Below are 144,179 nucleotides of genomic sequence, written 5' to 3'. Positions count from 1 at the left end.
TCACAAAATGGGTGGAAGCCAAAGCAACACAAAAAGCAGACGCAAGAACCACTGATCAATTTTTGTATGAGAATGTCTTTGTACAATACGGATTACCAATAGAAATTATCAATGATCGAGGAACACATTTTCTTAATGAAGTCATTGAATATCTGCTAGAGGAATTTATGGTCATACATAGAAAATCTGCTCCATATCATCCACAGGCAAATGGATAAGCTAAGGCCAAAAATAAAACACTGTGCATTGTTTTGACTAAAATTGTATCAGAGTCACGGACGGACTGGGATCAGCAACTACACTCAACACTATGGGCATACAGGGTAGCTTACAAAAAACATCAATCGAAACAACACTGTACAACATGGTGTTTGGTCTAAACGCTATATTACCCATAGAGTTTTTAGTTTCCAACACTATGAGTAGCGATACGCTTAGAATGGACAGGGTAAGAGCTCTCTTTAAGAATAGGTGATCTTGAAAAGCTAGATGAACTTCGACTGAGAGTTGTAGCTTCGATCTATGTTAAAAAGAGAAGACAAAAAGAGTTTTTTGACAAGCATGTGCATACGAAAGAGTTTAAAATAGGTGATTATGTACTTGTTTATACTTTGAAGCAACATGCCAAAAAACTTAAAAAGCAAGGGATGGGACCCTTTGTGATTAGTGACTTATCACAAAGTGGAGCTGTCAAACTTGCTACATTGGCAGGAGAAGAAATGCCAAAAAAAAGAATCATTTACCACTAAGACAAGATATGCTTCAACAAATCCATCAAGAAAAACAATGGATGAAGGAGAAACAGAGGGTACGAAAAGAAGCACAAGAAGAAGAAAAAGAACGCATTGCGAAAAGAAGGCTTCTACGACAACAACAACAACGTGGATCACCACTGCGAATAAATGCTATTCGATTAATGAATTTTGGTGAAGACACAGTGGAACCAATAATTGCAGTCAAAGTGGGTAGCAATCAAGTTGAATCGACGGCATTGCTTGATTCTGGAGCTCAAGCAAATCTGATCTCTTACAAATTATATAAACAGCTCAAGCCCAAAGATCAACTACATCCTACTCCACAAGTGCTGGAAAGTAGTACCTCACATTCGCTAGGAACATTGGGCTGGACAATATTGCATGTACAAATACATCAAAATGTTTACTCCCACAAATTTTATGGTTGAGGATGCGAGCACACTACACCCCATGTTGTTGGGACAACCTTGGCAAAAAGAGTATAATGTGCAGATAGATTGGAATTCGGATCTAGTCAAACTTCAGCATGCACAAGAACAACAGGTGGTAGCCTTTGCTCAGAAAACCCGAAAGAACCAGATGATAGCACCACCATCACTGGATAAAGAACTAAACGGATGGGTGCCAATAAAGCACAACACGATACCCATGGAGAACAACCCAGGAACTGCCAACCATGTTCACTACAAAAATAAGACAACACAGACAACGGTGAATAGATCAAGATTAGAAACACGCGAAAAACAAGTATGAGTACGGAAGGATAGAGGCGATATGGCATACAAACCACAATACATCAGCAGAAGTCAACAAAAGAACATAGTTAAACCAACAACCACGGGAATAAAAAAGATATGGATCCCAAAGATAATGCTCAGTAACCACTTAAATGCGACTCCCATTTGGATCCCAAAACCAAAGCAACAGGAACTCCCTTCAGTACAAGCAACACCAGCAGCCAGACACTCACTACATCTGAAACTGACAAACCGATCTATGTGGGTGCCAATCAACATAACAATAATGACGACCACGGACGCAGCAATAAACCTACAAAATCCTCCAAAACAAAGCTACAAATGGCAAGCAAAAGAGAAAAAGACTACAGCCAATTCAGCCACGACAATTCTCTCCATGGAGACAACCACGGCCATATCGATAGTAGCGGCAACCCAAGCAACTTTTGCAAAGAAGACGATCAAACAGAGAGTTGTAGAGTTACAACTTTTACTTGCAAAGAAAATCCGCCAACCAAAACAACAACAACAAACAGGAAACCTCGACGTCGAATGCCAATAAGCATCTTGCTTATTCCCTCCTCTCGCACAACATTGATTTTTCCATGCATTGACTGAGTATGCATCAAATAGGGCCACCTTACAAGGCCGTGCATTAGCACAATTTTTAACCCATGCACTGCATATACCCCGAGGCGATACCTTGTCGTCCAGGAGGACTCCGACTAGGAGGGGGGGAGGCATTCTCAATGCGGACCCAATGAAGGTAAAAAGAGCAAAAAAGGGCATGTTTTTCGACTATTTTGAAGGGTTTTCGTTTGATTGCAAAATTTTATGGACTAACCTAAGTACATATGCCCTTATATAGCATACAAGTACATGGGGCCAAACGCCAAATTAGGCCCCTAGGTGTGTGTGTATATATGTAAAAATAGCCATTTTTTGGGTAAAATATTGGTAAAACGGAGAAATCTAGCCATAAAAATTGCATGTGAGTGTACATAGTGTTTTGCGGTGATGTTTTTGAGTTATTGTGATTTTTGAGGATTTTTTGGGTTTATTTTGCTATTTTCTTTTGAATTTTACTAATTATCGGTAGAAAAACTTCAAAAATACAAAAAGCAGGTGAAATACGGTTGTAATGAAAAACAAAAAATATGTGGATAATCAGTGTCTATAGGAAAACCTATGGTACATTGGGGGTGCAATTATGTGAATGGAGCGAAAGGCGTGTTTTAGCCAGATTTTGATCGAAACGTCAAATTTCTCGAAAACTGAGCAAATGGAGTCCAAATCAAGAACTTTTTGAGCCTAAACCGCATCTCGCAAGAAATTGGGAGCACATGTCAAATTTCATAAAAAGTGGTCCAGGGACCCCCATTATAAGATTTTTTCACTTCATTTAGAGCTCATTTCTACTATTTCCTTCTTGAGAGAGAGCTCTTGCCACCTAGAGCGAACTTCCAGCTGCTTCTACGACGCGCACAACCACCCAACAGGCTCCAAATATGAGAGGTAGGCTCACCACCTTGAGCTTTTCGCGTATGTTTGATGTTTTGTCGCGAAAACTAGTGTAAGGTTCACATGGGGAACGGGCAGTAGAGACCTACAGGTAGAGGTAGCCACCAAATGGCTAACCCAATAGCAATAAGGATTCATAGGGGGTTTACATAGCATAGGAGACCACTCTTGAATGCACAAAGGCGGCAAAAAACCATTGGGAAAGCCCCTAACTTCTAAAGCCCTTCAAGAGGCCACCAAGTGGTAAATCGGTGGAAAGTCGCCCAAATGCTACCAAAACTCATGGGTAGAAGCATCTCGACATGCTCTACAAGGCTATATAGCCCACATGGCCATAAGGCGACCCGAAGCGGGACTAAGCTTCAGAAACGGCATCAAACACACAAAGCGTCACAACTGGCTCTCACGGCCAAACCAGATGTCCATTTTCCACCAAACTTCATGAGCGGCTTTCCTAGAATATCAACAACCAAGTCCTATGGTGGTAGACCACCACAAGTCATCGATGACATGTAAATGCAACCACGGGCACTTCCAGAGCGACAAATTGGCAAACGGTGCTCCGATGAAGCCAAAGCCAACAAAAACCATATGGCAAGGAACCATGAAGCTATGGAGACTAACATCAAGAAATTTCATCGCCGAAAAGCACTCCAAGAGTCAGAAAACGACTCAGAGGCTCTGAAAGCCAAACAGAGAGTTTCTATCTATCTTTTTGACTTTTTTATTGAAATAGGGCTTAAAGGGGACTTAGGGGGACTCAGGGCATATACTAGTAGCATTTCTCATAAAAAATTCATCAGGAGACATCCTACGCGTAGGATGTCTCAAGGCCATGTTTGGGCACCAAACTCAATATCTCACCTCATACAGAGCTTCTACATGCTAGCCATCAAGTTTCATCACATTTGGACAAGAGTTGACCTCATATGCATCAAAAAACGGAAAGTTAGAGCATAGAGGCAATAATGGGTCATAGACCTACCAAAACTAGTCCAAATCACATGAAACTTGCATAATATACTCATTAGCACATTGCCAAGCTAATTGTGGGGTCAGATATGAAAATTAATGAAATAGACATCCACGCATCACGTTTGGCCCCCAAAACCTCAAAGATGCACTTTTATGAGCCTAAAAACACCACACATGCTCCTAACAACACCAATGCTTATCCAAATCAAAATCTAAGAGCAGGGCCATGTTCTACATGCTAACCGCTACCCACAAAACCAAAATCAAGTCATTCTGAGAAAGTAGACATCCTACGCGTAGGTTGTCTCCAGGGTCATATTGACCTTCTGTGCAGGAATTGACTTCATGGGAGTCTTTTACATGGTATAAGAAGCCTATATATCAAATTTCAACCCAATTGAATATCATTTGCCATCCATATAGGACATCCTATCCAATTTGTGAGCCAAAAGCCTAAATCTGCTCAAAATTACACTTTTTGATGTCTAAACCAAATTCCAAGTACATAGCCATGTTGCCCAAGTCAAGGGCCACAAGCCTATCAAGTTTCATCAAAATCAGAGAAGGTAGACATCCTACGCGTAGGATGTCTACATGCTTATTTTTCAGCCAAAAATCTATTGTGGGCACATGCATGGTTTCCCTAGTCCCTTTTGAGTTCTTATTTCAATTTTCAAGTCATTTGGGTAGTCAGAACTCAGTTTATGAGCTAATCTGTAAAAAACGCTAACTTTGGACTACTGAGTGCAACAGGATCCATGGTAGCCACAAAGTCACCTGCAAAGAAGAAGAGGATGACTATCAAGGACTACTTAGAAGAAGTGGAGCCTTTTGTTATCCTAGAGGGAACCCTGAAGCCCACAAGCACTTGGATTCAAGATGACCTACTAAAAACCAATGATCTGAGAATCTACCAAGGACTGTTTAAAGATCCGGAGGGAAATGCAGTAGAGCTACCCATGATCCCTCAAGAGCTCAATGAATTTATCAGGAGCAAGATGGGGGACTACTTGGAGAAACTGGATCTCCACAATTACTTTGAAGCCTTGCCAGCATGGATTGATGTTAAAAGAGTGTGGGAATTCAAAGAGGACGGCATAGCCAGAGTTACAGATCTGCAAGGCAAGCCTAATACAATGATTGTCATCACACAGAAGGTCGTGGCAGTAGCACTTGACCTCTCTAACAAAGGAGACAGTGTGACTAAGAGGCGAGATGACATTAAGGTCTACTCAAAAAAGAAAAATAACTATACATTTAAAGATATTGCAAACCCAAAGGTGGCCATCATGAGCCAACTATACAATCAATACTTCCACATCTGTACCAAGCGGCCACAAAAATACAGGATGCCACTTGGAGCTATTGCCATCACTTTCACCTGGGCGATGCAGAAGAGCAAACCAAAGGAGATAAACCATGCCGCTTACATTCACGACAACCTTGTGAAGATGGGGACCAAAAATCCACTTATATTGTTCTTGATGAGTTGATAACCAAAGTCATCTATGGAGCATTGCATACCAAGGGAAATTGGCCTCTACCTCCCTCCCAAAATGATTGGCTCAAGCTAAAGGAAGACAAAGAAGAAGAGCCTCCTAAGGCTCCAAGGGTAGCCACAAGGTTGAAGCGCCGTTTAGATACAGTGCTAGAAGAGCCGCCAGAGCCCAAGAAGGGAAAGAAAGAAACTCTACAGGTGCCAGTAAAGGAAACAAAGTCACAGAAAGCAGCAAGTCTAGAAAGACTAATGGAAAGTTTCAGAGCTGAGAGAGCGCTAAAAGGGGATCTGAGCGAGTTATGGAATACATCACTTGAGGCTATGTCTGGATCATCTCGAAGGACTCAAAGGGATCGGTTTGAAGATTATATCAAGAATTTCGAGATCTTAGATGCTACAGCGGTGAGAATATCCCAAATATATCTTTTATCGAAGAAGAGGTTGATGATGTGAGACGACAGCTGCTAGAAGAGCAGGAAGGCCAAGAAAGAGAGAGGAAAACAAAGGCGGATCGGGATTTCAAGAAGAAGAAACCAACTCCACCATGAAGCCGAGAATCCAGCCCTCCACCATCACCACCTCATCTTAGCCCTCCTCAAACCCGACAAAAAGATGAGTTGAACAAATCTGGTGGGCAACAAGACTCCAAGGAAGAGAAGAACAAAGAGGACGAGCAGAAGGCAGAAGTTGATGAACCAAAAGATGAGAAGCCAGATCCATAAGAAAAAAACTATAGAATATTTCTTGATCTCCTAGCTGCTGGATACTCTCGAGAAGAGGCAGCTAATGCAGCTTTTGAGTTGTCGAGCACTAGACCCAAAGAATATATGATGAGCCCTCGATTGGTGGAGTTGAAGAAATGGCCACAGATACAGTGGATTTACAACCACAAACCAATGATTGGGATGAAGTGATGCAAAGACTCACTGGGCTCCGAGCAAGGTCTATGGCCAGTGAGATCGAAATTAACAATCTCGAAGCAAATGAAGTTCAAATCAAAGCTGAGGTGGACTCGTTGCAAAAGCAGGACGAAGAGAACACACAAAAGCAAGCCAAGCTGCAAGCCGATCTGGACGCGGCACCAAAAAGATGCCAAGAGATGGAAAGACAGAGTCACACAACAGACCAAAAGCTTCAAAGAGCAGAGGAGGAGTACAAGAAAATCAGCAAATCACTGACGGATGCGGAGAAAGAAAGGGACAACTTGACACTCCTGCTTGCTGATGAGTCCAAAGAAGTGGAAACTTTGAGGAATGCTAAGGAAAAAGATAAGCTAGAACATGAGGCAAGCCAGGAGGAAGTTATAGAGCTAAAAAATCAAATGAAAGTGAAAGATCAGACCATCCAGAGGATAAGGGCATCTCCGGGTAGAGTCAGAGCTGCTACCTCAACTAGCACTTCTTTAGAGAAGGATATATATGAAGAACAGATGAAGGAACTCCAAAAATAGTTGACACTAGAGAAGAGACACAGATTGATGCTGGCCGAGGGCTCCCTAGTGATGCAAAGCCGTTTGGAGGATGAGAACAAGGCCATGAAAGATGAGCTAGCAGCCTTGAAAAAGAAGATGGACGAGGATCTAAAGAGGATGCAAACAGAAAATGAAGACACCAAGAGGAAGCTACAAGAGGCTGAAAAATCCAATGCTCAATTGAACGACCTCTTAGTGAACATGGGGGATCAAGCTGAACAGGAAAAGAAAGCATATCAGAAGCACATTGATGAGCTGAAAGGCCAACAGCAATCTGAAGAGCCACATTTGAGCACAGGGCCAGCAACAATGGAAGGAATTGACATAGACAATGTGTCAGATCCAGTGGACACAACAATGCAAGAGAACATCCTTATGGACCACCCCAAGAGCCCCGGGATCTGACACAAGAAGAAGAAGAAAATCTACAAAAGACAATAGAAGCGGCAATAAAAGACAGCGCCAAAGAAGCAATGGAGTGGGAGCAGAGGGTATTAAAGTCTATGACCATTCAGAAGTTAGATGCAAATGTCGCTCGACATGAATGGCTACAACCTTCTCTCCCATATCCTCTTCTCAAGTATGAAGCTGCTACAATAAACAAGCGGATTAAAGAGAAGCCGATAATGCCACTATACAAAGAAGATATATCCAAACCAAAAGGAGTTAACACTAGAATGGTAACCTAACAGGACATAAAAGTGTCCTTTCAGGGTTTTGGGAAAAAATTCCAAAACCATAGTAGATCCACTTATTTTGAAAAATCCTTTCATGAGCTTATAGTTCAATAACTACTACATATGGAAAAAATGAGAAACTTGTATTTTTTCTCATCCCTTGGTCACTACAAACCTCCAAAGTTGATGGACTAGTGCATTTTGCCCAAAACAGCAATTTCTTACGGTTGATTGCATATATATAAGAGTGGATATTTTTGTAGGACATGAGATAAAATGCCTTGTTAAATTCAATGGGTTGGTGACCAAAACATATGGTTGCTTTTACGTCACTAATTTTTTTTTGGGCAAAAAAAATAGGTACAAAAAAGTTGCATTTTTGCCATTCTGCGGACCTATCATCAAAGTTTCTATAGTCACGCTCAATACAGATACTATATACATGTTTTCTTAGTTCCCTTTGGGCCTCTGGATTCAAAAGGAGCCATGAAGCATGTCAAAAGAATAATGGATCTCTTACAATTGGAACCTTGGGGGCAATGATAAAGTGCTAAATATAGCAAACATGAAAAAACTGGGTTTAGCATTATGACCTCTAGAAACCCATAGAAACTACTCAATATCTAGTCAATTTTGTAGTCTATGATTAGATATGGTCACTACCTACAAAATATACACAATTGGCCTAAGAAACTAGCAATATTGAGAAAGTTATACTTGCTACTCTAAAATGTATCGTATTCTTCAGCAATCAAAAAACTCAACCATCATCATATACTATGCTATATAGCATATTAGGTCCCCCAAAACTCAAGGAAGATTAGCTTTATGTTATACATTACACTTACACAATCAAAATTGAATTTGGATATCAAGAAAGCCACCAAAAAAATCATAAAAGTGCTAATTTTGGCCAAAAAACAGGACTATGCAATTCTTGTAAATTGGTCATAACTTTCAATTTTAATACTTAGCTCTCCCTACAAGCATCAAAACATATTGAGAACTATGAAGGCCTAACCTCTAGCCATCTAAACCTCACAAACATGAAGTTTAGAGTGGAATAGTTGCCAAAAATTGAAAAAAAGCCAAAACAGGACCCGTTTTTTCACACAGTTTAAGTTCAAAAATGTTGTGCAAGAGTAAGGTTAATGGTGAGATCGATACTCATAAAGAAATGCTAAGTTTTTTTCAGATCATAAGGAAACTTTGTGGATATATAGCACCTAGAAATTCATTTTCATACTCTTCAAATAATTCAAGCAAAATGGTCACTTAACAGGACGTCCAAGGACATAAAAGTGTCATGTTGCCATTCTAGTGTTAAGCTTATTGTGGACTCTCAGCCAAAATGGAGAAAGGCATGGCTAACTAAATACCCCCAGTATTTAGTACATATGGTAGAGGCACCTAAAATAATCAGAGACAACCTTAGATTTTGCCCTCTACCAAGGATGCGGACCTAGAAAGAACAAGAGCTGCTGAAGAAAAGCCACCCCACGTGGCTCAACTACCCAAAGCTACCAGGCTTGAAGGCAGGTGAGAGAATGAGTGAGCAATATATGGTGAAACCCCTAACGGGCACCATTAAATTTTTCATTGGCTCGACTAGCCTCTCTTGCATCATGCTCAGGAAAATTTGTAAAACCCTTTTGGCAGTTTTTGAGATCTTTAAACCTGGACAGGCAACAGACAACATATTCTTCTTCCAAGACACATATAGATGTGCATATGAACTGTCTGCTCAGCCTTCCCATGAGGTGATACATGCCCTCTACCAGCGAATAATGTTTTTGCCCTCGTATCATCTCCAGGCCTTTGAAGAAGCCTTCTACACCGGTTTCTTCACCATCAATACAGAAATATTCGGCCCTACATTACTGGCCCAGCATGCACGGTATGAGTCTCTTCTGAAGATGCGCGAAAGCCTCCACTGAAGAAGCAGCTCTACTGCCATGTCGGGGAGGACATGATCTAGGAGGGGGGGAGTGTTAGCAGTTGGACACACCCAACGTAGGATGATTGCCCGGCGGGATATTAATTTCCTTTGTAATTATTCCTTAATTGAGAAGAAACCTTCATTTCACCTTTGTAAATAGTGGGGCTTGCAGAAGCTTCCAAATTGTATCCCATTTTTTGACATTTAGACTTAGTAAATGGTTAAATTGGAACATTAGGGTTTGAGATTGTAAGGTATTTATACCACTTTTGACCTTAATACAAAAAACCTTTGTCATTTTATATAAGTTTTTGTCTGTGAGAGTTTTCACGTACTCTGTGTACGAGAGAGAGTGAGAGTTTTATCTTGACGCTACGCGCGCACTGGTGGTCGGAATCGAGTGCGGAGAAGTGCAGCGTGTTGCCCCGAAGAGAGCTACGCGCCAACACCTACATTGCAGGTGTACGGCGGAGCTTTGCGAGATCGACCCACGAGCTATATCTGGTGATTCGATGAGCATACGTTATCCATTTTTGCATTTCAGCATATCCATGCGTTCACAATGAGTAGGGCTACACATTAGGCACTTTATTTTTTAGAAACGTCGACCTATAAATTTAGACCAGACATCCTACGTGATTTTGCACCGGGTGTTTAGGGTTGAGGTTTTGGTTCATGGACCTTAGGGAGAGCGACCTATTGGTGTTAATAGGATTTTCCTCAAGTTCCGTAGCGTTTCGAGAACGTTTGATGGGTATTTGGCTCTTGAAAGCGTTGTAGAAAATCTTCTCTTGTGTACTCTTGAAGGCTGTAGCTTCGACATTGGGTAGAGACCTCTGTACAAAGTAGTCAATAGTCAGTTGAGCGTAGGTTGACACCCTATGCTTACTTCCACGTGCCTGCGGGTCGAGCTTCATCCTTAGCTGACAAATCTTGTTAGGTGAGTTCTCGTTGTGCTGACGTCCATCGCGGCATATCCGCCAACAAACATCCTTGGAGCTTCGAGTCACTTACTTCGGTGCCATCGTATAACAAAAGAGAAAAGGAAAAGAGAGAAAGAGAATTCAAGAATCCGAAGGGCAACACAACGATGGTAGAGAGGGAGTTGGAGATGGAGATGGTTGAGGATGAGAGGTTGAGGGAGAGAGGGTAACTCCGGTGTTATGGCAAAAGAGCTTCTGCTTCTAAGAACTTCTTTATGTGTGTGTGGGTGTGTGTTGAAAGTGAGGGAAGAGAAGCCTTTATATAGGCTATCAAGAGCCAAAAGCACAAGCTAAGAATAGAAAAAAATAGAAGGATAAGTTCGTGTACGTTCGCGGTTTTTCTTTTTTTGGTGCATGAAGCATTCCGATGTGCTACTTTGATTCTCTAATATTAGAAGAAGCTTGGCTTCCAAGACAAGAACTCTAAACTTGACTCTCTCCTCTTCTTTTCTAAAAATACTCCCCTTTTCCTAAAAATACTCCTCTACTCTTTCTCTTCTAAAAGTACTCTTCCTTTCCTCTCTCTTTCCTAAAAATACTCCCTTTTTCTTGAGGGTCAACTCTTATCTTAGAAATAGACTTGAGGTTTAAGTTTTCCTTATCAACCTATTATTTTCAAGAGAATAAGTCCATAATTAATAGTTCCAGAGTGCGATTTTTTATTTGATTTTTTTGTTGAAACACATTATTACTTAACAAAATTTGAACCTTAAATATTTTCAAAGTATATGAAATACTTTTATTGAAAAATGTTGGGTACATTACAGAAACTCTTCCTCACTGTAGCACAATTTTTAATATAACCTTGATGACCCACAATAGGTATGTCATGAGCTTCTTGAGGTATCTAAAGTTTGATCCCTACATCATTTGGGAAACAAATGAGACTATGAAGTAGAGATCAGTTTCTTCAACATGAAAAAACTTTGATTTGTATTTCTTGTTTCTCCATTTGATCATGTAACACTAATAGATATTGAATCCTTCTAAAAAATAAATTATATGGTATGCCCTTGTGAATAAGGTCAATCAAAGAAGTAGTAGAGGTTGTAATTGCCTGCTATCATCATCTTTTTACTTAAAGCATCGACCTCTTAGTTTTTATTCCCCAATTTATATTCAATCCCAAAATCATATTTGCATAATAATTCCATCCACTTGTATTATCACATATTAAGGCCGGGTTGAGTGTAGATCCACTTGAGGCTTTTATGATATGTGTGACTCAAATCGCCTTCCAAAAAGATAACGTTGCCATACCTTGAGAGCATGTACAAAAGCCAACAATTCTAAATCATGTGTATGGTAATTTTACTCATGAGTACGCAACTTACAATATTCATAATCCATCGGTCTTGCTTGCTGAAATAGAACTCCACCAATTGCTTGTCCACTTGCATCAGTGAGGACAATGAATGTCTTTATTAAATTTGGAAGTCGTAAAATAAGAGTGTTCACCAAAGCTTCTTTGAGTCTCTCAAATCTAGCGTGGTAATGATCATTCTAAGTAGATACTTTAGTCTTCTTAAGGGTATTGGTCAATGGTGCAACTATCTTAGCATGAACTTCAATAAAAGTACAATACCATCTATCAATCCAAGAAAGTTGTATACTTCTTTGTCAGATTTAAGTATAGGCCAAGCTATAATGGCTTCAATATTACTTGGGTTAGTAGAAACTTCATCCTTGGAAACAATGAATCCCAAGTATTACAACCTATCAGCAGTGAAAAAGGTACATTTGCTACGCCTAGCATAACATTGTTTTTGCCGTAAAAGCTCAAGTAACTGCCATAACATGATGTTCATGTTCTTCTTTACTCTTTGAATAAACCAAAATATCATCAAAGAGTACAAGAAAAAAATCATCAAGATGCTCTCTAAACATGCCATTCATAAGGCAATTGAAAGTTGTTGGAGTATTTGTAAGTCCAAAGGGTATAACTATAAATTCATAATGTCCAAATTGATTGTTCAACCCTATCTTTGGTAAATAATCCTCCTTGATTTGATAATAACCATATTTAAGATCATTTTTTTGGGAAAATAGGAGCTCCATCTAGTCAGTCAACTAACACATTGATCCTAGATATAGCATGCTTATTCTTGACTATTATCTGACTTAGTCCATGATAGTCAATACAAATGCATAGAGTACCGTCCTTCTTTCGATTAAAAAGAATAAGAGTACTCCATGGAGAAAAACTTGGTTGGATGAAGCCTTGGTTAAGAGGTTGAGTAAGTTTCTCTCTAATTTTGGCACTCAAGTATCAACATCTTGTATGGTCTTCAAGAAATTGGTTGTCCTAAAATAAGCTCTTTTGCATGATCAACTTCATGCTTGAGTGGTAAATGTGAAAGTTCTTTAAGAAACACATTATCAAATTTGATAAGCCTCTCAAGTTCAAGTGTTTTTGACTTCTTCTCTACTAGGTTAAGCTTTATAGCATAAACCATTTCATTCTTTTTGTAGCTTTTTAGTAGTTGGTGAAGTTCACAAGGTGAAGTTTAGATTTTCCTCTCTCTTTTTATAAGAGTAACCCTAGATTTGTGCTCATTTACAAAAGTCAATGAAGAATCTTTGCAATGTAAGTGAGCATCGTTCTCCTTAAGACAATCTATCCCTTAAATTCCATTATAAACTCCTATAGGTAAGACCCTAAAATGAGCTAAAGTGTTATGATTATCCAAGGTAAAATTCAAGTCACCCACTAAAGTAGAAGTTATAACTTTCTGTTGGAATTGTAGCATTTGGCCTATATTAATAGTTGGTGCATGAACCATCTCTTCTATAATAAGTATCCCAGTCATCATATGAGCGTGTGAGGGACATGGTCTAGTACATTTGGCAGGTGAGTTGCACAAGAGACTAAGATAGCCTCTCATATTTCTTGGATCCATATGTGGTCACTTGGTTGATTCATTGACCTTTTTGAGAAATGCTATGTAACACTTGAGAAGTACACCTAGCCAATTGCTACTACTATATACATAAAGTAGTTTAATTTTATACACTTCAAGCATGTTATTAGTTTATCATTAATCAAGTTTCATTTGAGTCTGCTCTCTCTCTCTCTCTCTCTCTCTCTCTCTCTCTCTCTCTCTCTCTCTCTCTCTCTCTCTCTCTCTCTCTCTCTCTCTCTCTCTCTCTCTCTCGTGCACGCATGCGTGTGTGCGTGCGTGCAATGAGTAATTATTGTAATGATAGGTGAGATTATCAAGTATGATATCATGAATGTTACCATATACATGTGGTAGTGATGTGTGTGAACACACTAGGACAGTCGGGGCATTGTTTCCCTCTTTAGGAGGTTTTTCCCCCCGAGCATTGTATATACGCCCATCACTCTAGGGCTATCTATCTTTCCTTTGCACACTAAGTAACACACTCTCTATTGTGTGCCTTGAGCTTCCTTCATCTTCTCCAAGCTTTGTGCATTTCTCTGCAACCTAATTCCAACAATTGGTATCAGAGCAGGTTAAGTCCTCCCGGGCTTAGTCGCCAGTTGCTTTTGATTCAAGATCATTTCGGCCTCCATTTACATTACAGGCAGGTCAGTACATGCAATTTCGTCATTTTGTGCAGAATTTCTATCAGTGCCAATTTTTGCATAACAGGTGCCTTACAGTCTTCTACGGTTTGTGCTATATTGCACTTGTTGTTCCCTCTCCATTTCTTATTTTCAGGCAGTGGTGCAGCATTTACCATGGCTGACAACAACACAAATGTCTTCAAGATGTTTGCTGCTAAGGACAGGTTAGATGGGGACAATTACATTATGTGGGCTTATATGATGCAACAGGTTCTTGTGTCAAAGGGAGTTTGGAATATTGTACAGGGCATTGATGTACGTTCTGGTTCTGAGGATGTAGGCGATGTTGAGGATGTTGCAGGTCTTGCTGCAAGGATTGTTGCTATTAGAGTTGTTTTGCCTATGGTAGAACAAGCTTGTTGGGATGTAAAGGATGCACAGGCTCATGCATTGATTGCATTGTCTCTGAAGCACACCATTTTTCCTCACATCCGTTTAGCAAAATCTGCAAAACAGGCTTGGTCTTTATGCAAGTCGCAATGAGGCTAAAATTGCTTTGTTGCATAAAGAGCTAAAGTCGAAGATTATGCATGAGGAAGATGATATGGAAACTTTCCTTGTTGGTGTTAAGGATATCAATGAGCAACTTATTTCTGTAGGTGAAGTCATTTCAGACAGTTCCCTTGTGCAGATTGTTCTTGATGCCTTACCAGATTCCTACCAGACTTTTGCTAGTACTTGGAGACTGATGACCCAAGGAAATCCTGAAGTTGTCAAGTTTGATGCATTATGCACATTGCTATTGCAAGAGTCATTTTCCAAAAAAAAAAGGATTAGGAAGCGTGCAATTGAACAAGCTTTTATTGCTTCTCAAAGAAAGGGTGGTAACAGCAATGCAACCACTTCTTATGGTTTTGCTGCGAATGGCAAAACTTCTATTCCTAATTCTTCTGCTGGCAGCAATTTGTCTGGAAATTCTGGTGATAAGGGCAAAAAGAAGATGCGTTTCCATTATTGTAAAGCTAATGATCACTTGATCAAGCAGTGTCCTAAGTTGAAGGCCAAAGAGGCTAAGAAAAAAAAGGGGGTTCCACTGCAAATGCTGGTTCCACTACAAATGTAGCCATTGTTGAGTCTTCTGTAAAAGGAGACTATGTTGCTGATGTTGATGTAGAATGGGCTTCTACCGCAGAGTGCACTTACAAGCTTGCTGTCCATGATGCATGCTTGTCAGTTGCTGTAGATTCACATGTTTGGTATTTCGACAGTGGTGCTACAAAGCACATTACCTCACATCGTGAATTATTCACCTCTCTTGAGTCTGTCCCTCATGCGAATTTAGTCACTTGTGCCAACAATGCCTCTTATCCGGTTCAGGGAGTTGGAAAGATTGTGCTTACTGCTGCAAATGGCAGTTCTTTCACACTTGTTGATGCACTTTATGTACCTTGAATCAAGAAGAATATTTTGTCTGTATCTGCTGATTTTGTGACGTGGGCTGTATAAGCTCACTTTGTATGACAAGTGTGGATAAAATTTTGCAAATGCTATTGCAGATTCAAGGGCTATTTCAGATGCAAAATTTTAGCATGCACGTTTTGGTCATATGAATTTTGCCAGTTTACTGCGTTTGCAGAAAACTGATATGGTTGTTTCTTTGCCGCCTCTTGAAGCACCTGTCAAACATGTTTGTGAAGGTTGTATTTTGGGTAAGATGCAACATTCTAAGTTTCCAAAGGATGGTTCAGTTTGGGCCACATGCAGGTTGCAGCTTGTGCATAGTGATGTTTGTGGGCCCATGCAAACTCCGTCCTTGGGCAATTACCTTTACTTCATGACTTTCATTGATGATTACTACAGGCATGCATGGGTATTTCCGCTTAAAGCAAAGTCCGAATTTTTTATGTGCTTCAAACAATTTCTGGCTATGGCTGAAAATGTCTCAAAATGTACTATGGGCATGTCCCTCCGTTCCGATTGAGGGGGGGAGTATATGTCTCATGAATTCAATGCATTTCTGGCTAGTCATGGGATAAAACACCAATGTACAGTGCCTTATACACCTCAGCAAAATGGTGTTGCTGAGAGGAAAAATAGGTCACTTACGAAAATGGCACGATGTATGGTCAAAAGTCAAGCTTTGCCGCATTCTTTTTGGCTTGAGGCCATCATGTCTGCCACTTATGTACTACACAGGTGTCTTAAAAAATCTTTGCAGTCTATTACTCCATATGAAGCATGGCATGATGGAAAGCCTCCTATTGAGCACATGCGTGTTTTTGGCTGTTTGGCATATGCTTTGGTGCCATAAACACAGCATAGAAAATTGGATGATAAGGCTGTCAAATGTATTTTTGTTGGTTATAGTGTTGAAAGCAAAGGTTACAGGTTGTATCATCCGCAAAAAGAACATATTCTGGTTTTACGGGATGTAGTGTTTGTGGAAGATTCTGTTCAGCCCTTGCTGTCATGTACTAGAGATAGTAATGTAAGCTCACATGACATTTATGACACTTTGTTGCCTCTTTTCAGTGGTGGAAATACGAATGTAAGTTCCAATGAGGCAAATGTATAGTCTATGGGGGTTTCTGAAAATGTTACAGATCAGCCTATTACTGATGCAGATATACATGATGTACTTGATGAGGAAAGGGCTGAAAATGAGCAGGCTAGAGGTATGCCAAAATGGCTGGTGCACACTTTGTGTGACAGTAAATTGGATGCACCTTTGTCTAGTCGTACTCATTCAGGCTCTCGCCATACATCTTATGCATCAGATTGTTATGCTTTGGCTGTGTCTAGCTTATATAATGTTGAGGAGCCTCTGTCTTCTGATGAAGCACAGAATTCAGAAAATTGGATGGCTGCCATGCAATCAGAATATGATGCACTTATAGAAAATGACACATGGATCTTTATGTGATCTGCCTCCTGGGAAAAAGGCCATTGATACAAAGTGGGTTTACAAGTTGAAACGCAAGCCGGATGGTGAGATCGATCGCCATAAGGCTCGACTTGTTGCAAAGGGTTATGCACAACAAAAAGGCATAGATTATGAAGAGAGTTTTGCTCCCACTTGTCGCATGACTACTGCGCGTTTTCTGTGTGCATTGGTAGCTCATTTTGGTTGGGATGTACATCAATCAGACATTGTTACTGCTTTCTTGAATGGTGACATATTTGAGGAAGTTTATGTAACACAGCCTCGCGGTTTTGTCATAAAAGGACAAGAGGACAAAGTGTGCAGATGTAAGAAGGCTTTGTATGGGTTGAAGCAATCTCCTCATGCTTGGTATGAAAAAGCTGACACTCATTTGGTCAAACGAGGCTTTCGTAACAGTCCAACAAAAAGCATATTGTATGTAAAGCGTGAGGGTGATGTACTTCTCATTGTGGTTCTTTATGTCGATGATTTGCTGATCACTAGACCAAACGAGAGACATATTGCTGAATTTAAGGCTGATTTGAATGCTACTTTCAAGATGAAAGATTTGGAGTTGTTGCATCATTACTTGGGTATACAGTTTAAGCAATGTGATGGTGGTATTGTCTTGTGTCAGATAAGTTACATAGAGACATTGTTATGTAAGTTTGGACTTGAGGATTGCAAACCTATTGCCACTCCCATGGAAATAGGTTTGAAGTTGAGTCTACATGATGCTGGCGATCCTGCTGATGTCACTCTTTACCAAACTACTGTTGGATGCCTCATTTATGTATGCAACACGAGGTCGGATATTCAGTTTGCAGTCTCACAGGTCATCAGATTTATGCATAGCCCAGGGTCTAAGCATTGGTAGGCTGTCAAGAGGATTTTCCACTACCTTAGTGGCACTTTACATCTTGGCTTGTTTTATCCCAAGGGGGGATCATTGCCGCCAGACTTACATGCTTTTTCGGACTCAGATTGGGCTGGCTGTTTTGACATGCGAGTGTCCACAAGTGGTTTTTTGTTTCATGCTTGGCAGTTCATGTATATCATGGTTGAGCAAGAAGCAACCTACTATGGCCACTTCGAGTTGTGAGGCATGGCTCGGATGCCTTATGGCTGATTTGGGTGTTTGACAGGACATTGCCAACACTATCAACACTGACAGTCAGAGCGCATTGGCAGTTGCGAGGAACCCAATTTTTCACGCTCGCACAAAGCACGTTGAGGTGCATTACCACTATGTCACGGAGAGGATCTAAGCAGGAGAGATCAGCTTGGCTTATGTGCCAACACAGGACAACCTTGTAGATCTTTTACAAAGGCATTGTCTCGTGAGAAGCTTGAAGCTTTCCGCAAAGCTTTGGGCTTACTCCCCTTTGTGGATTGATCATTTCCTCAGGGCATTGGCACTTCCCTTTACTCATGTGCCAGCCCTCATTCACTGCATCACTCCAGGGGGGTTTGTTACCATATACATGTGGTAGTGATGTGTGTGAACACACTAGGACCGCCGGGGCATTTTTTCCTCTTTAGGAGGTTTTTTCCCTCGAGCATTGTATATACGCTCATCACTCTAGGGCTATCTATCTTTCCATTGCATACTAAGTAACACACCCTCTATTGTGTGCCTTGAGCTTCCTTCGTCTTCTCCAAGCTGTGTGCGTTTCTCTGCAACCCTAATTCCAACAATGAATGCCACAATTGCTAATCCCCCCTAAACCTTTCATTTGGTATCAGAGACTAGGTTGATGTGATTAGCAGATGAAGATGAAATTGCTCAAAATATGACACAAAAGAGGCAACCTAACTACATTATGCATCAGCCTATACACACACACACACTAATTGCCTAATTCTACTAATCACATTTTCCTCTCATAGATAAGGCAATGAACATGCCCAAAAAATATGAGAGTCAAAACATCATTACAAGATAAAAGAACATGTGTTCAAAATTCTTGGAAATGTGCTAGTTGCAAAAACCCTCCCAAAGGTATCCAATAAAATTTCTTGAATGGGCCGCTCAAGACAGAGAGAATGCTTACGGAAGGGGAAAAAAGTCTGATCCAAAGTTGATGAACTCACCAATCGAGAGGGATGTGGAAATGATTTTCAAAGATGAAGTAAGTCAGTCCACATGTGCATAAGGGGGTGAGAAATACTCCCTCGCTACTATACATACAATCAAGGGTCTGGTAGCTCGAGGCCCACACCTTCCACTTTTCATTTAAAAGGATGTGGTGTAGCATCGGTTAGTGATTAGCAAGTTCATAGTGATGCTACTTTGCATCAACCATTTGATGAGAAATGGTTGCTTGAGTTACATCTCAAGTGGAACCAAGATTTTGTTGCATGCAAAATTCTCTTTAATTTTATTTGCTATCTCATCTTCAAGGATATTTTGATGAACACAACGAGGAAAGGATTTGTGGCACCTGATTACAATAAGATGCATACAAAATATCTAGATAAAGTGAAAGTTATATCAGAGAGTACTCTAAAGAATACATACCATAATATAGATGTACAATTTCTCTTGATGTATGGGCAAATTGTAAAAAAGAAACTTGATAAATATGATGTTAATTTTTTATAGGGGATTGATTTTTATTGAAGCAATTAATACATCTTTGAAAGGAAAATAAAGAAACTTTCTAGCAGGCATATGTGAGCATGCAATTCAAAAAATTGGCAGGCCAAAAATGCCACTCTCATTGTCATAGACAATGCATCTAACTACAAAGATACATGGCATGTGGTTGGGGGTCCTAGCATAGTGCACAACCACCATAATGGTAATCCAGTGGATCGGAACCTAGCTAGTGCATGGAGGAGTGGATGCACCAAATGTGACGGATTGAGGACTCTAATGAGAGAGTAGGACTTAGTGATTAGAGAAGAAGGAATGCAAGAAGACATTAGAAGCCCTTCACAAACACACCTTGATCTATCACTCAAGTATCACTAGCTCAAGGACATGATGCTAATCTCTCACTAGTGACTAACATTCACACAAAAAATCATGCACACACAAGAATATGGAATCCAAGATTAGAGAAATGCAATGCCATTGCCTCAACACACACTCTAATCAAGCATACACATGAAGAGAGTGCACAACATGTGAGGAAATTAGCTAGAGGAGATAATGATTAGATGAAACTAGAGACTAATAATCACAAATCTAAACATCACAACACATAGTGGCATGGGAGAGAAGCATAGCTCAAGACAAATAACTTTGCATTATCAACCAAATGCTAGCTACAATGTGAGAGGGGAGCTCCATCTCCATATCCACAACTCTTCTCTTCCTCCACCCTAGCTCTCAAAAGAATGAGCTTCACACTGTAGCATTTGACAGTTATACCTAGGGTTTTTTAAGAAGTGGCCGACTGTCCAAATGTGCATAAAAGGCCTAGGCTCACAAACACAAGCTGGAACTCTCAAAGAGCCCATAGATACAAGAAAGATATGTATACACATGTGTGTATACATCAATAATTGCAATCCATGTTGTTGATGATCGCCCATCAACACTCCCCCCTTCCGAAGCTTTTTCGTCCTTGACATCCATGTCAAGGTAGACATTCGAGGAAGGATGTGCCTGCAAAAGAAAAATTTTGATGAGGTAGCAAGCTGAATTATATGGCAATAAATCATGAGGGGAATGTAATGCAAAGAACCATGAAATGTTACACTGCCATTGAGGACAAATAAATTGCACTTTGCTAAAATTAATCAATCAATAAGTTTGGGCTTATGGATGAGTTTATCAAATAGTTAGCTATGACTAAGGTTAAAACAACTACTCTAGTACTAGCAAAGTTAGGAAGATTATCTAAATCCAAGATTCCCTAATTGTGTCTTTCAGCTTTGATTAGCCAACTAACTCTCACAACTCCAAACAAAAGCTTGAATTTTTCACTTTAAGCTCAATGGAAGGTTTTTTCATGTCAGTTTTCTTCTTTTTTCTTTTTCTCTTTATTTTTCTTTCTTTCACAATGGTTTAAGATCATTTGACATGTGAGCTTATTTTGTATGCTCGGGGCTTTTTGCTTCTCAAAGAAAAGTGCCCACACTGGGAACCTCTAGGGCTCTAGTACCATAGGCAATACATGTGATTGAAGTACCATGGTGGTCAAACAAGGATTACTCTTCCAGCCTAAGATTTTACATTTATGGAATTTTTGTTTTTTTCTTCCATTTCCTTTGTATTCTCACTAGTGTTCTTTGTTGTTTGAGTGAGCAAGCGTCGCTATGCCTAAAACACTCCTAAGGTCTCAAACACTCAAATAATTTTACCAACTAGGACTAGCGGTCAAGTAAATGAGTTAACCTAAGGTCACAGTCTCCTAACCTCAAGGCTCCTCAATAAAAATAAACTCTAGTTCATTCAACCTAAGCAAAGATAAATTTATACAACTATAATGGCAAATAACAAAACATAATTAAATGCATTCAATCAAACCATGGAAAACCACAATCAACAAATATAAATATCCACAAGCATGAATCATGGAAAGTAGTACACCTCGAGGTATGGATGTCTTGCATCCACCTTGCATCTTCAAAAGGATAATTTTGAAATTTGACAAGATACCATTGGATAGTTTTACCAGTTCTTAAAACCTTATCTTCATGTTGTAGGATGCTCTTTGGTTGCAAAACCTCTTCCCAATCCTCAAACTCAGTTTGTTCTTCACTTATTCGTTCTTTGGGGGTGGCTCACCCTTATAAGGTTTTAAGAGGCTCACATGAAAGGCACAATTAATAATCTAGGTACTTGGTAACCTTAACTTGCAAGCTATTTCATTAATAGGCTTAAGAACTAGAAATGGGCCATAATATCTTTTTTCTAACTTAGCATAATATTTTTGTTGATCCGTTGGGCATCCTTGTGTTCCCTTGCCTGCAGTATGACTTAGGCGTGCTTTTGGAACTTGGGAAATACTCAATCATTTTCTTTGAAGTTGAAGGCTCGTATGTGATTATCATCAGTAGCCTTTTTCTTCTATTGCGTGATTTATATAGATTATTTGATCTTTTGAAAAGATTCCTTGAGATATCTGCAGTACTCATCAGCAAAACAAATATGCTTCCAAGTATCTTAACTATCCATGGGAGATTGGGTCTTCCTTCAATTACCTCACAGGGTTACTTTCTTATAGAAGTATGGACAATGTTATTGTATGCATACTCTACTAAGGATAAATGTTTTTCCCATTGACCTCTTTAATCTACTTCCATGACATAGGCTTTAAGTAGATCAATGATAATTGAATTTTGCTATCTCACTTTGACCTTGAGAGTAGCTTGACTCCCTCTATATCCCTCATAAGGTGGAACTTGAGATTCATACATAGCCGTTTCACATCACTTATATGTAACGCATAATCTATTACCACAAAGAATGCAACCATCTTGCACATTGTATGGTTCCTCTTTCTTTTCTAATGCAATAACTTACATTACATCTTTGAAGTTTGGATTTTTAGCATACTCATCTATCATAGAGGAGAGATCATTGTGAGTAGCTATTAATACAACATTCACCCTTGGCCTTTGTGAAAGTGCATCAGCCACTTGGTTGTGCGATCAGATATGTGAGCAATATGAAAATTAAACTGTGAGAGCGCATTTTTCCACCTCATTTTCTTATCACTTAATTTGGTTTGCATAGAAAATTATTTAAGAAGTTGGTGGTTTGTGCACAAAAACAAATGGAGTACCTAGGAGATAATGCTTCCAAGCATCTGGGGCATGTAAGAAAGCTAAAAAGCTCTTTTTTGTATATGCTTATATTTTCTTGGGTCATCCAATCTCCTACTTTTGTATGCTATGGCGGCATGCTATTCTTGAAGCAAGACAGCTCCAAGGCATTGTTCACAAGCGTCACATTGGACCTCAAAAGGCTTTGAAAGGTCTGGTAATAACAGCACGGGTTTAGAGGTAAGGTTTGCCTTTAAATTTTAAAAGGCTTCATTCTCTTTTGTAGTCCATACAAATCTAGCATTCTTCTTAGTCAAATCATACAATGGGCCTACTATGAGTGATAATCTATAAAGAGTCTATAGTATGCACACATTCCAATAAAGCTTCTTAATCTGTGTAGATTCATTGGCATATGCTATTCTTTTAGTACCTTCAACTTTGCAGTGTCCATTCAGATCCCAGCTTGAGAGGTAATATGAACTAAATATTGAATCTCTTTTAAGAAACATTTGCTTTTCTTTTGATTAATGTAAAGCTTATTGTCTGTCAAAACTTGAAATATTACTTGAAAATGTTACCTATGTGCCTCAATAGTCTTTGACTCAGATGATAATGTCGTCAAATAACACTTCTGTGAAGCTTCAATAAGGTCTAAAGAGCCTTTTCATCATTTGATTGAAGATACCGGGTGCATTGGTAAGTCCAAAAGGGAGTACTAAGAATTTATTTAGGAAAAAACTTGTTCGAAAGGCCATCTTATGAATATCTTCAGGCACTATCCTTATTTGATGATAACCACTTTTAAGATCTATTCTACCAAAGTAGGTAGAATTCTACTAAAGTAGGTAGACCTTTGTAGCGTATCAAATGGATCTTATATCCTGGGAGCAAGAAATAAATTCTTTTTGGTCATTTGATTAAGTTCCTGCACTAAGTAGTATTGAAGGAACACAAAGAATTGTATTGTGAAATGTGTCTCTTTCTCGGAGAAACCTATAATACAAAGCCTTTTGGACGGGGGACCAACCATCTCCATGTAAATCCGGTCCTCAACTATTGTCAATAGCTTAATTTCTCTCTCTTTTGAAGTATTGTTCATGCTATCTAACTAGGTGTTATGCTTTTTGTTTCTCTCTCCTCCCAACCACTCTTGTTATGCTCATTAGGAACTTATTCTAATGAAATGCTCACTATGTTCATGTTATGTTCCGCTACACACAAGTTACTAGACCATTAAATGTTACATTGGTATCAGAGCACAAGGTTTCTCTTTTCTTGATCAAGAAGGGAGGTCCTCAAGCTAGCTCTAAATGGTTGGTATTATTAATTGCAATTTGTTAGCAGCGGCTAACACAGGCTACACCGAATATGCATCGAGCGGGAGATATGCTATGGATGTCACAATATTTCCACTCACTTTGTATAAGTATTGGACTCACTTGGAGTTCCAAAGTTGTATTTGGTAGTTTGAGGGCTCAAGCTTAAACCCATAGTAGAAGGGATTGTGGTGAAAGCCCTTAAAAGGAAGACTTTAGGCAAGGAGGCTTCATTCTTGAGTATCCACTCTTGAGGATCCACTTTTGAGAGCTCCCTCTCTCTAGAGTGTTCACTCTTTGGCCTAGCCTTGAGCTTAATGTTTATGCTTGAGAGGCTAGTGCTAACGACTATAATTAGTGTAAGCTCTTCTTGATTAATCTAATTCTTATTTTCTCATCAGTCTACTTCTTCTCTACATTTCATCTTGTCATGAAGTAGTATTACACTTTCATTATTCTAGATCTGAGAGATGTATGTACTTCTTGCTAGTAACCACTCTTATCTCTCTACGAGAAATGGATTTGCGATATTTAGCATCACAAATTAGGTTGACTAAGTTGGGTCTTAATCTTGTAATTTTTGTGTGTGCCCTATTCTTTTCTTGTGTGTGTAGATAGGTTTTATGAAGCTCTAGCACCATTCACCTCGTGTGTATAAGCTATTGATGAAGTGCCTTAATTGACATGTGGTAATTAGTGTGTACTTATCATTAGTGTGTTTGGGGTTTCTAGTCTATGGCAAGTCGAACTTCGGTGGGTTTGATGTGTGTAGGAGATTAATTGATTAGTGATTAGAGTAGGTTTAGAGTTAGTCTTGCAATGGCTAATCTCTACTTGCAATGGAGAGGTGATCTCTTGAATCATCTATTCCATTCATCCGATGCTCGTGCTTCCATGCCCTAGCCGGGTTACCGGATCCAGGGATTTGATAATTTTGTGTGGGTTGCGATTAGGTCGTGCTACAACGCCTCCATACATTTGTCACCGTTGCCGAGGATCGATAACCTAAGCTAGTGAGTTTAGGATGTGTAGGATAGAGTAATTTCACTACTAGTTTTGTTGGTTTTTGAGTGTGTGTAACTCAATTTTTGGTGTGATTTGATGATGATTGTGCAATAAATTGATGCTAATGTTGACTTATGAATACCCCAATTTCACTAATTTCATGCTAACCCTTGCTTATTTCTCTTCTTTCCATGCTAATTTCTACTAATTTTGACTAACCTTGCTAACCTAGCCACTAACATTTCAAGTGTAACGTATGTGAAATCCCCTTGTAAGAGGTGGAATCATCACTCTAATAAAGTTAATTGTACCATTATGCCTAATTTGATGATTTGAGTGTTTGATTTTGACCTACAAATGGTCAATTTTAGAATCGATCTGATGGTGCACACACTTGTGTGTGCAATGAGGCGACTTCGCGTGGAGAAAAGGAATAGCTTGGAGTGTAATTACAATGTAAGTGCACTCACTTGTTATGTCAATTCTTGATTGATTAATGAGGTTCTATGTTGCTAATTATTTTTTAAAATTAGGTGTGTAACACAAATTGACCTATACTTTGCACCTAATTTGATACACTTGGAATAAAATTGATAGTCAAATTGTGACTATTGAAATTTGTGTGTATCCAAATAATGCTTAATTCTCATCAAGAATTCATGTGTGTGCATAAAAATCATTGTATGTGTGCATACACCAAAGAGGGAAAAAACTGTCAAAAATTTCAAGTATGTGTGCACCAATTTTTTAGTGTGTGCATGCATATAAAGCGATGGAATTGATGATACATGAGTATGCAATCATGTAAATGATGTGTATATTAAGCTAATTCAATCATTGGATAAGCCTAATTGTCAAAAAATTGGGCAAAAATTATTCTCTACACACCATCTTCCTTTTGTAAACATGTAGACAATTCATGTTTTTAATCAATCTTTTGATTGATTAGATGTATGGCTTGTTTGGCATTTTGTTTGGTCAGAGAATTTAGCTCGAGGTTTGGTAAAACTATTGAAGGTGGTTTTAAAATTTAAGTTTACTTGTTTATTATGTAGTCTATCGATCATGTTTGCACATTCCTTTTGTTTCTTTATCTTTTTGCACGTTTTTTATTGTTTACACACATTCACACATGGGCAACTATGGCCAGGGAGCATGGAGAACTTCTTAGCATCTCTATCACCTGAGCAAAGGAGATGGTATGAAGAGATTTTGCTTGCCACAACTCATGGCATTGGACCATCACACCGACCTTCCCCTTTTACCATCCCATTATCACAGTGGCTAGTCACACCACATATCCCCTTCACCTTACCACCATGGTGTTGGCCAACCATACTACACATCCCCTTCACCACCTACATCTTCAAAGTGATCACATCAATGTGAGTCATCCATCCCATTATCACAGTGGTGGCTAGTCACACCACATATCCCCTTCACCTTACCACCATGGTGTTGGCCAACCATACTACCCATCCCCTTCACCACCTACATCTTCAAAGTGATCACATCAATGTGAGTCATCCATCGCTAGTGAGACGCTCATGTGAGTCCACATGGGTCAGATGCTCTGGTGGGTGGTGAAGAAGGTGGATGCTATGGAGGTGATGCCTCCACACTACCTTGTAGACGTCGAGAGCCCATACCTCCCTCCTCACTTTCCAGTCCCTCATATACAATATGATTTCCATCTACTTTGGATTTTTTCTTGTTGACAATTGACCACTCTTCTTCACACCACAAGACACACCACTTGACACTCCTCACTTTGACATTTTCACCCACCCTAGCTTCACCCCTATTGAGACCCTTGAGACCCCTACCATAACCCCTTGATACCACCACAATACACAAGTGGAGTTCCCTTACATCATAGACATTGCCACCGATGAAATACACATTGATGAGTAGGGTAGAAAGGTGATTACTCATTAGGGCTAGAAATGGCTAGAAAAGGGATGTTTGTTAATAACAGGATTAAGGAATAGTCTGATAGCCATTTGACACTTATACAAAATCATATTACATGGGCCTTTATGTTCCTATTTTGGTGGAGAACGACTAAATGTCTTAGAGTTTTGGCTAAAACCTCTATATCTATGTGGCTTTTACGGGTAACATTTAAGTTTGGACCCAAGTTATTGGTCATTTGTTCCATTTTATATTTTAAAAAACCAAGCTAAAAGATGCAAAAACTCTCCTTTTAGGCTCTAAAAACAAGGTTGTTGATGATAAATCACCTAGTTTCTTCAAACATCTACTTTTTTAACCTTCTCTCCATTTTGTGAGAGCTTTGCCTCTTTTCGTTGCATTTTCACACTCTCCCTCTCTCATATCTAAGATTCCATAGGGTCCTCTCACATTGTCCTTATCATACCATAATTTCTTGTGATTTTCATAACATTAACGAGGATGGCTTTTGGAAACCCATGTTTTTTTGTGTGAATGACTTGGTAACAATGCTTCCTTCATGCAAAGGTGCACATAGAGTAAAGAGAACCAAGTGAGATGAAGTGAAAAAGCATTGGAAAGATCGTGTTCTTTCCTTCAAAGTGACTAACAGTGGGGCTGACTCACAAAGGTTCAACATGTTTACATGGCCAAAGAGTTGGTGTTAAACTTGCCCATTCTCCATTCTTACTATAAGGAACACAAAAGCTTATTTGTTTGATACAATGAATTTAACATACTCCCCATTCCTACTATAAGTAACACCAAGGCTTATCTATTTGATATAATGAATTTAACATACTCTAATTGTTCTCTCTCATTTCAATTATTTTTTGCTTCAATTTTAGTTATCTTTTCGTCCACAACTGTGGAGTGGCAGCCAAAATTTTGACCTTCAACCAAGAGAAGATTCAATTCATCAATATAGTAGAGGTCCATTTTTTAGCTACAATGAGTGGCAATTCTTAATAGTGGAGTTCTACCAGTTATGAGTAGTAAGTTCCAAAGGGTAGTGTGTGGTAGTGCAAAGGGGTATGCCAATAGAAAACAACATAGTGATTGATAGTGAATTGACTTTTAAGGGTGTGAAATATATTGTAGCAAAGATAATTTTACAATAAATTCATCAAGATTGTTCAGAACACAATTGGTAGTATATTCATTGTATGGTATAAATACATCAATTGAGTGCCAATTACAAAGGGGATTTTAGATCTATCCATATTATCATCTCCAAAGCTAGTTTGCATATTGATCAAAGTAGGTATTGCATATGAATCTTGAGTAGCTCCTTGTAAACAAACTATATTACTTGATGTATACCAATGGAATCAACCACTTCACAAGCCAGTGAATGACAGTCGTGCTCAAAAAATAGTTGTGTTGCTATGTGCTCTACCTCTCAAATTTGATATAATAAGACACTAGAATGGGTCATTCCACATAATCTTAGTAGCCAAAATCCTCAATAATCAGGGTACTGGGGGATTGATGCTTGCAATTTTGGTGTCAGGATCTTATGCCATACGAGATTTTATATCTTCCCTAGCAAAAAGGGTGCCTTATCACACATTCCTTGGCTCAACACCATAACAAATTCTTTGTGTAGTAGTGAGGGAATAGTGTATCCAAGGTGCTTTTAATAGTGTTCTCTCTACTAATAATAGACCATATCCTCACCTCAAACCACTTGAAACAAAAAACCAAGAAAATAGCTAGATTGGGCCTAATCTAGTACTTTTTTATTTTAGAAATAGAAAAATATATTGATGGCTTATATGGAACCTCCTCCACTATGAGGCGCTCTTCACACTAATGGTGACCATGCTAACATGGATGCACTAATTTTTTAATGCTTGCAATGTCAGAATGAACGTTTTGACACGTGTCACAATAAAAGCGTTGATATGGATGTCCATATATTATAATGTCAATGAGATTTTGATGCCTAGTTCAACCCTAAAAAAGATTCTACATAACCATAATACCAATGCACCAAAAGGCCATGTCATCCAATCAACCATTGTAACTTGTACTAACATTTAATCACAATAGCACATTGAAAAACACAGACATAATTTGAAAAGGTTGAGATGACAGAAAAATTGAAGAGAATTGTTTTCTCATTGCTATAATATTATTAAATACGTCAAATTTGACAACATCAAAGCATAATTTTTTTTGCATATAGTGCCAAATATTGAATAACAAACACAAGCCAATGCCAAAGAAGAATGTCATATAGACATAAATCTAAATGTTGAAGTACCATTTCATTCCAAATATATATATATATATATATAATGCCAAAGCAGATTGTCATATAGACATAAATCTAAATGTTGAAGTACCATGTCATTCCAAATATATATATATATACACACACACACACACACACACACACACACACATGTGTTGAAAAAGAAATATGTGGAAGTGCAACGGAATTAAAATTGGATTTTGCAAATAAAAAAGAGACAATAAACAAAGTTTAGATAGCAAAATTGAATATAACACATAAATGTAAATAGTGTTCAAAGTTTTTTAAATTTATTTTACCGCATCTAGATCTCAAAATGTCCATGAGCGCATTGAGACCTCTCTTGCACCATAATTGCTCTCGAGTAGGGTAGGATCCCAATTGGTCATTGCCCATTGTTTAAAAGAATTTAAACGCAACAAAAACATTAGACCAGGCGATTACAAATTGAACAAAAATTAACCATAAATGCAATGCAATAAAACTTACAAAATCACCCTTAATGCTCATCCATCCACTGTTTTCCAAGTGATTCAAAATCCTTAGCTCCACTTGCACTTTAGCAACCTCTTTCTCCTAGCTCCAGTTGTCACAATTTTCATGACACTCTATTTTGCATTTCTTTCAGTTTTCATAGATGGCTTGCCTTTATCATTCTTTTGCAATTCATTTCCTTCCAAGTGCTTGTACTTGAAATATTTGTGCATCCTTGTGTGTGCATTTATTTGGTGGAAAAATGATTCTCTACATCCTCCATGTAAAAGGCATCGTGAAGTAGAGTGATGACCTTCTCCTTGTTTGCATTGCATAAAATGTTTTGAATAATGAAAATAAAAGAAAATTATGCGTTATTATAATTCACAAATATCCAAATAATATTAGTGTATGTTGATCGATGGGTTATCAATAAACTTATCGATCAACAACATATCGATCAATAATTTTTATTATTAGAAATTGTTTTTTCACAAACTCTATGCACTAAACAAACAAATAATTCTAAACCTACTTAGAAGTAAGAGCACGTGTACTATTTTTTCTACGTCTACCATCTAAAAGTTTTTAAAAAAAAGACTTTAACCACTATCATTGATAAAGACACTTAGAAGGTCGGTGTGATATGTTGAAACAAGACACAAAATAAGAAATAGATCATGATTTTGATCATCATCTATCACTATTTTATGTATATTTAAAATAAAAATATCTCAAGATATTTTTTATTTTTAAGATATGTAAGCTCATTTCAAACATTACACAAAAATAGAGATAGATTATGATGAAATTTTAATCATAATCTATCACTATTTTATGTATATAAAAAATAGAAAGATCATTAAGCTATTTTCTATTTTTAGCATATGTAGATTTAGAGCCAAACATTTAATTACTACTCTTGATAGTTTCATTAAGGCACAAAAAGTAGTATAAATCAAAAAAAAATTGTACTATTTATCTCTACCTTGCACTTCTTAGGGTTAACTTTGCAGTTTGTCTGAAGATGGATTGTATTTTGGAAGCAAAAATTTCTACTTGTAAAGTATTTCTATATCAATCAACACCTTTTTGATTAATACACATCCCAATCAATAAAGTATTGATCTATATCTAAGTAAATATATGAATATTTTAAAGAATGTGACGTCATTGAATAATACAATCAAATAATGTGGCTAAATGTATAATACAAATAACATCATGCAGCCTAGCTCCTTGTGGTTAGCTAGAATTTCTTATCATTTTTTCATTATGTGGTGATGAAAGACCTAAAAAAAAAATCCACACATTGTCGTAATTCAAGGCCAAAAATGACTCAAAGAGGGTTGTGTAAGGAGTTGGTTAATGTGCTAATTAGAGGAGACGTTGACATTCAAAATGGCTCCAAATTTGATTGTTTTGGACTTTTAAATCATATGTATGTACATATCTCTAGATATAAAAAAAGATATCGTTTTCACACTATTTCTTTGTTGTCGCTCACCTCAAAGTTTGTCAGCATTTAGTGACTTGGCAACAGATAGTTGTTTCCTCAACTTTTGAATCACTTCATGCCCCCCCCCCCCCCCCCCCCCCCCCCCCCCCCCCGCCACTCTCACTCTCCCATGACCTTTTGTTTGGCTCTTCTCTCCTTCACAAGCTTTTCCTACATTCTTCTAATGCTAATAGATCTGCTAGTATTGTTAGCTCCATAATCCCTTATGTTTTATGTTCTTCACTTTGTGTAATGAGTAATACATCTTGCATATGTAAATGCAAGTGCCACTTGAACATTAAGCTCAAATAGGAGTATGCAGCTACACAGAGTGTCTATCAAATACCACTAATAGATGCAAATGAAGCTCAAAAATTTATCAAAGAGTGGAAGAATCACATTGACCAATGTATAGATGGAAGTTTGTATCCACCAAATCCCAAAACTAGAAGATATCTATCTTTTAACGCATCCCATGGTTTGATGAGATTTGTTGAACATGGGGTCAATACACTACTAGGCTATCTCAGTCACGCATTGACCATATACAACACATTTATTATCTCCAAAGTACCTTGTATTTGAATGCAATAAAAATTTTAGAACCAAAAAACCAAATAGACTCTTTAAATACATGAATGATCAATTTAAGACTCTAAGAGAAACCCTCATAGGATTAAGAGTATGAGTAAAACGAATGAGAGATGTGTCAAACTTGGCAGAGGGTTCTAGACAAAGAAAGGTTAAAAATTTCTAGAGAACATGTAGCTGCCTCCTAGGATTTGACATGACTGATGTTGAGGAAAGGGTAAAATTCATGAATGAGCTAACGAACAGGTCAGATATCTTAAAACTTTTGAAACTTTTGAACAATTAAACCCAGAAAAATTTGGTATTTTTTACATCTACTAAAAGATATGAATTTATTGGTTCAACCTTCCTAAATACAACAAGTTTGTGACACAATGGGGGTAAGTAGAAGGGGGTATAGAGCCATCTCTAAAATGTGGTTCTGGGTCCTTAAGTATTACAAGATATTCAAAGATTTTGTGTTTCCTAGGACTCAGAATGTTGGTAAAGTGAGAACTTTTTTGAATGAAGAAATACCCAAACATTTTTGAGAATATTACCTGACGAATGGATGTTTGTATCCACTAGATCCCAAAACTAGAAGGTATCCATCTTTTCATACACCCCATGATTTGATGAGATTTGTTGGAAATGGGGTTAATGACCTTATAAGATATCATTTTAGTCTATTTCAGTCACACATTAACCATGTACAATACATTCATTATCTCCAAAATACCTTGTCTCTGAATGTAACAAAAAATTTAGAACTTGAAAACCAAATAGCCTCTTTAAAACAAGTGAATGATCAATTATAGAGTGTAGTAGAAATCATAATAGGATTAAGAGCATGAGTAAAATGAATGAGAGATGTACCAAACTTGACAGACGACTCTTGACAAAAAAAACGGTTAAAAATTGCTAGAGAACATGTAACTAGCCTTCTAGGATTTGACATGTCTAATGGTAAGAAAAAGGTACCTATAATTCTTGAAGGAGCTAATGAATAGGTCACATATCTTAAAGCTTTTGAAACTTTCCAAAAATCAAACCCAAAAAAAGTTGGTCTTTAACACTAGGTTGGTAACCTAATGGGACATAAAAGTGTCCTTTCAGGGTTTTGAAAAAAACCTCCAAAACCATAGTAGATCCACTCATTTTGTAAAATCCTTTCATGAGGTTATAGTTCAAGGCCTACTACACATGGAAAAAATAAGAGACTTGTAAAATTTCTCATCTTTTGGTCACACCAAGCCTCCAAAGTTGATGGACCAGTACATTTTCATCAAAACAGTCATTTCTTACGTTTTTTTGTATAAAAATAAGATTAGGGATTTTTGTAGGACTTGAGATAAATTCCCTTGTTAACTTCAATGGGTTGGTGATCAAAACATATGATTGCTTCTCACTCACTATTTTTTGTTTTGCCAAAAGAAATAGGTACAAAAAAGTTGAATTTTTACCATTCTGCAAACCTATCATTAAAGTTTCTATAGCCACGCTGAATACAAATAATATATGCATGTTTTCTTAGTTCCCTATTGTCCTTTAGGTTCATAAGGAGCCATGGAGCATGTCAAAAGAATAATACATCTCTTACCAAGGGGAATCTTGGGGACAAAGATGAAGTGCTAAATACAGCAAACATGAAAAAACTGGGTTCAACATTATGAGTTGTAGAATCCCATAGAAACTATTGAATATCTAGCCAAATTTGATCCTTATGACTAGATATGGTTACTACCTACAAAATGCATATAGTTGTCACAAGAAACTAGCAATATTGAAAAAGCTATACTTGATATACTATAATGTTTTTTTTCTTCTATAATAGAAAAAACCAACCATCGTTGTGTACTATGCAAAATAGGGTATTAGGTGCCCAAAAACTCAAGGAATATTAGCTTTATGTTACAATATGGGACATAGAAAATCAAAACTACATTTGGATATCATGAAAGCCACCAAAAAAATCATAGAAGAGCTAAAATTGGCTAAAAAACAGGATTTGACAATTTTTGTAATTTGGTCATAACTTACAACTTTAATATTTATTTCTCCCTAGAAGCATCAGGACATGTTGAGGACTACTAAAGATAGTTCTCTAGCATTATAGACCTCACAAACATGAATTCTAGTGTGGTATAGTTGCAAAAAAGTTGAAAGAAGCCAAAAACAGGACCCGTTTTTTCACACAATTTAGGTTGTGAAATGTTGTGCAAGGACAAGGTTAAAGATGGAATTGATATTCCAAAAAAATGTCAAGTTTTTTTCAGCTCATGAGACAACTTTCTAGATAGATAGCACCTCAAAATCCATTTTGAAACTCTTGACATAATTCAAGGAAAATGGTCACTTAACAGGACATAAAAGTGTCCCATTACCAACCTAGTGTTAAAGATCTATTGAAAGATATGGAGCTATTGGTTTAGCCTTCCACTACAAGAGGTACTTCACATTAGCGACGCTCGGACTGCGACGCTCAAAAGTGAAAATCCATGGCGTCGCTATGAGTGTCGCTATGGGTGTCGCTATTTTCCTTGTTGCATAGCGACGCCCATAGTGATGCTCATAACGATGCCGACAGGGGTAAAAAATAAACCGAGAGTGTCCAAAACTCAGATCTCAGATATGAGTTTCGACGCTCAAGCGAAAGAGGTAAACCCGCACTCTCCCTCTCTCTCTCTCTCTCTCTCTCTCTTTCTTCCCCCCCCCCCCCCCCCCCCCCCTCCCACACACACACACACACGCACACACGAGGAGAGGAAGGAGAGCCAGGTATGCTCCTCCCCTCTCCTCTCTCTCATGTTCCCTTCCCTTCTTTCTCTCTCTCTCTCCCTTTCTCTCTCTCTCTCTCTCTCTCTCTCTCTCTCTCTCTCTCTCTCTCACACACACACACACACACGCATTATGTCTTTGAAAGAGAGAGAGAGAGAGAGAGAGAGAGAGAGAGAGAGAGAACACACATGCATAAACAAAAAACACATACACACACACACATACATAAACAAAGAATACATACATGAGAGAGAGAGAGAGGGGGGGAGAAGATGAAAAGAGAGAGGTAAGAGGAGAAAACAAAGAGAGAGAGAGAGAGAGAGAGAGAGAGAGAGAGAAAAGTAGAGAAAATATAAAATGAAATGTTATATTAAGATTTAGGGTTAGGTTAGATTTAAAATTAAGTTAGATTATGATCTAAGGTTAACTTAGATTACATTTAACTTATATTTAAAATTTACGTTAAATTTAAAGTTAGGTCAGACTTAAGATTAGGTTAAGATTTAAATTAGATTTAAGATTAGGTTAGATTTAGGTTTATGTTGATCTTAAGATTATGTTAGATTTAAATTTACGTTAGATTTAAAATTAGGACAAGATTTAAGATTAGCTAGGTTAGATTTAAGTTAGATTTAAGTTAGATTACATTTAGGTTTAGGATTTAAGATTGGATTAGATTTAGGTTTATGTTGATCGAGTTCAAGATTATATTAGATTTAGATTTAAAATTAAGACAAGATTTAAGATTAGATTAGATTTACATTTAAGTTAGATTACATTTAGGTTTAGATTATATTTAAAATTAGATTAGATTTAGGTTTATGTTGAGTTTAAGATTAGATTAGATCTAGATTTATGTTAGATTTTAGGGCATGTCAATGAAGGCTTTGCCCAAAGACAAAACACTAGGTACACAACAATATGTATATTCCCATAAAAATCTGACACCTATTAACTCACCCACTAACCATGTTCAATTAGCTCAAAATTACCATATGTTCAATTAGGTTAGATTTAGGATTAGATTTTGGATTTAGTTTTTATATTAAGTGCCTTCGGGATTACGAAAGAAAATTAGAGTTAGGCGAACGGTGATCCCTCTCTTCCTCTCTACGGATGCGACCTTAAGTTGGCAAGCTTTCAATGACATGATACTCAGATTGAAGGCCAACATGTAATGTGCTAAGTAATCCCTCGAACAAGGATCTGCTGTGAAGAGATGTTAAGATGCTGTGAATTGCTACAGCTAGAGAAGAGGCAAAGGGGTTTTATCCACTACATGCCCTGTCATGTAGATGTGGGTGTGTAGATTTCTTGTACCCACAAATATAGGCATTGACCAATAAAAACAAGATTATAATCCGGTGGTTCTAATCTCCGTACACCTCTAGACGGAGGTGTGTGAGGATCGGACATGACTAGAGAATGTGAGGTAGTTTACAGTGTGAACAAAGAGAGAGAGAGAGAGAGAGAGAGAGAGAGAGAGAGAGAGAGAGAGAGAGAGAGAGAGAGAGAGAAGATGGAGGATTCCAATAGAAGATTAAATTTATATCCATTTATAAGATTTTTACATTCATTATGAGTAGTGACAACGATGTGGGTTAATCAAACCGCATGTTGAACAAATCGCAAAACTCCTCACATGAGGAGGGCCAGAGAGTCGAGAGAAGTGAGTGCAAGATTGAACAACTTTACAAAAGTAAGCAACTAGAGCCATGAGAGGAAGTGAAACGCTTTTCAAATCCCTCTATTACATAAGGGAGCAAGAGCCAAGAGATGGTGTATCTTGGTGAGAGTAAGGGTTATGGTAGTAGAAGCCATAGGTGTAGTAAGGGGCACAAACATTGCAAGTGCATGCACTAGATATGTGTAGGGAGGAGCATAGGTGTGTGTGATGGGCTCAATAGAGCTGGTGTGGTGTAGTGGTTATAATGATAGTTATTATCATAAGGGTTATAGTAGTAGGGTTGAAGTGCACCTAGCTCAAGGGGTGGTGGTGGGTCCTCCACTTAATAGTCTGCACCCTTGCATGTTGTATAACGATCTTTTGATTTTGCGCTCACATCATGGGCAATCCATGGCCATGATTTGATTGCAAGATTTGATTGTGCTCCACCACCTGGTTTTTTGACTGCAAGATTTGATTGTGCTCTCTCTCTCTCTCTCTCTCTCTCTCTCTCTCTCTCTCTCTCTCTCTCTCTCTCTCTCTCTCTCTCTCTCTCTCTCTCTCTCTTTCCTTGCCCATGAAGGCAGGCAATATGCTCATGAAGGCAGGCTACCTTATCAACTACTCTGGACCCCCCTCTCTCTCTCTCTCACACACACACACACACACATGATTAGTTAGCATTAGAGCGCTCTCTCTCTCGCTCTCTCTCTCTCTCTCTCTCTCTCTCTCTCTCTCTCTCTCTCTCTCTCTCTCTCTCTCTCTCTCTCTCTCTCTCTCTCTCTCTCTCTCTCTCTCTCAAACATGCATGCACATACATAGAACAAAAATGCATATTTGTAGCAATACATGTACTCTAGGCAAGCCGCAATAGGATTGTGTATCCCATTTCGCTCGGACGCTCTCTCTCTCTCTCTCTCTCTCTCTCTCTCTCTCTCTCTCTCTCTCTCTCTCTCTCTCTCTCTCTCTCTCTCTCTCTCTCTCTCTCACACACACACACACACACACACACACACACACACACACACAAAATAGCATGAGGTCTTTCATCTGACTCTTCTATTACATGGGACAAAAAGAAGCAGGGCTGATAAGTATTTTGGGAGCCCCTCATCTACATATCTATTAAACCGCCCATTACATGATCACACAAACAGCTATCGCAGTAAAAGCAGGTGTTTGGACGCTCTGCCAAAGGCAAGATAGGAGTCGCCAAGACTAACCCATACTCCCGGGTTCGTGGAGTACTGTTAAAATACCCTCTTAATTGATGACCATAACTACGATACAAAAAGATCTTATGAGGTGGAAGGAATTAAGCTAGCAGGTATAACCGCTCTGAAAAACCTGGCTTCAATGAATGTTCTATGTAATAATATTGTGGCCCTAGGCCCAGAGCCTCAGTAACCATCGCCATTTTGATATTGTTCCTAAAATGCTTGCGACCCCAAAGGGTTACACGAGTCACTCGATTTTGATATGACCACCATTTAGTCTGGGAAATAGAGGTTCCTAATTGCGGGAATAGATGTAGTTCATAACGGAGTAAAGTAGCTCTCCGAGTAGAGTCACCTGATTGATAAAGGTGTGATATTGCTATGGAAAAAACCAGTTCTCGATTGTAGGCCATTTTTTTATTAACACACCTGAGGAGCAAATATACGGATATGTAAATTACTTGGGTACAGTTACTCCTTACTGTTACCTTGGACGTGTTTATGTATAAGTGTCATCTGGCTTTTATAGACCCACATTTTGACTTTGAGTCAGAATTGGAAGTCATAATTTATCACAAAAAAGTGTTGTTGCTATGTAGTGTATCGTACACCGTTAAGATTATTCCTGGTATATTGTACCCTAGTGGATGGCTGCATGACTTAAGCTGAGTATAAAGTTCAGTTGAATTGGTAACGGGATGTGTGGAATCAACCTGAGCCAGGTTCAAAAAGCTCGTAAGTTGATTCGAACCGGGTATCGAATGCATTGGTTTTTTTTTTTTTAGTTGGTATACATAATGTGACTTGGTATTATTGGACTTGACCTTGCTTTAAGGTAAATAAAATCTCTCTCTCTCTCTCTCTCTATACACTCAGTAGCGTTTTTTTTTTTAAATCTTCTCTGTTGTGTCGGGCTGCCTACAACACGCCACTGCATGTGCTAGGGTTGAGTTGGCAGGTGAGTGTAGCAGCGAATGCTGGGGCGAGTTGATCAAGATCAAACCGGATCTTCAGCTAGGATAATCCCGGAGTATCTGGCTCGTATGGGCGCCCTCTAATGCTGTAGCTGGTCCGAGTCAGTGGGATCTGCTCCCGATTTGCTGATCTCGATTTGCTCCAACAAGTATAAATGCCCTTTAAAAGAGTGAGTACTCTTACTCACTTAGCATCATGCTGTATTCACCTGTGTGCATTCTATACTGTGTGGGTTAGAAGATATTTTCTACTGTGTGCTCAATCATGCCGAAAAAGAATGGGAAGGAGATTCGTCATCTCCTAATCTACAGGTTAAACAAATTTTCTTTCTTGCTCTAGAGAATTTCTATAAATACTGTGTATCTTTGCTGAGACTGTTTTGAGAAAGCTTTAGAAAAACTAGTTAATTCGTTTCCGGATACTGACCTTTCTTGTGTAAGGGGTGTAAGAGGAGATGTAAGATTGGCTTGCTTAGGGATTGATGCAAGTTATGGTTCTCTTTGACTTATGTGGTATGGGTCCGTGAAATCAGTGGAAGGGGAAATAAAAAACTGGTTTTGTACGCTATATCCTTTTTGGAGGGGATTAGTCTGACCGTATCGGCTAAGGAATAATATGACTTGAGCATGTCTAATGGCACGATTGAGGATCAGACTGCATTATGTTTATTTGGAAAAGGTCAAGTTAGTTGGGATTATTCAATTGTTTGATGTATGTCTAGCTGGTCTTTGCATAGAGCCAGAAATTCACAAATATCTAAAAAAATAAGCTAAAAACAGTGTGCATGTAATGTCGGAGACCTATGTCTGCTGTAATACTAAGGAGTCGGAGTACATTTTGTACATGTGCTGACCTCAGACTGCTGATTAAACTCATAGTACTGGTATCAAATTTTTGGAATGGTCTAAAGAGACTTTGATTAAATGAAAGACTGTTTTTAGATTTGCTGACCATATTGGATACTGACCTTTCTTGTGTATAGGGTGTAAGATGAGCTGTAGGATTGGTTTGCTTAGGGATTGATGCAAGTTACGGTTCTCTTTGACTTATGTTGTAAGGGTCCGTGAAATAAGTGGAATGGGAAATAAAAAACTGGTTCATTAAGTTTTTTTTGGAGGGGATTAGTCTGACCCTATCGGCTAAGGAATAATATGACTTGAAGGCGTGATTGAGGATCGGAGTGCATTATGTTTATTTGGAAATGGTAAAGTTAGCTGGGATTATTCATTTGGTTGATGTATGTATAGCTGGTCTTTGCTTAGAGCCAGAAATTCACAAATATCCAAAAAAAATAAGCTAAAAACAGTGTGCATGTAATGTCGGAGACCTATGTCTGTTGTAATACTAAGGAGTTGGAGTACATTTTGTACATGTGCTGACCTCAGACTGATTAAACTCATAGTACTGGTACCGAATTTTTGGAATGGTCTAAAGAGACTTTGAATAAATGAAAGACTGTTTTCAGATTTGTTGACCATATTGGATACTGACTGAGGATCAAACTGCATTATGTTTGTTTTTGAAATGATAAAGTTAGCTGGGATTATTCAATGGTTGGATGTATGTATAGCTGGTCTTTGCATAGATCCAGAAATGCACAAATATTTAAAATAAAGCTAAAAAACAGTGAGCATGTAAGGTCGGAGACCTATGTCTGCAGTAATAATGTGGGGGTCGGAGTACACTATGTACATGAGCTGACCTCAGACTCATTCAACTCATAGTACTGGTACCGAATTTTTGGAATTGTCTAAAGAGACTTTGAATAAATGGAAAACTGGTTTCAGGTTTGCTGACTATATTGGATGATACTCTGGAGGTTTTTAAAGTGTTTTTTACTCGGTCTTCTTTTCCGTATTACAGCACAAGATGGAAGATAAGTGTATGTTCCCTTTGATAGTCATAGTTTCAGCCTATTTACATATTTCGGCCGGCTGAGACTGTTTGACCTTATGTTTTTTTTAAAAAAATAAGTATAAAAGTATACTTATGAATTAAAACACAAAATAATGCGCTGAAAGTTCTGTTACCTTGGTAAGTTGGAATACCGATGTGATGTAGTGCTCTAGGTAAGGTTACGAATCCTGGACTGATTTGGTTGTTCTTACTAAATCGACAAAAGGTTACTCTGAATTTACTGATTATGGGTTTCGCATACCCGATTGTAGGAGTAAAATAATGTTTTTTCAACTTAACTCGACCATTTTTTTATATAGACTGATCTTTTTTACCAGTTGCCTATTGGGCTGAATCGGCAAAAAAGGTTATTTTGTATTTATACTAAGTACAAGCTTCTGGTATGGTGCCCTATATGCTGATTGCACATACCGGACTAAGGTTTAATAATAGCAAGTTTCTAATTTATTATTTTTTCTCATCATCATCTTATGCTAGGAAGATTAGCGGTAGGTTCTGACTAACCTATCACTAGTTCATTATGGTTACATATTTCTGATGGTGGCTGAGGTTAGGTCGAACCTTAGCGACTTAATTCTGTATGCTCACCTTCTTTTGTTGGCTTCTCTTTCTTATTCAGAATTTATAGGCACTTGTCCTTACCTACCATCTTGCTAGTAGGTGTGATCTCGATACTATAGGGTAAATCATATAGTGACCTTTAGTGGATCCTGGCTGGTTAATATGAGGTTGTTAAATTACAGACGTTTTTATTTTACTGATATAACTAAAATGATACTCTGAATTTATAGATTACTTTGGAGTTATTGCCCTAATTTCTGATATTTGATAGGAATGAATGCATTATATGGTATATGAGTATGGTATATGGTTCCCTATATCTGGGCATGACCGGAAATTTGTTTCGGACTGAGTCTAAATTGACTCACTGAGACTAAGTAGTCCAATATTTTGTAGTATACTTTTGTTAACTGGCATATGGCAGCAATAGGAATGACATAACATAATAGTAAGGATTTTTGGGAATAATGGTTATGAATTTTCTCTAAGAAAGTGGTATCTTGGCTAGGTAATAAGTGGTAAATACAAATTTTGTTTTTGGGGATATCCCAGCCCGATTAAAAAAGATAGTTCCGAATAAAAGGTTCTATTACAAAGGTTGTAGATATACAAGGAAGTGGGTAGTTTTGATCTAGCTTGAGACTACTTCAAATGGGATATAAGTCACTCTTATCTAGTTAAGGATGAAGTTCTGAAATGTTTAAAAAAAAAAAACTCCGTAAAAAACCTTAAGATTGTTTTTTTTTTAAATGCTTTTTGAGAAAAAAATATATATCAGAATTTATGGCTGCTCTATGGGGGTAAGTACCGTCTGTATCAGATTGGCAGAAAAGCCAAGGATCTATTTTTTTTAAAAAAAAATAAAACCTTCTTTATCAAAAAGAACAAATTATGAGTTAAGAACTATGTTTTTTTTATGGTGACATGGATAACAACTGGGATGCCTAGCGTCACCTGCGTACAATCACGTGCTAACAAATTGTTTTCTTGTGGCTATGGGTGCAGGTGAGGGCTACCTTCCTTGATTAAAATGTCCAGTTCTTAACAAATGGTGGATCTCTTAGTGTGACGCAATTTTCCCCAGACTTTGGGTTTATGGATTCTTGAGTTGTATCTTGTTATCTTCATTACCTTGTACAAAATTTATTTTCAACTGCAAATAAATTATTGTGCAAAGCCACTATACTTTTCTAGAATTGTTAGTCTGTGAACAGTTAGTGTTCGTTTGCGTATATATATATAGATTTAAAACTGCTACACACACAATAAACGCAAAAGGGAGATTGACTTGACTGTTGGTCTCTCTCAGACTATGACTCTAGAAACTTTCGCCTATGATAGTATAATGGTTTTACTCTTATAGGCTGGGGTGCTATCACACAGTCTCTGTGGTTTTTTTAACCTGACTGGTGATAAGGTTGCTAGCACTACCATACCACTTTATATTTATTTTTCACACTTTACTTTAGATACTATCATTTACATTAAATCTATTACTTCTGTTTACCAGGTCGTGGGAAAGCTCACTGCAAGAATGAAAGTCTGCTCTGACCCAGAAAAAAGAGCTATGATTTCTGAGAAACTTCGTCTAGCTAAAGAAATAGAAAAGACCTTCCCTTGTATCTCTTATAGGGCTAGGCCCTATCTACATAGGGCTGTAAAATTCAAAAAGATGTAACTCTTTGTTTTAGATCCTCGGGTCTATACTCCTCTTCCTAGACTATGGAATTCTAACTAATGATATTTTTGCAAATTGTCTCCCTTTCCCAAGGACTTGTTCTTCTTGTGGAACCTCTTTCCCTTGCCTCTCTTCTTGTGCTAAAATGTATACAAGATAGAGAAGCTTCTGCCCTAATTTATGATGCTTCGAAGGAGTCTAGTCTATCTCTTGACAACTGATTTCATTTGACCTATGGGTTAAAGTACTAGCTCTCCTTGTAAAAAACAAATCTGATGGTATCAACCTTTTGATGGAATTTTCTTCGAATCTAGCCGGACTTTCCAAAGCACATATTCAAGACTTAGCGTCTTTTTCTTCCAAAGGTTCTGAATTGTCTAATCTTCTTAGAAAATTTTGTGGCCTTAGTCCGATCTTTGTTACATCTCCCTCTACGCCTATTGTCCCTCCACCAAATAGCCTCTTCTGTAGAGATGCAGCCGCCTTAGAAGCAGTTAAGGAATTTCAGAAAGACCTTTGTTCACTCAGTGAAGCTTCGGTTTTGGACATGGTACCAAAAGTCTCTAGGGCCTTTCCTTTTTTACCGTCACGACAAGTTGAGGTAGAATCCTTGGGAGTTGAGCACAGGCTGCATGTGGATGTTTCCAAATAAAGGATTTCTTGCACCCATATCCATGGAAACCTGGGTCTTCCTTGCCAACTTGGCCCCTGCTACTATTGAGGAATGCAAACTTAAAGTGTTGAAAGGAATCCAGCTCTTGGACAAAGGGGATCTAATTAAAGCTCCTTTCAATATGTGTTTCCTTGATGATAAAAAATGTAGTTTGAATACTGGGTTATATGCAAGAACTAAAGGAGTTATTACCTTTAGTAAAAGAAATGTTGATTACTACACCGAGACAGTGTGGAATACATCGGACTAAGGTTAACACATGCACTATAGTAATCTAAAGGACAGTGATTACTACACCGAGACAGTGTATAATACGTATGCACTCAGCCTCTTGTAGTCTTCCCAAATGAAAAATGTTTGTGATACAATTCGGGTAAGTAGAAGGCGGTATACAACCATCTTTAAAACCTAGTTCTGAGTCCTTAAGTATTACATATCAAAGCTTTTGGGTTTCCTAGGCCTCATAATGTTGGAAAAGTGAGAACTTTGTTGCATGAAGAAATACCTAAACATTTCTGAGAATATTACCACAGTGAAGGAACAATGCCATATGAGAAACAGAAGAAGAAATCCTCTTTTGAGTACAATGTTTATAATAAGATTTGAATGAATATGAAAAAATTACAATATGTTATGTGAGATACTATAAAATGTGAGAAATAAATTGTGAATGAAAACTTGTATTCCTTATGAAAGTGGATAAGGCTCAAATACAAAAAAATTTGAGAAAATGGAAAAAGTCTCTATATCACTAATGAATAAACAAGCTAGATTCCCCATGCAACAAAACTCAATGAGAAATGGAGTTATGGTGGATTGGATTGGCTCAAGTGCCAATGGAGAGCCATGATACTTTAAAGTGGCTCTTTTGTAGACCGACATCCCCTCTGTTATACGGAGCCAAAATGTAGGTGAACACATCCATCAAATGGGTGACTTTATCATGGAATGGCACTTGAGTGCCAACCTCAAGGCATTGAAGAGCATAAATGGTGGGGTGCCAATACCAAGATATATGTCTTTATTGCATGGAAAGTATTGGAAAGAGAGGATAGCTTGCTAAACACACGGTTGGAAAACCACCATCTAGGAATGATGTGAATGTTTTGACTACCCATCTTCTCTTAAGATTGGGGATACAGTTCTACCAATAGATTGGAAAAATGTACATACGTATACATTGCATGCAAAGATGAGAGTCTTGGAAAAATTGCTTTGATTGATTCTTGATTATGCATACTCTATTAAGCCAACTAAACTTGCATATGAGTGCATAGAAAAATGCAAAGCCTTACTCTCTCAAATGGGTTTCCATGGTGGCCAAGTGCATGTGAAAAAGGATCCTACTCTTTCTAAGGGGACAAGTGATGCTTTGCAAGATGTTTCAATGATAAGGGCAAAAGCAAGAAGATTCTTGAGCAACCATGATAGTAAAGAAGTGTCACCGCTATGTGGAAGTACTACCCGAGGAGGCCACCTAATAAAAATGTAACCTATCACGTGAGTTCAATAGAAGGGTATTTAAAGTTCTTGAAACTTACAGAAATATATATACAGAAGGGCATTATTTTTTCAAATTTGACAAAAAATTACAGATTTTAAAAGAAAAGGGTACATTATATTCCTAACAAAATTCACAGATAAGGGGTTTTACAAATATGTATTGAACGCACGTGATATGGTAGTTTTACACATAGTGAACCCCCGGAGAACTACTAGAAGGATCACTATGCAATAACTTAAAATGTCAAAATTAGGCCAAATGTAATCAACAAATGCATGGAAATGGGGAAGAAGCTCCACAATCTCTTGAAGACTCCAAGACAACAAGTTAGCTCAAATACTTGTGCAGATGACTTCAAAAGGCAATAAATATTTTAATAAATGCTATCATAGATTCTTGGGAAGAAAAAAGACATCACTTACAAACACGTTTGATTGACCAAAAATAGTTCTAAAAGTTGCACATTGTATCCCATGAATTCTACTAACAAAAAATTATGTTTGTAGCATATTCTCTACCTATATGGACCATATTTTGCAAAAGAAGGACCCCTTGCAACATGGAACACACAAGGAATGGAAAAGTCCCACTATCAAGTAAAGACTTCAATTTTTAGATGTACAAGAAAAGGTGGGCAAAGAAGAAGCAATGCACTAAAAGAATTTTTCAACTGGTTCTAAAGGAGAGGCAATAACAGAGGATGAGATAAAAAAACAAACAACAACCATGCTGCTCAACCACACAAACACCTCAAGATGGAGACTTATGATTTACTAACTCCTTTGTATCCCTTTTAAAATAGATCAAACTCTATAAAATATGGGATCAATTGTTTTTGTCTCATGAATGGTCTTCCCAAGATGATTTCAAAGTTGATTTTCTTCCCAAAATCTACAATGGAAAAGATGTGTTGGTAGTCAATACTACAAAAGTTGACTAACACGTTTTCTAGTAAACCGATCGGTTTCTCTATGTGTCCATCTACCAGTTGCAATTTCATCCTTGTTTGCTTAATTGATGAACTTCCCCAGGCTTCCCAGACGGCTTTCATTGCTATGGCTATGCCTGTCCCACTATCCCAAACAGCCATGGTGGTTACATCATTGTGTTTTACTGGATCCTTGCACAATACTACCGACTTTACATTAAGTTTTGATTCTTTTAGCATCACTTGACATATCACGCATGTATCTTAGATTTTTTTTTCTTTTATAACCTCCAAGGAGGTTCACATTTGTCTCCTGAGCTACAACTACATAGCTAGAGTAGCAGAGAAAGTATCCCACTCATGAGGCATTAAGCGTGTAGCATACCCAAATATTCTCAGTGTAGCATATCTCTCAAGAAGAAGGAACTTGTTAGCATTAATTTGAAGGGAATTATACCCCATGAACCTTGAACAACTTCAGAGAAAATATTGGCAACTCTGGATCTTCAAAATACTACATGTGGAAGGCACAAAAGGTAGCTTTGTCCAATGTAGGCAAGTAGTGCATGAGTGAGGAGGCATCCCTTCTAAAACTAGTCTCTATTGCTTTTACTTCAAGTTGGAGCCTTTAGCTCTCCCAAGAAAATTATCTTTATCAAGAATTTTAGTTTGCAAAACAAAAACTATATTTTACAAACACTTGAATAAAAAAAAGATTGTGGGAGGAGAGATCATAGTGAAAGTATCTTCTATAACTCATCCTATGCAATAAATTTTTCCAATAGGAGGTTGCATGAGCCTGCCCTTTCTCCTTTGTCAACATCCTTTTCTATCACCTTTAACACTAGGTTGGTAATGGGACACTTTTATGTCCTATTAAGTGACCATTTTCCTTGAATTATGTCAAGGAAATTTTGAATTATGTCAAGAGTTTCAAAATGGATTTTGAGGTGCTATCTGTCTAGAAAGTTGTCTCATGAGCTGAAAAAAACTCGACATTTTTTTGGAATATCAATTCCATCTTTAACCTTGTCCTTGCACAACATTTCACAATCTAAACTGTGTGAAAAAACGGGTCCTATTTTTGGCCTTTTTCAACTTTTTGCATCTATACCACTCTAGAATTCATGTTTGTGAGGTCTATAATGCTAGAGAACTATCTTTAGTAGTCCTCAACATGTCTTGATGCTTCTAGGGAGAAATAAATGTTAAAGTTGTAAGTTATGACCAAATTACAAAAATTGTCAAATCCTGGCTTTTAGCCAATTTTAGCTCTTCTATGATTTTTTTGGTGGCTTTCATGATATCCAAATTCATTTTTGATTTTCTATGTCGCATATTGTAACATAAAGCTAATATTCCTTGAGTTTTGGGGCACCTAATACCCTATTTTGCATAGTAGACAACGATGGTTGATTTTTTCAATTATAGAAGAAAATGAAACATTCTAGTATATCAAGTATAGCTTTTTCAATATTGTTAGTTTCTTGTGACAACTACATGCATTTTGTAGGTAGTAACCATATCTAGTCATAAGGATCAAATTTGGCTAGATATTGAATAGTTTCTATGGGATTCTACAACTCATAATGTTGAACCCAGTTTTTTCATGTTTGCTGTATTTAGCACTTCATCTTTGTCCCCAAGATTCCCCTTGGTAAGAGATGTATTATTCTTCTGACATGCTCCATGGATCCTTATGAACCTAAAGGACAATAAGGAACTAAGAAAACATGCATATATTATTTGTATTGAGCGTGGCTATAGAAACTTTGATGATAGGTTTGCAGAATGGTAAACAACTTTTTTGTACCTATTTCTTTTGGCAAAACAAAAAATAGTGAGTGAGAAGCAATCATATGTTCTGATCACCAACCCATTGAAGTTAACTATGGAATCTATCTCAAGTCCTACAAAAATACCTAATCTTATTTTTATGCAACAAAACATAAGAAATGACTGTTTTGATAAAAATGTATTGGTCCATCAACTTTGGAGGCTTGGTGTGACCAAAAGATGAGAAATTTTACAAGTTTCCTATTTTTTCCATGTGTAGTAGGCCTTGAACTATAACCTCATGAAATGATTTTACAAATTGAATGGATCTACTATGGTTTTGGAGGTTTTTTTCAAAACCCTGAAAGGACACTTTTATGTCCTGTTAGGTTACCAACCTAGTGTTAATTTATATCTCTACCAAACGACTATATACCTAGCTCAACAAGCCTATTCTCAAAATCCTCATCTTTAAGAGTAGGCTTCTTCTCTTCCATTCTTTTTATGAACAGGGCAAGTGCACCAGGTTTATGATGAAATGAGTGGTTAGTTGTCTACAGCTCAAGTGCCAAAAACCCCTCCTTTGACTCTTCTTCTATATTAATAAAGTCTTTGGACATCTCAGAAACTTCAAATATGGTTGCAATACAGTAGTCCTCCCTAATATTAAGTAGACATTGAAGATGATGGAGAGGGATATACTCTTTCTTATTGATATAGAAGAAGGGAAGGCTTGGAATAGTAAGAGAGGCATCAAATACCTCTATCTCCTTTGTGGGCTCATCAATGACAATATTAGCTCTAAATTGAGCAACATCAAAATTTGCACTTTCCTTCTCCTCAACCAAAAAATGAATTTCTTCCTCCTCTACTAGAACTTCACCTTTTTTAAATTGTAAGATTGTGGTAGCATTAGCATTTTTTCCCTCTTTGTCTGCATCTTTGCTTGCATCCTGATCTTTATCTTGCATTTTAGTGTTGAGAAATAAAAAGAAAAGAAAGGAAAATTCCTTTCGAAATATGTTACAAGGATTCAAATGGACAGAACAAGAAATGGTTGGTAGGCAAATGAAAGAGAACTTCTTGGAAAATCTTCCTAGTCTCTTTGTAACTTTTCTCTTCTCAACTAAATTTTAATGTTTAGTGACATGACAATAATTAATCCTTGGCCTTGAGCAAATAGCAATGGCCCTCAATTGCCTCTTCAAATTATTTCACCTCCTCTGCTAGACTGTTTTTTAACTTACTAAGCATGATTGCAAGATCAAACTTGGGATTGAAAATTTCAACTACATCTGTGTAGACTCCCATGTCAACAATAGCATCCAAACATTTTTCACTTGATCTCTCTTCAACAATCTCCTTTTGACCTTGGGGAATTTCATTCATCGCATTGCATAGGAAGTGGAGATATATGTATGTGGGGATCCAAGAACCTTAACCATGTGATGGGAGGGGGGATAGAATATATGAAGAGCGGTATGTGAAAGAAATGCAAAAAGATAACTTAAACAAAGAAATATGAGGGGGTCTGAGGATGCCACTATCAAGCCAATTGCATGGTGCAGGATGTGGAAGCAATGCAATAAGAGAGCCCAAACAAAGTAATATAAGGGGGGTGTAAGAATGCTAAAAGAGATCCTATCACGTGGTTTGGAACATGGAGGAATCGAGCTGAGCACTTTAGGCTTGAACTATGCACGTGGGTGTGGAAAAGGGCTTATATACATATTGGGGAAAAAAAAGACCGTTGGTGCCATGTGGCATCAATGCACCAACGGTCATGTGTACGGGCAATCTACTCTATAGAACTTGAGCACGTGATGGCTTGAAATACATTGTATAAGATTGATCCAAGTCAAACCTACAAGAAAGTTCCAGATTAGGCCAAAAGATTATAATTGAGATTATTATCAACTAGATAAAATTGGGCTTTCGGTGAAGAACTACTGGCATACACTTTTGGAGAGAGCAGTCATGTAAAATTAATGACTTTGCATAAAGCTGGCCACCTTGTGCATCATTTTGGTTGTGTCTTCCACTTTCAGAGCACACACTCAATGTACCATCATCAGGGAGTACGAGGCCTTAACAGCAAGAGAATATAAGATGATTGGAAATGATCGGACTACATGATTGAACCTTGAGGGAGGAGAAGCAAGTGCAAGAAACTCTATTAGCCAATGTTTGCAACCCACTGGCAATCTTTAAGCAGCCCCCCAAAAAAAGACGAGTTGTTTCTTAAGAAAAGTACCTTGCAATGCTGATGAACTCATCTAAAGACTTTCTTGTGGCTAAGGTAGAAAGGGTTTTGTAGTTCAAAGCCATCCTTATACAGGGATGGCTCCAGCTTATTCTCATTAATGGCATGTTGTAAGAAATAATGTTGCAGTACCATATTAGAGGGATTAGGGTAACCCTCGCATAAATAGCCTTTACAATGTTACACAAGAAAAGAAATTACTATTAAAGCTGGTCCAACTCCTTGTCTTCAAGGGAGAAGGGCCAATCTAGAGCGGGATGTAGAAGCATGGTTAGAGGCTATGGAGATTATTTCATAGCCGCAACAATTGCTCAAGAAAACCAAACAATGTTGGGTATGTTTTGTCTCAGCGAAGATGCCAAGCTGTGGTGGAAACAACACTCCAGAGATAATTCTACTAATAAACCACCAACCTGGGAGAAGTTGAAGCAGGTCATTAGAGAACGTTATCTTCCTCTTGCTCACCAATCTTTAAGCAGTCCCCAAAAAAAAGGCGAGTTGTTTCTTAAGAAAAGTACCTTGCAATGCTGATGAACTCATCTAAAGACTTTATCGTGGCTAAGGTAGAAAGGGTTTTGTAGTTCAAAGCCATCCTTATACAGGGTAAGGACTAGTGTCCTTGCCAATTTTGATCATGGTTCCAGCTTATTCTCATTAATGGCATGTTGTAAGCAATAATGTTGCAGTACCATATTAGAGAGATTGAATGAACTAATCTTCTCATTCTAAAAATTTGAGGCATGTGTTTCTCCCAATAAGAAGGATGTTTGTATGTAAGGTTTCCATCTTTCTAGTTGCATGGAAATAAACTCAAACCGTAGGAGAAAGCATGGGATGTACAAACATGTAAAACATTATCTTCAAAGCAGTTAAAATTGGTCTTTTTAAAATCTTAAGCACAACAAACCTATAGCTAGGAACTATCAGAACTGAATTTGGGTGAAACCTGACACCACTATCCCTTTAAAAAAATTCATTGCCACTTTAATTTGGAAAATTAATTGGATGGTTTTCCGTAATCATAATGCTTAGGACTTTCATTATAGCCCTTAGATATTTTCCAAGATATTCATTGAAATAGCAAAAAATAGCACCAAAAAAGCAGGCTTGATTTTCAACGCAGGCAAGTACTGGGAGAGCGTATCTGGACCTGCCAGGGACTGTTTTAGCAACGTGGTACCTTCTTAAGGATGGGGGTTTCTTGAGCTACAAGTTACTTCTAGATTCAACATGAAAGAGCTCGTGAGTGCCAGAAAAGCTATAAATAGGACCCTAAACTTCTCTTTTTCACTCAGACTTGGAGTCATGGCAAGAAATCTATCGTACGAGAGAGATACTTCACGAAAATCACTTAGAGAGAAAAATCTAACACTAGTCTGGTAACCTAACAGGACATAAAAGTGTCCTTTTAGGGTTTTTGAAAAAAATTCTAGAACCATAGTAGATCCAATCATTTTGGAAAATCCTTTCATGAGCTTATAATTCAGGACTACTACCATGGCAAAAATGAGAAACTTGTAAAATTTCTCATCTCTTGGTCACAACAAGCCTCCAAAGTTGATGGACGAGTGCATTTTGCCTAAAACAGCCATTTCTTACGGTTGATTGCATATAAATAAGAGTGGGTATTTTTGTAGGACATGAGATAAAATGCCCCGTCAACTTCAATGGGTTGGTGATCAAAAAATATGGTTGTTTTTGCCTCACTATTCTTTTTGAAATGAAAAAATAGGTACAAAAAAGTTGCTTTTTTCCATTCTGCAGACCTACCATCAAAGTTTCTATATTCACACTCAATACAGATATTATATACATGTTTTCTTAGTTCCCTTTGGGCCTTTGGATTCAAAAGGAGCCATGGAGCATGTCAAAAGAATAGTGGATCTCTTACTAAGTGGAACCTTGGGGACAATGATGAAGTGCTAAACAGGAATAAAAAAACTCAACCAACATCATATACTATGCTATATGGCGTATTAGGTCCCCCAAAACTCAAGGAAGATTATCTTTATGTTATACATGCCACTTACACAATCAAAATTGCCTTTGGATATCAAGAAAGCCACCAGAAAAATTATAAAAGTGCTAATTTTGGCCAAAAAACAAGATTATGAAATTCTTGTAAGTTGGTCATAACTTTCAATTTTTACACTTAGTTCTCCCTAGAAGCATCAAAACCTGTTGATGACTATGAAGGCTTATTCTTTAGCAATCTAAACCTCTCAAACATGACGTATAGAGCGGTATAGTTACAAAACTTGGAAAAAAAATCCAAAAATAGGACCCGTTTTTTCACACAGTTTAGGTTCAAAAATATTGAACAAGAGTAAGGTTAATAGTGAGATCGATATTCCAAAAAAGATATCAAGTTTTTTTCAGCTCATAAGACAACTTTGTGGATATATAGCACCTAGAAATTCATTTTCATACTCTTCAAATAATTCAAGCAAAATGGTCACTTAACAGGGCACAAAAGTATCCAAGGACACTAATCTCAATTAATTAGCAATTTATATCTAATTTTTCTTAATTAATCTATTAATTAAATAAGATTAGAATAATTTCTACTATTCAACACTCCAATATACATTATTTATCTATTGATTAATTAATCTTAATGAAGATTAATAATCTACTTAATTACTAATCCTGATTAATTTTGATCTTAATTAATGGGAATTATTTTAAACCAGATTAGTCCATTCTAAGATAATTATCAAAACTTAATCATATTGTTGATAAGCTAGGAGAATTATATCATAATATCTAGAGTAATTTTTGTAATTATTTAGACAAAAATTAGATGCTTTTAGCTATAAAATTAATGAAAATTTTAGTAAACAACTTAACAAATCACAAGATAATTATCAAAGTTAGAGAATTTTTTTTGAAACATGGGGTAATTATCTCATTAAGAGAAAGTTAATCTAGGTATTTAATTAAGCCAAAAAGATAGATTTTAGATGAAAATAAAAGAAGGAAATTAGCTAATCAAGTTAGATAATTATAAGATAATTTTTATAGTTAGTAAACATCATAAGTAAGCCTTGATAATTAACTTATGATCAAAAAGTTAATTTAGCTATTCAATTAAGCTAAAATAGATTAATTTTAATTGAAAAAAGGGGAGAAATTAGCTAATCAAGTTAGATAATTATCAAAATTAGTAGATATAATAAGTAGCTTGTGATAATTAGCTATTGATCAAAAAATTAATCTAGATATATAACTAAGCAAAAATAAACTTATTTTAATTAAAAATAAAAGAAAAAAAATTAGTGAATCAAGTTAGATAATTATAAGATAATTTTTTGAGTTAGTAAACATCATAAGTAAGCCGTCATAATTAGCTTATGGTCAGAAAGCTAATTTAGCTATTTAATCAAGCTAAACTAGACTGAATTGAGCTAAAAATAAAAGTGGAAAATTAGCTAATCAAGTGAGATATATATAATAAAAATAATAGATTTATTAAACATCATAAGAATTTTTGATAATTAGCTTATGGTGAGAAAATTAATCTAGCTACTTAATTAGGCTAAAATAGAATAATTTTAGCTAAAAATTAAAGAGAAAATTAGATAACTAACTTGGATTATTACAAGGTAATTATTAGAGCTAGGATATATTATCATCTAATTGTAATAGTTATAGAATAATTAGTTAATTAGTTTATGCATTTCTAATAGATCAAAAACCTTGTTGTAAGCAAAAACTTAGTTATGATAAATAGAAATTATTGTTAAAAGTTTTTAGGAAAATTATTGGAAGTATAAACCATTGATATAAAGCTGAGAAAATTCGATCTTTAAAAGATAACGAGTATAATACATATTAAGCAAAAAATAAGCAGATTTCAAGCTTAATAAAGATGGAGAAATTAGGAAAAAGATGCAAAAATTCATTAGAAAACTATGGGAGCTTAGAAAATACTTGAGGAAGTTGTGATAAAGTTATCTTACCCATGCCATATAACCATATAAGAAATTACTAAGTCAAGAAACTACCATCTAGGACTACAATCTTAACCTTAGTTGGGATAAAAAGAGAAATTAGATTGAATACGAAGGTAAAGTCAAGTTTTTGGATGATTTACCTCATAAATAGAGATCCTTTTTTTATAAGGATAGAAGTCATGGCACTAAAGAGGACCCGAGCCAATCCTCAATATGATGATGGGGATAGTACTCCCAAGAGAGCTAGAGCGTCGCACGATGACAAGGTCGGGCCTAGTAGTAGGCGTACTGATGAGAGCATTAAGGCCCCAACACTGCAACAAATGCCCAACTTGTCCCAGGTGGGTCTTCATTATAATTTAAGTTTAAATAATTCAAGCTTTTCTTTAAGCAATTAACATTGCATACATAAGAGAGGGAGTAAGGAAAACGGAAGACATCTTCCAAGAAACCAACGTGCTTTTGTTTGTAAATTAGGAAGGAATTGTTTGGCTTAAGGCTGGTTGACCTAAGAAAGAATGATTGGTCATCCTTAAGACATCTTGTCTCAAGATACCTTTGATTCCTTGGAATAATTTCACTTCAGGTGATGAGTAATGATGGCTTGTCAGCCATGGATGAGTCGGTTTTCCCCATGTACTTGGAGTCTGTACCTCCTACATATGTATGTTTGTGGATACTACTTAAAAGATACCGTTTTTATCCTAAAAAAACCACCCGATTGTATGGGCAACTGGTTTGGCGTATAGGCGTCCTGAACTTTGGGTGATGGGTTTCCACCCGGATTATGAATAAGGAAGGGTGATGTTTGTTTCACCCATGTGTAGGTGTGCTTGAGACAAGTGGAGTACATGTCAGGGTTTTCAAGATTTATTATAAGTGACCGTACCTAATTGTCTTAAGTCTAAAGATGTTTCTTTCTAAAAGACTGTTTTCAATGTTGATTCCCATGACTTGTCTTAATGAATTACTGTGATAGAAAGTTAAAAATGAATCCATTATTTTAAATGTTAAAACACGTGGTAGTAATTAGGAAATAAAAGAATCATGTGTGAGAGCGGGGTGGTAAGTGGGGATTGACTAAGGTTGTCAATGATGGACGGGTAGATTTGATTAGTCAGGTAACTATCCATCCCCGCGTGCTAAAAACATTTAGAAAACTTCTTTAATTGGAAGAGGAGTTCACTAGCGGCTGTGCCCTCACATCTCTTAGGGGGAAAAAAGCGTTGGTTGAGAATACCTTAATTAGCCCAAATTGTGGGAGTTATAGAGCTGAAACAATTTTGGATTTTTAAGATGTTGTTCCGTTTCTGCTGTGAGAGAAGACTAGGTCTTCTTCTAGGGCTATAGACCCAAGCCATTGTCAATGGTAAAGGTTTATTCCCTGAACCCTTCTTACTTAGAGACTCTGACTTTTAATAATCCTAGAGACCTGTCAAGGACTCCATCCCAATTTTAATATTGGTGGGTTGGGGATCTCACATTGTAGAAGATGATTGGGGATAAATAGCTACATCAAACACCCAATCCATCTTCTCGATGATCCACAAGTACACCATTTGTGCTATGCTAAGTAGCATAGAGGAGATACTATTTAGCAAAGTTCTTGCTATTGATCCCGTACAATATGTGCTAACTAGCTTGTGTTCATTGATGCTAGTATATACCCCTAATAATTATTAGCATATACTATATACTTAGTAGCATACATGCCATGCCTACCAGTAGCATACACCCCATGTTAACTAGCATATGGGCCATGCGTTATCGCATAAAATCCATGTTGACTAGCAAACACTCCATGCTTACTAGCATACATGCCATGCTAACTAGCCTATCGTCCATGCTTTGTAGAATACACACCATGCTTAGTAGCACACAATCCGTGCTTTGTAGCGTACACTCCATGGTCACTAGTGTATTGGATATGCTAACTAACATAGTGACTCCGTGCTAAGTAGCATATACACTATCCTTAGTTGTGTACATGCAATTCTAACTAGCATATATGCCATGCTTGGTAGCATACATGCCATGCTTAGTATCATGCACTCCATTCTTAGTATCATAAATTTCATGGTTTGACATAGCACATGGGTTATGCTAGCTAGCACACACTCCATGCTTGGTAGCATATGCACTCGGACGGTGTACTATGTAATCATGTTAATGTAGAACGTGAGTTTGAAAGGAGGGGTTTTAAAATGTAAAAATTCTAGGCAATTTAACAGAGATACATTAAAGTAAGGCCGGTCTTTATATTCAATTTTGAAAAAAATTCCTAAAATAAGGGGTCATTCTATTCATTCAGACATGTTGTAAGAGGGATTTTTTTAATACGCCGCGAACGCATGTTATAGACGGGGACACTGAATGGAGTACCTCCCGAGCATATGCACCATGCTTGATAGTATGCATGCCATGATAATTAGCATATGGGCCATTCTTTCTAACATACATGCCATGTTTAGTGGCATACAATCTATGATTGTTAGCATATGGGCTATGCTAACTAGCATACACTCCAGGCTTGGTAGCATATACACCATGCTAACTAGCATATAACTGTTCATGGTTTTAACACATACTTCTTTCTTGGTAGCATACAAGGAATACTAAGTGTTATGTATATATATATGCTAGCATAACTTTAGGCATAAGTGACTAAGTGACATCTAATTTGTGTTGAGTTGATTATCTGCAGGTTGAGTTGTTCCGTAAATGCATAGCTCTTCATCCAAAGTGCAAAATTCAATTTTGTTGATTTTGAGCACTTAAAGCCTTTCTTTATACGTCTAGTGAAGGATAGATATACATGTTGTGAATATCAAATGTAGATATATTTAATCTTAAAAGATCCATTTATTCACATGCATTCCCAGCTTGTGGATTTTTCTATCATTTTCACAGTATTTTCTATGTCACATAAAATTCATTCAATATGCCATCAAGAGTACCCCTTTGGTATATGATATTTAGCATAAATAACATCCTTTGCTATGTGCTTTCACCCAAGCCAGCTTAAGTTGAGAGAGAGAGAGAGAGAGAGAGAGAGAGAGAGAGAGAGAGAGAGAGAGAGAGAGAGAGAGATGATTGATCTCACCCTTTGGTTGGTTAGAAATTGAAAGTGGCTGGTGAATTAGGAGAGAGCTAAAAGGAAATTATATGTAAATTGCAAAATAATGTATCATGAACACTAAATAGATAGAGGGAGAGAGAATCAAAGAGGATGCACCAAAATTTGAAACAGAAGATGCAAGAACAGCTAACAACCACAATATCATTGGCCAAAGTTAGTTAATAGGTGATGTGCAAGAATTCAATCAAAAAATGACTAAGAAAATTCCTAGGACAATACAAAAATTGGAATTAAGTAGTGGAAGCATAACTTACAGCCATAAAACCGTTGTCTGAGACAAGGTTTTTGAGCCACCTATTCATGCATCCATCCATATTATGACTGTGATACCAATCCTGATACCAAAGCACATAAAGAAGTCACTTTGGTTGAATATGGGGTGACCCTTGATGGGCACTTTGATCTTATAGCATAGTCTATTGTTATTTCTTTGTCATTGTTGCTCCCTAATTGCTATTTTTTATTACTTGTTGTTTTGAGTTACTGCTATTATGGTATGAGCTAGCCCAGGATGAGCTATCGTCGCCTAAGTACCACATACTGAGCACCCCCCTCCCGCAAGCTCCTTAATGCCTCCTTTGTGGCTGCTTCCTGCCACCCTCTGTGTTTCTGCATCCCTCATACACAACAACTTCCTCGACTTGCATGATGCCAACGGCCTTCCCTCTAGCATCTTGGGTGGAAATAGTGGATGGAGAGAGAGAGAGAGAGAGAGAGAGAGAGAGAGAGAGACTTTGGAGATACTGATGTACCACGGTTTTTTGAGAATCGTGGGCCCACTTGTTGAGGTTAACGGAGACTTTTGGGTGGTTAGGCTTTTGTATGAATGACGAGGGGGAGAGGGTACGACCCTTGGAGGAGGTAGTCGATGGAGTCGGAGAGAAGCAGCAATAGGAGGCCGGCAGGAGGACAAAAATGGGAAAGGAGGAGGAGCCCATAGTCTCGCTGCACAGGCCGTACTATATTACGCCAAATATTGCAAGCAGGCAAATCAGCAGCAGCAGGCACAATATTAGGAACGTCAATATGGTGGCCACTTCCTTGTGGAGCCCAGGACCCCTTCCCGCGCACCTGCACGGCCACCGACAACAATACATCGAGACAGGGGCAATGCATTCCTTCCATCTCCTGCTCTCCCTCACCAGCCTGGGCCTGCCGCAGTACTGCGAGCGCCTGCTGGCGCTCTCCACACTCCTCACGGACCGCCTTCTGGTGGCGTGTGAGCGATCCCCGTCGCAGCGCTCCCGCCGGCCGCTCTTCTGGTGCGCGGGCCTGCTGCGCCTCATGGCGGATAAGCTGGAGGCCAAGATGTGCTATTACAACGCCACCATGCCGGGGCTGTGGAGCGAGCTGCTGCGCGCTCTGGCTACGCAGCAGTACCGCGTTAATGCGGCGCAGGAACGCCAGCTTGCGATGTTGCTGGCGGAGACGTCGGATGTGGTGTGCTCATTCGGGTCGTTTTTGAAGGATGTGCAGGCCTTCTACGATGGTGTGCAGGCAGAGCTGGCCTCTCTCGAGGTTTTCCTGGCGCGTCGCCGCCGCACGCGACTCTTTGTCGGATTCCTCTTTCTCACTGCCGTCTGCTCCGCCCTTGTGCTCGTCATTTGCCTCACAAAGTCTACTAGACGATATATTCTGCCTCTAATTCATAGCCACGCCCAATATCACCATGATCGCCTTAGAAAATGATCAGCCACACGTGATCCACCTGTGGTTTGCCTCAGTTTCCGCTGGCAAGTTTCACAAGAAGATTTTCTCATGTGGGAAAACGGAGTCTGTTACACTGTTTTTCATACAATACACAACATCATGAGCTTCTGCTCGAGAGGCACCGCATACCTACCTAGGTACAATTGGGGGCAGGGGACCACTGGCCCCCACTCTGGGCCGGCGATCCCCTGCCCCCAATCGTACCTAGCTAGGTATGCAGTGCCTCCCTCACCGACGCTCATGATGTTGAGGTAAGTCACAATATGTGAATTATATACTGGTAGGTACTTAAGTAAACATTAAATCCAATGCCATTGATATTATGCTTTGAAACTTAACTGCAATTGATTCAGGCATTCCACTGCACAGTACTGGCTCATGAAGTAACAAAACAAGAGTTTAGAAGCTTTATATTACTTCTAAAAGGCAGATTAAGGTTCTTGCAACCAAGAGTGAATTATTAACAAATTACTAAAGATGATTTGTGACAAATTAGAATTTCACCCTAAGGCTTCCCCTTGGGGGGCACCTACAAATATCATAATATGTATCACATGCCATCATAGGATAATTAAAAAATAGGTGTTATCATTTAACGAGTGACAACAAATGTACTCAACTAAAGTGAACATTTGGTATTGATGTATAGTTTGAAATATAGCTATTGTTTCCCTTGTACAATGAGTGCATGCTGTGCAACTCACATATGCATAACAATTGTGGTTGTATTAGTTTACTTCCAGTAGCATTATTCACCCTCTAGCATACAAATCTATTGACTTTGAAATACCAAACAAAGAAAATCAAGGGACAAAACATGTTCTCTATTGGTTAACTCTTGCTCAAATGTGTGCATGTCTTTCCTACACAATTAACCAAAGTGAACATTTGATACTCATGAGTAGGTTGGAATATAATTACTGTTTCTTCCTTGTGCATGCTATGAGACTCACATATGCGTAAAGGATTGTGTTTGCCTTTGGGTAATTGAAGCAATGTTATTCTTGTCCTAACATACATAGCTATTGACTTAAAAGACAAAAGTGTTGCATTCATTGAGATTATTTATGATGATTAATGTGACTATTATACAAGCATCACATCTGAATATTTGTTAGGTGTGCTTGGAAGGAGATCTGAAAAGCAATGAGAAGTACTTTAATTCTAAGTCTATATTATAGCAAACAAGCTAGATAACTTTTAAAGAACTTAGTTAGAATTTGTAGAAATATATTGAAAGTGTATAAACCATGACATGTTTGAAAACTATCTTTCTTTCTGATCGACAATGGAATGGAGTTTGAATATTAATTCTACTTTTGGCTTAACTTTGCTTTGTTGTTATAAAGGATTGCATTTGTATTCGTGTGCTTCCGAATACGATTTTTCTCATTCTAATATACGATAGTAGCTTAGATCACAAGTTTGTTAGCTTCATTTGGTTGGTCTATTGGGTGCTAGCATGGGTAGAACATCTAATAAGCATATCACTCCCCCATTCCTAGGAAGTCACCTTACCTCTGACACAAGCACCAAGTTTTGGTATTCATTATGTGTGCTCCAAAGAATGTTCCCTAGATAGGAAATTACCACGACGATTACACAAGCACCAAGTGGTATTTGTAACGTGTGCTCCACATAACGGTTCAAAAGAAAACATAAGAAATGTGATAATTTGAATGCAATGACATAGTTCACATTAATAGACCTATCAAAAATAAATTAATGAAATTTGTAGTATTATATCAAAAGTGTAAAAAATATGACTATCATATAGTTCTTTTTCTCATCATGAAATGGAACTTGTAATATTGTATTTTGTCTTCACTGTAAATTTTCTTTTTATCCATGGAAACAAGAGAGGATTAATGTACAAAAGAGGAAAAAGGAGCTTATAAATTGGCGGAACCACTAGTTGCATAATTAATTCAAGAGTATCATCAAAATAACGTTAGAAAATGTAGAGGCTAGTATTGCTTAACATTGGGACTCCTAGGTACCATTATTCCTTTATAAGGGACCTTGCCTAAATCTCTCTTGATAAAAAAATCAATTATTATGCTACTTTCTTCACTCTCTTTACAGATGTCTTTTTCTTTTTCCATACTCACAAATGTACTGGCATGAGAAATTAGACTAGTAAACCATAGACAAGCACTTCACAACCACTGTGTAGGAGCATCCAACCAATATCCTTAAAAAGAATTATAACATTTCCAAGGGAATCCACGCAATATAAGCTATCATAGACAAAAGGTCGCATAGATAACAAAGGAGAACATATTACTACAATATGAAGGGAACCCAAGTCTCCATCACTAGATGAGGGAGTGTCAAAGAGGGAGAGGATTCCACCATGGGTCCACCTACTGACACCAACTAGATCCATGCCCCCCACCTCCAAGGCAAGCTCACCAAACAAAGCTTTGAAGATTAATTAAGCAAACCCCCCCCCCCCCCCCCCCCCCCACAACCCAAACCAACCAAAGCCAGAACCTAACTGAGAGGATGTTAAACATTGTTGAGAAGAGCCAAGACCCTCCTGAGAAAGACCACCAACATCGCAAAATAAGGCAAAACTGCAACCACTCGAATAGCACCCAAATCTAAGGCACACGCAAAGCTAGACCGCCGAGAACTCTCTCCAAGGATAGGATAGGAGGGAGGGTGGGCCTACTTCCTTTGCCCAAAAATAGGAGGTTGAGTTCTACTACAAAGAAGACAAGCAGGAAGAGAAACCAGGTGCCCCCCTCCTGAGGAAATGCCCTGGACCTCAGAGCCGCATCGGCTCCTCCATTCGCTTGGTACCCAACATCGCCTTCCAATGTGTACCCTACTGAAAGTGAACCCTGGAGCCTCATACTCATGGCACAATGAATCGAACGCATAAACCCTAAGCAGTTTACGCTCTCAAAGCTCTGCTTCTAGATGCATTAAGCTCTAAACAACAATCAATAAAAGGAAGGACAGGGGTTGTTCTCTCAAGTGATGACCTTGTGATAGATACTTGATGCATTCAATTCACTTAGAATCTTTAGAATTGCCCGCATTGTTTTCAATCGTACCCTCTCACCATCTTGTATTTGTATTCCAGCGAAAAGATGTAATATTTTTTAAATAGAAAAGAAAGATACATACTGGGGCTACCTCGCGTACATTAGCCGGAATCTACGTAGATTCGGAATCTTGTTTGTTTCTTTTCCAAACGGAAAGGGCAGCTAGCATCCAGTCGTCATGTCCTCCCTGCGCTGCCCCGCCATCCCTTCCTGCTCGCAACCTGCGCCCCATCTCCACCAACATGACGCTCATTGTTGGCGTTCCCAATGCCAAGAACGATCTCTTCTTCCCAATCCTCACCTCTCCCTCATTCGAGTCCCCAAAAGTATTCATCCCGCTGCAGCCCGCTTCTCCCTCAGCCATCTGCGCACGTTCTTTGGCCCACACTGCGCAGGTTCTTTGCCCGCTCTAAGTGTGCAATAGAGAGAGAGAGAGAGAGAGAGAAATCAAATGCCTCTCCTGCTAGTTCTGTGTCGCCTTGTATTCACCTCGCATGCCAGGTTTTCCTTTCCACTGCACCCCTCTCTGCGCAGGCGACGGAGAGATAGACGAGCCAAAAGAATCTCCTCCCGTTGTCGACGTGCCAAAAAATCTTCTCTCTCTCTCTCTCTCTCTCTCTCTCTCTCTCTCTCTCTCCACACGTGTCCTCCTCCCTCTTTTCTCCACAAAATTCTCAAGAGCATCCCACCAGATTCTGCCTAATTAGACATGCTTGCAAAATTAGGGGGACATATTACTTTGGGGCTACCTCGCGTACATTAATTAATTAGTGCTCTGGATTCCTTGGAATCTACAAACTTGGAAGCAAAAAAAGTATCGTCTCCATCATGTTGGAACGCCACACCAAATCGCCATCGCCAACTGTCTGCAGACGTGGCTACTGTTCGTGCACGATGATGAGCACTACGGTTCCATTGCCTGACAGTTCAAGGAGGCAGGAGCGTCTTGCCCGTATAGAGGGCTCTCACCTCGCCACAGCCACATTACCTCTCTCTCTCTCCCTCTCTCTCTCTCTCTCTCCTACAACTGCAACATCCGCTTGCGGCCATGCATACAGAAACCTGCATGAGCGCACACTACCCTCGATAGAGCCTGCAGTCGTCGTCTACTGACATCCGCCTCCTTTCAAATGCCGCCTCGCGAGCCAGTTGCTGCCTACATCCCCCCGTGCCGCGACGCGAGTAATCAACACAACCGCCACACACACACACACACACACCCATGCTCAAGGACACGCGCCCATCTCAAGATCAAAAACTCCCCTTTTCCTTTGATTTTTCACAAGGCATCTACCAAAATACCCGTTAATTCGACGTGCTTCCAAGATTACGGGCACATATTGGTTTTCTAGAATTTATGCCTATGGATAGTTTCCTTAATACATCGTACACTTATCCATTATACCACAATTGTCCAAGTCGGTCAAAGCCAAAAGATAAGGTGAAAAGTCACATTGGTCTACATAAGAGGATGAGAAAGAGAGTGTGTGACACTCTTCTCAATGTCCCCTCTCTCTCTCTCTACAAAAATTCAAAAACAAAGGTCAAATATCTCACACATATACAAAAAGATAATGATTAGTTGATGCCTTCTATCAAAAATCGAAAGAAACCATAGCGGAAGACTTGTGGGATAGATCTTTGAAATCTCTTTGATTTATTTATACTCAATAGAAGTTTACTTCTTGATTGTGTTTGTGTTTGTGTGTGTGTTTTTTTTTTTTTTTTTTGTGGGGGTGGGGGGGGGGGGGGGGGGGGGGGGGTTTAAAGTATTCTTTTATTAACTTGGCCCATGGCGAAAAGCTTTTCATCCAACGATCCACGATTGCTCTGGAGAGACTTTACTGAGGCCTCATGCGGTAATAAATGAGGGCGAGGTAGTAACGGTGCTGCTTAGACTTTTCGTGGAGAAACAATGGTCAAAGTTCAAGGGCAAGACCACTCTTGGTGTTTGTAAAATGGTATGCTCACTTGGCCTTTCTAGCTTGCGTTCTGAATTGCAACTTGGAAGGGTTCCCTCAGTAATATTCTTAATTCGATCATGATCTTCATTCATGAGGCCTTTTCAACCTATGTTATGAAATGCAAGTTAGAAAACCCAAGTGAGTGCCGTAGCCCCCACAAGGCCTTTTCAAGTTGCATTTTGATACGCAAGCTAGAAAGACATGGTGAGTTCCCTGGCCCGCGAGGCCTTGCCAAGTTCTCGATCCAACGTCAGAGGCCTAGTTGATTGCTACCTCTGTCAAGGTGTGATTATCCATTAGTGACATGGTGTGTTGTTAGCAGGGCACACCTGATTCAATTTTGTTGAATGGTTTGCACCGACTGATTGTACATTATTTTTTTCACAGCTGCTAGGACTCCTTATCAATGAAGTGCATTGTATCTAGTAGTAATGCAGGTTGTGACCAGGATGCAAGAAATGTGTTTGTCAATTTGGACATGGCATTGTGCAGTACACCGATCTGAGCCACTGAAGGGGCCATCTACAATTTGGCTAGGTGCTATACTCCACGGGTTGGTCCACATTCGACCAAGTCAGACACTCCAATTCAAATGCGTATTCAAAGGGTTGTAAAGAATTATGCATTTTTGAATACTACAATCGAGTGAATCTCATGCTCACTTGAGGGGGCTATATCGTGAGGAGGTCATGTTTTATTAGGAAAGAGGACAGTTTGTTGGGCGCAACCCGATGAAAAAGTTGCAATTGGGACAAGGGTTCAAAGAGAGTGCCGACTTTTTGGGGGTAGTCCTGTATGTAGAATTTTTTGAACCTCGAGCTTGGAGGGTACCCTCTAGAAAAGGAGGAGGGCCAAGCTAATATACAACTTTAAGTTGGTGGAGTTTAGACATGAGCAAGTAGCAATGAGCAATGAAGCTTGAGGAAAGTTTTTGAGGGTTTTTATAAAAATTCTCACCAGCCTTCCAAGTAGCGTTTGGAAATGCTAGTTGGAATGAGCCAGTGATAGTTTTTTCTCACTAGGCCTGGAAATGCTAGTTGGAATGAGTGAGTGAGAGCTGCTTCTCACCAGTCTTTTCCAAGTAGGGTTTGGAAGTGCCAGTTGAATTGGGCTAGTGAGAGCTTGTGCATGATCCTGCTCATATACTATTTGGAGGTAGCATCACATATGCACACGTGAGAGAAAATCCATAAGAGCATCCATCATGGGAGTAAGTAAGGACCCCCTCCCCTAGATGCACTCATAGCCTCTTCTCTACAATGTGATTGCCCTTCCTCCACTAATGTGAGTGCTTGCATCCCTACCTTTGTAGTTGGACCTTCCGTGTTGATGACTTGACCACGCTTGTCCACATGCGACCTGTCTCACTAGAGATGCATAAGCTTATGTTGTACTGCAAACATCTATTGTATATAGAAGCATATTTTAGTATGCATTATGTTTATGTCTAGTGTTTCTTGAAAGTGGTATGTTATAGATGGGATTCAACAATGAACAATTTTTTGCACTCAGAGTTTGGTCATTCTTTGGGGACTCTATGAGACAAATGGGATAATATGCATGGGATATAAACTAGATTTCTAGGCATGTACGAACTGTCATAATAATCAATATCTAATTCTCCTAAATGATTTTCTCATATTAAACTGATCATTTAATGTGGGGAAGTGCCAAGGGAGAAAAAGCTAGAATATTGGTTAAGTTAGCAGACCGGCCACAGTAGGGATCCAAAGGAGGGAAAATAGGGATCCAAAGGGGGGGCCATCTGCAAAAGAGCCATGTGAAACAATGGGCCAAAAAGACCCTAAGGTTCAGCCCATTAAGACTTCCAAAATGCTAAGGTTCCAAAATTCAAAGGTTGTGTCCAAAGGTCAACCCTAGGGAAAATTGGATGCTTAGTGTGTGCCCTAAAAGTCTTTCTACATCCCTACATGGGAGGGGGCGAGCCCCAAAGCTAGGGGATGAGAGAGAAAGCCACACACACACACACACACACAGGCTCCCTTTACACAAAGGGAATGAGGGACACATGTCAGCTTCCTAGGCCAGATGCCCACAAGGTGTGCCCAATTCCTATTGGAAGACCCTTGAAGTGGACCAATGAGAATTAAGCTAGAGTAAATCTAGTTTAATTAATTTAAAAACATTTAATAAAAGAAACCAATAAGAATTAAGTGTCCTAGAAGACTATTGGGCAGTCTCCCAAGGGGTCCAATGAGCATTCAGGAGCCCCATGGCTTGCCTGATTCCTATTGGCCAGGAGGCAAAGGGGTCCAATGAGAGTTTAGTTTAATTATTTAATTACCTAAAGCTCTCACAAAGGGGAAAGGGGGACACATGTCAGAAGGCTATCACTTATGCTGCTTAATCCCTATTGGCTTGACCTGGGGAGGTCCAATGAGGCAAAAGCCAGACTTACTTAGCAGCTAGGGCTCGCCCAAGAGAGGGGGGGGGGGCTGATTTTTGCTTGGCATTGACACACACACTCTCACACTTGACCATGTGTGAAGGGAAAATACTCTATCTCCTCCCAAGCTTTAATGGAGAGCTCATCACCTACTCCAAGCTTGTGAGATAGAAGCCTACATCAACACTCTCTTGGCATGTGGATGCAAATCCAACCAAGAGCCAAGCTTCAATGCATGCTCATCTTCTCTACCAAGCTAATTACTAAGCTAAGCTATGCTAATATGAGTGATTATGTGAGGAGATGTACTTCTTTCTCGTAAGATACTTCTTTTTCCTCTCAATCTACTCTCATACCCTGCTAGCTCTCACCATCTTCGAAGGTGTGTGAGGTCTTGGGTCTGAGAACGGGGATAATTCAAGTTGTGTTTGATTAAGTGTTTTGCTTGGTGTATGAAGCTTCCATCTTCATTGCACTAGCTAGTCTTGAAGGAACACAAAGAATTGTATTGTACAATGTCTCTCTTGATGGGAGAAACCATAATACAAAGCCTTTTGGAGGGGGGACCGGCTCCATGCAAATCCGGTCCTCAACTGTTGTCAATAGCTTAATTGCTCTCTCTTTTGAAAGTATTGTCGATGCTATCTAACTAGGTGTTATGCTTTTTGTTGCTCTCTCCACCCAAGCACTCTTGTAATTCTCATTAGGAATCTATTCTAATGAAATGCCCACTATGTTCATGCTAATTTCCGCTACACATAAGATTTTAGGCCATTAAATGTTACATTGGTATCAGAGCTCAAGGTTTCTCTTTTCTTGCTCAAGAAGGGAGGTCCTCAAGCTAGCTACAAATGGTTGGTATTATTAATTGCCTGTGAGTAAGTAGAATAGGGATTTTTCAGCCTTGCAGTGCGCCTGCCTTTGTGCAGTTAAGGGGGCATCACCGTCGAGAGCTATGGTCTTAATAGTGGAGTCCTACGGGGCTTGCCTACGGCTTAACCACTATTGAGCTATTAGAAGCTTGACAGGAGCCGGTGCTGTTTTGGTGTCGAAAGACCCTCTCTTCTATTCCTTGCAATTAATGGTATTCGAGCCGCGGGTACAGTAGCTTGAGTGCTTTTTCTAAAGGGGTAAAGAGGAGTAGCAACTAGGGCTTGAAGTGCCAAAGTACACCTAAAAAGTTTACACCTAAAAGTTGTTAGAATGGCTGACAATATTAAAGAGAGTGAAATTAATGTTGATAACTTTGATTTTGCTCATGAGCAAGCTACTAATGATGCTTCAATGCTTGTTAATTATCTTGTTTCTAGGCTTCAACAAGCCATGGGCAATCCATCTCTCCAAAGTGAAGTGCAACGGCAACTCCGTGCTCATGGGATTCTCCAAGCTCATCACCATGACGAGAGAACACTTAGGAAGCCTCCTTGTGAGACTACCAAAAGAGGTCTCTCTCCGATTCGGGAAGAAGAAGAGAATCCATATGAAGGGCTCAAGAACTTACTTCTTGATGATGCATCTCCTTCCCAAAGGAGAACTCAAGAGCCTCCACCGAAGGAACGAGAAAGAAGCGAGTCTCCCGCCACCTCGGCGGAGATGGCTCCACGAAGACGGCGGGCTAAACGCTCTCCATCACCACCAAAGTGGAGAAGACCATCACACTCTTCTCCACGCCATAATTCAAAGAGGGATGATAAAAAGCAAGAGAAGAAAAAGGCGAGAAAGAGGACACCCTCTTCTCCATCTTCTTCATCCTCTTCCTCTTATGAAAGCTATGGTGAAGACGACAAAGATCAAGACAAGAAAAAGGCGAGAAAGAGGTCACCCTCTTCTCCACCTTCTTCAAATTCTTCATTTTCTGAAGAAAGTGATGGTGCAACTTTTGAACCATCAAAAAGAAGAGGCCATAGAAAATCCTATGCCGCATGGAAGAGGTCGTCCAAGCTGAAGAAATTCAAAGAGGGAGGGAAGAGCATCTCTTTTCTTACCTATGATGGCACCTTCGGTGCTACAGACAAAGTTTTGGCCTTTATCCAGCAATTCGATGCGGCGTTTGGAGATGAGGGATTCACGGAGTCCTCTAAGCTACGCCATGTAGCTATGCACTTTCAAAAGTCCGCCAGACAATGGTGGTCTAGCCTACGAGCCAACGGTGAAGCTCCACGAACATGGAAAGCTTTAAGAGCTTCCATTATGAAGCAGTTTTTGGCCACCGATGCCAAAGACAAAGTACTCACCGAATGGCGAAGCTTAAAGCTCTCTCCCAATGAATCCATCCACAAATATGTAGACAAGTTTTGGGACCTACAACTCAAAGCCACTGTCTTCAAAAAGTTGGATTTTGGAGAGCAAAAGCAACAATTTTGTGCGGGCTTAACCGAAGAAATGGCGGAGTATGTCAACTCCCAAAGGCCACGTACCATATCGGCGGTAATACACCATACTATGGTGGCCTCGCGAATCAATTTCCAAACGGGGGGTAAAAGAAATAATAAGCCCCCGGAAAACAAGGGTTCCAATGAGCCTAAGGGGAAGGACAATGTCCAAAAGTCTCCTAAGGGCAATTCCAACAAAGCTAAAGAGAAGGGAGTTTACAAAGGAAAGAATAAACTCTCTCCTGAAGAGCTTGAGCGTTATCGTAAAGATAACCGGTGTTTCAAGTGCGGCGAACAAGGGCATGCGTACCGCGCTTGTCCCCAAAAGAACAACCGCCAAGATCCTCCTAGAGCTTCTTTGGTTGAAATCCAAGAGGAGGAGATTCACCAAACTCACCACAAAGGATCTCCTCTATGCCATGCTTGGGGAAAGGTAAGAGAACATGATGCTTTTATTCTCTTTGACCCTGGTTCTACTCACAATTTTATATCTATGGAGTTAGCCACCAAGCTAGGCATACAATCCTACGAGATGGGAGATATCCTACCCGCAGACAGTGCCTTCAAGGGGCAAGAAGCTTCAGTCACTCCCTTAATCGGGAAATTGAGGCTTCATGTCCAAGGCTATGTGGACAAAGAGGACTTCTTTATCTCTCCTCTCAAGCATGAGGATGTAATCCTAGGGGCACCATGGTTTGACCGTCTGGCTGCCCATGTTAAATTTCCTGAAAGGAGAATCTCCTTTAAGTTCAGGGAAAAGGACATGTATATAGATGCTAGGGAGATGGGTAACACCATCCCCATTGTACATACACCAGCTTTCAACAAGTCAATAAAGAGCTCTATTTCCGTGTACATGATTTTTGTTAAAGATTCTCAAAATGAACCTAATGCTTTAGCAAAAGAAAATAAAAGCAACCAAAAGGAATTAGAGTTATCCAATTTTCTCAAGGGGTTTCAAGATGTCTTTATTGACGACATCCCTTGTGAGCTACCTCCTAAACGAGGTAATGACGACCATGCAATTGAACTTCTTCCAGGAAGTTCACCGCCTAACAAACCTCCTTATAGAGTTTCTCAAGCTCAACAAGAGGAGATTATGCGGCAAGTGCATGAGTTAATTGAGAAGGGCATGGTTAGGCCTAGCTCATCTCCATTTTGCTCACCTGTGCTATTAGTGCAAAAGAAAGACGGCACATATCGTATGTGTGTCGACTATAGAGCACTAAATAGGATCACTATCAAGAATAGGTTTCCCGTTCCACGGGTAGAAGACCTATTTGATAAGCTACAAGGATCGACCTACTTCAGTAGGATTGACCTAAAAAGTGGCTATCATCAAATAAGGATAGTTGATCAAGACATTGTAAAGACCGCATTTCGTACTACATTTGGTCTTTACGAATACATTGTCATGCCTTTTGGCTTGACTAATGCACCAGCCACATTTAACCGCTTGATGGAGAAGCTGTTCAGACCTCATCGAACCTTCACTGGAGTGTTCTTTGATGATATTATCATCTACTCTAATTCATTAGAGGAACACAAGCAACACCTCCAGGTAATATTTCAAGTTTTAAGAGAGAATAAACTTTATGTTAATCGAAAGAAAAGTGAATTTTTCTTGCAAGAGATTCAATATTTAGGTCACATTATCTCTCAAGATGGAATCCAAATGGATCCATCCAAGTTAGAGGTAATAAAAGGATGGCCTAAACCAAGGAATCTTCATGAACTAAGAAGCTTTATAGGTATGTGTGCATACTATAGACGCTTCATAGAAAAGTTCTCACAAATTGGGGGACCATTACATGACCTAACTAAGAAAAATGTTAGGTATACGTGGTCTGCTAAGGAGAACAATGCTTTCGAAAAGCTTATCTCTCAACCTGTGCTTACACTACCGGATCTCTCAAAACCATTTGAGGTCCAATGTGATGCTTGTGGTGATTGCCTTGGGGCTGTTTTGCTCCAAGAAGGGCACGCCATAGGCTATGAGAGTCGAAGGCTCGACCCTGTTGAGCAAGCTCTAGGCATATACGAAAAAGAACTCCTTGCAGTTCTACATGCCTTAGACTCATGGAAGCACTATTTATTGGGGACTCCTTTCATTCTGCGAACGGATCACCAAAGTCTTAAGTACTTCATGACGCAGACCAAGCTCTCCGACAAACAAATGAGGTGGGCAAATTTCCTTTCGCAATTTCATTTTCATATTGCTCACATTGCTGGCAAGCATAATCAAGTAGCCGATGCACTCTCAAGACGACCGAGAGTGAATGCGGTTTCCATAGCAACTCACAATGATCTATCTTTAATGATAGATGAGTATGCTATTGATCCCGATTTTAGAGATGTGATTTCAGCCCTTGCATTAGGGAAGAAAGAAGAACCATTTACTTTACAAGATGGTTATCTTCTCTATGGCAATAGACTATGCGTTACTAACTCACTACGTGAGAAAGTAATGTATGAATCTCATGCTCCCCCATATGCGGGGCATAGAGGGATTCAGTCTACCCTAAAGGGAATTGAAACATATTTCTATTGGCCTACCATGAAAGTGAACATACATGAGTATGTTTCCAAATGTGTGGTATGTCAAAAGACAAAATTTGATAGAGGGAAGCAACTTGGATTGCTTCAACCCTTGCCAATCCCTAATTCACCGTGGGAGAGCATATCCATGGATTTTATCTTTGGATTGCCTAAGTCTATCCATGGGAATACGGGAATATGGACGATAGTAGACAGGTTCAGTAAACAAGCTCATTTTATACCTGTCAAAAAGACTATCAAAGCCCATCAAATGGCAACCCTCTTCATTTCACAAATTTTCAAGTACCATGGCTTGCCAATGTCCATAGTGTCGGATAGAGATCCTAGAATGACCAGTAATTTCTGGAAGGGTCTCTTTGAGAATTTAGGAACAAGGCTAAACTTCTCTTCGGCCTATCATCCACAAACTGATGGCCAAAGTGAAATAGCTAACCTAACTATTCTCGATCTACTAAAAGCCTATGTAACGGAAGTAGATCAAAGATCCCAATGGGAGAAGTACTTACCCTTAGTAGAGTATGCTTACAATAACACTGTACATACTTCTACAGGAAAAGCACCTTTCGAGGTAATTGAGGGAAGATCAAAAAGTCCCTTGCTACTTAAGGTACATGGGAAGATCTTCGCTGCAGATGAGTATAGCCGAGACCTACAAGAATCTTTCCAAAAGATTAAGGATGCTATCTCTATCTCACAGCAAAGGCAAAAGGCTGCTGCTGACAAGCACAGAAGAGCCCAAGCCTTTAAAGAAAACGATTGGGTCTTGTTAAAGTTTCCCAAGGCTCGATTAAGGCACACTACGGGCAAGAATCCTACGGGCCACCAAAAGTACTATGCTAAACTAGCAAAAAGGTACTATGGTCCCTTCCAGATTCTTAGGCCAATCAATGAGATGGCCTATCAACTTAAGTTGCCCAATCATTGGCTCATACACAATGCTTTTCATGTGAGCCTCTTAAAGCCTTACAAAGGAGAGCCACCTCAAGAACCAACTATTGAAGACCCACCGGAGATCGAGGACCACGAGGAGGTGCTGCAGCCCGAGTCCATTCTCCGACATGAAGACAAGGTATTAAGAGGCGGTAAGACTATCAGACGATATCTTATTAAGTTTAAGAATTATCCTTTTGAAGATGCTAGATGGATGCAAGGCATACAATTAAAGGATAACCTAAACCTTGTCAATGCTTACAATGCTTCCCAAGAGTAAGCAAATGTACAAAATGTTAAAAATGAACAAAAATTTTTGTCTTATAAGACTCCTTTTTCTTTATTTGTGCACAAAAATGAAGTAGTATGCATGCTTAGATCAAGTTTGCGGAGACGACGTCTCCCAAACACCAAGTAGAGCTTGTCACTCTACTATGGAAGACTGATAGGACTAATGTGCAGACATGCTTGCGGCAGCCTCAGGCTCTCAAGCGCCAAATGGACTAGTCATCCATTATGGAATGATGTCGTAGGGTAACATAGGGATCCTCTACCCGCTAAGAAAAGGACTCATGCATATGCTTTATCTTCTCTACACCATAGTCGAGGACGACTATGATTTCAAGAGAGAGGTAATGTCATAATAATCAATATCTAATTCTCCTAAATGATTTTCTCATATTAAACTGATCATTTAATGTGGGGAAGTGCCAAGGGAGAAAAAGCTAGAATATTGGTTAAGTTAGCAGACCGGCCACAGTAGGGATCCAAAGGAGGGAAAATAGGGATCCAAAGGGGGGGCCATCTGCAAAAGAGCCATGTGAAACAATGGGCCAAAAAGACCCTAAGGTTCAGCCCATTAAGACTTCCAAAATGCTAAGGTTCCAAAATTCAAAGGTTGTGTCCAAAGGTCAACCCTAGGGAAAATTGGATGCTTAGTGTGTGCCCTAAAAGTCTTTCTACATCCCTACATGGGAGGGGGCGAGCCCCAAAGCTAGGGGATGAGAGAGAAAGCCACACACACACACACACACAGGCTCCCTTTACACAAAGGGAATGAGGGACACATGTCAGCTTCCTAGGCCAGATGCCCACAAGGTGTGCCCAATTCCTATTGGAAGACCCTTGAAGTGGACCAATGAGAATTAAGCTAGAGTAAATCTAGTTTAATTAATTTAAAAACATTTAATAAAAGAAACCAATAAGAATTAAGTGTCCTAGAAGACTATTGGGCAGTCTCCCAAGGGGTCCAATGAGCATTCAGGAGCCCCATGGCTTGCCTGATTCCTATTGGCCAGGAGGCAAAGGGGTCCAATGAGAGTTTAGTTTAATTATTTAATTACCTAAAGCTCTCACAAACGGGGAAAGGGGGACACATGTTAGAAGGCTATCACTTATGCTGCTTAATCCCTATTGGCTTGACCTGGGGAGGTCCAATGAGGCAAAAGCCAGACTTACTTAGCAGCTAGGGCTCGCCCAAGAGAGGGGGGGGGGCTGATTTTTGCTTGGCATTGACACACACACTCTCACACTTGACCATGTGTGAAGGGAAAATACTCTATCTCCTCCCAAGCTTTAATGGAGAGCTCATCACCTACTCCAAGCTTGTGAGATAGAAGCCTACATCAACACTCTCTTGGCATGTGGATGCAAATCCAACCAAGAGCCAAGCTTCAATGCATGCTCATCTTCTCTACCAAGCTAATTACTAAGCTAAGCTATGCTAATATGAGTGATTATGCGAGGAGATGTACTTCTTTCTCGTAAGATACTTCTTTTTCCTCTCAATCTACTCTCATACCCTGCTAGCTCTCACCATCTTCGAAGGTGTGTGAGGTCTTGGGTCTGAGAACGGGGATAATTCAAGTTGTGTTTGATTAAGTGTTTTGCTTGGTGTATGAAGCTTCCATCTTCATTGCACTAGCTAGTCTTGAAGGAACACAAAGAATTGTATTGTACAATGTCTCTCTTGATGGGAGAAACCATAATACAAAGCCTTTTGGAGGGGGGACCGGCTCCATGCAAATCCGGTCCTCAACTGTTGTCAATAGCTTAATTGCTCTCTCTTTTGAAAGTATTGTCGATGCTATCTAACTAGGTGTTATGCTTTTTGTTGCTCTCTCCACCCAAGCACTCTTGTAATTCTCATTAGGAATCTATTCTAATGAAATGCCCACTATGTTCATGCTAATTTCCGCTACACATAAGATTTTAGGCCATTAAATGTTACACGAACCAATGTCTAGCTCATTTGAAAAACTTCACGGAATAAAAAAATTCCTTTTTCTTCCTTAAAGTTGAGAGAGGAAGAGAGTGTTATATATAAGAGCTTTAAGAGATGATTATAGAGTGAGAATGTGCTTTAAGATTTAAAGAGGCAATAATGAGTGTGCATGTCTTTGTTGGCCCCTTCAATCATTGGAAATTTGACATGTATGGGCAAGGGAATTCAAGATAAAATTGCTATAGACAAGGGTTGTTGGAGAACCAGACCTTGCTTGGAACTTTGGTAAAGTATGTCAAACCTGTTGTCCTCACCAAAGCAAAAACAATACTTACGATGGTGCTTGTCTAATTTGGCTCCTTTCTTAGTTAGACCTTAGTGTTACCATATACATGTGGTAGTGATGCGCGTGAACACACTAGGACCGCCGGGGGATTTTCCCCTCTTTAGGACGTTTTTCCCCCGTGCATTGTATATATACACATTCATTCTAGGGCTATCTATCTTTCCATTGCACACTAAGTAATAGATTCTCTGTTGTGCCTTGAGTTTCCTTTGTCTTCTCCAAGCTGTGTGCGTTTCCCTGCAACCCTAATTCCAACAATTGGTATCAGAGCAGGTTGCATCCTCCTGGGCTTAGTCGCCAGCAACTCCATCACATGCCTGCTCACTTTCTCCAATTTCAATGAGCTTTGGCGAGCGCTCGCGAATCAACAAAACTTTTGGGAGAGGTAGTAGAGCTCACTCTGCTCAGATTTTTGATTCAGGCTCATTTCGACCTCCATTTCCACTACAGGCAGTACTGCACAGGCTATTTTGTCATTTTGTGCAGAAATTTTGTCAGTGCCATTTTTTTGCATAACAGGTCCTTACGTTCTTCTACGGTTTGTGCTATATAGCAGTGTTTTTTCCGCTCTCCTTCTCCTCTTTTCAGGAAGTTTTCACATCAGGTGCAACATTTACCATGGCTGACATCAACACAGATGTGTTCAAGATGTTTGCTACTAAGGACAGATTGGATGGGGACAATTACCCTATGTGAGCTTATATGATGCAAATGTTCTTGTGTCGAAGGGCGTTTGGAACATTGTGCAGGGCATTGATGTACGTCCAGGTTTTGAGGATGTAGGTGATGTTGAGGATGTTGTAGGTCTTGCTGCAAGGATGGCTGCTGTTAGAGTTGTTTGGCCTACGGCAGAACAAGCTCGTTGGGATGTAAAGGATGTGCAGTCTCATGCGTTGATTGCATTGTCTATGAAGCGCACCATTACTCCTCATATTCGTTCAGCGAAATTTGCAAAATAGGCTTGGGATATTCTGGTTGGTCTTTATGCAAGCTGCAATGAGGCAAAAATTGCATTGTTGCGTAAAGAGCTGGAGTTGAAGATTATGCATGAAGAAGATGATATGGACACTTTCCTTACTGGTGTCAAGGATATCAATGAGCAACTTATTTCTGTGGGTGAAGTCTGCACAGTTCCCTTGTGCAGACTTTTCTTGATGCCTTACCAGATTCTTACCAGACTTTTGCTAGTACTTGGAGACTTATGACCCAAGGAAACCCTGAAGTTGTCAAGTTTGATGCATTTTGCACATTGCTGTTGCAAGAGGCACTTTCCATAAAAAAACAGGACTAGACAACATGCAGTTGAACATGCTTTTTCTGTTGCTCAAAGAAAGGGTGGTAACATCAATGCAACCACTTCTTATGGTTCTTTTGCGAAATCACATGTTCCTCATGCTTCTGTTGACAAAAATTCTTTTGGAAATTCTAGTGATAAGGGAAAAAAGAAGATGTGTTGTCGTTATTGTAAAGCTAACGATCACTTGATCAAGCAGTGTCCTAAGTTGAAGGCCAAAGAGGCTAAGAAGAAAGAGGGTGGTTCCACTACAAATGCAGCCATTGTTGAGTCTTCTGTGAAAGGAGACTGTGATGTTGATGTTGATGCAAAATGGGATTTTAGTGCAGAGTGCACTTACAATCTTGCTGTGCATGATACATGCATGTTAGTTGCTACAGATTCACATGTGTGGTATCTTGAAAGTGGTGCTACAAAGCACATTACCTCACATCGTGAATTGTTCACCTCTCTCGAGTCTGTCCCTCATGGGAATACAGTCACTTATGCCAACAACGCCTCTTATTCGGTTGTGCTTATTGCTACAAATGGCAGTTCTTTCACACTTGTTGTTGCACTTTATATACCTGATCAAAAAGAGTCTTTTGTCTGTATTTGCACTTGCTAGACTTGGACTTGTAGTCAAGTTTGTGGATGACACATGTATAGTACATGATCTGAGTTTTGGTGATGAAATTGTTGCATCTGGCCTTTTGTGTTGTGGGATGTATAAGCTCACTTTGTATGACAAGTGTGGAAAAATTTTTACAAATGCAGTTGCAAATTCAAGGGCTGTTTCAGATGCAAAATTGTGGCATGCACGTTTTGGGCATCTGAATTTTGCTTGTCTGCTGCGTTTGCAAAAATATGATATGGTTGCTTCTTTGCCGCCTCTTGAAGCACCTGTCAAACATGTTTGTGAAGGCTATATTTTGGGTAAGATGCAACATTTGAAGTTTCCAAAAGATGGTTCAGCTAGGGAAACATGCAGGTTGCACTTTGTGCATAGTGATGTTTGTGGGCCCATGCAAACTCCATCCTTGGGTAATTACTCCAAGCATGCATGGGTATTTCCGCTTAAAGAGAATTTTGAAGTTTTTATGTGCTTCATACAATTTCTAGCTATGGCTGAAAATGTCTCAAAATGTACTATGGGCACACTCGTTTTGATTGAGGGGGGAGTATATGTCTTATGAATTTAATGCATTTTTGGCTATTTGTGGGATAAAACACCAATGTACAGTGCCTTATATACCTCATCAAGATGGTTTTGCTGAGAGCAAAAACAAGTCACTTACAAAATGGCACGATGTATGGTCAAAAGTCAAGCTTTGCCGCATTCTTTTTGGCTTGAGGCCATCATGTGGGCCACTTATGTAATAAACAGGTGTCCTACAAAAGCTTTGCAGTCTATTACTCCATTTGAAGCATGGCATGATAGAAATCCTTCTATTGAGCACATGCGTGTTTTTGGCCCTTTGGCGTAAGGCTTGGGTGCCACAAACGCAACGCAAAAAATTGGATGACAAGGCTGTCAAATGTATTTTTGTTTGTTATAGTGCTGAAAGCAAAAGGTTACAGGTTGTATCATCCACAAACAAAGCGTATTCTGATTTCATGGGATGTTGTGTTTGTGGAAGATTCTATTCAGCCCTTGCTATCATGTACTAGAGACAATAATGTAAGCTCACAGGACATTTATGACACTTTGTTGCCTCTTTCCAGTGGTAAAAATACGAATGTAAATTCCAATGAGGCAAATGTACAGCCTATGGGGGTTTCTGAAAATATTACAGATCAGCCTATGTTAGCAACAAGCTAACACTGACATCATTTTTCGGAGTTCTCTTTGTAAAACATTTATTATTTTGATAAATCGGGAATATTGTACTCCTATTTTCTCGGATAAACTTTGTAATTAATGAGCTGGGGCTACAAGCTTCCAGATTGTATCAGCCAGTCATCACCTAGATCCAGCTTTGGTAGAACTCTAGATTATTAGTTTTGACCACCCAAAAACCTTGGCTAAGGTATAAAAGCCAATTTTTGTAAGTTTTTTTATAAGTTTTGGATAAAAAATACACAGCATGAGCTAACGGCGCTCACTTCTGTCCTTCTCGTGCTTCCTACTCCCTCTCCAGTTGTCACATTGGGAATGCGTTTGTTGCATTACAATTGCAGTTAAGAGCTCTATGCATTGACGTAAGCCATTCACAGTATTTCGTAGCTTTTGGCGTCGCCAACCCGCGGCCTAATTTCATCATAACTAGGAATTTATACTTTTAAATCAAAAACTAAGCATAGGCAGGGCGGGGTATTGGGGCATCATTGCTAAGCATTTAGATGCATTCTGGGTCGAAAACAACTAGGTCAAAAATCCACTGCTGTTAATAATCTCGATTTTGGAACTTGACCTAAAGTGGGGTTTGAGACCATAAGCACGTGTGCTTAAGTCTTATAAACTTTTCTTGGAAGTTTGGTTACGTTTGGATGTCATTTGATGATGTAACGGATGTGAATTTCTTGCCAATGAGCGATTAGCTTTTGGTGATTTTAGTCACTTGAGTGTAGCTTGAGTTAGATGTGAGTTGTTAGTTGTTTTCCGAGAGATTGACAACCTCTTGTAGCCTCTATGCACTATTCGAGTCAGCTTTGTCCCATGGTTCGACAAATTAATCGTGGTTCTCGCTAATACTGCAATAAGATAGGGTGGTGAGGTTAGACATGCATCCCACATTTAGCGTCGTTGCCGGGGACTAGACTAGGGAAAAACACGAGCGTCTTGTGTAGTTGTCATTTAGCTTCCTCTAGGTTCACCTAGAGTTCAAAACTTTCTTTTAGAAACCGCATAGCTTAAGATTGTCGTCTTTTGCTGTGTAGAGGTAGCTTGGAAGTAATCGTACTTGCTGAGTACCTTGAGGACTGTAGGATTGTAGATGTAGATTAGGATTTGGAGAATGATTGGTAGACGAGATAAGTCTTAAGATCAAAGCTCTGAAAAACATAAAAAACACAAGAAAACGAGTGTTTGTGGACACTTTCCACAACCCTATTGCATGAGAATTTAGTAGTAGGGTAAGTAGGATCCGAGCTGCTCTCTCTGAAAGAATCAAGTGTGAGTTGTTATTGGAAGTTGCAAAATTTCAGGTCTACGGCTAGAAATAGCTTGAAAAGACTCGAATCCACTCAATCCGACTGGAGAGTAAGCCTAAGAGTTGTCTGAACCAGTTGGTAGTTCAAAGACACTTCGGGGTAAAAATTGACCAAAACTCAGATTATTTACTTTCTCTTGAAATTTTATTCCTAATTAAGTTTTGACTTGATTCATAAGCTTAAAATAGCTCATATAAAGACTGTCTTTGAAAAAATTACCAAAAAGTGTTCATTTTAAGCCTAAAGTTAATAATCACGATTATTAACTTTCTGCTCTAAATTGGCCAAGGTTCATACCATGGACTCATTACATGTCTACAAACAACTTTGTAAAGGCCCAAGAGATTTGGATCACTAAACTGACAAAAAACTAGGTAAAAACTAAAGTTTGTACTGATTTTTTAAATCTTGAGTATAAATTGGGGAAAAATTTATCCAAACTTGTTGAAATTTGATTCATAGGCTTATGTTGATGTGATAAACATGTGTACATGCTCAGTTGACCAAAAAATTATAAAAATTTGTCAGAAGTAAATAATTGCGATTATTTACATCTGTTCTATTTTTCAACTTTTTTGACCAGTCAGCATACCACTAGTTTCACCATGTTGTAATAAGCCCACAAACCAAATTTGGTAAGATTTGGATCACTGGATTGGAAATTGTGACTAAAATTGCAAAGTTAGTCTGCTGATAGAGAATTGATGACCATTTGACTAAAAATTGTCCAAACTTGATGAAAATTGGCTAGTGACCTTAACTTAAGGTGCTTAATAGATCTATGTCAAAGTTGGGGCAAAAAATTACAAAAATATAGCTGGAGTAAATAATCGTGATTATTTACACCTGCTTCAAAACTTGATGAATTTGCAAATTTGAGTATACCACAAGGTCAATCACATCAAGTAGACCTCACAAATCCATTTTGGTGAAATTTAGATCCCAAAAGTGAGACTTAAGCCAGATTCTTGAAATCAGAGTCTACGGACACCAAACAGTTGATAAACTTGATCAGATTTTGTCCAAACTTGTTAAAACTTGTCCAGGGGTATACTTGCCAAACCTATCAAAAACGTGTAAAAAGATGACAAAAGTAAATAATCGCAATTATTTACTTTGCTATTCAGAGACATCATTTTTTGACTTTTGAACTTATACACTGATAGACCAACATAATATAAGGCCACAAGGTAATTTTGGGTTCAATCGGATCAAAATTGATACATGTACACTTAGTTTTCAAGTTGCAGATCAAACCTTTGATTTTTGCTAAAGTCGAATTTGAAGTCAAATTTTGACTCTCATAGCTCGATTTGAAGTGATACACAGAGACCAATCACGAGAATAGCAAAAATTCCACTGTCTTTATAGAAGAATAGCTAACTTGATCAAATTTGTACATGAATCAAGTTGCAAACGAGGAATCAGTGGCTTGACAGAAATTTGCAATTGAGTCGAGTGGAAATTGATGACAAGTCAATCCAAAGGTAAGTACTCTATCCAGGGCTTCATAAGTCTATATGAACCTTAGATCTGGTCATGTACTAGGAAATTAGGGCATACTCGGAGAAACCTCCAGTAGAGTATCTACTGAAGAAAGCGTGAATCAAGGCAATTCTTTGCACACAATTCTTGAAGAAGTCTCAGACACTTTTTCAGATTCAACATCCGAAATGTCTTCTTACACGACTCACTCGGAAACCGGAACGACAGTGCGCTATAAGCATATACTATCTTTTTACAAGACTAGCCGTCATGGAGCCCAGGTTTACTTGGACCCTAATGAGGAGTATGCTATTCGCATTGAAGACCATGGTGTTGAGGTCGAAGAGGAGGTTAGGGCAAACAAACAAGGAAAAATATACATGGATCGAAATGGAGCTCAGTCGAAAACCCTGACGTGATAAACAAATGGGGGTTAGAAGTAAACACCATAATCCCAGATATGTCAGCAAAAGAAGGACCACCAACTTTAGAATTTGAGGGATACGATCAAGTAGACTTGAAGCCTTTGAAACGGCTTAGTACGGATAATCCTAGGAGCGGAGTCTATTGTTGGGAAGATATAAACATAAAAGATCTTCCTTGGACTTCTCATGCCAAACCAGGACAATTAACGGCCATGAACATCATCTATATCTTCAAAATCAAAGATAAGGAATCAACACACCTACCAACCTATCTGTTTAGGGATTGTTATAAGAACAACTTTGTTATGATGACTCTTGAGGAGGTAGAACAAACCAAATACCGAGGGTATTCCATATGGGATTGGATATTGGGGCAAGGACCAGAAACAATTCCAAGAGATGAGCACCGAGAGAGATCATCTGAGAGTAATGTGAAGAAACCAAAAACCACCTCATCATGTAGAAAACCAGGTGACACTAAGGCCAGTCCAGGGCTACATGAGTCACTATCTCCAACAGGCAGGTTTGAAGGACTCGGAACAAGATCAACTCCCAGAAGACCTAGAGTTGAACCAAACAGACGCATCAGACTAGCTGATTTTCAGAAATGGGTCAAAAAATACAGTGGATCAGGGGCTCCATACGCCCACTTAGCAAGCTTTAAGCAAGTGCTAAGAGCGGAGCGTATATTCAATTTCCATACTCAATTCGAGGGGTTTGGAATGACATTAGAAGGAAAAGCATTGATATGGTTCCAAAACATTCCACCTAGTTCAATCATGGTCTTGAACACATTAGCTCAATGATTTGTAGCTGCTTGTTCCAAAACGGGGATCAAACATAATACGGTAGCTCAAATCTACAGCTTTAAACAGAAACATGGTGAGTTTGTTAGGGATTGTGCAACTCTAATGAAATAATACATTGCCAGATGCCCAGAGATGGAGATACCTGCAAAAGAACGACTTGTATCTTTGTTTCTGGAGGGACTGCTAAACAGATAACTAGATGCTATACTCTATAGTAAAAAGCATACAACCCTAGAAGCGTGTGTGTCTGATGCTATTGACCTAGGGAACAATTGTGAGATTTTTCAATGTAGAACATGTCCCTAAGGATAACCACAGCAAGAAAACATCATCCACAAAACCATCACAAGTGGGAACGACTACTGCGGCACCACTCTCTGCCATAGAAGATATGCTAAAAAGGATGAACGACATGATGAACAACATGCAAAAAGCACCTATGAGAGGACCAAGACAAGGGATACCTCCAAAGGGATAACCAATTAAGCCACAAAAATGGTGTGCAATCGAGGGCGTGCCCATGAGGCCGCAGGGACAACCCATGTACAGATATCAGCCTAATATGACCCCAGCTCAAAGACCACCAATGGGTATGGAAAGAACTCAACCTGTGTTGGGACAACAACCTCCTACCTAGGACATAATGCAGTGACTGTAAAGTACATGCACTTTGAAGGAGTCATAGATGAACAAGCATTAGTGCCTGTTACACCCTATGCAGAGCCTAGTCCATCTACAATAATGGTAGAAGAAGATTGGTATAATCCACATCCACCACCAATGGAAGAAACCGTGACTTATGCTCCACCCGAGCTCACACCAATGTATTATGTAGCTAATCAAGGTGTCAAACCTCCCATGGGAAGATCCATGATGAAGCCTAGAATAGGAAACTGTCATAACTGTGGTGCTGATGACCATTGGAAAAATAAATGCCCAGATCCTGACAAAAACCTCAAACCAATTGAAGCCTACTGCATACAATGTTGCAAAAAGGGAGGATACTTTCCGGAAGATTTTCCTAAAAATCCTTTGAAGAAGGAAAAAACCGTAGTAAACCTAGTCCAAGTGATGTCTAGTAGCTCATCAGAGAGTGAACCGATTGTTCCAATCAAGGTAATCACTAGAGCCAAGGCAAAGAAAAAGAAACACAACTCCTCTAATGATTCGGAAAATACGAAAGTTTCTTCTCAAACAATCAAAAGGAGCAGAAGCAAAAGATATGAGATGAGAAAACAAAAACAACGGGTGACATCGAGGAGAAAGCAAAGAAGCTAGTTCAGGACAAGTTGAATGAAACTAGCAGTGAATTCAAGAAAACAACCGTGAAATCTGGAGGATCCATTCTGGTTGATAAAATTTTTGAGCCTATTAATGCTGCTTTGGAAGCCTACCAAGCAGGACTTAAAGCAAGCTAAAACATAAAAAACAAGTGGAAAAACTATCCATCTCCAGACATGGAAGCAGCTAAGCTGGAAGCTTATCAAAATTTGGTAAGAATCATGCAAGAAATACTGGAAAAACAAAAACCCAAACTTAAAAGTATTGCAAAACCTAAAGAGCTTGCGGTAGAAGAAACAAAAGCAAAATCCGATGTGGTGGTAGAACCCCACCTTGAAACAAACGAACTAGAGCTTATAGTGCCGGACAACGAAGATGTCTTAGACGGAATTCCGTTCGTAGAGGAAGAATGGCCAAGACACTTATGGGAAAAGGTAAGAGAGATCAATGATGGGAGCCTAACTCTAAAGTTAGCTCCTTTAGAAGAAGTCTGGTTGGATAACCTACCTTCTGATATAAAAAACAAGTGGAAAAACTATCCATCTCCAGACATGGAAGCAGCTAAGCTGGAAGCTTATCAAAATTTGGTAAGAATCATGCAAGAAATGCTGGAAAAACAAAAACCCAAACTTAAAAGTAGTGCAAAACCTGAAGAGCTTGCGGTAGAAGAAACGAAAGCAAAATCCGATGAGGTGGCAGAACCCCACCTTGAAACAAACGAACCAGAGCTTATAGTGCCGGACAACGAAGATGTCTTAGACGGAATTCCATTCGTAGAGGAAGACTGGCCAGGACACTTATGGGAAAAGGTAAGAGAGATCAATGATGGGAGCCTAACTCTAAAGTCAGCTCCTTTAGAAGAAGTCTGGTTGGATAACCTACCTTCTGATATGAACATGGATTTACAATACTTATATGGGGATTGTGAATCGGAAGCTTCAGGAATGTCGAAACTGTTGACATTAAAAACATTACCTTCTTACTTGGGAGATAACGAAGATGAATCCATCGTGTGCAAGACCACTCAAGTAAAAAGAGCTGAGCAGACCCTAGAAGTAGACAACATTCATTCAATCATGTCTACACCCATCCAATGCACTCTTACCTTGGGAGAACTGTTAAAACTCAGACCATACTTGTGGAATGATTTACAGAAAACCCTAGAGAAGGTGGAGATAACGGGGTTAATCTCAAAGAATTTGGGACAATTGAAAAATGAAATGGAAAACAAAGAGATTCGATCAGCTCCTATGAACAAAGTCGAAGAATATTATGAAGGGAAAGAAGGAAACACCATCCTCCCAGTGAAATATAATGACATTGAAACCATGGCAATACTGGATAGTGGAGCTGGCATAGCCATAGCCACTAAAGCAGTATGGGAATCCTGGGGACAGCCAGCCATTAGACAAACTCGAATGAAATTGCAGTTGGCTGACGGACACATTGAGAGACCATTAGGGCTGCTTGAAAAAGTGATAGTCAATTCTTCTGGAATTGAATATCAACACACTTTTGCCATAGTAGACTTTGGGAAAAAGACTCAACTATGAAATCATATTGGGAAGACCTTTCATGCGACAGGTACAACTTATCCAAGATTGGGGAAACAATTATCTGTACTTGAAGCAAGTGGGATCTATAACAAGAGTAAATCTAAAGTATCACACTTATAGAGATGTCTTGAAAACACCCATCCAAGAGTTTGATTCAGTCTCTTCGGCTGAAACTAAACTCCCATCTTGATTAAACAAAGACACTCCTATTTGGATGTGTGGAGCTTCAGAAAATGGAAGCTTAAGACAAGAAGAATGTATCTTAGAAAGGGACTGCACAGACGAAGCCTACGTACCTGAACCCTTTCCAAAGCATCTTTTGAGCCATTCGAGTGGACTCAAATTTTAGCGACAATGGATGTATGTGTGAATACATCTATGCCTACTCAATTTTGCAATGAGGATGGCTACAACATAATTCCCATCCAAATGATTTCAATCCTCAACATTGAAAACAAAGATGAGAAACCCAAGGACTTAATGAAAGCTCAACAATTCTTTTCAGACCTCTATTACGATGCAATAGATGAGTTAGATGAACACTCACCCACCTCAGAAGATTTGGGGTCAGAAAAAGAGCATACAAGAGCTAAGCTACTCTTAAAAGGAGGGGAAGAAAAGTTTTTTGACTTTCCAAACCAGAAATCAAGAAGACAAAAATGGTATAGACAAAAGAGAGACACCAAAATTGTGAAAACATGACCTATGCCATCAGTCTCCAGTAAAACACAATTCCTGATGCAGATAGATGCTAATAATTGTGTCAAGGACAAAATAACTGACAGATATCCTTCAAACAAAAACTCAAAAATATCTCAAACATTGAGAAAAACAAGGAAGGGTACTCAAGGAAAATCACAGGATAAGAAACCGCTCATGACCAGAGTCGAGCGAAAAAAGAAATATCAAGAGTTGCAAAAAGCTCTAAAGGAGATATACACAACCAAAATGGAAACCACGGAAGAGGATGGTAAGGATGTAATGCATGTTCCATACCATTACAAAAAGTATACTCTCCAAGATCAGAATATCATAGTTGAACAACCTGTTAGGGAACTATGGAAACAAGGCGAGTCTTACGAAGGGACTGAAAACGCTAAAAAGATAGACTTGGCTGAACCAAGAAAAGATCCTAGACCTGCTTACATTGCGAATGAACTAACAGGAAGAAAATCTTTTGCTGATCTTGTTAAAGGAATACCGAGATATCTTCGCTTGGTCTTACAAGGATCTCAAGGGTGTTGATCTAGAAATCTGTCAACATACCATACCTATGAGGGATGATGCGAAACCAAGTAGACAGAGACCATACACGTATAACAAAACATTTGCTACGAAGATAAAAGAAGAGATTGAAAAATTGATGGAAGCCGAATTCATTTATGAAATTGAACACACCGATTGGGTGTTTCCAATTGTGGTAGTACCCAAGAAGAATGGAAAATTACGAGTGTGTGTTAATCTAAAAAAGGTGAATGTAGCTACCATCAGAGACAACTTTCCTCTTCCGATAACTGAGCATGTTTTAGAACGAGTTGCTGGAAAAGAAGCTTACAACTTCTTAGACGGCTTTTTGGGATACAATCAACTTTTGGTTGACCCAAAAGATAAGCACAAAACTGCTTTTGCAGCAGAATGGGGTATATTTGCCTATCGGGTTATTCCGTTTGGGTTAACTAGTGCTCCAGCCACATTCCAAAGGTTGATGAGCCATGCTTTCAAGGAATATCTTAGGAAATTCTTAGAAGTGTATATGGATGATCTATGCGTACATTCATTAATCCGGGCTGATCATTTGAACACCTCAAAAAGGTATTCGAAAAATGTAAACTTTATAGGATTTGCTTAAATCCTGAAAAGTGCACATTCATGGGAAGACAAGGAAAAATTCTTGGACATATAGTGTCTAAAAATGGCATAGCTACTAACATTGAGAAGATTCATGTCATTGCTGATTTGCCTAGACCAACAACAGTCAAGGGGGTACAAGCCTTCATGGGGCATTGCGGATATTACCGACGGTTCATCTAGATGTACACTATAATTGCAAAACCCATGTATAGCTTGATTACGCACTTTGAATGGACCGAGGCATGTGAAGAATCCTTCATGAAGCTTAAACAAGCTCTCACCTTAGCTCCAATATTGAAAGCACCAGATTGGGATAAGGTATTCCACGTACATGTCGATGCTTCAAATTTTGCTATCGGTTGTATACTAGCTCAACTAGAAGATGGGAAAATTGAATTTTCTATTTCTTATGCTAGCCGACAATTGAACATGGCGGAAATAATTACACCACCACCGAAAGAGAAGGATTAGGAATGATCTATGCCGTTAAAAAGTATATATATTACCTCTTAGCCAACAAGTTTGTGTTCTTTGTGGACCACCAAGCTTTGTTGTGTTTGGTCAACAAGCCATGCAGCACATGGAGAATAGTGATATGGTTCATCATTCTCCTCGAATTTGATATCACTATGGTTGTAAAAAAAGACACTACAGATCAACGAGCAGATCATTTGTCAAGGATTGTGGTAGGGGAATCACCTAACGGGGTAGACGATGATCTACCAGATGCCTATTTGTTCTCTGTAGAAATGATACCTAGATGGTCGGAAAACATTGTGTCATTAATGACGATAGCTCAAGTGGATTCACAAATACCACTTCCTCTCACAATCGGATTAATCGAGCAATCGGCTATGTATCAATTACTAGTTGGAAGGCTATACAAAAGAAATTGGGACGGGATATTTCTTTTATGCATTAACCCTGAAGAAAAAGAACAATACCTAAGTCAAGCACATGCTACCATAGTAGGACTTCACTTTGCGGAAGATCAAACTATGCAAGAAAATCTTGAGACTTGGAGTATTTTGGCCAACTATGAGGAGAGATGTTAGATATTTTGTAAAGGATTTCCCTCAATGTCAAAAACAAACACCCATTCCTCATGTAACATTGTTTCAAATGTCACCTGTTCCTAAGTGGAGTAATTATATGGTTACTTACTTATCAAGCCGTACATTTCCTCAGGGTATGAGTAAATGCCGTCAAAGAGCAATTGAAACTAAAGCAAGAGATTATGCTCTTATAGGGAACCAATTGTATCGGAGAGGTAAAGATCAACATTTGCATCTTTGTGCAAACGAAAGCGAGGATATTCCAATTATAGAACAAGCGCATGCTGGATTAGCTGGAGGTCACTTTTCTAGTGAGACCACCGCAAGAGCAATCTTGATGGCAGGTATCTAGTGGCCAACACTTTTTGTAGATGCTAAAGAATATGTTCGAAGATGTGATGCTTGTCAACGAGCAAAAATGCCAATACGAGTAGATAGCATGCCATTAAGACCAATGATGGGGGCTAGAGCTTTCGCAAAATGGGGTATAGATTTCGCTGGACCAATACAACCACCTGCTTATAGAACCCAAGCTCAATATATCATTGTAGCTCTACGGACTATTTGAACAAGTGGACCGAGGCTAAAGCAACTCAAAAGAATGATGCCAAAACCACTACTGCACTCTTATATGAGTATGTATTCACGAGATATGGATTGCCAATAGAGATTGTCACTGATCGAGGAGCTCATTTCCTCCATAAGGTAATAGAGTATTTGCTTAATGAGTTTATGGTCATCCATAAAAAATCAGCTCCCTATCACCCACAAGAAAACAGACAAGTTGAGCATACGAATAAAATTCTTAGCTTGGTGCTAACTAAAGTGGTTAGTTCAGGAAGGAAAGACTGGGAAATAAATCTCCATGCTGCTCTACGGGCTTATCGAGTTTCATTCAAACCAGCTTTAAATGATACACCCTTTAACCTTGTCTATGGTCTTGATGCCATACTTCCAATAGAATTTTTATTGCCGACATTAAGGGTAGCACAGAATCTTGAGTGGACTGGACATGAATTGTCAGAAAGACTCGAAGATTTAGAAAAGCTAGACGAGCAAAGGCTAACTGCTGTAGATCATATCTATGCACAAAAGAGAAAACAAAAACAGTTTTTTGATTCCCACTTAATCACAAAAATATTCAAGAAAGGGGACTTAGTTTTAGTCTATTAAGCAATACATTCTCAAGTTTAAGAAAAAGGGAAACAAATGTGAAGCCATACCCAGACTCGACCCTACTCACCTCCCTCAATCCTCCAGACCGTTCCAGGGAATGATGTAGATCTATCTGCAGGTATGCCTTCCACTTGGGACCAACACTTAGACAGGACTCCGGTTTATCTCAAATGACAACCCAAGGGGGTACATCCCTTCATTCAATGATTCTATCCGCTTCTCATAATCAATCTGTCCTTGACAGCTTTTCGTACCCAAAATCGTGGTCCTTAGTCTTGGTTCTCTTGATCTTTAACTTGAGGATCTGCACTTGCTTTCTTGTTCTCCCTTGGTTCATGGTGATAACCCCTTTTTCCTGACAAGCAGGCATGACAATTATCACTTTTCCCCAAGAAGAGGGATCTTGCAATCGTACCTGGTCTCGCTCGTCTTCGATTACCCATTCTTATCCCACGTAGTCCTAGCGTTTAACATAAAATTTTTAAATCAACATCCGGCCATCCGACCCTCCGGATCCGCCCACCCACCGAACCATTTCATGAAAATCCCTTCCCGAGGTAGTACTTAACTATACAAAATCAAGAAGACAGTAGTCTATCAGACATCATCAAACAACAAGCAGCATGCAATCTATTGCATACCCTCATTCAGAGAAATTCATCTGGTTGTTCCCACCAAATATTTATTTAGAAAATTTTAATTCATTTCCTTTCCTTTATCTGCTATAATTAGCTTGTAACTAGTTTCCTAACTAATCAGGCAACACATTTAGTTTCAACCAATTCATCTTACCTCCCCATTCAGGCCAAGATAATCGATTACAAGCCATCAAAATAGCAACACCTTCATAATATTTCCCAGAATTAAGTGTTTGGGAAAGGCTCATCAAGTAATTTAATCATTCCTTCCTAAGCATTTTATTTCGAGAGGTATAGCACCATCTGGTGACAGATGCATAGGATAGCCCCTATATTTCTAGCCTTTCCAGTTCCTTTTTAAGCAACCAAGTCGAACAAATTTCCTTAATTAAATTCACATCATCCTCCCTGAATATGACCTTCTCATCCAACTATTGGCATCATGCCATACCCGGATTATGGTCGATTTTCAATAAGATACCGCGGGTACTTCACCCGGCCGGGCAAAAATAAAATAAACCCATTCATCCTTATCCCTCGGGCATGAATGACATAGGTATAACAACTTGCCGGTTACACTGCCCTAGACAAAAAAGGCTAATCTCCATCAACTTCCTGAAGATAATCCTCTCAATTGGCCGGCCTTTCAATCAAATTGGCCCCAAGAAGATCCATCTTGGTTCCGGTCATTTCCAGACAATCTTCAAAACTCCTAGTTAAATCTATGTTTCACAATGGGCTATCCCTATCACCTCTTGATATTCCTTTTTAACTCCTAGTTGGTAATTTCCAGGTTCATTCCTACTTTCATTAATTATCTACTAGCCAAGTTTATTTAAAAAATACAAGCGAGTTTTTGCCATAGGCATTTGATGGTTAGTGTCTCTTCGGAAATGCCAACTTTTTTTAAGTTCAGTCCCCGTTTTGTATGATTCCCAGGCTTTTGCAATCCTTTGCCATCCATGGGGCATCTCCATGAAAGCTTTTAGAGTTTCGGTTCAAACGACACAGAGATCAATTGCGCGAGGTTATCCCCTATCTCCCCCATCCCGTATTTGCAAACAAACTTGAAATGTGACAACTTTAGAAATACTCTTCAATATCAAAATTGAACTACTTCTATCGGGCTTAGACAACTACTATTTTCTTATGGTGCTTAACTTTCCATTTAGGAAGCTAGAAGGTCGTCCAATAATTTATGAGTCTTCGAGCTTTCCATTAAAGCTTAAACCTAAAATACAAGGTAGTCACTAAAGCTTACACCTAAGTGCAAAGTTACCATTAATGCTTAGCTTAAGAGTGCAAATCTACCTTTGAAACTTAACTTAATGATGCATAGATAGTCTTAGCACTTAACCCTAATTGCGAGGTTTCCATTAAAGCTTAAACCTAAAATACAAGGTAGTCACTAAAGCTTACATCTAAGTGCAAATTTACCATTAAATCTTAGCTTACAAGAGAAAATCTACCTTTGAAGCTTAATTTTATGATGCATAGATATTCTTATCGCTTGACCCTAATTGCGAGGTTTCCATTAAAGCTTAAACCTAAAAATGCAAGGTAGTCACTAAAGCTTACATCTAAGTGCAAATTTACCATTAATGCTTAGCTTATGAGTGCAAATCTACCTTTTAAGCTTAAATTAATGATGCATAGATACTCTTATCACTTAACCCTAATTGCGAGGTTTCCATTAAAGCTTAAACCTAAAAATGCAATGTAGTCACTAAAGCTTACACTTAAGTGCAAAGTTACCATTAAAGGTTAGCTTACGAGTGCAAATCTACCTTTGAAGCTTAAATTTATGATGTATAGATACTCTATCACTCAATCATAATTGCGAGGTTTTCATTAAAGCTTAAACCTAAAATACAAGGTAGTCACTAAAGCTTACACCTAAGTGCAAAGTTACCATTTAAGCTTAACTTAGGATTGCAAATCTACCTTTGAAGCTTAACTTTATGATGCATAGATACTCTTATCACTTAACCATAATTACGAGGTTTCCATTAAAGCTTAAACCTAAAATAAACCTTCCTAGTATTAAAACACATGGATTAATTAATCCTACTAAAAATTAAGATTACCTCCTCTAAACAAGAGGGAAGTGGGGTTGAAGTCCTTCTTGAAGAGATGTGAGGCTCAAGGAGGAAGGAAAGGGATTTAGGATGAAGAGGAAGGAGAGAGGAGCTTTTTCACAAAACCCTCAAGGATTTGGCCTTCAAGAGAGGAAGAGAGTTGAGGGTTTGGCCTTCAAGAGAGGGAGAGAGCAAGAGCAAGGTTTAATGGAAACCTTGATCTACTTAAGCATAATCTTGAGCATGGCAAGTATGCAAGTAGCTTAGCAATATGTGTGTGTAAAATTTCAAAGGAGAGGGGGTGCTTATATAGGAAAGGGTGGGTATTCTTTTCTCAATTCCTATTGGACCCCAATTCTCTTCTCAAATCCTTTTGGACCCCAATTCTCCTCTCAATTGCTATTGGACCCCATTTCTGTTCTCAAATGCTATTGGACCCCAATTCTCTTCTCAAATGCTATTGGACCCCAATTCTCTTCTTAATTCTTATTGGACCCCAATTTTCTTCTTCATTCTTATCTCTTAACTTTATCTTTCAATTAAGTTAGTCCCTTTTTCTCCCAGTTTTCGATCTAGATCAGTTCCCACACGGATTTTGACGAAGAAGTATAAAAATGAGCTTAATCTTTTTGGAAAAATATAGGGATGACGTAATTTATTATCCAAAATATCCTTGTCTTTTCATTCTGGAGTAAAGTCTCGTTGTCCACATGACTTCTTTGTCGGTCTTGAAGGAGTACGAGCAGAAGTGCGACGCGAGAGAGAGTGCGAGAAGAAGAGCACGACGATATGGTGAACTTGCTCCACTGTAATGTGTTGAGCATAGTGAGTTCTTATTAGGTTTTTACAAAACAATATGTGTACATACCTGGCGGCCCGCCCACTTACCTGGGCGACCACATTGGGATTTATACCCCAACAACCTCCCACTTAAAGTCCAATGTGGTACTTTAAGTGTGAGAGAAGCTACTATACAAGCTAATATACAAGAGATGTAGAGAAGTGATGTACTACCCTACACTTAACTTCTTGCGAAAATGTGCAAAGCTCTCTGAGGGAAGTCCTTTTGTAAGTAGATCAACAGGATTTTCTGTGGTGTGAACTTTGACAAGCTGAATTTGCTTATCCTCGAGCATTTCCTTGATGAAATGATACTTCATATCCACATGCTTTGTCTTTGAGTGATAAACTGGATTGCGAGCCAATTGTATAGCACTCTGACTATCACAATATAACACATGCATCTCTTCTTTGATTCCCAAATCTGTTACTAGTCGATTAAGCCAAATTGATTCTTTGCATGCCTCTGATGCTACAACATATTCAGCCTCTGTAGTAGACTGAGTAACACAATCTTGAAATCTAGAACTCCATGATACTGCTCCACCAGCCAATGTAAAGACATACCCTGACGTAGACCTTCGGTTGTCTAAGTCACCTGCATAATCTGAGTCTGTAAAACCCTTTACACTTAGCTTCTAACTCCCATAGCATATGCGCATACTCTTTGTAGCTTCCAGGTATCTCAATATTCCTTTCACTGCCTCCCAATGTTTCTTGCCTGGGTTTGACATGTATCGACTTACTACTCCCACTGCAAATGCAATGTCTGGGCGAGTAGCAATCATTGCATACATCAAACTACCCACTGCAGACGCATATGGAATCTTATCCATTTCAGCGTGTTCTTCCCCAGACACAGGACAATCTTGTTTGCTAAGTTTCACATATGGTGGCAATGGAACACTCAATACCTTTCCCTTATCCATATTGAAACGTTGCAAAACCTTGTCAATATACTCTGTTTGAGATAACCAAATCAACTTCTTTGATCTGTCTCTCTCAATGCGCATACCAAGTATATGACTTGCCTCACCCATGTCTTTCATGTCAAACGATTTTGCCATCTTTGACTTCAAAGCTGAAATTTCTTCCAAGTGCTTGCCAGCAATCAACATGTCATCCACATACAAAATAAGGATTAGCCAACTACCATCCTTAGCCTTCTTTGTATATAGACAGTGATCGAACTCACTACGTTTGTAGCCTCGAGAAAGCATAAACTTGTGGAATTTATGGTACCATGCCCTCGGTGATTGTTTTAAGCCATAAAGACTCTTTAACAATTGGCATACCAAATCTTCCTTGCCTTTCTCAACAAACCCTTCTAGCTGCTGAATGTAAATTTCCACATCTAAATCACCATGCAAGAACGCTGTCTTGACATCCATTTGGTGCAACACCAAATCTAATATGGCAACCAATGCAAGAAAGCATCTCAATGTAGTCATCTTGACCACCGGAGAGAAGATTTCATCAAAGTCAATGCCTTGTTCTTGCTTAAAACCCTTGGCAACAAGCCTTGCTTTGTACTTTGGCTGACTATCATGAGCGGTGATCTTATACCTGTATACCCATTTACAAGTTAGAGCCTTTTTGCCTTGTGGTAATTTAACTAGCTTTCATGTCTTGCTTTTATGCAGAGCTGTCATCTCTGACTGCATAGCCAATTGCCAATTCCCGGAGTCCTTCATTTGCACTGCTTCATTGTAACATGAAGGCTCATTGCAATCAGTCAACATGACATAGTTCATAGATGGAACAAACCTATCAGGAGGTCGCATGATACGTCCAGATCTACGCACAATAGGTGGCTCAGGCTCAGCCACAACCTGTGGTTCCACTCTATCCTGTCCTTGCTCCTCTTGAGCCCTGACATTTTGTCTTGTACGTGCAGGTCCATCTTCTTGGAAGACAACTCTTCTAATCTCCTCAACCCTCTCTCGTTTAGAATGATATTTGGCTTCATTAAAGTGAACATCATTGCTACAGATAACCTTTCTGGATTCGGGATCCCAAAGTCTGTACCCCATCTCACCAGAATTACCATAGCCTAGAAAGATGCACTTTCTACTCTTTGGCTCAAGTTTGTTCCTAAATTCCTTTGGAACGTGAGTATATGCCTCACAACCAAAGACTCTGAGATGCTTGTATGAGGGCATTTTTCCTGACCATACCATCTCTGGCACTGAATCCTTCTGTAAAACCTTGCTAGGAGATCTATTTATAAGATGAACAACTGTTGATACAGCTTCAGCCCAAAACCCATTTGGTAGCTGTGCATTAGACAACATACTTCTGACCTTCTCTTGTATGGTCCTATTCATCCTCTCAGCAACACCATTTGAGGAGGATTGTAAGGAGCAGTAAGTTCATGTTTTATACCTTTTGACTCACAAAAGTCCTGAAAGGCCTTTGAAACATACTCTCCACCATTGTCAGTGCGTAAGCATTTAAGCTTCTTGCCACTCTGATTCTCCACAAGTGTCACAAACGTTTTGAAAACACTAAACGCTTCATCCTTGTGCTTGAGAAATTAAACCCATACTTTCCTCGAGTAATCATCTATAAATTTCATAAAGTAAGAAGCTCCCCCTAGAGATAGGTTAAGCATAGGTCCACACAAATCACTATGAACAAGTGCCAACTGTGTATCTCTTCTACTGCTTCTATGCTTATGTGGCTGCTGTGCTTGCTTACCATACAGACAATGTTCACAGAATTCAAAATCATTAAATGAAAAGCCAGGCAAATAACCAGAACGAGACAAGATTTCCATTCCCTTCTTGGACATATGTCCTAACCGGCTATGCCACAAAGAAATGTTTGGCTGCTCAGTTACATTGATTACATTTTTAGAGACATTTGATACATAAATCATGTAAAGTCCTCCAGACTTTACTCCATGTGCTATCGTCATAGAACCCTTGGATATCTTCCACATGTTCTGTCCAAAAGTGGTGACGTAGCCAGCATCATCAAGTAAACCTGTGCTGATCAAGCTCTTTGTAATTGCGGGAACATGTCTCACATTCTTCAGTGTGAAAGAAGAGCCATTCTGAAACTTCAATTGAACATCTCCAACACCTAAGATCTCACATGTCTGCCCATTGCCTAGCCGAACATGATCTTTAGTGGTCACATAAGAGGTAAACCACTCCTTGTTTGGAGACACATGAAGTGATGCTCCTGAGTCTATAATCCAGTCACTCAGTTCATTTCCATCAGATGCTGTAAGAAGAGCTGAGTCCATTGTATTCTTCAAGAAGTAGATGTCTCCTGACACTAGACTGTCATCCTCTGCAACACTGTTTGTCACATTTATTTCTTGAATCTTCACTGAGGACTTGTTCTTCTCACCATGGTCTTCAGCTTTCTCTTTGCCTTTTTTTGCTTTTCATTCTCTGCAGTCTCTTTTCATGTGACCCTTCTTGCCACAATGGTAGCATTCTATGTCACTCTTGCCTTTAGCACTGCGGGACTTGCTACGAGACTGATTCCTCTTTCTACCTTTGTACTTTTCTTTCGTCCTTCCCCTGACAACTAAGGCTGTTCCTTTGCCTTTGTCCATTGTCTTTCTATTGGTTTATTCAGTAAGCAGACTTCCTTCTACACCTGCTATGTTCAAACCATCTGGAGGTGCAGAATTACTCAAAGCTGTGCAAAAAGTGTCCCAACTTTCCGGCAATGTGATCAATAGGAACATAGCTCTAACAGGTTCATCAAACTTGACACCTTGAGCTGACAACTGACTGTAGATGGTGTTGAATTCATTCAGATGATTGGACATAGGGGTCCCTTCTTTCATCTTCAAGTCAACAAGCTTCTTAAGCCAGTATACCTGTGAAGCTGCACTCTGCTTCTCATAAAGATCACTCAGCTTTATCCATGCTTGATAAGCCGACATCTCGTCTGCTACATTGAAGTAAACGCTTTCTGCCAAAGTCAGCATAATGGTAGAAAGTGCCAATTCATCCATTTCGCTCCATTCATCTTCGTCCATATCTTCTGGTTTTATCCCTTTGAGCTTTATAGGTTTTATCTGCTTCTTTTGTACCAACACGTGCCAAATCTGCTTCTTCCACAATGGGAAATTGGTTCCATCCAGCTTCTTGATATTGTAAAGAGCAGTGTCCTGTGATCCAGCCATAGCTACGCTTCACAGTAGTTTACTTTCTTGGGAAAAATTCGGCAGAGTTTCCCCTGTAAACTGACCTCTGAACCAATATCAACCTGTCAAATGAACCAAGAAAGCTTCAGATTCTGCAAAAATTTCGGCAGAGTCTCCTTTGTAAAATGGCTCTGGTGTACTCAAAAACCTACCAAAAAACAGCTCAAAAAACACTGTCTCTCTGACACTGTAAGCTGCGGGTAAACTTGTCCTGCACCTATACTGTCTCTTAATGTCCTATCACTGTCCTGTAAGCATAGACTGCGACAATGCCTCAACGGCAGTAAAGCAAAGATGCAATCCCAACTGTCTAACTCACAGTCAATACATCCTAGCTGCCTATCTAAGGGTGCTCGTGGGATCGCTCCAAGACCTGTATCACCGAAAGGATCTCAACATTCGAGAATCCCCCAGCTCAATAAAACCTCACTCGACCCTCAACAAAGGCTGCAGTAAATCTTACAGTACATAGACTTCCCACAAAGTCATACATCCACAAATTTCCCACTATATGTTGTAACCGCTGCGGTGGTTGTTTGCTGCATGACTCACAGCCAGCAAACCCTCAACAGACATACATCATCTCTGACAATACATCCCATGTGGAAGTACCTACAATGTCAGGATGAAATGTGGAATATCAAGCAGCAAACACAAGCTACCTGATGAACTAGTGGATGTTGCCTACAGTCTGTGTGTAGATGCACCCATGTCGTATGTGACACGCCTCCAAGAACTGTGAGCCGTCCTTCGATGTGTAGACAGCCACAAATCAGCACTCTGGGAGTGCCGATATCCTCAGCACCTGTAGTCGTAGGCCGAAAAACCCCAAATTTGCAGAGTCGGATCTACACCCGCTGAGACCACGTAATCGAAAATGGCCTGCGCAGAACTTTGTCGAAGCCGAACGGTGGTCGAGATGACCTCAGAATGAAATTCTGAGCACACCACGGCCTGTCGAGTCACCCACAAGATTTGGGGCCATGTCTTTGCCTGTCGAATTTCACTCCAATCTGAGCTGGTGACTCTAGCCTCCTACAGTGCTGCCTCGAGCCTCGATCTGAGCTCTGATACCAGTTGAAGGAGTACGAGCGGAAGCGCGACGCGAGAGAGAGTGCGAGAAGAACATCACGACGATATGGTGAACTCGCTCTACTGTAATGTGTAGAGCATAGTGAGTTCTTATTAGGTTTTTACAAAACAATATGTGTACATACCTTGCGGCCCGCCCACTTACCTGGGCGACCACATTGGGCTTTATACCCCAACGGGTCTTGATTTTTCTAAATTATTTTCTAAGCTGAACAAAGTTCTGAATGGCTCTAGGGTTTAGGGAGGGACCTTACAAACTCCCCAACAAAAAGAAAGAGCCGTCCTCAGCTCGGGACATGCTTTAGAGAGTACTTAGACTCAATCTTTGGTCAACTTATGATTGAATATGGTCAGTAACTTTAGGGTATTCAGATTAAAGGACAGTGAAGCTGGTATGGACCTTGAATAATACACTTCTCTTCCATTTTTTTTTAGCGCTGACTCAAAAGTCTTAATCATAAAGAAGTTTTAATGACTCGGGGTTACTTTAATTACTGAGTGTGATCTTACTCAACTAGGTATTTTTCCTTTGGTGTGACCGAATTGTGTTTCTCTTGTTAGGTCTGAAGATCATTTCTTCACTTTGCTCTCTATCTAGCCTTAATACGCTTTCCATTTTAACCTTTTTTCGTTTTGAGAGTTGACTCATTTCTCTATTGATATCATCCAACTGATACCATGTTCTTGACAGTTAAGGATTTCATACTGATCTTTCAATTAATCTTGCAATATCTCCTTTCTTGTGTACCCAATTTATTTCCTCCATCCTTATTTCTCTTTTGTCTATAGCTTACTGTCTCATCTTTCACTTGGTAATCATATATTTCACGTATCATAACAATTAGACCTATAAAACACCATAGACGATTTGAATCTCAAAAGAATTGACTGACTAGAGATGCTTGAATTCCATCAATATGACGATTGATTACATCCGCATAAAAATTACATTAAAAGTGCCATCGATATCTTGAAGAATAATTATAAGTTGTTCCAAAGATCCAACCAGAAAATATGATTAAGGGTTTGGACAAAAGGGAGATATTGATTTGATTCCAAAAGGTCCACAATATCTGAATGCAAGCTTACAGAATTTCCCTAGCTTTAAGGAGCTGTGTTTGGTTTTGACTCTGAGGAAAACTTGTTCGCCTTCGCTAAAGTTTTTAGCAGAGCGGTGAAGATTAGCGTAGCTCATCTGCCTATCACTACCTCTCTTTAGGTTGTCTCTAATGACTAGACGTTGATAATCCTCTCTTCTAGGGTAGACTTAGCGGCAGGAACATGAAGAGCTGGGTCGGCTAATCGAAGAGGGACTAAACATTCTTGACCATACAAGGCTTTAAAGGGTGACATTCCGAGGCTGTGATGGTGAGAAGAGTTATAAGCAAACTCAACTAGGGGAAGAAACTTGATCCATTGCTGGGGTTGTTGGTTTCAATATGCTCAAACTTCAATGACTTGATTCACTCACTCAGTTTGACCATCAGTTTTCGGATGATATGCTGAGCTGAGATTCAGTTGGGTAGCCAGAGATCAAAACATGGCTTGCCAAAACTTAGAAGTAAATTTGGCATCCCGATCACTGATGATTCTTGCAGGGATTCCATGTAGTCTTACTACCTCTTTGATAAATACTTGGGCTATGTCGATGGCAGTGGCTGTCTGCTTGATTCGGGGGGTTCACTATGTGTAAAACTACCATATCACGTGCGTTCAAGACATGTTTGTAAAACCCCTTATCTGTGAATTTTGTTAAGAATATGATGTACCCTTTTCTTTTGAAATCTGTAAGTCAAATTTGAAAAAATAATGCCCTTCTATATATATATTTCTGTAAGTTTCAAGAACTTTAAATACCCTTCTGTTGAACTCACGTGATAGGTTACATTTTTATTAGGTGACCTCCCCGGGCTGCTTGACTAGAATTAGATGAGCCACCTTAGTGAGCTTATCTACTACAACAAAAATAGAATCATAGTTTCCAGTTATCTTTGGAAGACGAGTGACAAAGTCCATAATTAGACATTCCCACTTCATCTGAGGAATGTCTAGGGGTTGAAGCTTTCCAGGTAGTAAAGAAGACCATCTGCTAAGGTATAGTCAGTTAAGTGCTCCCTCTGGTTCTGAGATTGAATCTCTTGCAAAAGAGGTCTAAAATAGGGGTCTACCTAAATTTCTTGTTGAACTTCCTCGGGTAAAGAGGAGCTAAGGATTGGATTAGTCAGGGTTGATGAGGATAGGATTGCTAGTCAAGAGGTCTTTGAGTCTATTGAAGGCAGCATCTCTCCCCAACAAAAAAAGAAAGAGCTATCCTCAACTTGAATAAAATACGTAATTGATGAAGCTTCTTGGATACGTCTTGCAACTTAACTTCTCTCTTACACTTCTTCATCCCCAAAAATCTGCTAATATAATATGGGAGTCATGGAACATCTTTCTTAATAAGCCATCTTCTTGAATAAGTCATCGCGTTTGTGGCTTCTTCAATACGCTACTTCTTCTTTATAAGCTGCTGGTAATCTCTTCTTTATCAACACTTGTTATCCTCTTATTTTTGCGATCTTCACTCTCTTGTAACTTAGTCATTTTCTTATCTGATGGCGTCTTGGCAAGAAGACTTGGTTCTTCCTGTATGCATCTCTCACTTGCAGAGTGCAGAGGAGACAATTAAAAGACAGTTCTTAGAGCGATACAAAGATCTCCTCTTTCCTCAGCCAAATTCTTGTGTCGGCCAGACGATATGGAAGACATGGCGACATCTCACAAGAGTGACTCTCTGGGATAGAGACCATTTTCGTAACAATACCCGACTTGCTATGGCTACAGAGGCTCTGGGACTTGGCCCTCAATACTACTGCGTCAAAAGGACACAAGATTCTGGGTTCTCTGCAAGGTTTCTTGCTTGTGCAGTTTATCTCCCATTACAAGATTTGTCTCGATACCATCTCGAGTCTTCCTCTTAGAGGTCCTTTTCTTTTCTCAGCTCATACCCTAGAAATTGCTCAAGCTGTTTCTCGTAGAACCATTCCAGAGGGTGAGCGTCCTAACATGTGCGGCGCTTGCGGTACTTGGTTATGTGACCATATATTAGAGGATCTTCATGAGTTGTAAAATTTCTTGCCTCTCTGTAATTACTTCTTGCCTCCCTTGTAATCCTTTTGGGCTTTAATTGAAGAAATAACCCTTTCTTGAAAAATTTGAGTATTGTTCGTACTTCCTTGTCTTGAAATGTTAGTTTCTCCTCTTTAATTAAATTCTTGAGGACATCTTTATTTAGTGCTTTCAGCAAAGGGTCTTCTATCTATGATAGTCTTGAGTAAAGATTCCATCTTTGAGTTCTTGGCTAACTCGTAAGTTTGTTTTCTTATTCTTCTTCAGAGTTTAAATGTCTGCAATATTTGTGAGCTTATCTATTGCACTTTCCCATCTTAATTCCTTCTGATTTTTTAAGCATGTCTCATTTACTGTATTTTCTATTTGTCTTGAGATGCTATAAGTAGAATTTTACTTCCAAAATCTGGAAATAAGATTGCACCATACCATATCTCTTTGGTCCCAATCCAGATTTCTCTCATCATTGTAATCCATAAATTATTCCATAGTTGTACGTGTCCCCATAGGGTTAACCATGAAACTCCATTCGACCCACATTTTCTCCACTCCTTAGTAGAAATGGCACTTTCCTTAGGAGAGAAAAGTTCGATAAGGTGTCTCAACATGATTAACGTGTTCTCTGGTTCGACTATCCCCATTCTTTCAAGACTATTCTATAAACTTCTTCTTCTTGAATATTCCAAGCCATCAGTAATTTGAAAACGAGTCTTTCTATATATACTTATAGCTTTATTTGTGGCTAATCACAAGAACTTCTTGGATTTGTTCATTACTACTCAAAAGTTATCTTCTAGTAAATGTCCCAAAAATTAATTCCTCATGTGGCAACTACTTTACCCAAACTTGCTCCTTATTACTAAGCTTAAGGGAGAATGACAAGAAAAGCTCAATAAAAGTTTCATCTATGCCACTTTCATGTGTCTTCGCACAAGTGCATGCGTCTTCATTCATTTATGCCACTTCCATACGTCTTCGCACAAGTGCATTACCTATTCTTTCACAGATTTCTACATCATTCATTTCCAACTTTACTCACACTTCTCACTTGCTTAAATCTCAGGGAAAATTATAGGTTTCTGGAAATAAGAGCTCCCTAAAATGTTCAAGCATAGCGAGCCTTCGCTCTAGCGTAGCAGTTTCCATCCTCTCATAGATAATCCATTGAATTTCTTTTGGGCACCATCTTGATTTTTTTTTTGAATAATTTATTGGAACATCAAAACTTCATTTTGTAATATATTATTGAAATTTGGGTGTAGAATAGACTGAGTTGTTTTTCCCTCATGCATTAATCCAAAATTCCAAAATTCTAAATTCAAGGGTCCAAGATTCAAAATGAGGCTCTGATACCACTTGTGAGGTCCATACCCAGACTCGACCCTACTCACCTCCCTCAGTCCTCCAGATCGTTCCAGGGAACGACGTAGATCTATCTGTAGGTATCCCTCCCACTTGGGACCGACACTCAGACATGACTCCAGTGTATCTCGAATGCCAACCCTAGGGGTACATCCCTTCATTCAATGATTCTATCCGCCTCTCATAATCAATCTGTCCTTGACAGCTTTTCGCACCCAAAATCATGGTCCTTAGTCTTGGTTCTCTTGATCTTTAACTTGAGGATCTGCACTTGCTTTCTTATTCTCCCTTGGTTCATGGTAATAACCCGTTTTTTCTGACAAGCAGACACGACAATTATCACTTTTTCCTTAGAAGAGGGATCTTGCAATCCTACCTGGTCTCGCTCGTCTTCGATTACCCATTCTTATCCCACGTAGTCCTAGCGTTTAACATAAAATTTTTAAATCAACATCCGGCCATCTGATCCTCCGGATCCGCCCACCCACCGAACCATTTCATGAAAATCCCTTCCCGAGGTAGTACTTAACTACTACAAAATCAGGAAGACAGTAGTCTATCAAACAACAAGCAGCATGCAATCTGTTGCATACCCTCGTTTAGAGAAATTCATCTGGTTGTTCCCACCAAATATTTATTTAGAAACTTTTAATTCATTTGCTTTCCTTTATCTGCTATAATTAGCTTGTAACTAGTTTCCTAACTAATCAGGCAACACATTTAGTTTCAACCAATTCATCTTACCTCCCCATTCAGGCCAAGATAATCGATTACAAGCCATCAAAATAGCAACACCTTCATAATATTTCCCAGAATTAAGTGTTTGGGAAAGACTCATCAAGTAATTTAATCATTCCTTCCTAAACATTTTATTTCGATAGGTATAGCACCATCTGGTGACAGATGCACAGGATAGCCCCTATATTTCTAGCCTTTCCAGTTCCTTTTTAAGCAACCAAGTCGAACAAATTTCCTTAATTAAATTCACATCATCCTCCCTGAATATGACCTTCTCATCCAACTATTGGCATCATGCCATACCCGGATTATGGCCGATTTTCAATAAGATACCGCGGGTACTTCACCCGGCCGGGCAAAAATAAAACAAACCCATTCATCCCTTATCCCTCGGGCATGAATGACCTAGGTATAACAACTTGCCGGTTACGCTGCCCTAGACAAAAAGGGCCAATCTCCATCAACTTCCCCAAGATAATCCTCTCAATGGGCCGGCCTTTCAATCAAATTGACCCCAAGAAGATCCATCTTGGTTCCGGTCATTTCGAGACAATCTTCAAAACTCTTAGTTAAATCTATGTTTCGCAATGGGCTATCCCTATCACCTCTTGAGATTCCTTTTTAACTCCTAGTTGGTAATTTCCAGGTTCATTCATTTATCAACTTTAATTCCTACTTTCATTAATTATCTACCGGCTGATTTTCAATAAGATACTGCGAGTACTTCACCCGGTCGGGCAAAAATAAAACAAACCCATTCATCCCTTATCCTTCGCGCATGAATGACCTAGGTATAACAACTTGCCGGTTACGCTGCCCTAGACAAAAAGGGCCGATCTCCATCAACTTCCCCAAGATAATCCTCTCAATGGGCTGGCCTTTCAATCAAATTGACCCTAAGAAGAACCATCTTGGTTCCGATCATTTCCAGAAAATCTTCAAAACTCCTAGTTAAATCTATGTTTCGCAATGGGCTATCCCTATCACCTCTTGAGATTCCTTTTTAACTCCTAGTTGGTAATTTCTAGGTTCATTCATTTATCAACCTTAATTCCTACTTTTATTAATTATCTACTAGTCAAGTTTATTTAGAAAATACAAGCGAGTTTTTGCCATAGGCATTTGATGTTTAATGTCTCTTCGGAAATGCCAACTTTTTTTAAGTTCAATCCCCGTTTTGTACGATTCCCAGGCTTTTGCAATCCTTTGCCATCCATGGGACATCTCCATGAAAGTTTGTAGAGTTTTCGGTTCAAACGATACGGAGATCAATTCCGCGAGGTTATCCCCTATCTCCCTCATTCCGTATTTGCAAACAACTTTGAAATTGACAACTTTAGAAATACTCTTCAATAACAAAAATTGAACTACTTATATGGGGCTTAGACAACTACTCTTTTCTTATGGTGCCTAACTTTCGATTTAGGAAGCTAGAAGGCCGGCCTATAATTTATGAGTCTTCGAGCTTTCCATTAAAGCTTAAACCTAAAATACAAGATAGTCACTAAAGGTTACACCTAAGTGCAAAGTTACCATTAATGCTTAGCTTAAGAGTGCAAATCTACCTTTGAAACTTAACTTAATGATGCATAAATACTCTTAGCACTTAATCCTAATTTGCGAGGTTTCCATTAAAGCTTAAACCTAAAATACAAGGTAGTCACTAAAGCTTATATCTAAGTGCAAAGTTACCATTAAAGTCGAGAGCAAATATGCCTTTGAAGCTTAACTTTATGATGCATAGATACTCTTATCACTTGACCCTAATTGCGAGGTTTCCATTAAAGCTTAAACCTAAAAATGCAAGGTAGTCACTAAAGCTTACATCTAAGTGCAAAGTTACCATTAATGCTTAGCATATGAGTGCAAATCTACCTTTTAATCTTAACTTAATGATGCATAGATACTCTTATCACTTAACCCTAATTGTGAGGTTTCCATTAAAGCTTAAACCTAGAAATGCAAGGTAGTCACTAAAGCTTACACTTAAGTGAAAAGTTACCATTAAAGCTTAGCTTACGAGTGCAAATCTACCTTTGAAGCTTAACTTTATGATGCATAGATACTCTTATCAGTTAACCCTAATTGCGAGGTTTCCATTAAAGGTTAAACCTAAAATACGAGGTAGTCACTAAAGCTTACACCTAAGTGCAAAGTTACCATTAAAGCTTAACTTAGGAGTGCAAATCTACATTTGAAGCTTAACTTTATGATGCATAGATACTCTTATTACTTAATCATAATTACAAGATTTTCATTACAGCTTAAGCCTAAAATGATGCACATAAACCTTCCTAGTATTAAAACACATGGATTAATTAATCCTACTAGGTAATCAGCAGACCAAACCAGGTAGTCAATCTTCTCCATCCCCTTGATACATATAGCATGCAAGGAGTCAGGAAAATTTGGGTACCAAAATCACAGCTTAAGGATAAACCAATTCAGATATGGGTGCCTAAAACTTCACCGAGAAAACAAAAGAAGGTTCCAAGGGTTAAAACACAGAGACGATCATGTCCGAGCAAGGAACCTAACATGGAAAGGGTTTGGAAGAAAAAGGAGCACTTATCTTCTCTAGAAACCGCGAAACCAATCAAGGAATGGGGAGTTAAGTCTCAAAAGACTCCAACACACCATGTAGCACCAAGCCGACCAAGCTACCAATGGTGAGAAAAAGCTCGACAACAGTCAAAAGTGCTACAAACAGCTGAAGCAATTAGTGTGCTAAAGCATCTTGATGGTACAATCAAACAGAGAGCACACAAGCTACAATATTTTTTCTTTGGAATACATCAGTGGCAAACCTTGACATCCAAAACCCTTGAGTTAATTACTCAAGACCCACCTCTTGCGCAACATATTGGTTTGAATTGCATTGATCTTCATATCATGGTACAGCCAATCACGGCTATGCATAGACACGATTGTTCAACCCCAACACACAGTCATCCCGAGTACACCATCTAGGAGGGGTCGAAGGGCACTAAGAACTAAGTACTAAGTAATAAGTAATTAAGGGCAATGTTTGAAGAGGGAGAAAAAAGTTCGATGTTAACGAGTGATTTTTTACAAAATTACCTAATAATTTTCTTATAATTCATCATCAAGGGAGTATTCATTGATAATATCTTCCCGATGAGTGTAAGTAGTGTATATACTCTCAAAAAATCATCAAAAATAGTCATTTTCTGGGTATTTTTCATCATTTTTATTGATAATGAGGCTTAAAAATAGAGAAATCCAACAAAAAACAATAAATCTGTGTTTTTCAAGGGATTTTCTTAATTATTGTATTTTTATTTTACTTTTTTAGAGCATTTTCCTAATTTCTTTGATTTTTTTAAATAAACATGTCAAAAATTAATAATAAATAGCAGGGAAGCTCAGATGGAAAAATGAAAAACACAATGGTGATCAGAAAGACAAGACGGACAAGCACAAAATTTTCAATGAAATCAGAAGATGGAAGCGAGAAGCCTAAATTAGGTGGCCATGCCTACTTTTGCAAAATTCTTGCAGAATGAGCTACATGAATCCGATCAGGGCAATTTTTTAGTTTAACATAGATTTCACGGCCTAGTAGGACTAACAGGGGAATCTGGGGAAATTTGGTTTGGGAAGTCTGGGTATAGATATCCAAGGTAGACTAAAACCACCTCATTTCCACTTGGAGCCTTTGTAGAGAGAGATTTCGACCTCTTTCGCGCGACTTTTTTGAAGCCCACAATTGACCATTTTCAGCGCCGTTTCACATGAGACATGAGGGGTAAGTTCTTTACTCGACAATGATCCATTTTGTACGGCCGGTAGCTAGTCTAAATCCCTAGAAAAAAACCCTAGAAACTGAGCAGTGCACGAAGACCTACGACCTAAAACTGACCATAGCGGCCTGCCAGCTTGACCAAATCAGATGGGATTTGAACCATAGTATGCCCTAACATAATAGAACCTTTCTATACTATCAGATGACCATTCGACTGGGGTCGAGGGGGTCCCAAGTAGAAAAGTTAGGTTTTTGGCAAATTCCAGAATTCCGACCTGACTCCACCGATGGCTTGCTAATGAGGTCCATATACAATGTATATGATTGGTTTGGTGAAATCCATCAAGCAAAGCCCTCAAACAACAAAAAATGGCTCGAAGGTTACAAAGCGTCAAATTCGACATACGAGGACAAACTGACTCCAAATGAGCCAGAATTGAACAGATTGCTTCACGGCTAAGTTACGGACAAGTCCAAAGCCTCAAAGTTGACCGACCAACCCAATAGACAGAGTAGTCACAAAAAACGGTGATTTCAAAGTCGACAAAGCACAAAGTGATGCCGGCATGACCAAACTTGACCAAATTCAATTTAGGACTTGTATTAGGTGTATGAAACATGTCTAGGTCAGAATTTGTAGGTTTTGCAAAGTTTTTGTCACTGTTGTAAATAATCGCGATTATTTACTTTTGCATCAGTTTTGCTTGGAAATTGTTACCTCACCTCACCTATCATGTGTACACACCTATTACATGCCAAAAATCAAGTATGAGCCAAAATGACCACCCATTACTTGTAAAATTGCCAAAAAATGCAAAGAAGTCTTTGCAAGACAAATTTGGGTTATGGACAATATTTCTTGATCCAAATCACTTCATATCTCATACCCAAGGTCTATAGAATACCTAGAACCAATTTGTACCAAAAAATGACAATTTTGGAAGAGAAGTTAATAATCATGATTATTTACTTTTTGGTCCAAATTGAGGAATTTTGATATTTTTCCATCATACATCCAAAGTACATGATGTGTTAATCCCACTAGCCAATTTTGAATCAATTTGGAGCTCAAAATCTCAAATTTCCTTTATATCTACTGTTTCAGAGACCTAAAAGCCAAAATCTGGTACCATTTTCACCCTATGCATCCAAATGAGCCCATATTTCACTCAGAGCATGTATTTGGTATATCCTTCAAGCCTATAAAGCCAAGTTTGCAAAAAGTTGAAAACTTTCCTCAGCTATAAATAATCGCGATTATTTACTTTGGTTGCAAATTTTTGTTTTGACCATACAGTTTTGTTCCTTGCATGTTTTTATGCATCTTTGCTTGTTCAAAAATTAATTTGAAGAAAATTGTACCAAACTTTTAACATTTCAGCCTAAAGGACATTTCAGAGAAAATTTCGACAAATCTGCTAACTTTGCACTCTATTCACTGAACAGGAGCAATGCAAGCAGCGGAGAGGGCCAAGAAGAAGTTAAACCAAAAAGAGAAACTACAAGAACTACTCGCGTATCAACTAGACCCCGAGTCAGTCAAAGCAGCAAAGGCATCATACCTCTCTAGCGAACAACTGGAAGAACACCACACTACAGTCTTCATTGGCAGGTTCAAAAGTGAAGAAGGGCATCAAGTGGAGTTGCAACTCCTGCCCAAAGAAGTCTATGATGTAGCTGCCAAACCAGAAACCAAAGAAGCTAACCGCAGGCTAGGGCTCAGGGATTTCTACGAACAAGAGCCTTGCGGAGTGGATTTTCAGAAGGCTTATGAGCTTCTATCCACCATAAAAGAAGATGGAACCGCATAGATATCCGAAACCCAAGGAAACAAGGTCGAAGTAGTGATCACAAAAGAGATAGTGACATAGGCACTCAGACTGCCCACAGAAGGAATGACCATGCGAGCAAGAGACAAAAAAACCACAGGCACATTTACCAAAGAGACAGCCGCGGCTACATTCTCCGACCTTATCCACAAACAAGTGGAAGAGCCAGCCCATTTGTACCACCAGCACTTCCATATCTTGGCAAAAAGGCCACCAAGGTACACTACACCAAATCATGCCGTGGCCACCACATTCACTCAGGTTCTCAAGTCAACAACAAGGAAACCCGTGGACCACGCGCAGTGTGTCTTGACAACCTTGAAGGGCACCAAGAAGGAGGGTAAAATCACGTACTTGGGTGCGCCAGAGGTCTTAGAATAGCATATCATGCCATCGGCATGGCCAACAACCTACCGCCTGCCCCTGATCAGAACACATGGATATTGGCAGCACATCTCTCTCCAAGAGCTACAAGGTCAGGTAAAAGATCATATAAATTTGATGAAGAGTCAGCTGATAGCTTTCCGGAACGACACATTAGCGAGAGCTTTGACAACGAAGAAAAGAGAGCTCGAAGAGAAGATATGAAGAGAAAAGTTGTTGCCGCTCACCAGGAAGAGCCAACTCAAAAACAAGCGCGCTTTGAAAAAAAGAAATAGGTGTACCAACGCAGTAGGCAAGCACAAGGGAAGGACCCATAAAAATGGGTACCTGCTGGGCTTAAAGGCCCTTAAATGAAGCATCATACAAGAAAAGAGGCGGATGATTCAACAGAGCATTTAGAAAGAATGTACCAAGAGGCTGAAGCTCTAAAGCTGAAGGTGGTAGAAGAAGCTGCTAAGAAAGCCAAGGAGGTGGAAGACCAAAGGCAAGCCGAGGAAACGGCTAGACAAGAACAAAGTTATGGATCTCCTCGACCAACCTCAGCGCATACAGAACAACAAGACCATCCCATGCCTAGCCCACCACCATCACCGGCGGGAAAAGACACCAATGAAGAAGCAGAGCCTGAGAAAGAGAAAGATTCTGAGTCCACCCAACAAGCAGAATCTACACAAGAGACTGACCACCCCGACGAACAAAAAGAAAAAGAGACAGCAGAGCCAAAACCGGAGAAGGCAGTAGAAGATACTCAAAATCCAGAAGAGGAAAAGGCAAGTAGATCAAAACAAGAGACTGATAAAGAAGTGGATGTGGGAAAAGAGTCTACCACTACACATGAGATAGAACCTGAGCCAGAGAAGGAAGAAAGGCCGACACCTGAAGAGACAGCAAGGTCTGATCCAACACCATCTACTTCCACTCAACCAGAAACTATCGAGGCATCAAAGCCTCAGGATACCCAAGAAGAAGACCGACCATCTACCTCTACACAAGAACCACCAGCAGTGATGCAGCAAGAAGCCACACATGAGGCTGGAGGCACATCCCAGTTGGCATGACAGGAGGAGTGACAATCAAACGACGAGCTAATCGTCCAAGTCAATGAATATGCACGGCAGATGCAGGAAATGATGGAGAGACTCCGCTCAACAGCACTAAACCATAGCACGAAGGCCAAAGAACTTGAGATGGTGATCGACACTCTCCAAGGAGAGTTAGAAGATAGGATGACTGTCATCACCGATCTTCAAAGGCAGGCGCAAGAGCTGAAGGCAGAAGCGGAACAACATCAGTTAGCTAGAGATAGGCAACAAAAAGAATTGGAGGAGTTAGGTGATCTACTCACCAAATTATCTGATGCCTACAAAGCAAAAGACGAGCAGCTGACAGAAGTTACGAATGAACTTCTTACGACATCTCTGTGAGCTCAAAAAATTCAGGTGCAAATAGATGTTGCCAATGCTTCTCTGCATTATTCTGAACAAAGGATCAATGATCAGGCCATTTTCTTACGGTAAATCAGAGAAAATACAGCCGTGGCCTCGATCAAAGGAAATGACGAAGTGTACAAGACACTCGAGAAGAAAAATAAAGACCTTGAATTGGAATTAAATCCAGAACAATCAAAGCGTAGGGACTTGGCATTGATGCAGGTTCAGAGAGAGAAGGAGCTTCTAAAGGAGATAGCATAACTAAATTAGATTAATCAACTCCTCAGAGATGGGAAACCAAACACGTAATAAGAGGTAGGCACTTTAGAGCCGCCACATATGATTTTGAGATGCAATCCACAACAAAGCCTAGTGGTGATGAAGATTTTCAGAATTAACATCACGATTGAAGACACAGTGCCAATGGTCCAGCTGTGAAAAGTTGAAGAAGACACACTGAAGGAGAAGATCACCCTAAAGGTGGATGAGCAATGGAAAGCTGCAATGGATTGGGAGTTGAGAGTTTTACACTCTGTCAATGTCACTCGACTCACTCCCAATCAGATCAACGATCAATGGCACCAACAATCCCTACCGTACCCTCTCATCAAAGTGGAACTACTACATGTGAAATAAAGGTTGTACAAAGATATGCAAGAAGATGGCGCAGATAAAGACCACCCAAAGTCGAGGTTAAGCTGGCTAAAAAAGAATCCAAGATACCTAATTCTGTTCACAAGAGCACCTATAGCCCTTCAAAGAGATCCAACCTTCTATCTTGTACCCAGAGTAAGGACATGGCAAGCATATGAAGCACTGCAAAAGAAGAAGCCAACTTGGCTTAACTTTCCCAGGCTGCCAGCTTCAGAGAGAGAACAAGCAACAGAGGAATACATGGTGAAAACCCTAACGAGCGCCATGTCTTTCTTCAAGAGTCTGCTAGATCTCTCCTGTGCCATGTTATGTAAGATCTGTAGAATGTTGCTGGCATGTATACAAGTTTTTAATGAGCCTGAGCAAACAGGAGCCCCATGGCTATCATTTTTGGAAGGAAACAAAGTCTTATGCTACGATCTGAGTGGGCAACCTTCAGAACAAGTCCTCTACGGTTTCAATGCCAGATGTATGTTCTTGCCATCAAATAATATGATGGCCTTTGAAGAAGCTTTCTACACTAGATTCTTCACCTGGTGAACGAAGATATTTGCGCCGGTGATCAACAAGGTTTTTAGGCTACTCAGCGGTGGAGTTGAAGAATAAAGTAACAATGCAATTTCTGCAAGTGCCCAACAAAGAACGAAGAATGAGATATCAGAAGGCACTGGACGCGCTTAAAGACCGCCTCGCCAGTCTTGTCAACCCGAAGATTATTTCAGTCCATAAAGCTGTGTCAAGGGACGACACAGACAAGGAGGGGGGGAATGTTAGCAGCAAGCTAACACGGACATCATTTTTCGGAGTTATCTTTGTAAAACATTTATTATTTTGATAAATCGGGAATATTGTAACTCCTATTTTTGCGGATAAACTTTGTAATTAATGAGCCGAGGCTACAAGCTTCCAGATTGTATCAGCCAGTCATCACCCAGCTTTGGTAGAACTCCAGATTATTCAATTTGACCACCCAAAAACCTTGGCTAAGGTATAAAAGCCAATTTTTGTAAGTTTTCTTTATAAGTTTTGGATAAGAAATACACAGCGTGAGCTAACGACGCTCACTTCTCTCCTTCTCGTGCTTCATACTCCCTCTCCGATTGTCACATTGTGATTGCGTTTGTTGCATTGCAACCGCAGGTAAGAGCTCTACGCATTGACATAAGCCATTCACAATATTTCATAGCTTTTGGCGTCGCCGACCCGTGGCCTAATTTCATCATAACTAGGAATTTATACTTTTAACTAAAAAATTAAGCATAGGCGGGGTATTGGGGCATCATTGCTAAGCATTTGATGCATTCTGGGTCGAAAACGACTAGGTCAAAAATCCACTGCTGTTAATAATCGTGATTTTGGAACTTGATCTAAAGTGGGGTTTGAGACCATAAGCATGCGTGCTTAGGTCTTATAAACTTGTCCTATAAGTTTTGTTACGTTTGGATGTCATTTGATTCTATAACGAATGTGAATTGCTTGCCGATGAGCGATTAGCTTTTGGTGATTTTAGACACTTGAGTGTAGCTTGAGTTAGATGCGAGTTTTTAGTTGTTTTTTGAGAGATTGACAACCTCTTGTAGCCTCTATGTACTAGTCGAGTCAGCTTCGTCCCATGGTTTTACAAATTAATCGTGGTTCTCGCTAATTCTGCAATAAGATAGGATGGTGAGGTTAGACATGTGTCCCGCAGCCTATTACTGATGTAGATGTACATGATGTACTTGATGAGGAAAGGGCTGAAAATGAGTAGGCTAGAGATATGCCAAAATGGTTGGTGCATACATTTCATGACAGTAAATTGGATGCACCTTTGTCTAGTCGTACTCGTTCAGGTTCTCGCCTTGCATCTTATGCATCAGATTGTTATGCTTTGGATGTGTCTAGCCTACATGATGTTGAGGAACCTCTATCTTTTGATGAAGCACAAAATTCAAAAAATTGGATGGTTGCTATGCGATCAGAATATGACGCACTTATAGAAATGACACATGGACTTTATGTGATTTGCCTCCTGGAAAAAATGCAATTGGTACAAAGTGGGCTTACAAGTTGAAACGCAAGTCGGATGGTGAGGTTGATCACAATAAGGCTCAACTTGTTGCAAAAGGCTATGTGCAGCAAAAAGGCATAGATTATGAAGAAACTTTTGATCCCACTTGTTGTATGACTACTGTGCATTTTCTATGTGCATTGGAAGCTCATTTTGGTTGGGATGTACATCAATCTGACATTGTTACTTCTTTCTTGAATGGTGACATATTTAAGGAAGTTTATGTAACACATCCTTGAGGTTTTGTCAAGAAAGGACAAGAGGACAAAGTGTGCAGATGTAAGAAGGCTTTTTATTGGTTCAAGCAATCTCCTCATGCTTGGTATGAGAAAGTTGACACTCATTTGGTCAAACGAGGCTTTTGTAACAGTCCAACAGAAAGCACATTGTATGTCAAGCGTGAGGGCAATGCACTTCTCATTGTTGGGTGAAAGCATGTTAATGTGTCACGCTTTTTGTGCTAGTTAGCACCTTCAAGTTAGCACATCTTTAAAAAGTTGGGCGTCCGATAAAATGTTTACAAATAATATCAAAATTTATCGCAGGTTGTACATTTGGATTCCTTGTTTGAAGAGCTTTCTACCGATATATCATACAATATAGATCTTGGAGATGTAACTCATGTTATTGTACTAGTTAGCATATGTCAAAATTGTGCTAGTTAGCATTGTTTGAGACATGAAAAAGTGTGACACATTAACATGCTTTCACCCTGTTGTTCTTTATGTGGATGATTTGCTGATCATTGGTCCCAATGAGGCACATATTGCTGAATTTAAGGTTGATTTGAATGCTACTTTCAAGATGAAATATTTGGGGCTATCGCATCATTACTTGGGCATACAGTTTAAGCAGTGTGATAATGGTATTGCCTTGTGTCAGAAAAGTTACATAGAGACATTGCTATGTAAATTTGGACTTGAGGATTGCAAAGCTATTGCCACTCCCATGGAAATAGGTTTGAAGTTGAGTCTACATGATGCTGGTGATCTTGCTAATGTCACTCTTTACCAAACTGCTATTGGCTGCCTCATTTATGTATGCAACACAAGGTCGGACATTCAGTTTGCAGTCTCACAAGTCAGCAAATTTATGCATAGCCTAGGGTCTAAGCATTGGCAGGATGTTAAGAGGATTTTCCACTAATTGAGTGGCACTTTATATCTTGGCTTGTTTTATCCCAAGGGGGGATCATTACCGCCAGACTTACATGCTTTTTTAGACTCAGATTGGACTGGTTGTTTTGACACGCGAGTGTCCACAAGTGGTTTTTGTTTCATGCTTGGCAGTTCATGTATATCATGATTGAGCAAGAAGCAACCTACTGTGGTCACTTCTAGTTGTGAGGCTACATACAACACAGTCTTCACAGCTACGGCTGAGTGTGTATGGCTCTAACGCCTTATGGATGATTTGGGTGTTGGACAGGACACTGCCAACACTATCTACACTGACAGTCAGAGCGCATTGGCAGTTGCGAGAAACCTAGTTTTTCATGCTCGCATAAAGGACATTGAGGTGCATTACCACTATGTCAGGGAGAAGCTCTCAGTAGGAGAGATCGGCTTGGCTTATGTGCCAACAAAGGACAACCTTGCAGATCTTTTCACGAAGGCATTGTCTCGTGAGAAGTTTGAAGCTTTCCGCAAAGCTTTGGGATTACTCCCCTTTGTGGACTGATCATGTCCTCAGAGCATGGCACTTCCCTTTACTCATGTGCCAGCTCTTGTTCACCGCATCACTCCAGGGGGGATTTGTTACCATATACATGTGGTAGTGATGTGTGTGAACACACTAGGACCGTCGGGGCATGCTTTTCCTCTTTAGGAGGATTTTTCCCCGTGCATTGTATATATGCCCATTCATTCTAGGGCTATCTATCTTTCCCTTGCACACTAAGTAATAGACTCTATTGTGTGCTTGAGTTTCCTTCGTCTTCTCCAAGCTGTGTGCGTTTCCTTGCAATCCTAATTCAAACACTTAGAAAATTAGAGAGCATAAATGTTAAACTAAGGCATCTTGTACTTCCGCCAAATTTTACAATCTCTTGAAGACCAAGCTAACTAAAGCACAACACAACAAGCTTATGGTCATGTATACACCACATTTACAAATATCCAATTACAAGGCAACTTGCAAAAGTTGTTTACATCATCTAAATATGTATATAAGATGCTTCTTGGTTTTGAAATTTGTTTTTGTAGTGATAAGACTCTTTCTTGCATTGTGGATACTACCGAAAAAAATTTCGTTGATGTTATTCCATTTTAAAGTGATTTTAAAAGGGAAACATAGCTCTTAATGAAGGAATTTATTCTCATTTTTCTAATAATTATATAGTTAAGGATGTAAAATTTAGATGAAAATTATGAACGGGTATAAGGAAGGGATTTTTTTTGGTACATAAGGGTTTATAAAAGAGGTTATGCAGGCATGTGGTACAAGCATGTTATACTATGTGACCCCCCTAGGGAAAACACAAAACATTGTGTGGATTTAAAAGTTACAATAACAAAAGATTGGTAGTTATGAGATCAAAAAATTACTTTTTTACTTGAACAATCATTGCCATGAATTTCATTTAACATCTCAATTCTATCTATTAAGTGTTCTTATTTTGACATGTTTGTATGGAAAAGTGGAAGGTCGCAGTAATTGTTTTGTTATTTGTTGTCAAAATTTATTCAAATTATTAGTGTAGAGATTGGTAGCGACTTTGAATCAGTTGTTTTGTAGTTGAGTGGTGACTTAAGTGGTGGTTTTTTTTATGGTCGTTTATTTTAATAAATTCTTAATCTTCTTATGGTCATTTATTTTCAATATTTTTAACGATCTTTTATTCAAGGAAATCTATGAAATTTTCACTTTTGTTGCTTTAAATCCTATGGGAAAATCTTACTAAATAGCACATGTTTTGGTTTGAAATTTATATCTCTGTAAGGAGGGGCGCTATCAAATTTTTTGTAGATTATTGATATATGTAAGATGAGGGGGGGTATTTCATTGCAATGTTGTTCATATATACAGGGGTTGGTTTGTATAGAAAGAGCCATATCTAGGGGGCTTTCTCTACTCTGTTGCATGCAAGTGACGTCCCTCCATTACTAATAGTGAATCCCTTAGGGAATCAACCTTGCTCTCTCTCATGAGTGGAGAGTCTCTCTCTCTCTCTCTCTCTCTCTCTCCCTCTCTCTCTCTCTCTCTCTCTCTCTCTCCGTGTATAGGTGGGAGCTGTGTTGTTTCCTCCAATGATGTCTATGTGCAGGTGGGAACTGTGTTCTTTCCCCCATTGACATGTCTATGCCTCCAACTTGCAGGCATGAGCATAGTGACCACCTCACAACACGTGGAAGGGTCGCGTAATCTCTAATTTTTTTGTGCCATTGAAGATAAAGAAATAAAGAAAGAAGAAAGTAGGTAGTTTATCCCAATGAAAAAAATTAAAATATTAGTTGAATATTCTAAAGATTCTCTCTCTCTCTCTCTCTCTCTCTCTCTCTCTCACATGCCCTTTTCATTTCTTTTTGAGCTCCTAGCACCAAAGGTAGAAATTGCATACTTGCAAGTGCGGTGCAAGAAGCCCTTGATAGGGTAGCACATAATGATTTTTTAATAAGTCTTGGCAAGCGCTACCTGTAAGGAGTCAATGTTGTTGCACTGGTCTAGATTAGAATAATGCAGTTATTATGTTTTAGTGAAGGAGTTTGAAACCCCACAGATACATTTTAATAGAAAATCAAGGCAATTTTTGAAGATTGGAAAGAGGAGAATATGAATGAAATCTTGCTGCAAATTGAATAAATTTGCAATGTTCCAAGTGCAATGGTACATTTATTGTCACTTCTTTTACCTTGGTCCAACCTTCTTTTCACACATAAGCCATTGTTGTGTTAATATGTGATTTTGCTACGTGTGCGGATTTGTAAAGGAAAAAGGTGCATGTACACATGCTTTGTAGCTTTTTTATTTTTGGTATGGAGGAGGGGACTTAAGAATTCAATCACTTGGATTGTGACTCAAAATAGTAGATCATGGACATCCCCGTTCTATATGAAGCTCTTTGCCATTAGTCTAGTGGATTGACAACCTTCCATTGGATTAGAGCATTTTGTAAAGAATGAATATATTATAAGCTTCTTTCTAAGAAACACCCTAGGTATGGCTGGCTACGGTTGGCAAGCTCTAGTCCACAATCCCCCCCCCCCCCCCCCCCAAAAAAAAAAAGAAAAAAGAAAAAAAGGAGGGGTGATGCTAGATTTGTTTTGAAAGCACTCTTCCCCATGATTAATGTCTCTAACTTACTATAAATAAAGATCCCCACATTCTCAAATAAGATAAAAGGTGGTTACCAGTCCATAGTTCTTCCCTTAGGAAAATCTTTAGATAAATTATTAAAACACTTCTCCATGTAATTCATATTTAGTGTCGACCTGTGGCCGGAATACCATAAAACTAGGTGATGCAAAGCATCAGATCGCAAAATAACAAAAGCTACTATGATGAGATTCCTACTCTTGGAAGGTGCCACATGTATAAATTGGTGTCGTTGGTTCATGGTCCCCAAGGGGGTAATGTTGAGTATATGATAAGCACCTCTACATGTGAGAATGTCTTAAATATCTTATGATGCAAGTGGGCATACAAAGACTACTCAAAATTTCTTTAGGATAGCAAATAGTTGTTTTACCTATAGAAAATATGAAAATCTGGTTTTGATTTATTATCAAGTATTCTGCTATACAGTAAACTAGATTGAAAGATTTAGAGGTGCCTAGATTTTTCTTTAGAAGGCAAGACGTAGAGAGAGAGAGAGAGAGAGAGAGAGAGAGAGAGAGAGAGAGAGAGAGAGATTCTATCCAAAAATGCCAAGAGGAAAGGACAATGCCAACAAAAACTAAAGTTTTGACCCATTTGTCAAAGGAAACTGTGTGCAAGTCCCAATACTCCAAGAAAAAGCTAAGAGTCAAGCCATGCTCACCTAGACAGCTACCACGGGGGAGTGCACTAAGAGCCGTGTGCAACTCCTCAAGATGAAGTGGCAGCTCAAGCCTCTGATGCATCTCCTCAGTCTCACAAGGCAGGGCATCTGTGCCCACACTTGATCCTTGCATGCATCCTGACGCTCTGACTCAGGCTCTGCAGATAGTAACTCACGATAAAAGTCAGTAGCACCTGCACGCATGTCCTCTGGCTACCCCAATTCTATCTGACCCATAGGCTCTTAACATATCTTCTAAAATTTGGTTCACTCTTTTTGTTAGACCATCTATCTCCAGGTGATCACCATTACTCATATTTAAACTGATATTCAACTTAGCGAACATTTGTTGCCAAAAATACGCTTTGACTTCAATGAAGACACTAGTTGCAAACTGTGATCTAGCACCCAAAATGATCCATAAGGAAATCGAGCCAAACACAAGCAGCCATAGGTATGAAATTTTCACATCATAATTGGAAGTAGCCACAATAGGGAGCTTCTTGCTCAACCATGATATAAATGAGTTGGCAAGCTTGAAGCAAGTATCACTTATGAACACAAGTGTCATCAAATGGATTTAAAATGTCCAATGCCCATACAATCCTTCAGTTGATACAGCATGCATTGATTGGTTGTAGCAAAGCTGATTTCTCTCTAGTCAGCACACGTTCTTACTCTATATATTCATTGACGATGAAAAATGAGACAATTCTGCCTATTCTTTGCTGAGCATTTATATCACCCTATTTTTGTTGGTTTTGCATTTTGTAGGAGTCTGGTGAAACTGGTGTAAAGCCACTCCTCAAAAATATTTCATGTGCACAAAGCCTTCTATGGGTAGAAATAGCTATTGATGGGTAAGAAAGGGTTAAGCTACCTCATGTTGGCCTAAGGAAAGGGTAGGATTTACATTCTCATGAAAATGCTATGACCATGTAATATTGTTGGTGTATTCCATTGCCTACAAAGGACTCATATGTCTATAGACTTTACAATTCAAATTGTTTGTCCAAACAACTGCTGTTTGACCTCTGTCCTCACCTCTTAAGAGTCACCTTTTGCGACCTAACCTTCTCATTGCTCAATCTTCTTCTTTTTCTTCCGCACAACGCTTTCCAGGGCAAACACTTGTTTCCATGACTCACACGAAGCAGACCGCAAGGAAGGTTTACCTGCAAGACAACGAACCTTCATCCTTAAGAGTTGGGTACGAGCAGAACCAAAGCATTCTACTTGAGCTGCGCAAATTTCAGAGGCATATTTCTCTGGCTATTTCTAAGTTACCCTTCCAAAGAGTAGTTCGCCAGATTTGTGAGAGCATGAATTTGGATTATCGGTGGGCCAGAAGTGCGATGGATTGCCTCTATGAGGCAGCCGAGGACTTTCTGATTGAGCTATTTCAAGACAGCTACATCCTCACAGCTCATGCTCACAGAGTGACAGTGATGTCTCGAGATATCAATTCTCTTAGGCTATTAGGCTTCAGGTATGACAAGACACTTGTGCTAGTCCATCTATCTGATAAGAGAATGGAAATTTTTTTGACAATCCCTCCAATCGCCAAAGTGAAGATGTACAATGTGAGCACCACACAGTACACATATGCCACACGTTTGAATGTGGAGCAGACCCAAGAGCTACTTGTGGAAGAGCCTTCAGCCGAGTCAAATGAACAGGAGATGTTAACAGTAAAATTGACCAAGCTAACATTGAGACCCTAGGTTTTCTCGGCCCAACTTTTGACGTAGCACTTTTGGTATGGGGTCAAAATCTGTATTTTCATTTCGGCCTTCACGAGATAGCTGTTTTTCAAAATAGTGAGAGGAAGCTTACGGACCAAACTATAAATTTTGGTCTCTGGTATGTTATATTATTTTTACACAGGTATTTATTTGATTCTGTCTTATTGGGGATCCTCATCAATTAATTTTCTCAATTTGCAGCATGCTGGTTTCCAACCTTTCATGGGCTCAACAATCCGAGGTAGTGCTTTGCTGGATCGAGGGTGTTGCCTAGGTCTTCTTCTTTTATGTTAGGCTGATCTACATGGTTAGTGCATCGAGGGTTGAATGACCTACACGGCTAATGCGTCAGGGATCTTGCCTTCGCTTTGCATTAACACCCGATGCTGGGCATTGAAGAGGCATGGCATCCAAACTGGTATGGTTGGTGTTGATACCCTACCACCTAATGATATTTGGGATCCTTTCAAAGCTCGGGTTCATGGAGGAAGATGAAGCGACCTCATCCTATGTCTGGCTCAGGTAGGTTGCACTATAAGAGGAGTATTCCATACCGCTAGCATTGTCGTGAAAAAACAAAGGAAAATAGAAAGATAAAATATTGCGTACGCGGCAATAACCGCAGCTAAAAACATGGTAGTGGTTTACAAGCAATAATCACGATAATAGTTGCAAAAATATACCCGCAGCTATTATCGTGCTCCTTACTGCTGATATTACCTTGTTAATTACCACTAAGAAATAAAGGTGCTCATTTGGGCCACCCAAAATTGGGTGGTTCAAATCAACACCTTTATTTTTTACCTGCATAAAACAATGAAGCATCATTTTTTTTTATAGAGTATACAAAAAAATGAAATTGAATTTACTTTACCTTGACAATTTAATGTGTAGAAGATCAACTATTTAAAAAAGTTACGAATAAAATGAAAATACTTGTATATACATTGTGCCACATTGGGACTTTATGAAAGTTTGGACAAATATTATTCTATCCAATCCTCCTCCTCCTTGTCGTCATCCAGAGGCACATACGTTTGATCACCTTGACTCTACATAAATCCAAACCAAATTAAACAAATATGAACAGCTGAAAACAATTGATATGAAATTATTTGCTTAAACTTATCGCTTGTAGTGATCCAACCACTGCGTCAAATTGCTCGCAAGAGATGTGGTTGTTCTTGAACAACCATCACCAAGTATCAAAGTCTGTATGCCGCTCCCGAAACTTGACCATCTCTCTGGTTGGTCGAGTAAGAGTGACATTTTTCTAAGTTAGCAATAACAATAACAAATCATCAACTATAACCTTTATAATCACCAATTTAGGTTGTAGTTTCATCAATCTTATATATTTGTCCTTCCATGCTGCTTTGCCTCTCCCAAGCCATAGTAGTGCGTGGGAGTTTGTCTCGTGCGAGCTTCACGTTGCAGCCTGATCGCTCTTTTCTTGTATTGCCCACTCCCACTCTGCATCTGCCATGTTGCCACCGCGATAGCTCTTGTCTGGATCTCTAACTTGGTTGGCCGATGTGCGCTGAACGCTGGATTGCTTGTTGTAAGGTTCTAAAGTAAAAAGCAAGGTCATTTCCATGTTCCAGTAGGTTAGATGGATGTATAAATTCACTCTTCACAATGTTATTTTTTTTCTTGAGTATGCTTTCATCCATCCATCCATTTAGGGGTAGCACTAGCCGCTAGATTCCCCTGGATGCAGTCGGCTCATGGCCTAAACTCCATGCTAGGTTCACACCCTCATGTAGCCTCTATGCACTAGTCAAGTCAGCTTCATCCCATGGATTGAAAATTATTTTCGTAGTTCTCGCTGTGTCTGCAATAAGATAGGAGTGAGGTTAGAAACCCATCCCACATTTAGCACCATTTCTGGGGATGAATAGATCTAAACTAGGGAAAACAAGAGCGTCGTGTGTAGTTGTCCTTTAACTTCCACTAGGATCACCTGAAGTTAAAACTTTCTCTTAAAAACCGCATAGCTTAAGAGTGTCGTTTTTTGTTGTGTAGAGGTAGCTTGGGAGTAGATTGTACTTGTAAGTACCTTGTAGGATTGTAGGATTTGATTTGAATTTTGAGAATGACTAATGGATGAGACAAGTCTTAAGATCAAGGCTCAAAAAACCATATAAAACAAGAAAACAAGTGTTTGTGGACACTTTTCACAACCCAATTTCCGTAGAACCTAGGAGTAGGGTAAGTAGAATCCCAGGTGGATCTCAGAACATTACTCACTCCAAAAGAATCAATTATGAGTTGTTTATGCGAAGTTGCAGAATTTCAGGTTTACGACTTAAAACAGTACCAAAATACTATTAACCACAGAATCTGGCTGGAGATTATGCTCTAGAAGTTGTATGAACCAGTGGGGATGCAATTGACGTAAATTTTTAAGAGTTTGCAAAAAATCAGATTATTTACTTTTTCTTGAGATTTTAGACCAAATTAAGTTTTGACTTGACTCAGAGGTTTAAAACAGGTCATAAAAAGACTATCTAGTGAAAAATTAAAAAAAGTGTTCATTTTAGGCCAAAAGTAAATAATTGTGATTATTTACTTTCAACTCAAAGTTGACCAAGGTTGATACCAGAGACTCTTACAAATGTCTTTTGTGAAGGCTCATAGAGTTTGGATCACGAAACAGACCAAAAACTTGGTAAAAACTAAAATCTGTATTGATTGTCGAGAAATTGAGTTTGACTTGATAAATCTTGTTCAAATTTGGTGAAACATGACTCAGAGGCTTAAAACATATCACAAAAAGACTGAGTATTGAAAAAATTGCAAAAAGTGTTCATTTTAGGCCAAAAGTAAATAATCACAATTATTTACTTTCAGCTCAAAATTGACCAAGCTTGATACCAGAGACTCTATGCATGATTGCTAACATCTTTTGTAAAGGCTCATAGAATTTGGATCACAAAACAGACCAAAACTTTGAGAAAAACTAAAATCTGTAGTGATTCTCAATCGTGACTCGGTAAATCTTGCTCAAACTGAGTGAAACTTGACTTTAGAGGCTTAGATTGAAGTGTTAAACAAGTGTATATGCTCAAATGACAAAAAATATGCAAAAGTTTGTCAAAAGTAAATAATTGCAATTATTTACTTTTGTCCTATTTTTCAACTTTTTTGACCAACTAAGCATACCACAAGTGCTATCATGTTGTATTGAGCATTCACATCAAATTTGGTAAAATTTGGATCTGTAAAGTGAAAATTGTGGCTAGTTTTGAAAAGTCAGTCTACAGATACAAAACTATTGAGCAGAACTTATCTAAACTTGGTGAAACTTGGCTAGGGAGCTTAAGTTGAGTTGCTTAACTAGTTTATATCAACATTTTGGTAAAAAGTTGCAAAAAAATGTCAAAAATTATCGCCCTTATTTACATTTGCTTCAAAATTGAACATTTTGGCACAACTAAGTATACCACAAGGTCAATATCAAGTAGACTCCACAAATCAGATGGTGAAACTTAGATCACAAAAGTGAGACTTAAGCCAGATTTTTGAAAACTAAGTCTATAGACAACATATCTTGTTCAAACTCAATGAAACTTGTCCAGAGACCACAACAAGGTGATTACCTGGCAAACAAGGCTAAAAAGTGTAAAAACTAAGAAAAGTAAATAATCGTGATTATTTACTACCTAAGACCCAGAGACAAGATTTTTGATTTTTGAGCTTGTACAATGTTACAACAACATAATACAAGGCCATTGGTCAAGTTTGGATTCCATCAGGTCCAAATTGGTACATGTTAACTCAATTTTTAGGTTGGAGATTTGTCCTTTGCCTCTTTCCAATGATAGAGTTTGGAAATCTTATTTGCTGACTCACTTAGCTCAGATTGAAGTAATATACACAGACCAATCATAATAGTTAGCAAAAAATTGAGTAATTTGAGCTAACGATCAAAAACCTATCAAAATGGGATCGATCATGTAAAAGTCTAGTTCAAAACTGATTTTTTAGTGAAATCAAGCCATTAGGACAGTTTCATGCATGGAACTTGCGAATCGGGGCACAAATCACATTGGATTGTAGGTTCAAGGCCTAGATTTCCATCATTCTAAAGGCTGTTGTGAGTTAATCAACTCTTGTGAGTCTAAGAGCAATCAACTACCGAAAGTACTTTGGCAAAAGCAATCTTATCAAACTCAAGCAGGGGTAATTCTGCTAATCAACATTAGGATCTGCTAAGAGATAGTTCTTAGAGACCAAGAAAACATGGACTCAAGTCAAATCAAGAGTTCAAATGCACAACTACAACAAAGTAAATTTTTCTAGCTATATGGCTACAATTAAGATAAGGTTTTGTGTACAGATGCGAAAGGCCATATGTATCTTACGAGTGGCAAAATAAGGACAGGAGCCACGATCGTATTGATTAGAGTAAAGCCAGATTCAGAGAACTCCCAGATGTTCACAGACTTCGGTGGAGCTAGGTATTGCAAGCTCAAAGACGAGGTGTAGAAAGTGGTTATCTAGAAACCTGCATAAGCCCTCAAAGCATGCATTTAGTGCATATGCAATTAGGATCGTTGTACATGGATTACATTAGTCAAATCCATAGTCAAGAGCCAGTAATGGAAGATCCAACAGATCAGCCAATTGAAGCTAATCTAATTGGAGAACCGAGTCAAAGACATTATAAAGGTCAAGATGGAGCAGTCTACAGCTTGATGCTCAGTGTTTTAAAAGAAGATGCCGAGAACTTGGCAAGTACAAAAGCTGAAATTTCTCAGCTAGAGCTTGACATGACAAAACCAAATGAAATACCACCAGTCATGGCGTGGTTCTCAAATTGTGGAAGAAAAAGTGGACATTTTCATGAAGATTGTCCAAGAAATCTAGACAACAAGGACACATCAACTGCCAAGCAAAGCATGGAGAAAACTAGAAACTTGATTTATCACCGAAGGTTGTTGACCGCCGGGTCAACAACACAACATAACTCAAGTTTCGTACCGAAGTCTTATCTTTTGCGAGTTATGAAATGTTGCGGATTATGGCTATAAACATCATTTGTAATGAGTAGTTATTCTAGTTTTAGAAGCCGGGGTGCAAAGGCACTTCCAGATTCTAAATACAAAGCCATTTGACCCTTTCAACCCCATTTTTGGTTAAACCTAAGGTAGCCTTAGTATATAAGGTACCTAGGTCATTTTGTAAAGCAAGACTTTTAATCATAATCAAAATTTTAGCGCTGCCGTCTACTGTGTGTGAGAGAGAAAGAGAGTGAGCGTGAGCTTTATCCTCTAGCTACGCCCGGCTTACTCAACACATTGGAGATCCAACTGCACCATTGTTGTAGGCTCGAGGAGAGCTACGCGACAACGCCAAGCATTCCACGCGAGACGAAGCGCACACGCCGACGCATCTACGAGCTATTTGTGGCCGTAAGTGTATCAAACGATGTCTGTTTTATGCGTGCTAGTAGTCTATAGAATCGTGTCGACATAAGCTACGCATAGGTACTCATAAATTTCAGTTTCGGGCACTTTCAAAATTTTGCTCTGTCATCCTACGCGTTTTCCGCATACGGGTTTAGAGTGAGGGTTTTGAGTGTAGAAGCTTAGGGACAGGTGTATCCTAGTGAGGGGATGGTGTTCCTTAAGTTTCGTATGAATCTGGCATGATTAGGTGAGTTACCTTCCGTATGTGTGTATGTGGCTAGGTGGTGTAGTTGAGGGCAGTGAGGCTCTTGATTGTGGTATAGTTGGCCTTCCAGAGTGTTGTATGTGTAGGATGGTCTCAGTGTGACAAGCTAAAGAGATTTCCTACGTGTGCCTATCATGTCATCTGTGTCCTCAATTGACATTATGTTGATCTAGGTAGTGTTTGCATGCACTTCATGGGTGTGTGAGTCACTCCGTCCAACATTGGCGCCATTGCCGGGGACACAAGGACCTAAGTAGGTTTCCTACTAACACTCGTGTGATGATTGCTTGATTTAGTTTTGGCTAAAGAAAGCGTTTTTCTTAAGTGGATCCGGAAGAGGATATTCCGCGATCAAGTGGATAGCTAGGAAGCGTGTGTCTTGCCGAGGGTCTGCGACTAGATAGGTTTAGTTAGGATCTGTAGATTAGAGTAGTTGTTGGTGGTCGAGTGATTTGTGAGGTGATAAAAGCGTTTACTAGTCCGTGTGTGGCAGTGAAGTGTTTTTCTACTCATAGATGCAAAACCCCATATGATTTGTAGGAGTAGCTTTAGGTAAGTGATCCGATTCTGATTTAGAGCTATTCAGCACTGAATTATTTGCTAAAGTGCTTGATTGCATTTGAAATCACGGAAAAGTGTGCTTTTGAGGGTAAAAATGCATTAAACAAGCTTTTGTGGATATTTTTGTATGACTGACTGATGTTGTGCATATAAAAGAGCATTTGCAAGGGTTCTGTGAAGAAAACCTGCAATTCTGTAAACATAGACATCCTATGCGTAGGATGTCTCAAGGGGGTTTTGGAGACCAAATTTGAAAATTCTGACTGCACCAGTGGGTTCAGAGGGTAGGTTTTACCCTTGTAACATATTGACTTGAGTGTTTTTCCCTATTTTTGTTGACCAAAAGCCAAAAGGCGGAGTCAGAAAACGTAAACTTTCAGAAAAGGCTTGAATTGAGTGATTTTTGCATGTTTTTGCAATTATGAAGCATACTTGCACTTGCTGAGAGCATAAGGAAGCATCAAGGACACTTCAGTCTCAAAAAATCAGCAGTAGACATCCTACGCGTAGGATGTCTATAGGGTGATCTGGTGGAAATTTTGAAATTATGAGTTGACCAGTGTGTTCAGAAGGTAGGTTTTACCCTATTTTCACCTGGAAAGTGGAAATTTGACCAAATTTTGACAGATTAAAGCCAAAAGATGAGAATTGCCAGACATCCTACCCAAATTGTGTCCAAGGCATAATTTTTGAGACCAAACCATATGATGACTCCATAGGCATGTTCTGAATGTTGTATTGAGTGCATGTGATAAATTTCATCTCATTTGGGTCAGTGAATGGAAGATTGAACAGCCTTTAGCATTTTTTACTGAAAAGGCAAGGATAGCTAGTTTTGGGGTCTTTTGACATCCAAATTAAAATCTAAGCATACCATTGGGTTACTGACATCAAGGGGAAGCTGTGGGACAAGTCTGGGGTCAAACAGGCGAAAAAGACATCCTACGGGTAGGATGTCTTTTGTGTGATTTTTGACACTAAACAAAATTCTGAGCATACCACAGTGATCAGCACCTTAAGGAGAGTCTGTGGTTCAAATTTGGGGCAATTCTGAGCAGTAAGACATCCTACGCGTAGGATGTCTAAGGCATGATTTAGAGGCCAAATTCAAAATGTGGACATAGCAGGGTGTTGTATAGCCTTAGGCAAGCCTCCTAGTCAATTTTGGTCCAATTTGGAGTTGATTTGACTTGGGAATTCATCAGAACAGACATCAGGCTTTTGGAACAGATTCTTGATCATTTGACCAACCTATAGGTGTCAGAATCAAAAAGTAAAAATAGCTGCGAGCTTAGCACATCAAGGGGAAGCTACAGTGCAAGTTTGAGCTGAAATAGAGCAAAAAGACATCCTACGCGTAGGATGTCTCCAGGGTCATAAAGTGGTCAAAATTCTACTTTGGCCATATAGGGAGGTTCTAAGTGTCTCAAGGATTCTAGAACTTTTTTCAAAAGTGAATTTGGACCTTGTTTGGCCTATTCACCAAGCAAAGACAAGAATTGTCAGACATCCTATTCTTGGAGTGCACTAGAAGCTCTTGCAGCCTAAATCTTGACCTATTGGCATCCAAATTCAATTTTGAGTATACCATTGGGTTGCTGAGCACTAGGAGAATCTTGGGATCAAGTTTGGACAAAATCTAGGCAGTTAGACATCCTACGCGTAGGATGTCTCCAGCTTGATTTAGGACTCCAAACCAACTTATGAGCACACCACTATGATCAGCACATCAAGGAGAAGCTGGGGTGAAAATTTCAAGTCATTATGAGCAAAAAGACATCCTATGCATAGGATATCTCAAGGACATTTTTAGGTCCAAATAAAATTCTGAGCATACCATTGTGTTGTTGGACTTAAGGGGAGTCTCTGGACCAAATTTTGTTAAATTTTGAGCATATAGACATCCTACGCGTAGGATGTCTCTAGGCCAGTTTTAGGGTCCAACTGTAATTTTGACCATACAGAAGTGTTCACAGTGTCACATAGATCCCAAATCTTCTTTTAAAATTGAATTTGGACTCATTCTGACCAGTCTAAACTGCATTTCATTGTTTTGGCCATAACTTTCACAAACGGTATCGGATTAGAAAAGTTTTTATATCAAAACGTAGCTTGAGAGCGGCTCTACAAATCTTAGAGCAAAAATTGAACTAAAAGCATGCCAGCAGCAACCATTTAGTTCAACTTTGAAAAAAACGTCGTTTGAGGCCTCAAAATACATCCGCAAGTTAGGGGTGTCTGAAAGCGACAATTTGCGAGAATTGTGACGAAACGGTTGCGGTTTTAGACATAGTTTCGACTTTTCCCTAACCAAGAACTTGAACACAGTGGACTAAGTCTACTTGAACCAAGCAAAAGCTCTTAAGCCCAGAAATCATGTCTACCCTAGATTCAAATGCAGCTTACACAAGCTTGGAGATCCCGACGATAGAGGAATATCCTCCCACAATGGATCTTCCAAACTTGCAATTGATAAAGATCCATCTTGTGGAGAGAGTTTGGATGATTGGTCATGAGAGTGAAGGACTATATAGATACATTGACGACAATGAGGTCAATCTTTATAGCTGCTCAGATCCATACCTAGAAGAGATAACGGATTACAAGCTCTTATATGTCTACACATACGGAATCGACTGTCAATGGAGATCTATAGTTGTCGACAAGTATGGACGAGAATACAGAGTTGTAGAAAGCACAAATCCACAGATTGTACTAGAAAGAGGTGGATATTTGGTCAATGAAGGACCACAAATGACTCCACCAAACACGAGAATTCCTATAGGAATTCCAAGAAGAGAGCCACCAGGATTCCCTTCAAGAGCGATAACAAGAGAAGGATTGGGAGAGTCTCTGGTTAGACTTGTAGACAATCGACGAGTTAGACCATCCCAAGTCCAGAAATGGGTAAACAGAAAATACTCCGGTGATAAAGATCTGAGAGATCACGTAACGGCTTTTAGAAGAGTGATTAGAGCAGAGGAAGTTTCAGCTTTTGTGACACAGTTTGCAGGATTTGGATTGACTCTAGAAGATGATGCAGCTACATGGTTCGACTCGGTGGAAAAATGGGATTTTGAGACCCTAGATGAGCTGTTTGAGGAGTTTATTGAAGAATTCTCGCCAAAAGGCATTGCTCACAACACGGTCTCGCAAATCCATAGATTCAAATAGAAAGAGAATGAATCAGTTCGCAAAGCATCATTACGGCTCAAGAGATATGTTAAGCTCTGTCCGAGAGCAGAATTACCTACGCAAGCATGACTGATGCTGATCTTTATCCAGGGAATGAGACATGCGGGCCTTTAGAAGGATTTGCATATGATAAGGAGGATGACGCTAAACGAGTTGATCAAAGAAGCTCTTTATCTAGTGGATAACTGTGAGGCATACAAAGAAAAGGACTTAAAGAGTCAAGGAGATGACACATCCTCTCAGCACAATGTTTCACAGATAAGTGAGTCCATTGCCAAGCCAACGGAACCTATTGATCAAGAAAAGCTTATAAACGACTTGGTCAAGAGGTTGATTCCTCTTGTAAGGTCTAATTCGGGAGAGCCGAACTGGTGTGAAATTGAGAGAAAATGGACGAACCATACGGAGGAAGAGTGCTATTATAGCATGGAAAATGCTAGGGAGAGGTATGTACAACCTGTTCCAGAAGCACCTACTCCACCTAGATACATTATGGGGAATGCGCCAGGACTAGTAGGAGTTTTAAGGCCACATCTTGTCTTAGGACAACAACCTCCACTGCCAGGTGCAAGAATGCAGGTAGACATGAGATACATGCCAATGATGGAAGCATCAAATAAACCAATGCCAGTACCAGCTACAATGTGGTATAGCAACCCAAGTGAGTAAGGCCGGTACAACCTCCACCTCCTAGGTTTCAGTCGAAAGAAAGAAGGTATGAAATGGACAAAAGGACATTGCAATTCATTGCAAATAGCGGCTTATCTAGGTCAAAGCTTGCTTATAGCCAAGAGGAAATGCTAAAAGAATCTCCTCAACCAGATAAAGATTGTCACAAAAGTCGTGACAACCACTTGGTCAAACAATGTCCTCATACGGAGATCATTGAAGTAAATGCTTATTGTCTTGAGCGTGGCATCACTCACTTGATCCCCGATTGCTCGAAAAACCCAAACCAAATCAGGAAAATCGCGACAAATGTATTAGGGATTGTTCAGCTACCAAGTAGCTCAGAAAATGAAAATGTTGTACCAGTTCAAGTAGTTACGAGAGCACAAGCTCAAAAGAAAGCTGATGAGAATCCAGAGACAAAGAACACGGAAAGTGACACGAGCTCAAAGACAGATGATGGACCAAAGATAGACGCACCTAGTCACAAAACCAAGAGTAAACGAAATAGTTGGAAAGCTAGAAAGACTAGGATGAAAGCACGCAGGGAATGAGAGAAAAAATCCCTAGCTGAGAAGCTTACCGAAGCTCAGGAGAAGATAAAACAACATGAGGAAAAGGAGGCACCTTCTCTTACATAGATGGTTAAAACTCTAGAAGAACCATCCACGGATGAGAAACCGAGAAGTGCTAGTTCAAGAGGATCTGTGTTGGCAGAGAAGGTTAATGAGACGTTAGATGCCCTCTTGAAAGCCGATGATCTGAGGCTAAAAAAAAACCAAACCCAAGAACACAGGTGGATGGCATATCCCTATGCGGAACTAGAAAAGCAATGGTTTGAAATGTGCCAGAAAATGATTCAAATAGCCCAAGCTTTACTAGAGCCACCAGTTGCAAAACCTGAGGATGTGATCAGTGTCATGCCTACACAAGTAATCCCACCAAACCAAGAACTAAAAGAGCCAGATTCTAGTCATGAGCACAGACCAAAACTCAAAGACTCAGCATTAGAACCAAGGATAGTACTGAATACCAGGAATAACTCTTCCGAGGGATTTCACCAAGCTATACCTGAGGATTGTAAAGAGATAGATGGTCTTGACGAATTGTGGAAACAAGTCAGAGAGGCCAATGAAGCCGATGACCTAAGAAGACGAGTAGACAAGACTAGTGATGAACGAGGAGTGTTTCTACCACCAATAGAGGAATTTGAGACTGGATCTCAAATGAATCTAGACGTGCGATCGTATTGGGGCGACAAAGGATCTATACAATCTATGGATAGTCAACCCCATTCGCTAAGAACACTACAGTCCTACATGGGAGAGTACGAGACCAAGTCAGATGTGGTTGCAGTCCCATCACAGAGACTGTCACCTAACAAGGTCATCGATTCAAAGGGGCTAGTAGATATTCTATCTACCCTAGTCACCTGTACAATAATGTTAGCCAAGTTGCTCAGAATAAGACCAAACATGTGGGCTAATGTGGGTAAATGTCTAGAGAAATTTGGTGTAAAAACCCCAATGACTCAAATCGAGGAAGGCATCAAAGAGCTTGAAATGCCTCAACTAAATACTAGGCCAGTGCCATTAAACAAGGTAGGCGAGTATTACGAGGGAGAAGATGGAAACACCACCCTTCCTGTGGAATTCAATGGTGTAAAAACCATGGCAATCCTTGATAGTGGAGCTAGTGTGGCCATCGCAACCAAAGAGGTTTGGAAAAAATGGGGAAAACCTACCTTGATATCCACACGAATGACCCTGCAGCTTGCAAATGGACACAAGGAAAAGCCCCTAGGACTGCTAGAAAAAGTACTTGTTACTTCTTGTGGCATTGAATATGAACACACTTTTGCTGTTGTTGACTTTGGCAAGAAGAACAACTATGACATCATTCTGGGAAGACCATTCATGCGACAATTGAAAATGGTCCAAGATTGGGGTTATGACCATATACACCTGAGACATATGGAAACCATAGCAAAGATAAACTTGAGTGACCATAGCTATAGGGATGTGACAAGAACACCGGTTGAGGAGTTTGATTCCGCCACAGTAGTAGGATCAGAACTTCCAACTTGGTTAGGTAAGCCTAAAGAAGTGTGGATCTGTGGAGCTTCACAATGTGGTAGCTTGAAACGTGAGGAATGTATCCTAGAACGGGTTATAGAGGATAGGGACTATATCCCAGAACCATTTCCTGAAGAAGAGTTAGAGCCTTTTGGATGGGAACACATCTTGGCTACTCTGGACGTGTGCGCCGTGGAGGATGCTCCCACAACAAAGTTTTGTGATGAAAATGGCTATGATGTCGTTCCTTATTTTGCAGTGAGTGTAATCCAGGAAAACGAAGATATCCAGACATCAACAAGCTCTCGAAATAAGGAGCAAACAAAAAAATGTGGAGAATCAAAAGATGAAGAAGACGACGAGTTCTATAACTCTGTAGAACACTTCGAGCTTCAAGAAGATCAACGACCCGGGAATCAATGTCATCGCTACACGAATAAAGTGCATCAAAAGTGGATTCCAAAGTCCTCGGTGAAGATACAGCCACCACAAGCATCCTCATACATGGCTCCTAATAAGGATGCAAAGACTCAGCTAGGAGGAATACGACTAGAGCAACGAGCTAACAATGCTCTAATCAATGGGCTAGAAAAGTCCTCCAAGAAACTACCACCCACTAGCAAACAGACAGTAACTTTCCATTACCAGCCAAAAAATCAAGGAAAAGTACAAGAAGTCAACCTTGCTGAGGATAGTAGCGATAGTGATGAATCTTACGACATCCCCTATCATCAACTCAGGCCATCACTATCACCAACCCCTTCAACAACAACCATGACAGGTCAAAATAACAGGACAAAAAGTCAAAGCCAAAAAGCTTGACAAATCTGGATACCAAAAAGCTAGATCGGCCAAAAATAGATATGGATCAAGAAGACAAAGATCTCTAATGACAAATCACAAGATCCAACACCAAAACAAAAACAAGGAAAGCATTCACGAACGGGTAAGAATATCACAAAGTCGCAAGCTTTCACAACTTAGGTTTGAGCTCCAAAGAAGTTGATTCAAGCACAAAACAGTCAAGAATTCATTTGGATTCCAAAACAACCACAGTATCAACTTTCAAAGCCTAAATCCCATCCCCAACCAAGCGTAAAAGGGATGTAGCAAAGACCACTATTGACTCACACAACAAAAAGGTGGATCCCAAAGAAGTCTCTTCAAACACAAACGAAGAACGAAAAATTATGGGTTCCCAAACGAGAGCTAGCAACAAAACAGCCAATAATCGCAAAGAAATGGGTCCCAAAGAAGAACAACAAAACTGCTGTCAGTGCATCGCCACTTGAATTCTTACAATTCTTCCTACGATTATAGTACAGTTAGAAGAGAGCAAGTCGCTTCAATCAAGCAACGATACAGGAGCTTCAAAGACCATTACATTGCTTAGAATAGGAAGCCTCGCCAACAAATGCCAATAAGCAAATTGCTTATACCCACATCTTGCACAACATAAATATTTTCCATGCATTGACTGTGTATGCATAATAGGTCTACATTACAAGGCCTGCATAGGCACAACTTTTAATTGCCCAAGCACAACACATACCCTTTGCGATACCCTGTCGTAAAGGATGACTCCAAATAGGAAGGGGGGAGGCATTCTGAATGCGGACCTAACATTATGACTATTAGAGGGCAATGTTTTGTGGGATGCATTGAATTTTTGCGTTTTATTGTGATAATTTTTTGACGAAATTTAGAGTATATGCCCTCATAGTAGTGTTACAGAGGAGTATGGGGGCAAAATCCATATATAAGCCCCTAGGGACATGTGTATAGTGTACATAGCATTTAGATTTCTATTTGAATGATTTTTCTTTTGTTAAGTTTTTTTAAAGATTTTCTTTGTTTATTATTAAGCAAAAATAAAAAAATCCATAATCCACATGAAGAAAAGACTGACGAGAGGCCTGAGCACTACAAAGAGAAGAAGGTACAGGAAAACGATGAAACCTCACGAAGTATGTCTCAACAGCCACTACAACAGCCAAAGAACTTGTCACAAAGCAGTGTCAACAGGAAACCGACAAGTCATACAAGTCAGAGTCGAGTAGCTAAGCCACAAAATGAGTGAGGTGTTAGTCCCAAAGCTTCAAGTAATATTCTCTGTGGTCTAAGCATCTTAGCTATTCTAGGTACTGCTCAAGCTGGAAGAGTTGAGCATATTTACGTTGTGTCGCTCATGCTGGTATAGGTGAGCAAAAGAGTCGAAGTCTAAGTACTTAAGTCTGGTGAAGTGAAGGAGAAGGTCCAAAAGACACTCACGTACTGAGCATAGTGAGATACGAGTGGAGAAACTTCTACATCGAAAACCATTCTTGGAAAGGTGGAAGCTATTGAGACATCTTTTGATGTCACATGTGCTACATTTATTCCTCGAAACACCCATCATCTCCTTCTTTCACATTGCATGCTTTTGTTGACAAATTTCTCATATACATATAGAGTGTCCCATAATTGGCACTTGCATCAGGCACTCTTTCTGTGTTTCACCCAAGCACTCACCTTTCATGAACATGTACTTCACGTTCAATTGCTCAACTCCAATAAGAGCGTATACCAAAGGCATTTTTTTCCCACCGGGTTTTTTCCCTTTGGTCATCCAGGTTTTAGACCCTAATCTAAAGACACCTATCACCATCCTCTTGTACATATTCCTTCTACATCAACAATAAGGAAATGCTACTCAAATCAATTGAAAAATGAATTGAAGCACCAATTTCAGATCATAGCATACTTCTCCTCAATGGCGAGTCGAAGAATGGCTTACAATGACAAAGCTGCAAACAACACTAACAACATGATTGCACAAGAACAAAGAAGTCCCCAATGAAGAAGAGCAGACATAAAAGTAATCAGAGGATCTCAAAAAATGAATGGTTATGATGATAGATGTCCGCTCTAATGGATCATAGTTCTTGTTGTGGTTCGACAAAGTTACAAGCAGTGCAACAGATGAAACCAAAACCACAGCAAAGACCATATCGCCATCCACAATCAGGTCATGTCAGAGACGACATGAACGCGGAAGGGGGGTGTGTTGACCGCCGGGTCAAAAACACAACATAACTCAATTTTCGTACCAAAGTCTTATCTTTTGCGAGTTATGAAATGCTGCGGATTATGGCTATAAACATCATTTGTAATGAGTAGTTATTCTAGTTTTAGAAGACGGGGTGCAAAGGCACTTCCAGATTCTAAATACAAAGCCATTTGACCCTTTCAACCCCATTTTTGGTTAAACCTAAGGTAGCCTTAGTATATAAGGTACCTAGGTCATTTTGTAAAGCAAGACTTTTAATCATAATCAAAATTTTAGCGATGCCGTCTACTGTGTGTGAGAGAGAAAGAGAGTGAGCGTGAGCTTTATCCTCTAGCTACGCCGTGAGCTTTATCCTCTAGCTACGCCCGGCTCGCTCAACACATTGGAGATCCGACTACACCATTGTTGTAGGCTCGAGGAGAGCTACGCAACAACGCCAAGCATTCCACGCAAGACGAAGTGCACACGGCGATGCATCTACGAGCTATTTGTGGCCGTAAGTGTATCAAACGATGTCTGTTTTCTGCGTGCTAGTAGTCTATAGAATCGTGGCGACATAAGCTACGCATATGTACTCATAAATTTTTGTTTCGGGCACTTTCAAAATTCTGCTCTGTCATCCTACGCATTTTCCGCATACGGGTTTAGAGTGAGGGTTTTGAGTGTATTTCTGCTTAGGGACAGGTGTATCCTAGTGAGGAGATGGTGTTCCTTAAGTTTCGTACGAATCTGGCATGATTAAGTGAGTTACCTTCCGTATGTGTGTATGTGGCTAGGTGGTGTAGTTGAGGGCAGTGAGGTTCTTGATTGTGGTATAGTTGTCCTTCCAGAGTGTTGTATGTGTATGATGGTCTCAGCCTGACAATCTAAAGAGATTTCCTCCGTGTGCCTATCGTGTCATCTGTGTCCTTGATTGACATTATGGTAATCTAGGTAGTGTTTGCATGCACTTCATGGGTGTGTGAGTCGCTCCGTCCAACCAAGGTCAAAAAGAGTGTAAGATTTGCAAATGATTCTGCATCCATTGCCACAAGCGTGCAATCATTCTCATGAGTCTAAGGGACACATAAAAGCGAATTCTTTTAGCATTGTATGGTACACATAATTCATATGCACACTATGTAGACAAAAAAGAGCAACTATACAAAAAGGATCAACCACTGTATGAACGGCCCACATCACATCTCATAGAAGTGCATCCAGTGATAGATCAAACAGGATGGTTCATTTCAGAGGATCAAAACTATTTTAGCCCATCCTCTCTAGAGCTGAAGGATATTACCCGAGTGAACCCAAAAATCTATTCAAAGCAAACTCTCCTCCATCATAAATCAAGCTTTGATGTTGTGACCAAACGAGCATATACTTTGACCAAAACAGTCATAGATATAGACGAGATTCTAAGATCTATGATGCCTTGGGTCCTTAAACACAGAAGCTCATATCATAGTAGACCCATGGGATCGGGGATTTAATATTCACGTGATCACATGAAATTTCTTGTGATCACAATACTTATTATACATTCACATAATCACAATTAATGTGATCACAAAAAAATTGATAAGTGGTGATGTGGCAACCCACCAAAACTCCGTTGGGGTATAGTTTTTTTTATGACAGGTCCATCGAGAAACTATAAGAACGCTAAAGCGAGCCCACCAAGAAATGAAAAAATCATAATGGGCTTTACCAAAGTGGATAATTTCTATAGGTTAAGGGAAAGTCATGAATAATCACATATTTTGAAATGTGATCACTCAATGTTATTAACGTGATCACGTATTTGTGACTATGTTAATGAAATCCTTGCATGGGATAGACAATATCAGGGCAAAGATAGTGCTATCTACAGCTTGAGTTGGGGAATAATTTGTCATGTTTCACAAAGATACATAGGAAACCATGCAAAAGGTCTACAGATGCCAAACATCAACAGTGCTACCCAAAGTGTGCCTTCACAATCTCAAAAGGTGAGACTAAACCAGAGACAAACAATTTTGAACCCTCATAATGGAGTAGGCTATAGTGATCACCCTAGGAAGGGGGGAGCTGCGAATCCATCAAGCTCAGCTCTAGTACCAGAAAATGCTACACCAGTTAGAAGCCTAATAACTTCTAGTCGCAGACCCCTTCAAAACAAAAACCATTGAAAGATCATATGGTTGATGGAAGTTTCCTACTGACCTAGATCCCATCAAAATGTGCAAAAAAATGCTTCTATGAAGATCATGAGGGACAAAAGTTTCAGTTGATCTCCACAAGCCAAAGCCAAAAGCCGACAAATCCCATAGTGCTCAAGCAATTGCATGATACCAAGCTCACATATGCATATCAAGATGCAAATGGCAGTGATTTTCAGCAGCATGTTCTATCCTTGTACAAGCCCCTACGGATGTTAAACTTGAAGTCAAGGACTATTTGAAGATGATGCAAAGCCTCAAGCTGCCACAACAGGTGACAAAAAAGTCAAAATTAGTAAATGCTAAAGTCCAGAAGGCTATACAGATGTCACCACCAAAATCTCCTATGAAGAGACAGATTCTTCCAAAAAATACAATGGATCTTCTAAGATCAAAAGTTACTCAAATGCAGGCAGACAATGCTCAACAGTTGGAAGAAAAATGTGTAGTATCACAGTTATAAGAGTCAACATCAATGGAAGTAGGTGATCAAGACAAAGCCAATATAGAAAAAGTTCAAGGCATAGACACCGCCACCACAAAATCACTCAATACAAAAAGAAATCCTAAGACGATCAAGTGCAACGTTGTTGGTGAGAATGAAGAAAAACTCTCAAGCAAAGTAAAGCTAGATTTCCAGTTAGACAAGAACCTCATGTCCTTTTGCACTTGGAAAGAATGTGGCCAAACACAACTAGAAGATGCTCTTGAATTCATTGATATATCTGGAAACAAATGAGCAGAATGTTGGGGAATCATCTCCACCGCCATTCAAATAGGTCCACAGATTAGCATAGCACAATTTTATGTGGTAACAACAAAAGATGTACCAGATAACATCATATTGGGAATTCCATTGGCCCAAAAGGTCTTAGAGATATAGAGTTCAATGAAGATGTAGCCATCAAAGGAAACAAAAAATGAAGACCAAGACTGGTCACTCATGGACGACAACACAAAGTCCTCAAACACAGTCAAAATGGAGACTGATGCCAAAGCAAAGATTATTGAAGATGATTCATCTTTATCAAACATAACCTTAAAAGAGATTAAAGAAGATCAGGCATCAAGATGTGCAGGTCAAATAGAGCAAAGAGCAACCATGGAAGCTATCGAGCAGAGAATGCCACCAAGACAAGAAGTAAAGAAGATCAAAATTGCAGACACCCAAGAAACAATGGGAAGTCCAAAGATCCCGACATTGCCAGTCAAATCAACCGATGTAAGTCATAGTGGAATACAAAGTCTCAAACCACCCTCCATAGAGACACATTTAGATCAAGATGAGACCTTGAAAACAGCAGGACATATATCTTCAATAGAACCTCCAATAAGAATAGTTTTAGTTCTCAGTAGTACAAAAGGAGCAAGTGTCAGGTGCAATGCTCTAGTGGATAAAGAAGCAAAACTTGCAATATGGTTGTCGATAGTATCCAAAGATTACCTAATATCACTCCAGGAAAACAAATGCAGATACCATTAATGCTAGATTCAGAGTTGCAAAAGTCATAGGAACCAAAGACAAATCTTGCAAACAAAGGTAAAGCTAAAGTGGACCTTCCACTGATTTTCATGAAAGGTGTGGCAGCATATGCCTCTACATCAAAGAACCCTTGTGGATCAGCTTCTTCAAGCAAGTCAGGCTTTCAAAACTTCAAGTCAATTGCTGACCCACGACTGAAACCTCTAAGGAGACACCCAGAAAAGCAAGGATATTTCAGCCAAAGTACTCAAGAAAGCAAAGGAAAGTCAACAAGTGTTTGTTTTGAATAGTTTAGTCAAAGTCAATGATCCAATTTGGATTAAAATATGAAATCAACACAGAAGGACAAACACATGGGATGGATAGCATCACAATGGAGCTTAAAAGAACAAGACTACTATAGAGGTAATAGACATATATGGATACCAAAACTACAGGTAAGGGCATATGAAGTAACATCAAGACCCTCCCAAGGAAGAAGACCCACAAGGTATCAACCTTGACAATATCCTAGGATACCTAAGAAGCAGGTATACAATAGAACAACATCAAAAGATGCTAAAGTCTACCACAACTTTCAAGAGGATACAGAACAAAGATGGATCTCAAAGAATCTTCCTCTTAGATAAGAATTCTACATAGGTTATACAAAGATCTGGCTACCAGTCAACCACAAGCCAACTGCAACTACACCAGACCTGCATGAAGATCTCAATAGGGCTAAGCAAAGTCAACAAAGGAGTTGCAAAGGTCCTCAAGAGATTTGGATTCCTAAGTCTTCCAATGAACTGAGCTAAAAGCTAGATGCCGACAGCCAACGGAGTCCTACAACAACCTCAAAGACTCCTTACAATAGGCCTAATTGGAGAATCGAATAGATAATGGAGTCTTTACAGTCAAAGAAGGACAACCCAACCAACACGAATGCAAATTCAAAGTAGATCAAATAGGTATGGCAAAAGGAATCCTCAATGCCAACTTGGTCCTTCACTAACCCTCTTTTTGAGGATTCAAGCTTACTTTTACCTGAAGAAATGTTTGTAGTAAGCACAAGAATGTAAAAAGTCGAGTTGCCAGTGTGCAAAAAACACTCTTTGGCATAGTCAGAGTCGGACTGTTGAGCAAAGGTGCATGCAGACGAAGATGAAGATGGGTGTGAGGAGCTAAATTTGAGGAGGAATCTTTGAAGATTCCTGCTTATGAAAGGAAGATAGAGAGAGGGGGCTACATACAAAATCTCTCTCTCTCTCTCTCTCTCTCTCTCACACACACACACACACACACACACACACACACACACACACACACACACACACACACACACACACACACACACACACACACACACACACACACACACACACACACACGCGCACGCGCGCGCGCGTGCGTCAGGTGGTTGCGAGTTTTGTTCATTTGCACAGACAAGGTGCTATAGATGGGTGTAAAGCATGGTGCTGTAGATAGGCCTCAAGGTCACATGAAAGACTACTCCAGGAGGGTGCGAAGCATGGAGCAAGCACATCTACCAATGGGCATAGTGCATTAGGAAGGAGTCAGAGACAGGTGCGTAAGAGTGCAAAGGTGCATGCAGACGAAGATGAAGATGGGTGTGAGGAGCTAAATTTGAGGAGGAATCTTTGAAGATTCCTACTTATGAAAGGAAGATAGAGCGAGGGGGCTACATACAAAATCTGTCTCTCTCTCTCTCTCTCTCTCTCTCACACACACACACACACACACACACACACACACACACACACACACACACACACACACACACACACACACACACACACACACACACACACACACACACACACACACACACACACACACACACACACACACACACACACACACACACACACACACACACACACACACAGGTGAGTTGGGTAGCGAGAGGGCGTATGACTCGAAACAGGTAGCGATTCACTGAAGGAAGACATGCAAGGAGAGGTGTGGATTCATGACAAGGCTGATGGGAGCACCCTACACATGACAGGGTTGTGATGAGAAAATGAGGGCAAGTGAGACATGTTGTATTTTTGTGTGTGACCATGATGAGGGTGTTGGCGGAACCCCACAGGTGAAGGGAATGCAATGGATGCGGAGCCTTGAGGAGGTGGCATTATGTCATGTGGGTGTGATGAGGGGCCTAGGAACACCTTGCATGCCACAATGTTGAGGCTTCACAAAGGGAAGAGGAGGGAATCCCAAAAGATTCGTATTAATACAAGGTAGGTGGACCGAGTAGTAGGGTCATGCAAGTAGGGGGTACCGGTTGTAAAAAAATCCAAAAATGAGGCGATTCAAATGAGATACCTTTCACAGGGGCTAATGTCAGGTGGCGCGCATCATAACAGGCACAGAGCAGGAGCGAATGAGCACATGCAGACGACACAAAAGGCACACGACATGCACGTAGAGCTAGAGGGCGATGGACGCAGGAGTAGTAGACACGTAGGGATATATGAAGTTTTCAATTATTAACGGGGTTACGTGCAAGGAAAGATTACATGCTTGGTGTGTTGGTTACAGAGACTGATCATTTATGATTACCGTCCTGTCTGTCTGAGTTCGATTTCTTTGATTGCCTTTTTAAAGGGTGGAGGAAATCAATTCCAAGGTTGTTACCCAAGGATGAGATTTGGGGGCATCTGTTGAACAATTCAATAAATGTCCCAAGCGTCCAGTAGAGTAGGGTTAGTTATTTTTTTAAAAATGTCAAGCAAACTAGGGAGCTGTTGTAGTAGGCGGTGCCACAGGCATATAAAATGGCACATGGAATGGTTTGTGGCTGGAGATCATCTAATTGTGCGCTTCTTGGGAAAACATTGGCAATGTGCCGGCATGAGGTTGAGGTATTGAAGGTGGACAATAGTACAGGGTGAAAGCATGTATAGGTGGCCTGGTAAGTAATGTCAAGGACATTGCTTTTTTGAGCTTAAAAGTGGGTGTTTTAAAAGTGCTTCAAATCTCAAAAAGAATATCAATCTCCTAACGTACCACAATTAATGAGACTAAATGTAATTTACTGTTGAACGCTGGATTATTGTGCGCCTCTTCTTTCTCGCTACAACCTGTCTGAGATTTCTCTCTGCTTTGAGTTTCTTTGTCTCTGAGATCTCTCTTGGAGCTTTATCTAGCTCCTCTCTCTCTCTCTCTCTCTCACAGAGCTCTTGTTGAGCTTTCTGTATCGCTCAGCCCCCCCTCTCTCTCTCTCTCTTTCTCTCTCTAAACATGGCTCCTCTTGTGTCTGAGCTCGCGCTCATCTCTCTCTCTCTCTCTCTCTCTCTCTCTCAGCACTCTTTCTCTCTCTCTCTCTCTCTCACGAACTCTATCTCTATAGGTTCCTCTTCTACTTGATGATTCTTGAGGTATGTAAACACTTATTATGCTTTGTTAGTATCTTGCTAATTAGTGCAAGAAGTGCCATGTATTAATTAAAAGTATAGCGTCTAGTTATGATTTGTATTGTATTTCTTGTAGAGCAATCCTTTGAAAGTACTGCAACAATGGAGCACAGTGAAGAACTGTCTATCAGCTCATTGTCATTGAGTAGAGAAGCTCAACTTAAGCGCAGAAAATTAATGAGAGGATATTGAGCTGCTCAGAAACGAAAGCAACGTAAGGCAACGATCAACTTTGTGATGGAAAGCAATATGGGGGGGATGGATGAAAGAAAGAAACAAAAGATATGTCAATCTATGGTACAACACTTTGATACATTAACTGTGGGAATGGATGCAAGTGGTAGGAAGGAAATCTTTGATGAACTTCTTCAACATCCTTGCTTCCTTACTATGCAGAGTAAATCCAAAGAGTTGGAAGCAATTATGCTGAGAAACATCCGCAACACTTTGAATCATGTGAAGGTCCCAAGATCTTCAGACGAGTTTTTTGTGAAGAAATCAGCAATGTTGATGTTGGTGAATGGTGGAAGCAAGGAGCAAAACACTGACATGAGCATACCGCAAGCTGCCAAGCTTATGGGGATCCACAAAAGAAACTTATATTCAGCCAAACATCACTTAATAGTGTCAAGTGAATCCGATGGTTCGTTCCCTGCATCTGCGTGTCATAGAGATGATGCACGGAGAACTCACATCACTCAAACTGTTAAAGACATAGTCTTTCAATTTTGGACGGATGAGACGAGGGTGTCCCCCAACAAGAAAGATGTTTGTAGTAAGAGACTAGCTAGATGTTCATATGTAAAGCATCCAATCCACCTTCTTGAGGAGCCTCAAGTAATTGATATATTTTTTTAGCACTTCTTATTGGTGCTACAACTGCTACAACATTATGTTTCTATACCACTTTTTATTGGTGCTACAACTCATTACTGCCACAACATTATGTTTCTATACTTCTTTTTATTAGTGCTAGAGCTTGTTTTGGTGTTTTGCACCACTTTCTAGTGGTGCTGCAACATTAAAAAGTGGTGAAACATTACTATACTGGTCTCTAATTGTATCTGAACCACTTCTAAAATTTGATCAATAGTTCTAAATGTTTTTGAAGCACTTTTACTTGTGTTTCCACACCACTTTTTAGTGTGTTTGAACCAGTTTTTAATGTTTTGCAGTAGGTTTTAATGTTTAAGACACATTTTTTACTAGAAATGAACCAACGCTGCACCGTAAACCCTACAAAGTGGTGTTCACCCACTAAAAAGTCTTGTTTACCCAATGCTAACAGACGTGTTTTACAAACTCGTAGGGGTGTTACAGGTGCAAACGTTTTTGGTGGTGCAACTCACTTTTTCCAAGTGATGTAGCAGCTTTTAGTCATGGTGCAACAGTTATAGTAGTGACATAGACTTTTTACTGCTACTGCACGAATGGTTCCCACCACCTTACGATGGTAACCAAAACCATATTAGTGGAGTTTGAACACATTTTGTTAGTAAACACTTACAAGTGCTGTCACACCACAATGAAGCAGTGCACACAACACTTACACGTATAAAAACCACTTTCACGTGGTGTCTGACCGCATTCAAGTGGTGAGAAGCCACTTTCATGTGCTAAGTCACTACGTCAGTCCATCACTCCATGCAAGTGGTGAAGCACCACTCCCAAGTGGTGTGACACCACTTTCAAGTAGTAACTAAAACCTTGTCACTGCAATCAAGCGAAAAGCTCCCGCTTTCAAGTGGCTAGACACTGCATTCAAGTGACCAGAAAACGCGTTAAAGTGGTGACTGCCCACTTTGAACTAGTTTCTCACCACTCTCAAGTAGTCATCAAGTGGTGAGACACCACTTTCATGTGCAAACTCAATACGTTAGTCATCACTCCGTGCAAGTGGTGAGACACCACTTTCATGTGCAAAGTCACTACGTTAGTCATCACTCCATGCAAGTGGTGAGACACCACTCCCAAGTGGTGAGACACCACTTTCAAGTGGCCAAACACCGCATTCCAATGACCAGAATCCGCGTTCAAGTGGTGACTGCCCACTTTGAACTAGTTGCTCACCATTCTCAAGTGGTCATCAAGTGGTGAGATACCACTTTCAAGTGGTAGCTAAAACCTTGTCACTGCAATCAAGTGGCAAGCTCCCGCTTTCAAGTGGCCAGATACCGTATTCAAGTGGCCAGAATCAGCGTTCAAGTGGTGACTGCCCACTTTGAAGTAGTTGCTCACTAATTTCAAGTGGTCGTCAAGTGGTGAGACACCACTTTCATGTGCTAAGTCACTACGTCAGTCATCACTCCATGCAAGTGATGAGGCACCACTCCCAAGTGGCGAGACACCACTTTCAAGTGGTAGCTAAAATCTTGTCACTGCAATCAAGCGGAAGGTTCCCGCTTTCAAGTGGCTAGAAACCGCATTTCCCACTTTCAAGTGGCTACGTCAGTCATCACTCCATGCAAGTGATGAGGCACCACTCCCAAGTGGCGAGACACCACTTTCAAGTGGTAGCTAAAACCT

At 39.4% G+C, this 144,179-nt stretch overlaps 1 protein-coding gene across 1 annotated transcript; it reads left to right on the top strand.

Moving 5' to 3' along the window:
* Positions 1-57,686: 57,686 nt before the first annotated feature.
* Positions 57,687-58,680, top strand: LOC147463811 (uncharacterized). Its single transcript, XM_086529583.1, has one exon. The coding sequence runs from the start codon at positions 57,758-57,760 to the stop codon at positions 58,529-58,531; it is 774 nt and encodes a 257-aa protein (XP_086385709.1). The 5' UTR covers positions 57,687-57,757; the 3' UTR covers positions 58,532-58,680.
* Positions 58,681-144,179: the final 85,499 nt, after the last annotated feature.

The sequence above is a fragment of the Adiantum capillus-veneris genome, chromosome 2, assembly GCF_014529385.1.
Source record: "Adiantum capillus-veneris isolate H3 chromosome 2, ASM1452938v2, whole genome shotgun sequence".
NCBI lineage: Eukaryota > Viridiplantae > Streptophyta > Polypodiopsida > Polypodiales > Pteridaceae > Adiantum > Adiantum capillus-veneris.
This window is presented reverse-complemented; position numbering and strand designations above follow the sequence as displayed.

Bases quoted from the DNA above. Each gene is read 5' to 3' on its own strand.
- LOC147463811 (XM_086529583.1), top strand. From the start codon at position 57,758: ATGGGAAAGGAGGAGGAGCCCATAGTCTCGCTGCACAGGCCGTACTAT.